The 144,179-nt window shown below is 38.6% G+C and overlaps 1 protein-coding gene across 2 annotated transcripts; it reads left to right on the forward strand.

Moving 5' to 3' along the window:
* The first annotated feature begins 10,723 nt into the window (after window positions 1-10,723).
* On the forward strand, window positions 10,724-80,738 carry STIM2 (stromal interaction molecule 2). Of its 2 annotated transcripts, XM_064711915.1 has the most exons (13): window positions 10,724-11,023; window positions 46,407-46,537; window positions 56,793-56,907; window positions 63,805-63,916; window positions 64,543-64,658; window positions 65,862-66,039; window positions 66,937-67,114; window positions 67,689-67,856; window positions 68,048-68,148; window positions 68,393-68,631; window positions 71,984-72,185; window positions 72,459-72,607; window positions 72,997-73,172. In XM_064711915.1, the coding sequence occupies exons 1-13, from the start codon at window positions 10,849-10,851 to the stop codon at window positions 73,032-73,034; spliced, it is 1,902 nt and encodes a 633-aa protein (XP_064567985.1). In that variant the 5' UTR covers window positions 10,724-10,848; the 3' UTR covers window positions 73,035-73,172. The 2 variants fall into 2 exon arrangements, with proteins under 2 accessions (XP_064567985.1, XP_064567984.1); XM_064711914.1 differs by lacking the exon at window positions 72,459-72,607 and having other exon boundaries at window positions 72,997-80,738.
* Window positions 80,739-144,179: the final 63,441 nt, after the last annotated feature.

Below are 144,179 nucleotides of genomic sequence, written 5' to 3' on the forward strand. Positions count from 1 at the left end.
ATGCCCCTCATTTCCATTAACACAGAGGCAGCAGAGCCCATCTGCCACCTCTGCCTCACCCAATGCACTTCCACTGTGGGGAAAGCCATCCTTGAAAGAAAAGGAAAAGGTGTTCAAATGCTGTAAACTGACCTCTTCAATACAAAAAGCAATCATTTGCTACTTGTATTTTTAACAAAGTAAACTTTCTTCTACTGACTTAATATTGCATCTTTATTCAACAATTATTTTTTTTCTTATTTTAAAAGCTTGAATAAGTTTGTTAATCATACAAAAGAGAAAATGTCTTTTTGAAATGTTTGTATAAATTTTGAAATTCAGACTTGTACCACTAGATTTTTCTATTCCAGAGCTTTATCTTCTCTCTTGTCTTTTTGCTATGTTCAACAAATATCCTTACATAGTTCTTGTCTAATCTGGACTTCCTGTATGGGAATTACGCTTTACAGTTTAGAGAAAAATAGGAAACTTTCTAATTAGGGTTGTTCTCTTCCCCTGAGAAATATGTTTCTCTTCTGTTACAAAGAAATTCTGGAAAAACTTTAAACTCGGTATCAGTCCTTTCCTGCATTAGGTGGTAATGGGGATAAGGGATGAGGATTATAGTGCAGAGTTGGTTTAGGGCAAGTATTATTTATTTAGGCAGCTAATCAATATTCAGTCTTGAAAACACACAATTAAAAGGTGAAAGTAGTAGATGTTTGGCTTTGCAACAATCTAGGTTAAAAAGGACCTAAAGAGATGTTTGCAATCTTAGAAAGCCAAATATATCGAAGATCTTCCTGTCAGTACAGTCTTGCAGAAACAGCAGGAAGTGATGCCCAGGGTGTTTTGTTGAACATCTTAGGTGACCATTCTAAATGCAGACACTGGAGAGCTCTGTGGACAAAGGGAGTGCTCCATTGCCTGCCAGGATTTCAGTTAGTAGGGAGTAGTGAAAGAGAAGCAGGGAAACTGCAGGCACCATAGGAAGTGCAGATTTCCTCAGGCCGGGTGATAACCTAAGTGTTTACTCAAAGCTGGAAAAAACCTGTCTAAGACCTTGGCCACCTTGGCTTTGGAAGAAATCACAGACACAGCAGTGTTAGGCACTGACTTGCAAGCAAATAATGGAAAACATTGCCAGAAATCTCATCCCTACTACTAGGCTTTGGATGAGGGAAGGGCCAAGGTGGGAGATTGTACCAATAAACGTCTGTGTTTTGTATACAGTAGATCTTTACACAGGATTCTAGAACATGAGACTAGGACAAAGTGAAATACTGTTTCCAGAGAAAAGACAGAAAATGTTAGGGCTAGAGTTAGGTTTAAGTTAACCTGGCAAGCTGGGCAAAGAAAAAGCCAATTATCATCTTACATGGTATCTACAATAGTAATTCATAATGTTAGCAGCTGGACAGTTTTATCTAGTTTGTCAGATTTTCCTGGTCTCTGCAAAATGATGAAATTCTGCCCCTGAGATTTGTAGGGTTTTTTCTTTTTTTTCTTTTATTTTTTTCTTTTAAGAAACTAGAGAGTTTTTTGAATATAAAGAGCATGAGTCTCTCTGATGTGTAAGGTCCATCTTTGCCCATTTAGATGAGATTTTTTTGTTTTCATTGAATAATTAATTTTGTGTTTGTATATTATTATATGTATTTGTATTTTCCTAGTTTAAAAGCTTGAGCTGTAATTTTCAGTTCTGTGTTTTCAACTCAAGGCTACTATTCTTCTTGGTAGGCAGTTCTGAACATTATTATAAAATCTCAGTTCAGTCTGTTTTATAAAGGAAAATATCACCTTCTTTTTCAGTAAAAATACATGCAATGTAAAATGTTTTAGAAGAAATGGCCCTTCATAGATATTTTTTGTTCACAAGTTCCAGACAGTTTAATAAAAAAAATATTCTGAGTTGAACTGTCTTTTTTAGTCCTCTTTTTATAGAATTTACTGTAGATCTTCCAGAAAACTGGGCACAACCCAATGAAATTAGTATGTTCTTGATGCAAATGTAAGCGATCTTTTCAGTTTTCTCTAGATGGAAGTTTTGTTCCTTCTTAGAAAACACCGTGGTGAGATTTTTAAATGACAAGTGCAGGATAAATGACTCTCTCCTGACCTCAGTCCAGGCATTTAAACAGAGATGGTTACTGCTACTGCCCAGGAAATTGTTCCAATGCAAACAGGTCAGTGCTGTGCACTCTGCTTTTGGTGGGACCATGCCATTCAAAGGCAGGGCTATTATGGAACAGAAATGTTCTTTCAAGACTCAGTGCTTTATTAAGATTTCAGTGAGGATTAATGCTAGGCATTTAAGCTTTCTATTTCCTCCATAATGTAATATATTTTGAATTTTCACTAGCCCACTTACTCACTGTGAGTTTTCAGGCTGTGAGATATGTTTAATCTAAAAAGGGGAGTTTGTAGCATTTAAGAAGTACACCACTTGTTCTTTTCAGCTTAAAACTCTCAGGACAAGGCAACCACCCTGTCTTAAGGAACAACACCCACTGCCATAGTTTATGTTTTACTGCAGTCCCTCTCCAGTAACTCCCTATAGGTGCCACATCTGCCTCAAGCCTTTATCGTTCAGAGCCATGAGCAACATACAGGGTGACCTGTAAAGTCCCTGCCAACCCAACCCATTCTGTGATTCTATGAACCTAATTTTTTGGGTCATGTAGGTAACTGTTTCTTGAGCTAGTCTCTTTATACAGATTACAGAGAGATGAAGATTGTGTAGAAGAGACCTCCTCTGAAGTGATACCAAAACTTCCAGTATTGAGTGATGACAGACACTAACTCCAGGGGAAGGGGAACACTGCTGGTGTTAGCACAGGTAATCCCAGTGGGAGCACATCTTAGGAACCAAATACTCATTCTGAGTCTCCCTTTAGTCATTTTTTTTTTCTGAAGACATTCTCTGAAATTACTACAGCATAAACATGAAAGCAGATGCTAAAACATTAGGAAAAGTTTACCCATTGCTATGGGATGTGCATTCCAAGTCCTTCATGCAGTGAGCAGTTTCTTTTATGGCTGCTTTCTGGTTATATCAGTAAGGCTTAGAAGGTATTTTGATTCCTGTGTCCCAAGAACAGGAAACAAAGAAAGGCATCAGGGGCAGTGTTAGTTGGTCATTTACTAATGGATAAGAGACAGAACATACATTGTTTTTCCTGAAAGCTGATTTGCCTCTTCTCTCCATGTTTGAAAAGCTTCAGATCTTAGATGCTTATTTTAGTAAGAAATTAACAACCTGAAGTTCCCATTGCTCTCTATTGATTCTAAAGGGGTTAAGAGTTGTCTGTCTCAGATTTAGACTTTTAGTTGAGCCTTTCCCTGTATTTCTTATTAACTACTATAAACAGTTCAGAAAGAACTGCTCAAACTCATTAAGTAGAAGATAAAAAATATGTCCTATACAAGTCATATCAGAAAACTGAAAAACTTTACTAAATACAGAACCTTTTTGTCTCATCCTAACCAAAACTGCCACAATTTCATAATGGGCAGATTAAGGAATAAAAAAAAAGTCCAGATCCAAGAAAGATCATGAAAACTTGTTCAACTACCTGCAAAGTAGTTTCAAAGAACCACAACCTGCAAAGCAAGCAGGAACAAAAATGAACTATGTGTACTCTTTCTGAAAATGTAAGCAATGGATGAAATTTTACCCTTTTAAAAAATTTATTTTAAATTTTTTGTGAGAAATGCAGCTATTTGTACCAAGTGATAACACCAAATGCCCAAGGTTGTGTTCTGACAGTAGGAAGATGGTTTGTATCCAATGACCTTGTAACTGAGGATGCAGTCTCCAATGCTTTCCCTCTATTACCCAACTCAAAACATACAAAAAGAGGCAAAGAAAAAATATCTATTGTTTGATTTTCTTAGCAGTGGTTTTCATGTGTCCTTCAGCTTTCTGGGTAATTTGAGACCAGCTTTCTCCACCTCTGCAGAATGATCTTATTTATTAGAGTCTGTGTCACTCACAGTACCTGGCAGTGCAGTGCCACAGATATAGAGAGCTCCTGTTTACAGGATGTGCAACTTGCCTGCAGAAATTCCAGGAAACAGGCAGCTTGCTGTGACCTCAGAGCAGCCATTTCAATTTACCACAAGCCATCTGACAATAGAATTCTATTTACATGATACACATGTTCACTAGGCTTTTTATTGCTCTCTGTTAGTCACAGATCATGAGAATATAATCTCCTACTCACTGAAGTTCTGACTTCTGATTGAGTGATTTCTCATTCCACTTTTCAATCAACAGCTTCTAAAAGTATCAAAACCACACTTGAAGTAAAAGCTTTTGCCAATTTCTTCTTGCTTCTTCAGAAGGTCATAAATAGTCTTTGTTCTTATCCCAAATATTATCTTAAAGGGACAAATGATTTCCATTGTAAATAATTAATCTGACAGCATTTTCTGACCATGCTCATTCAGGTAAAGAACAGCTCTATATATTATGAACTAAGCCTTTATTTAGACAAAAAAAAATTCTGAAAGTTACTACTCACATTATTTTTAATGCAACAGTTACTTTATAGGCACTGAGAAAATGAAAACTGATCCCCAGAATGCCTCTACCAGCCTCAATAAGCAGACTCCATTCCGATAGTTCCTGTTACATGTGAGTAGGAACTATTTTCTCTGAGCAAAACCATACCTAAATGTGTCCCAGGAGGCATTCTTCAATACTTGCTGCACTCACGAGAATGTGCTAAATGACTCTGTCCAAATGATATTTTTTGTGATTTTTTAAATTGTGATTTTTATTCTTTTTTTTTCACACAGTTGGTCAATATGCTTGTTATAAAATAAAAAGTAAAGTAGCCATGGGCAGTAGTGACTCTCATCACCTCCTGATTGTGCTTTTCCTTGTTTCCTGTCTAGCAGGAAGGGAGGGAATAAGAAGACACAAAGCACTGACTGTCTCTGCTTAGGTAATGGCAGATTTAGAGATTTGCTGAGATTCAGGGAAAGTGAAAGAAATATTATGTACATACTGAGTTTTTTTTTTTTTTTTTTTTTTTTTGGGTGGTAAAATGCTCTGTTCTCCATTCCCTCTAAGATAGCCTTTTTTGGCCAGTCATGTCTATAGCTCTCACTTCTGTGTTGAAATTTGTTCAATTCTCACGTTGCTTGAAGAGTGAAAAAGTCAGCAATTTATTTTTAATGTATAGATTTGTTGTGTTAATATTGCTGTTCATTAAACATCAGGAATGGTTGCACTGATCATATAAAGACCGTTTGAACTACAAATGAACCCATTATGATTTTACTGTGAATGCAAAATTACCAGAATCAAAGTCTTGTTAAAATTTAATAAGATGCTTGGACTTTTACAGTCTGGCAATCAATTTTGGCAAAACCAGATGTATGTTCTGAGTAGATCCGATGATGAACTTTGTCATATCATGATCTCCAGGATTGTCCCTTGGTAGTTTTTAACATATTTCTGATCACTTAAATCTGTAAAGTAATTCATTTCCACAACCATTTTTGTGTTGCTCCAAATGGTCTTTAGCTGTCAAAATATGTAACAACCCATCACTTTGTTGTAATTTGACAAGCCAAAATACTCAAGATAGCAAGATCCCTCCCTGCTCCTGCACCACCAGTAAGATTGTGTCCTGGCAACTGTTTGGCTCCTACTATAGATTCCAGAAATCCAAGTGCTGCCTGAAATATTTTATTCCCTCATTCTGCCATTGTTTTCCTTCAGACTCGGTATCTCCGGATGTGCCTCCAGATCTTGTGTAAACAGATTGAGTCTTTGTTTATTTTTGAAATAAACAGAATCCAACCACAATCTGCCTAGCCAACATCTTCTAACTGGAATGGCATCTCTGTTCCCATAAAGAACTCAACAATTTTTAAAAAAGCATAAGCAAATACAAGAATCAGCTGCAATGAACACTTGCTGAACACTGTGTGTGTGTTCCAAGATTTCTTTTATATTTGTCTTTACTCCATAAGTGTTAAAGAAAAAAATCTTCTGCAATGCCTGTGACAATGCTGATTGAAAAAAAAATTCTCAAACTAGGAAACGTAATAAAAAAGTTCTTTGCAGATCTGCAGCTTTTGTTTTGCCCTTAATGACTGCTCCTTCTTTCTTATTGAAAGAGATTTTGTATTTTTTGCAGCATTTTAGCCTATTACCAGGGAATTTGCTCGTTTGAGGGATATCTAGACTCATGGTCACTGATAAGATCCTAAGGGCTAATACTCCCATCAGATAAGGAAGATGTTTCACTGACGTCCATTCTCTGAGTTCAATTTCCTTACTGAACTGAGATAACAACTATGACCCATACTTTCTTAGTCCATTAACAGCTGGAACTACAGGACCACTTCAAATACTTTGTATAGGTTCCTCTTGACCTAACAAGTTTCCCTCCCCACAACATAAGCTTCAGTAATCCAGAAACAACTAAGAAGGGGTTCCTAAACGGATCCTCTCATCCTGACAAATATGTATCTTGCAAAATTCCACCTTCATTTGATATTTTATCAGCACATGAAATCTGAGAACTAGAAAGTTTTACATATTTCTAAATATAAATATTTATTTATAAATAAATATAAATAACTTCTCTAATCAAGAGAAGACATTTGAATTTTAATCTCAAGTCTATTAAAAAATGAATGTTTCTTTTCACAGCACTAATAGAATCAAATGTTTCTTGGACAACTTACAAATAATCTGAATTGCTTATCTGAATTTGAACTTATTGCCAGTTTGTACTTGCATTGTTTTTTAACAAAAAAAAAATGGTATTAATTTCTGAGCCTTCTTTCCTGTAAGATGACTTTATAGCATTTTTTCCAAGTTCGTGCTTTGTTTCTGTTTCCCCACCAGGTTTCTTTCTCAGCTGTTATTATTAGCCTGGCTCATTTTTCCTCATCAGTCTTCTCATCTACCCAGAGCATTCACAGCTTTTAGTTTGGAGAGACTGCAAATGGCACTAAAGGGCAGAAAAAAAATTGTTTTTCCTTTATTCTATTGTTCAGACCTGCTTCAGGGTTACTGTAGGGCTGGCTGAATGTATATATTGGAAAGAACTATTGGCATCAGACAGCTCTGAAGATTATTTCTCCTGCCTTTTTCTGTTCAGATAAATCAATGTGGTGATTAAGGCTAGGTGAATGATAAAATTGCTAACAGGAAAGGCAACTCAAAACAGTTAATACACATTAATAAAAGGGAAAAAAAGCTTTCTGCTCTGAAGATCAATGGAAGGATGCAGGACAGAACTCACATAAAAGCCTCTCAGGTTATCCATACAGCAAAGAACACTCAGAAAATTCGACCAAGACTGTAGGAGTCCATTAATACTCATCAGGATTCGTGACAGAAAGTAACATAAATGGCTGAACTCTTAAGGCTTCGAGACCAGTTTGCTCCCTTCAGAAAGATAAACGTAGGCACTTTTGGGAAATGCTGTTGCAACATTTTGTCAACCATGTGCGTGTGCCAGTGCCAGGCCTTCTTCGGGGAAGGTGGTTGTGGTTGGAGCAGACCTGGAAACAAAGCAACTGTAACTTTTGCTCACACTCTCAGGGTGTCCCACGCTGCTGAGCCCCATGTCCAGCATCCATGGCAGTTTCACAGGACAGAAGTGGCACAAACTCTGAGGTTCTCCTCATGTCTGGGTTCCTCTTGGCTGGCAACAGGCAGAGATTTTGGATATGCCTCTTTGTAGCCTTTAGCAGCTGATAGGGATCAGTGTCTCCATCCTGTCTCACCTCTCTAAGTCATCAGGATTTCTTCATTGCTCTTCTTCTCCAGAACAAGAGAAGTGTCTTGCAAAACTGCACACAGATGTGCTGGGTTGGGTAATTTGGATGCCAATAGCATAGTCCGAGGTAAGAACTCTTTTGCTGCTGTGTGCTTCATTCAGCAACCCCATGCCCAGAAATTACCATTCATTCTCCATTCACAGCAAATTCCAGCCCTTCTATTACAACTGTCTACATCCAGAGGTAGAGAAAGCATTCTAAATAGCAAGCATACCCCAAACCCACACAGCTCTGCTGATGGATGGGGCGGGTCACTAGTGATAAAGAACTGTGAAAAGGCTGAGATGCTCAAAGCCCTCTTTCCCTTGTTCTTTACTAGCAAGGTCAGCACAGAGCCCTATGCCTAGTTTGGCAAGGTTCGGAGAAGGAGACTTCAGCAAATTTAGCAAATTACATGTTTGCAAGTCCTTAGAGCCGAACAGGAACTGCTTGCAAAGGTGCTGAGGAAGGTGAGTAACTTCATTGTGCTGCTTCCTATCACCTTCTAAAGGCTGTGGCAATCAGATGGGATTTCCAGTTTTTGGGAAAAAGCAAATGTGACATCCATCATCAAAGCAAGGTGCAGGAAACTGCAGAGCAGTCATCCTTACCAAGTATCTCTCTCAGAGGAGATAATGAAGGAAAAGTTTCTGGCAGCCATTTCTGGGATGACAAAGGAGATGAGTCACTTCTGAAAACCAGCACAGTTCCACCAACAAAGCTGCCTTTGGTCATGAGAGAGTTGGCTCTGTGACTGAAGTGATAAGAGCAGCACATACTGATTTCAGCAAGGGTCTTTTGATGTGACATCCACAGCATCTTTGCAGTCCAGTAGGGACTGGGTAAGTAGATGAGGTGGATGGCAGTCTGAACCACTCTACTTAAAAAGTATTGGTGACCAGTCTGAAATGAAACTGGCATCTGGTTATGAGTGATGTTCCTCAGGGCTGAGTAAGGGAGTTAGACCAGAGGAACTCTAGGAGTCATACATTTTTCTCTGGTTCTGTGATGAAGCCTGCAGGGCTCTCCTTAGAATTAGGGTCCCCATATTGAAACCACAAATTATTTAGGTTTCTGTGGATTAATGGGTTAGGCTGCAGCCTTTCCTTGATTCTGAGCTCATGCAGCTGATTCAGCATGATATGAACTGGCACTGCATCGTGAAGCATTTCCAGCTAAGAAGCTTCTCACTGCAAGATCTGCTATGGTGTCCTGACCAGCAGTGACATCCCCTCAACTCCAGAACAGAGACATTGCTTGAAAACAATCCATTCCATGCTTGATAATTTGGGGACTTGAAGTTAAAAGCAGGAGGTGAGAATGAATCAATACTGAAAGAGGACTTTTATTAAGGATCATTTATTATTTTAGGCCCACATCGTTTTTATTGGAGCGTCCCCATCTCACAGCTATTCTGATGCAGAATAGGCTTTTCTTTACAGTGCTTGTGCAGTCTGGGTCTTTTGACTTCACTAACTCTCAGTTAAAACAATTCACACTTGCTCAGGAAACTTGCCTCTTTCATGTGCCCTTTATGCATTCCTCTCTCTTTGTAATATAACATTAACTAATAAATTAAATTAACAGCTGGTTTCTTTGTTTCCATCTGGGAAATTTACTCTGCTCCAGCTCCCCTCCCAAAAGTTAAACAACACTGAACAAGCTTTCTTAAGATACAGGCTTTTCATTGTTCTCTTTGCACAAGATCTGGTCAGATACTGTTGGTCTTTAAAAGCTGTTGTATTCACCAGCAGAAATGGTAACGCCATGCACAGACTTCACAATTCAATCAGAGTTCATTAGCTTTAGAACACATTTTCCAAATCTTTATATGCTATATGATTACTTTTAAGTTTTGGTATTTTTTCCCCATAAAAATATGTTTCAACTGGGATGGAGTTTGCATGCCAACTGTATTAGTAGAGAAATTGTTTCCTGCTGCATTTAATAGTACTGTAATGATTTCAGACTTAGCTTTCCAGATTTTGCTGACCCACAGAAGCAGCCTGTACAACTCCATTTCGTGCTCCTGTCTCCTGCAAGGTCTACATAGCAGGCAAAGGCTTTTCTCAAGGCTCTTTCAACCCCTCTTCTGTTATTTCTTAGGTAATTGCAATAGTTAATAGAAAATGTAATGTTTATATAGCTTTTAGCACCTGTGTTGCATTTTTTTTCTCACGTACTGTGTATCTAAGATAGTAGATTGAATCTGGTCTTTAAAGACTCTGTTATTCTCGTTAAATGGCTCTAAACAGAATGCTGTAAAGTCCTGCAGGTTTGGACAGGACAAAGCACAGGCTTTACTGCCATTCAGTGGCTTGATGGAAACATCAGCAGCAAAAGTGGGGTTTTTTGGTAAAGATTTTAAGCACAATGAAATCACGGTTGAATCTTTGTGAAGACTTAGTTCTCCTGGTTTCAGTTGTGTGAGATCAGATTTGAGACTCCTCCTTTTCTTGTTTTGTCGATGTTTTGAGAGTGTTGTAGTACACCCGAACCTGAACTTCAGGCAGCTCTCCTCAGGTGTGTGCCCTGGCAGTGCGATAAGGGCAAGTTTAACAAAGTCCAAGGTTTTGCCCTGTAGCTAAAACATCTTATTTTCACCTTGTGCCTTTCCCGGGTCCGGCCCAGCCGGTCTGGATGGGAGGGGTTCCGGGACACGCCGGGCGACGCGGGGGTGCCGGCGCTCCGCGGGTCCCGGCGCGGGCTGGTGGGGAGCCGGGCGGGACCCCGCACCCCGACAGGAGTGCCCCGGAGCCCGGCCATGCAGGCACCTGCGGCTGCCGCCGGTCCTGTCCCGTCCTCTCCGGTCCGGTCCCGTCCGGGCCGCGCTGTCCGGGCAGCGGGACCGCGGCCGCGCGCCGCTGCCGCCCCCTCCCCGGTGACGTCACCGCGCGGTGACGTGTCGCCCGGCGGCGCGGGGGCCGCCGGAAGCGGCGGGAGGCGGCGCGGGGCCGTCGCGGAGCGGAGCGGGTTGGTGCCGCCGGAGCGGCAGCGGCGCAGCGCGGAGCTCCAGCCCTGCGTTCCCTCCTTCCGTCCTTGTGTTCCTGCCTTCGCTCCGCGGCAGCGCCGGTACTGATGAGCGGGCTCCGAGGGCCGGGCGTACGGCCGGTGCCGACCTGCCTGCTCCTGCTGGGGCTGCTCCTGCCCGCCGCCGCTGGCGCGGGGTGCGAGCTCGAGGCTGCGGACGGCGGCGGCGGCCGGCGGGGAGGACGGTGCGGCGCGGCCGGCTCTGCGGCGGAGCCGGTGACAGGTAACGGCCCCCGCGCGTCCCGCCGGCGGGCGGCTCTCGGTACAGGGGTGGGACGCCGCTCTCCCGGGCGCCTCCGAGCCGCCTCCCGCCGCCGCGGGGCCGGGCGCGGTGCGGCTCTGCAGAGGGCGCCGGGCCGGTCTGCAGGGGGTCCGGCTGCGGCGGCGGCACTGCGGTACTGCCCGGCGCGGCCCTTCCCGGGAAGCAGCCCGCCGCAGGATGTGTGCAGGATCCTGTTGAATAGCGATATTGTTGAGATCCGGAGCCGCCGCTTCCGTGTCGGCTCCCGCGGTGCCGCCCGTGCCGGTGTCCGGGGCGCCGCCAGCCGCGGCGGAGCGCGCCCGCCCCGGCGCCGCACCCCGCACGGCCCGGAGCCGGCACGGGCAGCGCGCCGGTCCCGCTGTGTCGCTGCTCGGCTCCTGCAAGGCACAGTGGCCATCCCTGCCCCCAGGGGGGTTTAGTTCTCAGAGAAAGGGGAAGCATTACAGCCTTCGCTTAATTCTTTAAAGAAAAGTCACATTACCGTACTTAGGGCAGTTGGGAATGCCTGCAATTAAACCAGCGGTTCGGCTGAAACATTTGAAATAATATAATTTCGTCAGGCTTTGATTGCTCTGAATTGCTTATACGTATGCTGAATCTATGTTGTAATGAGCAGGAGGAAGCTTTACTGCCTCTAGACAGTTCACTTAGCAAAATGGGATTTGTATGTTAGGAAATTCTCGGAAACATTTAGAAGTTTGTCCAGTCTCATAATGTGCTTTTCAAAAAGCTCTGTAATTGAAAGGAAGAACTTGGAAGGTGGACGAAACAAGAAGAACCCATATCCCTTCAGAGTCAAAGTAGTGTGCGTTTCTCAGAGAAAAACTTGTAATGTTGTTTGGAATATTATTGACACCCTGAACGGAAAGTGTTGAACTTCAGCTGATGACACACACCTAGGTTTCTTCTCTGCCCAACACCTTGAGGACATGAATTTTAGTTAGAATTAATGAAACTTCAGCAGTAGTCATGACATAACTCCAAGGTAGAGATGCAAGGCTACGTGATCTAGCGGGGGACGTGACATTCCTGCAGCGTGAATTGTCCAGACTGTTGGCTTGCAGGATGAACCGAAGGAAGCTGGAACATCCGCAGTCTGTGGAGCAGCAGTTGTACCTCCCAGGGGTGTTGTGGAAGTGCTGTATCAGAACAGCTCTTTCTGCTTTTTGATTGTGATTGATCTGGTTGTAGGTGGTGTTAAGCAGTTCTTACTATGAATACTGCTGATGCTGTCTACATTTTGTGCTTAATCAATTTTGATGTGCCAGTCTGTATGGAAAAAACCAAATTTTTTTAATGTTTTATGGACTGTAAAGGTACTGAGATGCCTATCAGTGGTGTTCTCTTCCACTTTGTAGTGACTGGTGAAGAAGAAATACAATTATTTGAGAAATCTAACATGCTCTAAGGGGATTTATTGTGTTACATGACAATATCGTCTGGAAAATACATATGCTTAAAAGCCATCTTACAAACCGTTTTAAATTTTAGGAGGTTTCAACATAGTTCTGTGTTCATCCACATATAATAAATACATGTTTAAATTTGTCATGGAGGTTGTTTGCCTATCTAACTAACTCTCAAATAGTTTTAAGTTATTTTTTGCAAAGCTGGAAGAACTCTTGAGCATTTGGAAAAAAACAGATGGCTTTTTCAAGGGGTGATTTTAGTTATATTATCTATCATTTTCCTAAAAGGTGAAAGTTGCAAATATGATGCTGAGTTAGGAGAGAATATTAACACTTGTCTGGAGAACAACAGAACAAACTCTTAATTCACTAATTTGACTGGTTTGAGAAGTACAATCCAGAAGATAAAAAGTTGATGCACATAAAATGCTGTGCTAGGAAGAGGCTATGGGATGCTTAGATAGAGATGCTTGGGAAGCAGAGCTATAGGAAATAATTCAGGACTTCTAGTCACTAATTGGTCCAAATGAGAAACATGCAGCTGGCAAAAGTAGATGCCATCCTTGGATATGTTGATTGAGTTTAAAGTACAGAAGGTTTTTTTATTTTTTTCTTTTTTTTTCTTTTAATTTCCTTTTTGATTGCACTTTTGTGTCTAGGTTTGAATATTAAAGCATGTGGCTTGAGAGGTTGAGAACCTATGAATAAATTTTTTTTATTTTATTAAAATATTGGATTATTTTGATGTGGTGGAAAAAGCTGTGGTATGGATATGTAAGAAATGGTTCACGGAAGCACTGCAAGTTTTTTTAAAGCTTTTTTTTCTGGGTTTTTTTTTAACTTTCTTGTGATTGGGGTGTAGGTTAAGAGGAAGTAAATTTTTGTGGGTGTGATTTAGATTAAATATAGGCTGGAAAGTTTTTACCTATAACAGTCAAATTGTGTAGATTGTTAAACAGGTTCCCAGTATCAGAGGTTTTTATTGGCTTAGAGAGGAAGCTGGCAAAGATAATCTAGATGTTTGACAGAAAAGGGATGTGTGGTGATGAGTTTTAGGACTGAGGGAGAGCTTATGATTCTGTTTTTGCCATATTTTATCAGATATGCAGGTATTTACTTAAATGAGTATATAGATTATCATTACTGTTGTCTTTCCTATGTGTGTGCCTTTTTCACGGTATTTTTAAATGACAGCTGAATATGTAGTGTGACTTGACTGTGCCTGAAGGTATTTAGTCATGATTATGAAAATTGGACCAGCAGAACTGTGTCTCCCTTGGAGGGAGCACCATGAGGCTGTTTGCTATTCATTCCAGCTCTGCTTGTTCACTGCTTAATTTGGTAGAAGGTTTTCAGGAACTTTCTGTTCTAAGCTTGAAGATAGCACTGGGTTTCCACATTTTTATATTCACCCAATTTTAAGTTGCTTTGTAATTCTGGATTATTTTCATGTTTAAATTTAATCCATGATCATGGATTAGTTTGGCTGCCTTTGGGTGTGACAGAGATCCTGCACCTGTATTTGGCTAATGAATTTCTCTCTAATTATGTCTCACAATATTTGAGACCAGTTTTAACTACAGCACTGCATTGAAGAAATAATAGGCAACGTAATGTAACCTTTTTTTTTTTTTTTTTTTGGTAATTCAAACATTTTTCTTTTAATTACATTTTTATTCTGGAACTTAGCCATCATATTAACACTCTGAGCTCTTCAAATTAATCAGGCTTTGGCATTTGAGAAGTGAAGGTTTCTGGAAAATGTGTTTTTAGCTGCAACTCTAGAGTTGGCTTAAGCTGTTCTAGTGTGGGTGGCTGTTTAAGTGGGGCTTTTTTCTCTGGATTGACCTCAGCTGGTCATGCAGGCAGTACTGTTACCAGAAGAGAGCTGGTAGGAGTAGTCATGCTCACCCCACTGCTGGAAACCCAGCGGGAGGGAAGGAGTTTTATGCTCCTCTCTGCTCTGTACCACCTGACTTGCCCTGGTGGTGTGATGAGCACTGTCTGTGGCTTTGGCTTGCAGGAATGTGACAAGAACCACAGGCAAGAGGTAAAACTGAGTTTTTATCAGACTGTTTCCTGACTTACTTTCAGCCTAGCTCCAGTGCAAAGGAGAGGGAGGACCCTGGTGTCAGGAGAGGGGAACAAGGATGGTCTGCTTCCTGTGATGGCACCTAGTGTGAACAGAGCTGTTCGTGGTTTTATCACTAAGGTGGCTGTGAAACTCCCATCAGTGACCTTTCTGGGGCTTGAATAATGCGTTTGGAATTTGGTGGTTGTGTGTGAGACTTCATTGTATGGTGAGCTAATACAAAGAGGATGGTGAATTCGGCACGTGGTGAAATGCTTTTGCATGACTAGTTTGGCATGCACTTGTCCTAAAAGTTTGAGAGCTATGAGATTTCCATTGCTTTCTTAGTAAATTGCTAGTAGATTTCTCTAGCTATGGAGACTCAGCATTACAGGTTTGGGGTTTTTTGGTTTTGTTTTTTGCAATTCCATTTCTTCAGTTTGCCTCTAGAAAAGCTCCTTGTTTCTGGTGGGAGGACTAATTTCAAGTCCTGTCTCTAAAGGGTGTTGACTTCAAGCTACTATTTACTTTTCGATAGCATCTCAATGCTGTCATTTGTCTTTGAAATAGAATGAGTTTCTCAGTTAAATTAAGTTTTTAATTTCTTAGCATGTTTTTTGTTTTTAGTGATGAAGAATAGAAGAAATTCAGGAGAGAGCTGTGTTTTGATAGCTCAGTCAGCAGTTGCAATGTCATAACTGTGAGATACAGTTAAAAAAGCTGTGAGTGACTGGATTTGTAGACAGTTTTGAAACAAATATTAATAATTAATAAACAATTAACCAGGAAAAATCCTGGCCTTTATGTAGCTTAGTGACATTGGACTCCCACTCAGAGATTAGACAGCAAGCACTTGTAACTTCCTTTGCCCTTAGCTGAGTTTTTTTGCCTTACAGCCTTCCAGTGTTTTGATTGTAACTCTTCAGTGCTTCTGCCAGTGTGTTCTGCACCTTCTGGTGCCCTGTGAGGATGTTCCTTCACCTCTTCTGAGGATTCATTCTGAGTGTTTTGATTTAGTCAGGTTATTTAGCTGGTATTTTTTTCTTGTGTTAGAGTAGTAGTATGTAGCAGACCCTTTTTTAATACCCCCAGTGTTGCTCCCTGGAATGCTGGAGCTCTGTCATCTCTCCAGCAGCAGGATTTTGTGTTGCCCTTTCAGCTGTGAGCTTTCTGAAGACTGCTCTGCTTTTCTGAGGACCTCCTACCCGATTCTGCAAAGCTGGGCCCACGCAGCCTGGGCATGACTCATTTTCTTCTGCCTGACTCCAGGGATGCTGATCTGTCAGAGCTGCCGTGTGTTTGTCAAAAGGGGACTGTGCCCAGTGACAGGAGCAGTTATCTTGATAAGATTTCCTATGATGATACTACAACTATGAAAATCACCTAAAAATACTGGGTTTTTTTACCATTTGCATGAAGAAAGCAGTTTGATAGTCTTCTAATTGATTTTTAGGTAGTGTTCTCTAGCTTGGACATCTTTACATCTTTTTTGTGTTTAGTGTTGATTCTCAATCAATATTTAGGAAGAAGAATGCATAGTAAAGAGCTGTGATGTGAGGAAGCTAAGAAAATTACTAGTGTTTTCTTTTATTTTTTAAAAAAAATTATTAGTGCATGGTCAAAGACGCTTCAAAAGTCAAAAGTTTATTGTTTTACATAAGTGCTGACTAATTTACTGCAGAAATCCTGATATATGAGAAGACTTAATTGGGATTAGTCTGTTACAACCTGTCTGTGAAACTGGCTTTTTGAAATACAGAAACTTGAGATATTTATCTTGACCACATAGGGAATGGGTAAAAAATTAATAAACACACAGTTTGTTGTTCTAAAAGAAGCATATACCCTATTTTAGAAACCAAGGTAAGTTTCAAGTTATTACATAAGTTAGTGTTATTCTGCCTTTGGTTACTACTAAGTAGTGCCAGTTCCTATGGAAACTGCATATCTGAAAGAGGAGGGGTGAATAAAATTATAATGTGTTGTTAGAATTTAGAATCAGCACAAACAGAATGTGGTGATTGTCAGAAAATTTGCCCTTGTTCACTTGATTTCTCTGAGCAATTCAAACTTAACTGAAGGGAGTTTATTTATACCTTTCCTCCCCCTGCCCCTTTATTCTTTATCTTGCTCATTTTCCTTCAAATCCAAAAAATCCCTGGCATTTTTCAGAGACCTGGTAGAGGCAGGCGTCTTTAAATCTGTATAATGAGATGTAGAATTTTAACTAAAATTCATCTTGGAAATCGAAGATAATGTGCTTGTCAGTACAATTCAGAATTAAGAGCTCACAGCACTCAGAACTGTTGACTCATTCATTTCAACAGAATTCAAATTAAGAGGTAAGAGCCACTGACCTTTTTGATCTCATTCCTGTGGTGTCTGGCCAAGGTTTTTATATCAGGAGATTTTCTCTCCATGCAGGCAGTGTTCTGTTCCTGCAGGTGAATCTTCAGTGATTCCTGGGTGTTGAGATGGGAAGGGAACCATCACTGAGTTACTGCAGCTTGTACTGCAAACCACAAGCAGCACCACAGAAACTTGTGTAAATTGGAATTGTTGTTGAGTCAACAATTGGAATTGTTGCTGGATTGTGTTAAGCTTAACTTCTGCAGTAGCTCAGAATTTATAGCAATGCAAAGATAGCTTTGATCCTTTGCCTCTAGGCAACAGTTTCTGTTTCCTACCTTTTCTTATGCATCATAAATAATTTAAAAATTGTCAGCAGCCCAGCCTTCTGGTACTGTCTCCAGCTAAAATTTTAATACCTGATTTATTTTTTGTGTGTGCTGTGTTTCTGTAGTTAATGTTCATTTGTAAGAAATTGTCATGTTCTCAGCCTCAAGAACTGAGTTGTTTACTAAAAACAGTAGGTTACCTTAACCTATTTAAAGCTGTGTTTAAAAGCAAACAAACTTTCTGATAGAGTATTAGTTTAAGCAAGGTTGTCTTGAATAAAAATTTGCTTAAGATGTTTTGGTTTTCTAGGCTCTGTGTACTTTCTCCTTAAAAGGGGAAACTTGGTGAAAGTGGGGTCTGAATGCTCCTTCTCACTTTGTAGTTTAGAGTAAAGGAAGGGGTTAATTGTATGCAGTTATTAAACAAGTGTTAAACACATAAAGGAACAGTTTTTCTCAGTTCCATCTAGTGGCTCTGTGAACTGAATTACTTAAATTCAGTTTCCTGCAAGTTAAATATGTTATTTAGAAAAGAAATTTTCACAAAAATGTTATTTTATTTTTAATAGTAAATAACTCCTTGTTGCTTCCCTGGATATTTGTCAAGAATATCTCCTGAATGGTGTGTTTTTTGTTTTTAAAATTTGTTTTTGTTTTGATTTGTTTTGTTTGGTTGTTTTTTTTAAATTATATGTAGCCTTGACAAATGAGTGAATGGCTCAATAAGTGATTATTTTTAAGATATACTCAGTTTTCATACAGAAGTATGTTCAGTGAGCTTTGGTGGGGAAATACAAGCTTTGACTAATAACTTTTGTCAGTCTGAATTTTCTTTTGTCCGAGCCACAGGCTTTACTTGAAATGCATTCCTCCCTCCTGCCCTCACTAGATGCATTAAGTAGATGAGTCTTCTGTTTTTGTGCTTAGATCAAAGCATATAAAAAGAATATTTTCTCTGTAGTAGTCTGGAAATGACAAGCTTGATTAGTTTTTCCTCATTTTGAAGTGTTACACAGTATTTTCATTTGAAGAACAACAAACAAGAAGTACTATACTGTTAACAAATAAAAAGCATATGCAAATCAGGTGTTCTGTGATGATTTTTAAGCAAATATAAAAGGTAGTTATTCTGAGTAGGAGTCTCCCTTCTAGCATAGTTTTAATTCTAGATTGCTATATATAGAAGGTTGCAAGGTAACTTCTTGCTGTAACATTGTATGTCTATATGAAAATACTGCTGGCTTCAGTTGTTTTCATTGCTTGAAGTATTGAAAATTGTTTTGAAGTGAAAATGAAATTGCTTTTTTTTAGTGCCAAGTACTTTTTACTGTTTTGCTAAATATGAAATTTAGATTATATAATATCATATAGTTCCAAAATTTATATTGTTAAGTGTCAGGAAGGAAAAATATATTTATATCCTTTCCTACTGGTGGATTTTAGTTGCAAATGAAATGTATAGAGACAGTTCTGTTTTTCCCAGAGTGTATTTTTAGTTTTTTATTTGAAAAGCTTAACTTTGCCAGTATTTTTATGGAACCTGGCTGCCTCAGTCTCTTGTTGATACCTGGTTCATGTTCCCTGAATATATTTACTGAAACTATCTGTGCTGTAGGAGGTATTCTAGTTACTTTGGAAGCAGCACACTAAAATGTCAGTCTAAAATACAGATAAGAGCCACTGCAAAGGATTCCATTGACTTGAGTGTATGAGTGTATTCATTGGGATTGCACTCCAAGACTGCATTTAAAGTAAAGAGATGTTTTGGTTTTGGTCCTGTGAAGCTCCGCTGCTGCTGACTGGTTTTAGAGTGGCAGGGCTGGGGACCTGGAGCTGTGCTGCTGTAGGGGATGTTGGTTGGCCTTGTGGCTGCTTCACCTTGCCCTTGAAATGGGCTCTTTCTGCAGGAGGCGCTGCTCCTCCTGTGTGCTCGCTGCTTTCTCTGCCTCCCTGCCTGTTCTGGGTGCTCTCACTGCTCTCTTATCCTGTCTGCAGGTGTCTGCCTGGGGCAACTGATTGAGCTGAAAGCTGGGGTTTTTCATCAGGATCAGGTCTTTGCTTCAGTTCAGTGCACAGCTGCACAACAGCATCTTGTGAGGGGATAAAAGTGTTGGGGGAAATGCTTATTAGCCATTTTAGTGGAAGCCTACACGTGCAAAGTAAATAGCAATTGAGAAAAGTGGGTAGGGGAGACTTAACTTAAAAAAAGCAACATTTTACCCAGATGTTACCAACTGTGGATCTGAAAAATGACATTCAAAATTGACAAGGAAGTACTTTGGCTATCCATAGCACTTGGGGAAGCTTTTAGATTAGCAGTAGAGCTGTGATTTTAGTAGGGCTCCTTAAAGAGATTAGTTATTGTAGATGATAGTAACTTTGCTTGCAGAAAAATGGATGGTTGGGAATGAAACTTTTGTTTTGGGAGTTAATTTGTTTTGTGCCTGTTGAGTTATTGTAAGAGAGTTTGTATCTCAAAATTAAAATGGCTTGGCAGGCATAATTATTTACTTCTATTAAGTGAAACTGATGAAATGAGATTTTATTAATACAGGATAATAAGAACATGTCCCATTCTGATTTGGCTGTAGATGTTTGTAAGCTAAAATCCCCACCTATCAGAACTCTAAATGCATCCAGTTGACTACTTTACTTTTATAAAAGAACCCAAGTAAAACTAGTTTGTTTTGTTTATTAAGTAAGCATCCTAAGAAACTGTGCATCTGTGATGTGTTATTCTTTTGTCTCTGAAGCACTCGGAAGTTTGTTTTATGTTGCCTCATGAACAGCAGTCAAGGCTCAAACTTCTCTTGATGTTGACAAGTGGTAAGAGTTCCTTATTCCAGCAGAGTGGGAGCTCTGTGTGCAGCCTGCTCTGTGATCAGGTTTCAGAAATCACAAAACAGCTGTAACAATCCCAGGTGCTGTGTTGTCCTACTGGGAAGGAAAAGGATGCATCTTCACAGTTCTAGATGGTTACAAATGGAGCATCAGAAATGACTGGGAGCTTGGAGTGGAGTGGGGGGATGAACTGGGACTCAGTCTAAGCTGCTGTTGCTTGCACAGGTCTCTGAAAGTATTTCATGATGCTGTGTGGCAGAGTGATGAGGTCGTGGTGTTGACAGGCAAAAGAGGAGTTCAGGGAGAGAAAAGAGGAGGGAGTTTACTTTAATGAGTGCTTTTGTACCATTCAGTGTATTCTTGGGTTGATTTAACTGATTAAATGGATCTCTGATTAGCTGTTATACTTGAGATTTTTGGAAGTAATTGTGGATTGTTCTTTGGAAAAAGCCTGGGTGTTGGTCAGGAAGAAATACTACAAATTATGAATACTGAGAAATCAATTGTCTCTTGAAAGGATATGTTAAACTAGAAAATACACAGAAACACAAAGAATATTCTGAGTTAGAAGGGATCTGGAGGGATCATAGAGTCCCTGCCCCTAAGTAAATGACCCATACTGTGACTAAACCCACATCCTTGGTGTTACTAGAGCCATGCTCTAACCAGCTGAGCTAAGATACTTGAATCAAACTTGCCAGTGCTTTTATATACATATTTTTGTGTAAGATAAGCTAGTAGGAGTCCTTGGTGGTAAAGGACTTGCCCTGTGGCCATTGTTCCTCAGAAGCTAAAGGCAGCTACAGTTTAGGCCTTCAGCATGTCTTCTTCCTCATGCTGAGCAGTTCAGTTGTTGCTGGAATAATACACTGCAATTAGCTAAGCAAAGGTTGGGTGAACACTGGGCTGGAAGCAAGGAAGGCCCAGAAGGTGGAGGGAGGGCGGGATGGAAAAGCACTGTGATGGCCAAATGGGTTTCAAGTCTTAGGAGGGAGGTAGCAAGGGTGTGGTAGGCCTTTTTTGAAATAATGAGCACTATAAAGCAGGCTACTATAAGAAAACAAGTACCTATTTTCATGCTGTAAGACTCGGAGGCATTAATTGTAAAATCAGCAGAATGTTTGAAAATAGAAATATCCCTGCCCTGCTTCCCAGTTTCTAGGGTGAAATGGGAGAACATGTCTGCATGAAGAGGTACAGTTGAGCTAGAAATCTCATTACAGTGGACTGTTTTGTTAAAGAAAAATGTGTTGTTTGGGGGAAAAATTGTTGTTGCTATCACCCTGTGTACTGCATCATTTGCTGCTAGATAGTTCTTGGCAAGATTGAGTTGGGTGGACACCTTGGAGTAAGAGTGGCTATTTCATATGTTTTTGCTAATCTTCTGTGAAATTACAGGTATGATTGTGTTGTTTGAGACAAAACAATTTGACAGTATAGTTGCCATTTCCATGATTTTTCTTTTTGTGCAAATGTTTAAGGTTATTGCTAAAGTAGAAGGAATAAGGGTTAGAGTACTTAGAGGAGAATGTCATAATGTTGCAGTAAGCTGCATCATAATTTAGGTGCTTAGGTTTTGGGAGGTGTAACTAATTTGGGGTTTTCAGTTTGAGGACTAGCAAAATTTTTGCTGGCATTGACTTACTTTTAAAATTGATTTTACTGAACTGTGTTTCTGCTGTTGATTTGTATTGGTTCGCAGTCTCCTAACACTGAAATTTCTTTCCTGGCAGAAATTAGCAAAATCACAATGACTTTTTTGGTTTTGATTTTCTTACTTAGTTCATACTTAGTTTTCTGTACTCAAAAGGCTGTCAGCAGCACATTAACATTTGTATAGAAGCCAAAGAACAAGACAGCATTGCCTTGTTGTCCAAATTATTGTTTTTATTCTTTTAATAGGAATGTAATAGTTGATTGTTCATTTGAATAGATGTTCTTTATGCTTTAGTAGAAATGTCTTAAGAAGTGCTTCTTTAATTCTGATAATTTGTTGTTTGCTACTGTGTTTTTAGGTTCTGTGAAGTGTTTGAGAAGACTTCAGGCAGAGAATAAGCATACCAACTGAATATACAGAGTTTTCAGAGTTCAGTAATAGTGTCACTGCTTAAAGATCACATATCGTGGCTTGCTGTCTTTGGTCTTTTGCCTTCAGGTCTGATTGTGAGTGCAGATTTTAGGCAGCTGCAAGGTTTTAGGTGATAGTGACGATTTTGCAGGTTGGTCAACTAATTTTTGAAGATTATTCATCCAAATTAGTTCAGAAATAAGCATTTGCTCTGTAGTTACTACCAGGCCATTCTTATTTGTAGGATACTGAGGGAACATAACTAACTTCTCAGACTTTGTGGTCTCTTGTATTTTTTTATTTAGTCCACCATGTGCCCTGCCCCCAAAGGTTTATAAAGGTTATTGGAAAGTGAAGAATTGTTTCACTGCTTCTTATATGATTGTAGATACTTGAAGTGAGACTGTCTGGTCTTGTGTGTGCTCTGGAAGCTGACTGTAGAAATGTTTCTTGAATTATGTCTAGTTCAGTTTGCCTTCTTCAAAATTTTGTTGATGTACGCAACTAAAATGAAAAGTGGAAGTGAAACATTCTGCTGGTAACGAAGACTTGTTGCACGTAAAAATTAAGGGAAATATGATGTTTAAAGGAGTGAAAATTGTGTTTGCTTTTCCAGGTCTGTGCTGTAGTTAGAATAATCATAAAGGATAAGCTTAATTCTTTTAAGTTAATTGAAAATGTAGTAAGAGACTGGTTAGAAGCTGGAAAGGAGCACATATTTAACTATCAAGACAGACCTTGGCAAGTTTTGCATTCAGAATGTTGAGGAAGACTGACTTAAATATGAAATTCTTTGTTGCCTTTTGCACACAGATGAGAATTGGAAAAATCAGTGGTAAACCATTATGGAAAGCAACATGTTATGTTCTAGGATCAGCTCAGAGGCTGCCATTTATACTCCTGATTGGGTGTTTCAAAGCTCCTTTTGTTTGGCTAGGTAGTGAATTTGACCTCAGCACCTGACCACAGAACAGTTTGTATTGTGTGGAGCTAAAGCATATAAGGAATTTCCCTAAAGTATTCTGCTTAACCCCAGGTTGTTTGATACCTCATGGAGAGGATAGTTCTGAGTCTTTTCTTAGTGTTAGTATGTGAGCTGGGTGTAAGTCAGAGACATAGTAAAGGGTGAGTTGTGACATTCATGCTGGTGTCAGGTACAGATGCCAACATCAATAATGAAGTTCTCAGTGTATTGCAGTGCCAGGGCAAGGTAAATGCTGTTCTTAGAGAGAGTTTTAAGTAGCCTGTGATATTTGCATGAATAACGAGCCATTGTCTTTGATGTGTTCACCTATTTTATGAAGTAGCCTCAACTGATAGTCTTGGATATTTTGAAACTTGCTACTTCTTTGGCCTATCTCAAACTGCTGTTAAACAGAGAATACTTCAAAGTACAAGCTGAAATTAGTTTGTTAAATAGACAAAATCCCTTGATTTTACAGATTGTACTTTTCTGTTAGCAACTGAAATGGTTATGAGGTTTAATTGTAATGAAAGTAACTTCAATATTTCATTCCTAACCTAGAAGATTTTAAAGACAATAGGCATACCTAAATATCTGAATATGGATTAAATACTTCCATCAGAAGTGATACTTTATTTTTGTTATTTTTATACTTGTGTTATCATGCAAAGGGAGGCTTTCAGGCATCCTCCAGTTCTCTCTTGGTTGTTGTTCCGTTCAGAGGAAATAGGGAAATAATGATTTGCATTTGGCAGGGCAGGCAGAAAGCTTTGTTTTTGCAATGCTGGGTGAAGCCTCGTGGTGGTTACTGGTGGGGTGCAGGGTGCAGGGCAGAGGAAAGCAGCCAGACCAGTAGCAGCTGCTGCTTCTCACACTGCAAATATCCAGCAGTGAGCCTGCTTCCTTCTTGGCTTTTCTGAATGGCTGTTGCTCATGCCAAGGCTATTGTTGTTGTTATCCTGGGCTTTGAGAATGCAGCATCATTTGGGAGCTGGTGTTTCATACCATGCAAACTTCAAGATGTGGTTGGAAAAGCATATTTGCATTTACTATGCAGTTTCCTGCTTCACCTAGTCGTATTACTGTAATTTGTTGTTTAACATCGTTGAGTTTGTAGGGCCCAGAGATGTTGAAGTGCATACCCACGGTGTTACCGACCAGAATTTTTAGGCATAGGATTCATTGCAGGTCTTTTGAGGTGTCAGCATTTGGGCTCCTTCTGTAATAGATTAAATTGTTTTGTTGTGAGATAGGAAATGCTGTTTGGGCATATGGACCTTGCCGCTAAGTCTGCTCACTGTGTCAGATTTCTGTTGAGTGTGAAGATGACTCTTAGGTCAGAAACAGGTGAAAAAATACTGCTCATCTGGCTTTATATGAGAACTGTTCTAAAAGCTTTATTCTGTTTAAGGATATATGTTTATATGTAAACATAAATGTTTTTTGAGTCAGGGATTTTTGCCACATTTCTTTAATGTCTTTAAGTTTTTTGAATGCTACAGAATGAATAATTAATTTGATATTTATGTTTGCTATGCTTACTAAGTGCACTTAAGTTTTGTTTCCTCTGTTATTTAGTTTGAAAATGTTGCAGGATAAGGTTTCAGCCAACCAGTAATACTACTTAAGAAGCTGCATTTAATGTTAGTCAAGGAAAGGGAAGTGGTATTAACTCCTCCTCCTCATCTTTGATAGCCTTGTTAGCAATAACATTACTTTCAGGAGGTTTGAGATTTCCTAGTAGATGGTTTATTTACTAGAGAAGATCAATGCTTGAATTCACGTCAGCTTTTGAACTGTTTTACAAACTTTATCTGGCTTGCAGTGTAACAGAATTTTTTAGGATGAAATGTTTCCTAAAATATTTGGTAAATTCTTTTCTAAAATGTCTTATCTGTTGCATGTGTCTTGCCTTGTTTTCTTCACCCCAACATCAAATCCTGTACATATTTTATATGTTCTGCATATTTTATATGTTCTGTACATATTTTATATGTTCAAGCACCCATAACAGGCCGTCTCAACTCCTTTGGCTTCCCACTTATTTTTTGCTCCAAGCTTAGAATGGAACAGGAATACTGAAAAGGTAAAGACAGCATTTCTCTAATGCTAAACTTTTGATGCAGGAGTTGTGTAGGTTTTGTAAAATGCTGGGTGAAAGAGTACATAACTGAAAATGCCATCTAGATTCCAGAAAGAATTTCACTGCTTTACTGGATCTTTTTTGGGGGAGCATATAAGATGCACAGCTGGTTTTAGAAGCTTCTGCCTATGTTCATAAAGAGTGTCAGAAGTAAGGAGTTAGACTGCCGTCAGTCAACATGGTTCTCTTAGTAGATAAGACTGAAGCAGAGCTATGGAAAAAAGGAAGAACAATTCCACCTCTGCATTAAATGCATCAGGGAGCTTAAAGTTACACTTTGTGCTTCACAGCAGAATGTTGTGCTAAATTAGAAATTGTGATATGCTCGCCCACAGTTGTTGAGCATCGTGCAGCTGTGATTGGTTTAGTCACAGGCACAGTGCTGGGCTGCCTGCTCTGCCTTTGAAGCTACCACAGCCCCGGAGTTGCTCTGAGTGGCTCATTAGTGTTCATTTCTTTTTCCAGTCAGAGGGATGAGAGTTGTGGGCAGTGCCTTTTTTTCTGGTGGCATAGACTTGTCTTTGAAAGATATCAGAGAGATACAGAAAACCCAGAATCTTCAGGAATTTTTGGTAACATAATTTGCAGCTTGTTAGGAGGCTACAGTTGTCCTGTGTTTGAGGATCTTTCAGAAATTGTTGGGAATATCTGACAGGATTCTTCTGAGTGGCTGTTCACTTTTTTGGACTAACGTTGGAATCTGCAGGAATCTCCTGTCTGTTATCTCTGATTAATGCAAGTTGTAATAGATGAACATTTATTCCTAAGTTCTGCGCTGTAATTCTGAGCACAGCAAATGTTTTTAATGTAATTAGGGCTTCTAGAAATCTTCTGGGGAGCTCTTTATATGCAAATCTTTTAATAACGAAATATTTTTAGAAGTGATGATTTTTCTAATATAGAATTACTTACTTTGTCATGTAATTTTTAAAATTTTTTGGTTTTGTTTGGGGAAGACTCTGGCTTTGGATGCCTATCTAACATTACCTTCACTTTGGTCTTTTCCTCAGTTGAATGTCCAATGGAACTTGCTAAGCAATGAGTAAAAAAAATTCCAGAAGCAGATTTCTGTGCAGATTTTCCTTTTATATTGTTTATAAAGTAGTTTGGTTCAGATAGAGGATAAATGATGTGAGGGTGAGTACTTGAGAAATCTGTTCTTAATATATATGATGCACGGCCATTTAGATTAGTTAAGGCTGTATTACTGTCTGAATTTGTTTTAACTTTTTGTAATTTCTGCCCAATTACTGAATGCCTGTATCATTGAATATATGCAAAAAGACTGTTTTATGCAGTGTGACAGTGTAATATCTCTGACTGGGACCTTGCTTATGTGTAGTGATGCTAGTAAATAACTGAATGTTCCATAGATACGAAATACTCCATGATTAAGTGTCATAGTCAGCTTTCAGCAAAAGTTATGTCAAAGTTTTCACTCTTCCATTCTCTCCATGCTCCTGCTTGCTGCAGTATGTGACGTCCCAAATTGCTGTCAATGGTGCCCGACCAGGTTGTAGAAAGAAGAGAGTAACTAAGGAGAGACTGCCAGTCTGGCCTAATGAATGTTCCACAGGAGACAGAGACTGAACACGGGCAGAGCAAATCAGTAAAAGCTGCCAGGGGAGTGAGGGTGGGTTGGGAAAACTCTGTAACAGGAGGGTAGCAAAGATTGTCCATGCTGTTCCATTGTAAAAAAAATTGAGTTATTTTTGCATTTTTTTAGGAAAGAAACCCCCGGCCATTAATGGCATACTATCCTAAAGACATAGAGGTGACAGATTGGTTTTGTGTAGGGTTGAGGGCTTGCATATACAGTAAACAAGTCAGGAAGCTCTGAAATGTTGCTTTGATTATTCCTTGTCTCCCATTCTTTTGGTGTATTTGTTCATGTAAGTAAACAATACTTTTTAGCTGTATAAATTTTATAACTGTAGAAGAAACAATTACAAAGCAAAGCAGACATGCTAAATTAAGAAACATCTTTAATTATGTTGTTTATTTTTATAGGAGAAATATGGTGATTTTGAAATGTTTCACTCTGAGGGTGCCTGACAGGTTACATTGTATATTTTTTATTCCACTCACGGCATATTCTTGCGTACTTTTGTTACGTGCCTGGAAGTTCTTAGCTAATTCACTGACAAAGCACCTTTGTGTTTGGAGTAGGTTTACTTTTTTAAAAAACTTGGTTTAGCAGAATTTGTTTTAGTGTACGCATGAGAACAGATTGTCCAAAAGTCAGTAGCACTGAAAATATGCTGCAACAAATCCCAGAGGTTTTTCACTTTGTTGTACATAATTTAGCCTTACTTACAATTATTTGTTTTCTTCCACAGACTTGGATAACAGACAAGGAGAATGCATGTATCATATTCTTCTCCTAACCCATTTTAAAGAAATTAATTAATGAAATCAAATTTTGGATATAACTGTAGATCTTCACAGACTATCAAAATACTGGATTCAGAACCAAGTGGTCTTGGGCAGTATTTTTACTGCTTTCATAGAAGAATTAACTTGCATTTCTGCTGAGCATCTGTCACTGTCATCTCTTACTCAGAAGCATATTACTAAAATTTCACTTCCTGATAGGACAGAGAATTCAATTCCTGTGGGATAAAATTTAACTGAAACATTGGTGTCTGCTTTTGTAAGCAAAAAGCCATGTTTATTTTCCATGCTGCTGTTATGTAGAAATCCACAGTTGCTCTTTAGGGAGTTGTATTTTTTCCAGAGACTGTTCTGTCAGACAAAAACTGATGCTATTCACAAATAGGATTTTAGGCATGTTATTGTGTGATTTCCCTCCTGCACTGGTCCATGAGTAACTGATTAAAATCTTGTTTAACAGCCTAGTCATTACCGTACAAATTCAGAAAATAAATAGCTTATCTAATATCTTGAAATAACCATCTGCCTGGGGCTTGAGAAAGGGTATTGCAAGAAGTCTAGTGCACAGCAATTTAATATAATTCTTCCTAACAAAAAACAATTACTAATTGCCTTGTGTCCTGAACTGTGAAGATATATTCCAGACTGCTTGATTTTTATCTTACCCAATATAAACACGGCTTTATGTTCCATCGTGTAGATGTCATTTGGAAGAAAATTGGTGTCTTGGACATGATAATCAATAGAATTCATAATCGTAACTATATATCAAGGCATTTATGTAAAGACAGTTTGTATCTAGTTTGTATCTTTTTTTAGCTAGTAGCTTTTCAAAATACTGTCAGTTGGAGAATAACTCTTCTTTATTTTTTATAGTATGCTTTTGGTTTGTTTCCTTTCACTTTGTTATCCTTTGTATGCTTTTGGTTTGTTTTTCTTCACTTTGTTTTCTTTTTTTTTTTTTTTTTTTTTTTTTGCTTATGAAGACTTCCCCTTTCTTTCTTTGAAATTATGCTGATTCTGTTTAGAGATGAGCAGAGCAGTATGCAGTACTCAAGCAAAGAAGGCTTAATTACCTCTGCTTTTCTCTGTTTAGCAACCTTTAATAGCTGCTTATTAAGCAAACAATTTAATGGAGTTAACACCAATTAGCAATCTTTCTGGTAAGAAGTTCTCAAAAGCATTCCAGTATGTTTAATTACCTCAGGAGACTTAGTGTGCCAGTCAGCAATGGTCAGCTGTTCTGCCTCTTCCCCTCCACATCTCCCTCTGCAGCTCAGACCTGAATTTCTCTGCAGATTGTCATAGATGGTGCTTTCTGCTAACATGTTTTCCTCTGCCAACAGCAAAATTCAGTAGGAAGGAAGAAGATTGTTATGCTTGGTGTCATTTCTGCAACTGAACTTGCAGCTCTCCAGCAGGAAAAAAGGAAGTCAGTGTTTGTTTCAGGCATAAAGGGGTTGTAAGCCTCTGAGTACAAAAGAAGTGCTTCATACATTGTGTTCAATATTTCTCTGGTGCATTTGTATCCTGTCTCTGAAGATTGTCTTTTGTTTGGTTCTACATGTCTCTTCTGTTGAGTACAAGAGCTTATCAAAATGATTTTGTATGATCTACTGCTGTTTAGTTTGTCTACAGGTAAAATAGTAGCTTTAAGAAACAAAGACCTTCAAGAAACAAAGTCAGTATTTTTCAGACAGAATTGAATGCAGCTGTTTCTCTCCTAGAACATATTTATGAAATATTGTATTGATGAGGGAAGAGAAAACCCAATGTGCTCTGGTAGGCTGAGTTAAAAAGGCCCCTTATGGGGAGGGGTAATTTTCTCATCTTTGGTAAACACGTGATGTTAAATAGCAAACAATTGGAGGACGTTGTGTCAGGAATCTGTTGGCTCTGTGTGACCAAGCATTCCTGTGGATCCAAACAAGGCAAAATTTTCCTGATTTCTGCTAAAACATTTCACATATCAAATGATGAATGATATCACATTTTTGGGGGGGTAACTCTTATTAAGAAGAAACATTTTATTTATGTATTATGCATATTTATGCAGAAACCTTTGGTAACATTGCTTAGATTCTAGTGAGTTACTGTATCTCCAGTTGAATATGGAATTGTGGGGATACTATTTCCTGTAGTTTCAACACATTTCTTGTCTCTCTATTGTCCCCTAACAGAAGGGGTGAACTGAGTGTGCAAGACCACAGCCTGGTGATTATGTTCACTTTGTAAGTCCTGCTTGAGGCATGTGCAAGCTGAGTTAAATATTTGCACCCATACACAAGAACTCAAAACTGACTTATGAAATCGTCTTTCTGTTATCTTCCTGATTAGTTAATGAGGCACCAAAGGCTGCAGCTTCAGCTTGTGCTGCAGTTTGTTCTGGTGCTTTGTGCTTGTGCAGGCTGGGCCGGGCAGCTCTGGCCGGAGTTGGGACGATGCTCCCGAGAAGAGAGAGGTTGTTGAGTTACTTTGGAGGCTCAGAGGTGACAGGCAGACACAAGGCAGCAGACATGGCTGTATGTTTGACCTGATTTCCTTGTTGCTGCTTGAAGCCTCTCTGAGGTGTGGCTTCTATCAGCCACATCTTCATGTGGGTGGGTAATTTGCTACACTGCAGAAGCAGATTAATCAGACTCGTGTACAGTGTGCAGGCAGAGCAGCATGCAGATGCACTCTTAGGTTTGGATCAAGATTATAGGGATCATTGAACAAATTCTAACATTTTTTGAAGGATAAATGTACCGTGAAACTGTTGCCCAAGTTTGCTCTAAGTTGCCATCTGGCTTATTTTCAGCAAGGTAGAAAACTGTTCTCAACAGCTCCTCCTCCCTTCTAGGTCTTCCTAGGCTACTGCAGGTGTTTTTCATATGTAGGTCAATGGGCCTGTGCTCAGGTATTGTTGTATGAACTTGGCATATATTGAGGCATAGATGTGGTTTATTATGTAGCAATACATATGGGAATAAAAATAAAATATTGTGAGAACATATAAATCTTCAGATCCCATTTGTATCAAGATGTCTGTGTGAAAAATGGGGCTAAAATCCTACTTGTCTTCATTTTAATTTTCTGTAGTTGCTTGTGTTTTGTTTCCTCAAATATCTTTAATTTATGAGATCTTATTTGTGCTCATGTGTGTACTTCTTTAAATGCATGTATGGAAGTACACAATTCTAACAAATGCTGATCTAATTTGAAAAGTGCAAGTGGATGTTAAAGCATATAAAATATCTCCTTTTATGGAAGTCCTTACCCTCTTGCTCTTTTTTGGAGCCATTTCAAATAGGTCTGCAGGTAGAAAGCCCTTTCAGGTAAGAAGAACATGTGCTTGTGTTTATTAAAGGAGTTTTTTTTAAAGGGTATATGAAGTTGCATGTGCTGGAGAGTAGGCAGGAATTAGAAATTAGTTGTTACTAGTTTTTAGAATAAAGGAATACTAGCTTTTAGCATAAAAAGCTGTGAAAATTCATGTTATGGAGCTAGTTATTTAATTTGTCACCTCATTGGTCTGAATTTGTGGAATCACCTATTCTTGTTTGGCCTGGAAGGGCGCACACAAATGATGGCAAAAGGAATAATTAATTTACAGGCAATGTTTTAGTAGCATCATAGGTTGCATTTTTAGTAAAGTAGATTTTTGTATTATCTCTGCATGTATTTGCAAAATTTTGTTGCAATTTGAAAAATTGTACTCAGCTTTCAACTTTTTAAATTAAAGTTGTGGGGTTTTATGTTTTCACTTGATGGTTTCTGTGAATTTTTGGTTATCTGTACTTGGACTAGCATATACTTAATTTTTACCCCAGTCTAGCGCTCTTGCAGTTGTGTCTTTGGCTTTTAATAGTCATGTAATATTTATTTCAATTGCCAAGCTAAAAGAATTCTATTAATCAGGTTTTACTACAACACATAAACCTTTGTAAGGGATCAGTAAATCATTAACCATGTGGTCTTGTATCAAACAAGGGAATTTAAAGAACACAAGTGTTTAAGTTTGTTCGTTGTAACTTGTTGTACCCAAAATGTAAGTTTGTTTTTGTTTTTCTGTTGAAATAATTACAGTTCTTGGGGAAAAAAAAGAAGAACAGGGAAGCTGTTAGTTCAGAGATTAAATTTTGCTGTCATAATTTATATTGTCTTCTGACTTCTATATTCTCAAAACCTGCAGATTTAAAAGCCAATGAATTTTGCAATTGTTTACGCCAGTACATTTAGTAAACTTAAGCAATGTTTGTTGCATTGATTTCTCTCTGTTTGTTACTTGAGACTGATTACGTACTGTTACTTAAGTATGTTAATAATTTTACTCTGCTTCCTAGGTAAGCTACTCCTGGCAGGTGTGAGAGACAAGGTTTTGACTGATTGATTGCATTCTATCCTACCTTGAGGCAATGCCCCAGCTCAGTGTGCGGTTCCATGGAACAGCTGATGCTGTTCAGAAAAGGTTGGAATTCGTTTGGGCGTTCTGTGTAAGCCCTGAATTTGCTTCAGGGTTTGCACCTTCTGTTAGGTGTTGCTGTAGGTAGCTACAAACAAATGAGATCTGAGCTCAGTATTTTTCATATTAAGGTAGAACTTCTTTGAATTTAAGAACTGAACTCTACTGGGATGGATTTGGGTTTTTCAGGGTGTTATTCGTTGCATTAATTCTGCATATTAATTTCACTTCATATATGGAATATTTTCTACAGCTTTCCAGCCAAAATATGGATAAAGTTGAAGGTTATCTAGGGTTGCAAATAATTTTTGCAATACACTGAAAGTTTTTTCTAAGATGCTTTTGTTATGCTGCTCTTAAACAGATCAATGAAATTGATGGTTTACTATCTTGTCTCTTTTTCTACTATTTCCATACTCTTCTCTTTCCCTTCCCTCTGCTTTTGATTGCAACTTAGATAACAGCATCTTGCATCTTATTTTTGATCATGACTGCAGTTGTAGTGCAGTAACTTATGTAACACATTTTCATTAATTACTTTTTTGGCTTGTAAAAACATTTTCAAAAAAGCCTGTCTTTTCTTCCATTCTCCTTCCACACATGAAAATTGGCAACTCTTCACAAGATGTTTTAAAACTTGGTAAATGCCATAAAGCCATATAAAACTTTTTTGAATGCATTAATCGTCAGAGAATCTCAGATGTCTCTATTATTAAATCACTGACAGGAAAGGTGAGGCTTCTTACCAAAACAATGTGGAATTTTGCTGGAACTTTAGAAGACTGGCAGTGTCAGAGAGTCTTTGCTCTAGCTATGGGACAGATGTGTAGACTTTCATAATAGATCTCACTTAAAAGTATGGGTTGCCATTTATTTGGGGCTACAGATGGCCATGCAGGTAGATTTTTAGTTTTTTTTTCCTTATAAGGTTGTGCATACAAATTTCTCCTTGTGTAAAACGTAGTTCGTTAGGAACTGCAAGATACAAAGCAATTGTATACAACGTAGTGTAGCTTTACAGAGATCCTCATTCTGGAATGAACATGCCTGTTCTTGTTGAGATGAATTCTTTCTTCTGGATGGTTATTGCCCTGTTCTCAAGCTCTGGGCTTCTACAGGCATACCAATTCTTGGCACCCTGTTCTCTTAGCATGCCTTAAGTTCCACTGAAACTCGTCTCGTGTGATGGTAAAAACATACAGATTTTGCCAAGGAATTGCTTAGGAGAAGTTTATTTGTATGCATGAATGAATACAGACGTTCTTTACTATTGACACAAGATACATGTTGAAAGGAAGTAGAACTTGTGCACAGGTAATCCTCTCTGGGATTTGATCAGGACTTTCCAAGGGTTTCTTCACCTTACCTTGTTTCTTGTTCTGTTCTAATTTACTTCATGCTTTGGGATGTAAATGTGCTGTGTCAGCACCTTCCTTAGTACAGAGTGCTTCCTAGGAGAAAATAGGATGAGGACACAGTATTTCATAAATAAGGATGACATTTTTATTTGCATTTGTGAATTGGAGCCTCAGTATCAGGGGGTAGGGGAGGCAATGATGATGACACAGTTGTTTTTCTGGGATCTGCCTTTGCAAAGAGATGATAGATGCTGATTGAAAAGGGACCACTGAATGTCAAACTTGTGCTTTGACAAACTTGTAGAATGTCACCATTGCATAAGAACACATAATTTGGCCAGCTCCTAAACACTGAAGAGAAGTAAATTTATAGACTTGCTTAAAAGAAAGATTTCAAATTGAATTTCTGACATGCCTGGATGGAAGACTTTTCCTTTAATGCCTTGACACCTTCTCCTTTAAACAAATCTTAAGAATAACAAATTTAAATGTTAAAGAAGAAAATAAGGACAAATTGAAAACTTAACTGATGGTTACTAAGCTAGTAGGAAAGTGGGTCAGTAGCGTAGTCTGGTGTAGGCTGTGTGTAATGTTATCATAGGTAAAGGAAGTGAGAAAACCTGCATCTGTGATACCACTTGAAGTAAACTAGAAAAGCCTTGGTTTTCAAAGTTGAGTTCTCTTTTCATGATAGCCTCATCTTTGTCATGTATGCAAGTACTGTTGTTCTTTTGTCTCCAGTCTGTTTTCTCTAGAGAGAATTTTTGAATAGGAATGAAATTTTTCTGAGCATATTCTCCTAGTCTGAAAAGTGTTGATTTTTTTTTTTTTATAGTGTTAACTGAGTAAGTTTAAAAATATTTTAGAGACAATGTTATGGCCTTTGTTTGATATTGCTAGTAAAATTTTATTTGCATGAAGAGAACGTCAGCAAACATATTTAATGCCAGAAGAGGATTTTTTATGTTTGTCTGTTTTAATAGTAACTGTAAACTTTTCTAAATGTAACCTTATATGTGTTAATTAAAATTTCAGTAAAGAAATTTAAGTTAATGAAGGGAGAAGACTATTTTCTTTGTTTTGTAGAGCAAACAGAGAATTTAGCATTTTGTTGTGAGCAGTATGGCATAAATATGCTCCTGTTTTCTGGTATCAGCTGTATGTCAGTTGTACTCAGTATTTTTTAGAAATACAGAACAGAAGAACGCTGTCTGCCTCCTCCCAGCAGATGATTTGGCATAAAAAATACTTAAAAATTGTTACAGACAGAAAAAAAATTAAAGCGAAGATTTACAGCCTACAAGTCACTGTGTTGGTATAGAAAATATTTGTGCTGGTTGATAGATGTGACTGACATGGAATAGTTGTTTTTTGGATGTCAGCTTTTAGGGTATTGCATTTAGGGCATGAGAACAGAGATAAAGCCTGGAGTATGTATGTTCCTTACATTTGATTAAATCAAAGTGAAATTACAAGGCAGAATATTATTACCAAATACTGTTTCTCAGAGATGTGAATGAACAGCTTCATAGGTATTTTATTGCCTGTGAAAGCCATAGCCCAGCAATAGGACACCTAACAAGACAGAAACCCCAGCATATATGAAAACAATTCTGATGTATTAAAATTGGTTTTTTTCTATATGTTGTACTTGCATGTATTTCTGTGGGAAGCAGAATCACATTTCTTGTGAAATTAGCTTCCTGTGGTTTTTGAAAATGGAGTCTAATTGAATGTATTGAAGTAGAATTAATCTTTCATTATTCTGGTTTATTTTTGTTTATGTTTAATGAAGGGCAAATGGCTTTTTTAACTCTAGGAAGTTGCTTCCTTTTTGATATCGAAAATGATGGACTGCCTGTCTGTGTTGATACTTGATACATTAAGAGGAGGTAATGTAGTGGAAACACTTGTCTGTGGCAGTTTGACTCAGTGCCTGTTTTCCTGCTGCTGTCTGGAGGGGAGAGCAAACAGCACCTTCAGTAATGCAGTGCAAGGGATACAGCTCCATTTGCAGTATGTGTCCAGGAGAGTTGGAAAAACCTGGAATATTATTTTTCATGCATTAGTATTTTCAAATATGATAGACACAAATCAGTGTTAGTGTTTGAATTCTTATGTGACAAAACTTAAATATTATTATACACTTAAATATTATTTATTTAAATACAAAATTTATAAATGCCATAAAGAATGTGTAATGAATCTCAGAAGTAAAAGTATCATTGTCTGGGAAAAGCACACTGCCCTTCATTTCTTCTTGACTTTTTCCAGTGTGTGTCGGGAACATACAGTGGGGTTTAAATGAGGCCTGAAGAGTAGATTATGTATCACCTAATGTCATTGGTTACCTTTAAGGATCTTATATCGATATTCTTTTGTAATTGGTTATAACTTCAGTTGTCACAGTCTTAAATTATAAAATGTCTTTTTACTTTCTTTCTCTTTCCTTTGAGCTTTCCTTAAGTATGTCTGTTTCTTCTCTTCAGAAAGCTGTCGTCTCATCTGCCAATAATAAAAATTTTTAAAAGTCCCTAAAGAGCAAAACAGTCCTAAACACAAACTCATTTGGCTTTGTGTAGCCAAGCGTCATAGTTTGTCAGCTTTGGGACAGATTCTGTTATGCTGCTTTTTTATAGCTTTGTGTGTTTAGTTGTTAATGCATGTTCTGGCGCCAGGGTTTTGGAAAAGGGTCAAAAAAACTGGAGCTGAAATGAAGGCACAGCATAAATTAGGGCAGTGTTAGGGGCAGATGTGCACTTAGCAGACACCTTGAGCTTGCTGGTGTGTGTTTGTAGAGATGTGGTGTCTGTTTGTGATGAGCACTGACTGCTGCCCGAGTGGGCTGTGCCTGGAGATGGGGCTTCCCCAGGCTCATGGGGAGGCCTTGGATAAAGGACAAATTGTGGGCTTGCTGGCACTGGTGTTTGAAACTGTTCTGGGAGATGTTGTGGAGAGATCTTTTCGAGTTCGCTATTACTTCATCTCCTGCTGTAGTGTTGCAAAGTTCTGTTTTAGGTTTTGTAAGGCTACAAAATACACTCAAAAAAAAACTTGGAAAAACACTTGATAGTTATTAATTGCAACAGGTTGTCTAGGACACATCCTTGTCCTGCACCTCCTAGTAGTGAAAGCCAGGATCTAAACACTGAGGTGGAGTTTTCCACTCCAGTAGTGTAGATGTTGTTCCATTCCGTGTTTCAGTGCTCGGTCTGTGCTGTGCTGCTGGCGGATTCAGCTGGAGCGTGGGGTGCGTCAGTGCTGGGGCTGTGCAGGGCACCTCTGCCTCTCGAGGGTCTCCTCCTCCTCCTCCCCTGCACCTTTGCTGTCAGAAGTGTTTGTGCAGGTGCACAGAGATCAGATTCAGACAGGATCAGTTTCCCGAACCTTCCTGCAGCAGGATGGTACAAATGTGCTTGTGTTGGTACCAGGAAGGAGATGGTACAGGGACAGAAATGAACAGCAGGGGCAGGAACAATTAGAAATCCTTTTAGCATTAGTCTTTGGCTTATTCTGCCTTAGAGCATATGTGGAATTATTGTCTTGGCTCTTCCTTGCATCCCAAATATGCCCATGCTGTTGGGGAGCAGCTGACAGTGTTTGAAGCTGTACAAGTGGTGTTTGCACAAGGTGTGCTGTTCAAGCAATGGAGAGTTTCCCTTGTTGTGTGGTTCTGTACGCAGTGACTAGAGGTGGAATAGCACTACTTTAAACTTTTGTGTAAATTATATCTAACTCATTTTGATAGCAAGAGCCATGTGTTTGTAGCATGGACTTTTTGTTAAACAATCAGTCTGAGCTAAATTTAACATGATAGAACTTATTGTAGGTTTTGGAGTTGTTTAATTACTGAGTTTCTTCTTTTTCTACTCTGAGTGATTGCATTTTATGACTTTATGCACAGAGTATATGCTCAGTGTGTACTCATTGTCTAAGAACTGCCTTCTATTTTATTCACCACTCTAACACCTATGAAATACATGCTGGAAAAGTACACCATTTCCTACTGATTTTTGGGCCCAGAAATACATTTGCCAGAATGGTATCAGTCAAGATGTATCTAAGATATGTGCAGCTCTGGTTTATTCTAACATCCTGATAATTGTATATCTTACTAGCTGTGTTTGGTTTGAGCAAAAGCATAATGCTGATATGGTATCTCCCAAGATCAATGACTATTTAATTGTTTAATTTTTTTTTTCTTCTTTATAGGATTGGGTTTTTTTAAAGGCTCTTTACGTCTAATTTCCATCAAATAAGCCAAGGTGAACTGAGACACCATAAGTAGATTTGTCAGCCTGGTTTATCACTTGGTGAAATTCATCATGAGAAAAATATTTAGCAGCATATTAGTAGGAGCAAAACTGCCAGTTATGCAATCTGGAGTTGGAGTGCTAACAGCAGAGCAGTTCACGTAAGCTTCTGGAAGTAGGCTAGTCCTTAACCAGCCAACAATCTGTACTACTAAATTTTCACAAAGGCTAATAGGACTCTTTAAAGAAAATTATATTTGTACATACTTAAAATTATTGGTTTGTTGAATGGAGCTAAAAGGAAGTGTTTCATTATGGTGTTATTAAATAAAGTAAATCTATGCATTCAGTGCCTTTGTATTTCTGAAAGTATAAACATAGGCTGGCAAATTTAATACTCAAATCGTAACAGATTATATATATTAAAAAAAGAGTGCCCAGGTGCTTTATTTTAATCTTCTTTTATAGTAAATACTGTGTTACATCTTTTCAATATAGGTTTCAGTTCTATAATTTTGATATGATCTCTTAAAGTATAAATACATCTTGACAACATGTTGTTACAGGAACTGTGAGGGAACTGATGATGCTACAGATGGTGCTCACAGAGGATTAAATTTGATTCCTTGGTTGGAACAGTTAATAATATGAGTGCTAGATCAAATGGTGTAGAAGAGTGAAGTAATTCAGTAATGCCAGCAATGTCATGCTTACATGCCTGATTCATGGATATGGGATATTATTATGAATCACATGTGAAAACAAATATATCAGAGGAAACACTGACGTGATTAAAACTTTAAGTTTAAAGATGTATACCTATAGATTTAATTTTATAAGAAAATAATTAATTTTACTTTAATAAGCTCCTCTAACTTTAGAAAATTTCAATTTGTTTGTCTGAAAGTATCAGATGTTTTTTAAATTTTAAACCCGCACCTGTAAAACTTTCTAAGCCTTTTATTAAGCTTAAAAAGAAAAATAACGTGCTAAAATCCTTTTCTCCAGTGCTTCCCTCCCTTCACCTTTTTCACACTTGGAAGCTGTGAACTACCTTTTCAGTATGAAAAAATCTGTGACTTCATAATATCAACCATATTATCACAGTTGCTATATTTTGCAGACACTGTCTTCCAAAAAGGAATTTAGTGGTTCATGCTCCTTCTAGGTCTTTAGCCATACTTGAATTGAAATGAATACACTCAATATTGATTATAGGCTTTCACCAGATATCTGGAGATCAGACTACCAGGTATTAATAAGGATGGAATTCTGAGCAAGAAAATGAGTTTTTAGTAAGAAAATGGTTACCAGCATATTTGCTTTTGAAATCACATGGGCATGTTATCAGATATTTGAAGGTCACCTGTGTATATCACTTTTCTTATTTCCTGACCAAATTAAGAAAGTGGCTTAAATGCTATGCTGCTGTTCCTTCTTAAGAGCTGACAAATTCTTGGGCAGATTAAAGTATATAATCAGGGATATACTGCATCTTTTCCAGCTCCCTGCTGCTAGAAAAGAGCAGTAAAGAACTAATCAGACCTAAAATACATGAAAACATAGAAGTGTGATGTTATATGTGCTTAGATGTGTGTTATGCCTTGTCACCAAGTACATATGAATACAAATCTGTAATTTTTTTCATGAGATGGATGAACGTTCTATTGACAAATTAACTCAAAATTCACTAAATCCTTTTTCTCTAAACACGTTTCTTCTAAACATATAAGGAAAATAAGACTGTCCTTTTAAATTTTGTTTGAGTGAAGGATGTGTTTATTCCAGGTGAATTCACATCATATTTAAAAGTCTGTAATTATTTTTTTTTCTTGGAACAATTTTGTAATTTTATAGTGTTGATAATCACTATAGTGTGCAGAGTACATCATACATTTCTGAAGATGCATTTAAACAGTCTTTACTACCAAATCATGAAAACGTAAATCTTTAAACTACTTTAAGTATTTCCCTTCTTGGTCTTTTACTAATAAATACGAGTACAGTGAAAGAGACTTTGCTGTTGCTGAGAGCAAGTATCAGACATCTGGCATTTCTTTTACTCTGAATATCCATCCATACGTGTTTGTAGGTTTCTATAGTAGGTATTATAGAAGTACAAGTAAAGTTAGAAGGAGGAAAAAACAGGATTTTAGGGGCTTGCGTAAGATGCATCTCCCAGTTTCCTCTGGTTCTGCTTTGTTAGGGTTGGCAGGAGTTCCTCTTCTAAATCAGTCTACTTTGACCATTGTATACAATAATTGTCGAACTTCCTCTTCCCTTCAAACTGTGTAATTGCTCAGGGAGGGTGTGGGAAGGAGATGGAAAAGCCATGAACTCATCTTCTTGATTTTTATTTAGTCAGACAGAGCAGCACTGTAATTTTAATAATTAATTTCCTATCAGTCTAAATGAAGTATTTATACTGATATTTTCATCTTGACAGAATGATACTTGGCATGATTAACATATTCAACCCCCTTTTTGCAACTTCCTTTTTAAACAAGCATTACTGATTTGGAATAGTTGCTTTTAATGCAGTTAAAGCAAAATTAATTTGCCATCAAATCTTATTCTCTAGGGAATTCCTGTCATATATTTTCCTTTGAGTTACTGTTTATCTGGGTATGAAGTTCTTAAACATTCTTCTGAGATAGTGTGTGATGTTTTGATGTCTTAATGAGCGATCAGAAAATTAAGTGCTTGCTGCTTCTTTTGAAGATTTTACCTTGGAAAGATTAGAAAAGCTTTAATATACCTGCCTTAACAATTTTGTTAATAATATTATTTGACTGAATTTCTACTTTAAATAAACTGATCTCACTGATATTCTTTTTTTTCCCAGTGCCTAGAGAATGAAGTTCAGAATTAGACAGCTTTTTTGTGGGTGTGGAGAGAGCAGAGATGAGCTAGTGATGATTTAAGAAAAAAATCAAAGCCTTGCTTGCCTCATCAAGTTTCTATGCGGGGGAAAGAATCTAATTGATCTGTATATATGAGAAGATACTGAAATAGCAGAATAAATGGACACTTTTCAGTAGTGACAAAATCAGATTTGAATCTCTCATGCGAAAATCGCTTGTTACGTATTGAAACTGTAATGATTTATTTTAAGGCTGTTTGAAATGTCATTTTTTTACTGAAGGTGTTTAGTGGATTTTGAAATAATCATGGCAATTTTCTTCCAGCTTATCTGCAAGTAGTTTGGGGGTTTTGTTGAATTTTTTTTTCCTGTTAAACTGCAGTGTTACCAGTCACTAAACATTACATGTGTATTCAGAAGCAAGCGCTCCAGATACCAGACTTAGCAGTCAGAAGTTTAATCTATGAATTTAATTGCTGCTGTTGCATGAATTTATAAAGTCACTTGAATTTGTCATACAGAGCAATGGAAAAGCCCAATGTGAAACATTTTTAAAATCTTTGGGGACAACAATGTTCCAAATTTCCTTTCCTGTTGCACCTTTTTCCCTTGCCCTTGCCCTGCTGTCATTAATCAGCATTTTCCTCTTCAGGAAGCTCATTTAAATAGCATCACTGATGTGGTTAGAAGATAAGGTATTCTATACTTTTAGTCAAAATTTTATCTGTTTTTTTTAAATGTTTTTACTGGAAAGATGTGCTGCAATGATGAACTTTTATTTAAATAATTAGAGTGAAAAATAATGTCACAAATTACTTTTGTCAAGTTAACTGTTAGATGCTGCTCAGCCTACTTGCCATATGGAGGAGTTTAATTATTAAGAGTAGGAGTGATTTGCTTTGGGAGCTTTTAATTGAAAGATTAAAAGAAGCTCACTCTGAGGCTGTCTCAAGCGTTTGAAGATTTTAGTGACAGGATGTATTATGTAAGGATTTGACATAAAAACATGTTTGCCTTTACTGTGAATAAATTTATTTTGAACATCAGGTAAAATTCTTAAAAACACTTGCTTTTCAGTATTTTCATTAATCCCTGTTCTATCTGACGCTCCAATTTGTACTCAGGTCTTCAAATTTGTTGTTCTTGTAAAGGTTTTTTGCCTTGAAAGGTGTCACTGAATTGATTAAGAAACTGCAGTACATTAACGTACATGTAAAACAGAAATGTCAGGGAATAGGAATCCCAGTTAGGTGAATATTCATTTGGCAGGGGGTTGAACATATTGTGGACACCTCCTTTGTGTCTGGAAAATGCAAAGAAATCCATGTCTGTCATGGCATACTGGAGCACAGTTATTTTAAGATGAGAGTATGTACTTAGGAAGCTGATGCTTTATAGTGCTTGCCTTTTCTGTGAGGCTTCCCTTTATCCCATATGGCTTTTTAGGAATGAGGAATCAGAAACCTGGAACAGCATGGTACACTTCTGAATTCATCAGCAAAAGACAGGCATGGGAACCCTGCAAGCTTCCATAGGACTGGCATATGTTATAATAAAAAACAAGCCTTTCTTTCTTGGTGAATGCTGAACATCCTCACAGAACAAAAACAATGTGTGGTAGTCAGGCTCTTGAAATAACTCCCAACTGCTACATTGATCTCAGTGAGCTAATGGAAAAATTTAAAGGCATTTAAATTTTAGATTTGGAAGTGTCTACCTGATTCCAGGTACCTGTGAAAAATCATGAAACTTCTGTATGTCCCTGTATTCTTGAGAAGGCTTTTTCAGACTTTGAAAAGTTCCAGACTGGAGCTGTGGACACCTGGTTGGAGTCATTCTGTCAGCTTGGCCCAGCCATAGCTGTGGTGCTCCAGTGTCTGTATGCAAAAGGTGGTGTGTGAGAGAACTGCAGGCTTTTTCCCTCTGTTGGTCTGTCAGTCCCTTTTATTCTGAAGTCTGGAACATTTGCAGCTCTTTAGGGAGAAGCAAATGCAAGGTGCATGAAAGGCTATGAGTGCATATACCTTTCTGCTTTCAAAACCCTTCTGATAGTGTAGTCCTAAATAAAGTTCAGGGGCTTTGTTGAGATGAGTGCTTGAGGATAAGGGGATATTTAATTTTCCTTACTGGCTTGTATTGACAATATCACATTTTAAGTTTAACCTCTGTTGTCTTTAGGAAATGGAATACAGAGCTGTGAATCTAAAGTTGAGGGGAATTTCAAACTGAAATGCTTTTTGTAGTCTCACTTTATTTTAGTCTCACTGAAGAAGATTAAAGTGGGGGGGAAGGAGGGGTGGGTGAAAGGGTGTGAAGTGTTATTTTCCCTTTACTTATAAAGTTTTCTTTATCTTGGGTTGGATAATTGTGCTTGGTTCATTATCAGACTGTCTTCTGTGGGAGCCTCCTGTGGACTGGTGAGGACCTCCCCTCTTGCCTTAGAGCTGGGAGGCACTTACTGCCTTAAGGCGGGAGGAAGGTTTGTTTCAAAATCCTCTGCCAAATTTTGTGAGCCACGAGTCTGACATTTAGTAGTTCAGGAGCAAATTCCTTCCTTATTATGACCAGTATTTCTGAAACTTCCTTGCTTCTGAGCAACATGGAAAACTGAAGTATAAAATAACTTGTGCCTGGAGTGATATCTTCTGTGCTTTTCCTTAAAAGAAAGCTCACATTCCATGCTGTTGGTTCACTCCCTGGGTGAATTTATCATCTGTTCTTTCCTGTGGTGATGATTTTGGACTAAGCGTATTTATGACGACACACCAGACTAGGATGGAGAAATCGGTCTAGACGTTAAATCAGGCTTGTCCTTAAAGTCCAGGAGAACGTTTGGAATCCCAGAACATCTTCAGTAATGTCAATTCGAAGTGAAAAATTATCGACTAGGCTTATGATTTGTTGTGGGGCTTCAGGGGTATATTTATGGTGTTTGCTGTGTCTTGAGGCTTTGTCTCTTGGCTTTTGTCTTAAAAACCTCCCAGACATCCAGGTAACTAACCACACTCCATGTAGTATTAATTTGAATTGGTTGTGCCATGCAATTGAGGCAAACTACTGTATGGTAGAATATTCTGCAGAACTGCAGATGATCAAATTTCCATCAGCTGTTTTTTGGATTTGGTAGGGCTCCATAGGTATGCTTGTGAAATGCTTTTCACTTATTCTTTAGGTTGTGGCTTTGTAGTTCATTGTGAGATTGTTCTCTGAGGAAGGGGATGACCAGTGTTGTCAGTCTAAATGTTTTAACTTTACCAGATGAAAATAAGCTTGAAAATAAATCTGGATTCTCTTCAGAGTGGGTTAATTTTTATTAGAGTTGACATGTGGTCCTGCTCTTTTTCTCATTCCCAAAAAGAGCAATTGGCACTCTATCGGCCCTTAAGAGAGAGATCAAGTGTTCTTGGAGCCAGCACATGGGACATTTGAAGCTCAAGCAGCCTGTTTACTTCTCTCAAGAAAAGCCATAGCTCTTTAAAGTGCCTTCATGCTTAAATATCCTAAAAAGGCATATTTAAGATAAGTACCCTGGTTAAGGGGACTGATCAGCCTTGGCTGTGAGAAAATGTACTCTGGGAAAATGTTTTTGATTTGAAAAACTGGGCTTTCAGCTGAATAAAATGAAAAAAAACCACATTTGAATGAGTGCTTGCAAACTGTGAACACGTGTATCTGAAATGTGATTCCATGTTAGAATAGAATTAAGTACAAATTAAACAAGTTGGGTTTGTTTGGATCTGTTAATGTTTTGACAACTATACTTTCTTCTAACTTAAGATACAGTATAGATCATAACTTGCAATACAGAGATTTTTCTTCTGATATGATTGTATTTTAGTAAAATAATATTTTTTGTTCATGGCCGTGAGAACTTAATAATTAGAACTTTGAGGTGATTCATTGTTATTGCAAGGGAAACCTTTCCACATGGAGCACCCTGTAGCTGCAGGAATAGGTCCTTCACTCCCTCAAATGATCGTAATTTTTTCATTGCAAGGCAAAAATCTAAATGCTGAGTGTTGTGCAAATTAAACCTTTTGTAATAAATAAAAAATGGACAAATAAAATAGATTTTTTTTAAAATTAACCCTTCCCCCTTCATATAATATCAGCTGTATTCCAAAGCTGAAAATTGTATTGTCTGTGATTGGTCCAGTTTAATATTTAGTAATCAACAATAACAAAAAGTATTTTATTAATTAAATATTTATTAATACTTAATAATCCAGTAGCTAATAAATATAGAAATCTGTCTTTGTATTAACTGTTGCTTTTAGAAATACATGAAGTAGTTCTAAAAGCAACACGTCTGTTCTTGGACAGTGTCAGTGAAGTGTTCAGGTTTTTTCTGCTGTGTTTTGTTTGTTTGTTTGTTTAATTGATGCCTGGGAACAGATAACAGGTTTCCTTTAACTCCTGTGTAGTAAAACTGAAGTATGAAGTAGGAATGCATTGACTCATGTCTAGCTGTGGAAGCCAGTCCTGTTAATTATGTGTCTGAGATTCCAGCTGTGTCATGCTTGTTATCTTTGCACTTCCTGCTTTTGTAAGCTTCTACATTCCTTTATTTTGATTTTTAATTATTTTAAAATTTGTTTTAGAAAGAAAAGCAGAATTATGCTAATCCAGCTGGTATGAAATCATAAATTAAAGAATTTATTTTTTCTGAAGACGTTTGATTCCTCTCTTTTTCTAGAAGTGCTTCCTTTACTTATAGAAGTGAGCCTTTTAATAAATTCTGTAGCAACATGAAAGCTTAATTCTTTGATAGATTAGAAGGAGCAAAATTACTTATATGCTCCCTCAATTTTTACTTGCATTGATATGATTTAAGTGTAGTGTAACAATTTATGGAACTAGTCAGTGCAGTTTTATAGTGGCTAGTACAGTGGGAATTTGTTACCTTATTTAAGTTCAATTTTGAAAAAACTATTTCTGTATCTTTCTTCACCTTCTGTTCTTTTCTGGTGTTCAGTACATCAGAATTAATGTAATAGCTGCTATTAGTGAATGCCAAGGTCTGTGTAAAGCTGCTGTGGTGATGGTTGATCATCATGTGTTGTAGAATTTTGGAGCATTTGGCATGTACTTTGTAGAAGGGAAAGAACACAGATTTAGCAGTTTGATGTGGTGCAAGCTGAACCATCAGATGTGTGCAAATCATGAGCCTTCAGTAATGAATGCAAATGAAAGAGTTCTATTTTTGTTTTGGAATCCTGCTCTACACTGACTGCAGTTTGTGATCAGAGTGTACAGGACTAATACATCGTGTACTACTATCAGCTGAATTCTCTTTGCGGTGTGCTTTCTGCTCTTGCAGTCCTTGAGTATTTTGTGTTCAGCAGTACTGCCTATTTAGAATTTGATCTGCAATGTGATTACCATTCCTTTATCTGTTTATGAAACTATGATTGTATGATATGACAATTCCTTCTCTTTTCCTCCACTGTTCTTTGTTTTGTTCAGACTTTCAGAAGGAGGGTGGGAAATGCAGTAGCTTTATTTGCCACTGCACTGGCATAAACTAAATGTGGATGATAAAAGAAAAAATGGAGATAGTAAGTTAGTGGGATGAAATAAATAAATGGAAGTCAAAACTATGTCAGTCTGTTTTTTGGGACTCCTTCCTGAATAAAAAAAAAGAGTTGATTTGCACACACAAGCCTTTCACTTTTTTTTTGTACAATTACTATTTTACAGTTAAATTTGATATCTGTGACCTGGTGATTATGTGCAATGAAGTACACATACACAATGCAGAATTCTAAACCCTTTCTTTTGCTTGGGAGCTTTGTATTCTGAAGTGAAAGTAAATAACATTTCTGTTGTGTTGTTTCTTTTTGTTCTCCTCCCTTTAGATCCCTGCAGTTCACTGAGCCCACCGTGCTTTACTGAGGAGGACCGGTTCAGCCTGGAGGCGCTCCGCATGATCCATAAGCAGATGGATGATGACAAAGATGGTGGAATCGAGGTAGATGAAAGTGATGAGGTAGGAGTGAAAAAATTTTACTTGTGCATACGTGAAGTCTTTTTTATCCTTTTGTTTTGTATAGCTGCTCTTTCAGCACTTGAGTAGTTGTTGCTGTTCTTCTTAATTCAGCCCTTTCCTCAGACACATATAGAAGGAAAGTAATTTCTGTATTTGTCTGAAGTGGGATATTACTGTCCATTGTTCTAGCCTAAAGGAAAGTTTTGCATGACTGTGTATAAAAGGTGCTACTTTTGTGATTGGTGTGAGAGGTGGGCAAAGGTGACTTAGCTTGCAGTAAGACAGTGGTGTGATCCATTGCTTGGTGTTGCAGTTTCTTCACTCAGTTTTCTTGGTTGAGGCATCACTGGCTTATCTCATTTACCTTAGATCTGTTGCAGGCACTTCATGTTATAAAACAATACCTATTACAGAGAGCAGTCCAGAAGAAAGATTTCTGGTTTGGTTTACATTTTACAGACAAGTATTAAGGACATTGTCCTTACTAATGGTAAATTAAGTCCTACAACCTAAGGAAGTTTTTGTGACTGTGCTTGAATGAGTTTGGTAGGTAGGCTCCTGGTGGTCCTGGCAAAGGACTTGCCCTTGCATTTACTCAACTTTACCATTGGGATTCTCAGAATTACTGGGTAAGAATGGAAATGTCTGTGTAGTTTGTTGTGCTTGCTTATTTTGCGTTCTGGCCATTATTAGGCACATGCTTGACAACCAAGGGGAGTGAAGATGTTCCCTAAAAATGAGGGTATTGTCATGTGGTTCTGACACCCATTCTTACTGTAGATGAATGGGAGAAGAATCTAGCCCCGTTTCATCATCCTTTTTTATAACATCTAGGGGAAGATTGTTCTCCATGAATGAGTTATGAATTATCATTGTCAAATTTATTGTGACGCTGCTTACTTTTCTGTGTGCCTATGTGCAAACAGCATCAACAGGCCCCATCCAGCCTGACTCTGAACTCTTCCAGGGATGGGGTCATCACAGCATCTCTGCACAGCCTGTTCCAGTGCCTCTTTACCCTCTAAGTAAAGAATTTGTTCCTAACATGTCATCCAAATCTCTTCTGTTTTAGTTTAAAACCACTCACCCTTGTTCTGTTGCTATCTGCCTGGGTAAATAGCTGTTCTCCCTCTATTTTATACTCCTCCTATATGTACTGAAGGTTGCAATAAGATCTTCCCGGAACCTTCTCCAGGCTGAACAGCCCAGCTCTCTCAGCCTGTCTCAAGATAGGTGCTCCAGTGCTCTGATCATCTTTGCTGGCCAGACTTGTTTCAGCAGGTCAGTGTCTTTCTTGTGCTGGAGGCAGCACTCCAGGTGGGATCTCAGAAGAGCAGAGGGGCAGAACCACTTCCCTCGACCTGCTGGCCACTCCTCTTTCAGTGTAGCCCAGGATGCAGCTTGTTGGCCTGTGAGTGCACACTGTTGGCTCATGTTCAGCTTTTCATCCACCAGCACCCCCAAGTCCTTGGTAGGGTTGCTCTCAATGACTTCTCCCAGTCTGTGTTCATGTCATGCATTGCTCCAATGCCGGTGCAACACCTTGTCCTTGGACTTCATGAGATTCTTATGGGCCCACTCCTTAGGTTTGTCCAGATCCCTCTGGATGGTATCTCTTTCTTCTTCTCGTTCAGCTGTGCTGTTCAGTTTCATGTCATCTGCAAACTTGCTGAGGTGCTCTGTCTGTGTTATTGATGAAGGTATCAAAGAACCCCTCTCCCATGAGAGAGCCATGAAGGGCACCACTGATCACTGGCTTCCACCTGGGCAGAGAAGGATTGACAGCTGTGTCCCTTCAGGCAGTTCCTTATCCATCAAATGATCCATCCTTCTAATCTCTCTCCAGTCTGGAGATGATGAGGATGTTATGTGCCACTGTGTCAAAGGCCTTTCAGTGATCTAGTTCATGACATTTGTTTGGTCTGCCCCCATCAACCACCGCAGTCACCCCACCATAGAAGGCCACCAGATCAGTCAGACACTGCCCTTAGGGAAGCCAAGCTGGATTGTCTCAGATCACTTCATTGTTTGTGCTGTAACATTGCTTCCATGAGGATCTGCTCCGTGATCTTCCAAAACACAAAGGTTTGAGGCTCAATGGTCTTTATTTTCTCAGGTCTGTGTTTCTCCTCTTTTTCAGTAGGAGTGATGTTTCCTTTCTCCTGATCACCAGGGACTTCACCTGACTGCCATGAGTTTTCAAAAATAATGCATATAGTCTGCCTTTGTTATTGCAGAATATTTGGGACAGGCACAGTTCAGTCTGCAAACTGAAACATTAGTGATGGAGTGTGAGCTTCCTGAGGAGCTTCCCAGTACTTTGATTTCTCTTGACTTGTACTGCATTTTTTATACACTGAAGCTGAGGAAGTTAAAAGACAATACTGGAACATTTATACATTGGAAACATTTTATTAGTATTCAGAAGATTTGCCCTGGTTTCCAGTGGACCATCTTTATATCTGACCTTAATTTCTTCCTCTTCCAGAGAAAACAAGAGAAACTATGCTAAAGACCTGCTTAAATGGCTGAAATTATAATGGTTGATGAGGCATGCTGTTCAGCTGGGGTAATTAGAGATGGGTGAAACTAGATGTTCAAACTACACATTGTGCATAAAATAAGATGACTTAATTGTAGCCCTTGTTTCTGCTAGTTCATTTTTAATTATTGAAGAAATATTTAATAACCCACTCTCTGCAAAGTAGCACTTTTCTACATATAATTTCCACGCAAATCAGTGATGAATATGTATTTGCATAGAGTGCTTTCTTCTAAGACATTAAATGCAAACCTGAAATTAATGAGAAATGCAGTTTAATTGCAAGTTCAGCTAGTAACCTCTGTTTTTCTTGTAGTGCTTTTACTAAATCTTTACCATTATCTTAAAAGATCTACATTTACACAACATGGTTACCTGATTACAGTAGGTCTGAATATGTACTAAATATGTCCTATTTATATTTCAGAACAAGATTTTATTTTGTTTTGTTTTGTCACAGTGGGTAATGCTGCTTATTCTGATTAAGAATGAGGACTGATAATTAAAAAACCCACTTTATTAGAAGTTAAGCTTACATGGAATAGAGGGATTTTACTTAACAGCAGGGAATGGATTTTCTGTTTTATGCTGCATGGTTTTTACTTGCAAGACTCCTGAAGAGCAGCATATTGAGTATGTGGATTAGGTGTCCGTTCTCTTTTGACTTGGCAGGAAGAATGTGACAAAGTAGAATAACTTTCTGCTGTTTTAGCTGCACCACAACAGTGTTGCAAGGATATATTTACACCAAGGAAGGAAGTTCTTGTAAATAAGTTATTTTGAGACAGGAAGGTAAAAAGAGCTAAAGATGTTGAACTATTTATTTTAAGTGTTTTAATTTGCTAATTCCAACAGTTAACTCCCTACAGTGATTCCAGAGATTTCATCTGCATGCAGTTTATTTTTCCTAATGTTTTCATGCGCTGTTTTAGGTTGTAGCTTGTTTTTCTTCTAAATGAAGGACCAAATGAACCCATTCTGTAAAGAAGGAATTTTTCTAGGATATTAAGAAATTTGAACAAAGATATTTCCTATTTTCTCAAAACGTATCTGATACTGGAAGACCTTTGGACATACTTTGTATGGACTGGAAAGAAACTTGTATTTGACTTTGATAAAGTTGATGTGAGGAAACCTGATCTAAACTTTTAGCATGGGATTTAATAGCAAAACATGAGGGATTTTGTTGAAGTCTTATTAGGAAGTTAGAGGGGCTCTAGTCTGAGTATGGAGTAGTTACTTTTCACCACAGTTCCTTTTTTCCTTATTATTTGGTGTGGTACAGCAGAGAAAAAGAAAAAGGAAGAAAAAAAACCCTCTATACTTATTATGAGGGCAGACTAATATGAATTTTTCTATCAGACTTTGCTGATATTATTACTTTATATGTCAAGGATTGTTGAAGCTGGTTTCAGGAGGTAGGCTGTAAAGGGGTAAGTGAAAGGGAGAACGTGGTGTTACTAACTGAGGTTTTAGTCATGTGTTGTGGGAGGCTATCTGCCTCAGGAAGCATCTGTTGCACCATGGGAATTTGTTTTGTTTTAATGATGAGACACAAGCAATAAAACACACTTATCATATGTTCACTATTTACATAGGTTTTTCCTGTTTCCTTCACTTGCCATAGCAGGTCCTACATAAAGTAATTTCCTCAAGGAATCTCTCTGCAGTGTTAGAATTGGTTGATGTTTTTGAAGTGTTAGTATCTTGCTGTGTGTCTGATGTCTCACCAAGCTAAAGGCACAAATGTACAGTTGTGCGTGGGATCTCTGGAGAGATCACTTCATATTTTGCTTAAGTTTTTTAAAGGAGATAACTGGAATTGTCACTTTATAAAAAAACTGCAAACTGAACAAACCCCATAGAGAATCATCAACACCCCGCCCCATGCCCTTCTCCCCAAAAAATAATTTAAAGAAAGACAAAAAGTACAGTAAGGAGAAGAGACTGCAGCATTGAAAGCATCAGAGAATGGCTTTTAGCAGGATGGTCAAAGCAGTTGGGACCTCAGAGATGATATGCTAAAGTGACTGGCTTAAAAATGTTGTCTGGAGGCAAGAATCAAATAGAATCTAACTTTTGTGGGCTAAACCAGGGAAGATGATTCTCTTCTATACAGTGATTAAAGCAGGAGAAGTAGCTACCATGGTCTGGAATGATAATACTATTATAGCACTTTGGCTGCAGTAAGTTTGATAGGGATAGGCTTCATTTTGTTCTCTGGAAATATACTCTTAGCAAGATGTTAAATGTCCTTTTAAATTCCCTTAGTATTTTGATTTTGTCATTGTCATTTATGTAATAAAAGTCCTTAAACTGGAGTTAATATTTCTGTAAACAACTTAATATTTTGGTGTCAGCTTTTTAGACAAAATTCTGCCTGTGGAAAAATATGTGCTGCAGTGGTTTAGAAATGGAGAACATTATAACTGGTTTTTTTTATGATGGCTCCTGAGTGCATTTACATCTCACTGTGCAAGACAGTCTGTTACAAACATTGGTCTTTGGAACAAGGATTTTTAGCTTCTTAACCAGTGCAGCAAATCCTTGCCCCCAAAGCTACTGGGTTACTTTGAATTCCTTAATTTGAGGAATAATAGAGGTCTTGAATAAATAGAGGTCTTTTTTGAATTGGTTTTTATTTTTTTTTTTTCATTCAACTGCTAAGGTATTTGTCTCCAGGCAGAGTGTGTTTTAGTCTCCTGAAGTTTTGTAAGCAGCTCTGAACGTGTCTCGACAATTTGTCTTTGCAGAGCAGGATAGGGAGCCAGGTCTTGTGTGAAAACATGGATGGTGTTAGTTGACAGCTGTGCCAGTGCAGAGAAGCCCTTTGCAGAGGCAACACGTGTTCTCCTGGGTACAGTTGATGGAAACCTTTCCAACGTGGCTTGGAGCAGACCTGCCTCACGCCTCGCCTCCTTGGAAGTGCTGAAGCCAACACGAAGCTGTCTGCACCTCTTTATTTAGTCCTGCTACAATAAAGTGATCCCTTGGAAATTCTGTCTTGGCTTTGCAGAGTTTACTTTGCAGTAGATAGCTACACTTTTGTTTTCAGCTGGAGTAACTTTTTTGATAGAATGTGTAGGTTATTTAAGATATACTTGATAATACTTTCCTGGCTGTGTCCTACGTTGTTCTTGTCATGTTTTATTGTTAATATTATAAAATATGTTTTATTTTACTTTATAGCATCTTTAGAAGCCATTTCTGTAGGGTAGGCAGTCATACCTGAATCATGGTATGTTGCCATTTAAAAGCACATCTGCCATCATAATTTAGTCAGTATGTGTGACACTGCAATAGCTGCAACAAATCTTGTAGCAAATTGATGTGAGGAAATGCACTAAAAGGCTGAAGTTGGAACTTTTGCTGATTTTTCCTTTGAAGGTGTAAATATGAATGAAATAACACTGTTTGAGGAATAGATGCTCAAGGGTGAGAGTAATACCTGGCCAGGAGATGTTACTAATTGTTCTTAAACTTGTCAGAGTCTATTTTAAGCTGATGAAACTGAAAATCATAAACTTGAGCCTTCACCCAGAACAAAATATAAACATCATGAGAGTGGTTCCTGCTGCTGTTAGAGAGTGTGGTTAATTTTACCTTTCCAGTGGCATTCTTGAAAGTATGCAAGTGCTTGTTTGTTCTGAGTCTTGCAGCATCGATATTTTAACTTACTTTTCTCTCTTTTTTTTCTTTCTGTTTTTTTTCCTTTTTCCTTTTTCTTTTTAACAGCATATATGTGTATGCTGTTATAGTACTTCTGGGATCAAAACTCTAGTTTCAAGTCTAGGTATGGTGTTTTTTTTAATTCTGTACTTGTTTTTGGAGTAATTGCTTTTGACCAATGATTATTTTTGTTTCATACAGAGTTTTTAGGGAACTTATCTTCTGCTTTCTTGGTTTCAACTTTGTAGTCTTAAAAGGACTTCTCCTTCCTGAGTAATTATGTTGGCTAAGATAATACTTAGATGTGTTTTTCTTAGAGCTTATTCTTTTAACCTCCCTATTTAGAGTTATTTTTCTAACCTTTTCTTTGTATACTTAATGACCAGAGCAACAAAAGAGAGATTAGCTGCCATGACAAAGAATAGAAAAATCCTCTTTTTAACTAGAGTTGTTCTGTTTTTGTCTTTCTTCAGTTTAGGTCCCAGTTCTTTTTCTTAAAGAAACACTTCCATATTAGGCCACTTTGGAAACAAAGATACAAAAGAAAGACGTTTGATGTTGTTATGTGCCTCTTCCTCAGTGAATGCACTATTCCTTGAAACTCGGTGACCTCTTTCCAGATACGTGCACTGTGACTTTAGTTGTGACCTTGTGGTGTCAGAGGACCTCTTTGAGGAAGTCATCGTGGTTCTTTTCTCGGGATCTGGGAGCAGTATGGGTAGGATAGAAGAGGAGCTTTTCACTTGGAAGAAGTTCTCACTCAGAACTCAGTAGTACATCTCAGAGATGTACTATCTCTGCCTCTGAGCAGTAACTGTGCTGGTTACTACCTGCAAGCTGCTTTCCACTTTGTGTTGACGCTCCCTTTTAAAAAGAGGGCGGTAGTTAAATCCTCCCGCGGCTGGCCCGTCCCGTCCCGGTGCGCGGGGCCCGTCCCGTCCCGGTGCGCTGGGCCCGTCCCGGTGCGCTGGGCCCGTCCCGGTGCGCTGGGCCCGTCCCGCTCCTGGCGATCCCGCGCAGCGGAGCCGCTCCCGAGCGCCTGCGGGCGGCGCCCTCTGCGGGCGGCGCGGCGGAACTGCAGGCGAAGGGAGCCGCGCTCGTCCCCGGGCCTGGCCCGGTGGGATGGGCAGAGCTGTCGCACCTTGGAGCTTTTTGTTTTCAGCTGACATCTTCCTTCAGTTCTTTACTTCTAACAGTTGAGCAGTACTGTTAACAGCTACTCAGATTTTTCTTGACAGCACCTGTAACCGACCAAAAGTTCTCACCCTTCGATATTTTACAACTTTTACTGACAACTATCAGTAAAGGTAGCGAGTTTGTACAAACAAAAGTGATCTGAGTTTTAGCTGAGAAGACTCAAAATTGGGCCAAGCCTGGAGATACAATATATTCTGTCCCTCTTCAGCAACTTGATCACCTTACAACACTTGTTTTGAAAAAAAAATGTCCCTGCCTGACATTTGGAGTCCCCAAGGACTGTGCATCATCAGTCACTGGAAAGCTGAAGAGTGAGCGCTAGCATTTACCTTAACCCCCACGTGAAAAGAGATAATCTTTACAGAAAGGGACATATAAGACATGTTTTTGCTGTATTTTTAGTATGTTATTTGCAAGTTCCTGAAAGATATTCTGGGAATGTCAGTTGACAGCAGATTCTTGCAGTCTGGAGGGAAAAGGTAAGGTGGGAAAGCATCAGTTCTTTCCTGCTGTTCCATCTGTAAGACTGTACTATAATCTGGAAAGCTTTAGGGACATTAGTGGATAAGAAAATTATTTTGTTGGTTTTCTTTTTGTTTAGCTCCTGCTCTTCAGTTTAGCCTTTAATAAACATGGAGTGGGAATGAACAAGACAATCCATCTTTCATTGCATGTTGCATGACAGTTGTAGAATTTGGCAGCTTCATGGAAGAATTGCCAATATGGGAAGTATTCTGAGTTCCCACTTGGATGATGGAATGTGCAACAGATATTTTTACATTTCCATACAGTTACAGCATACAGTCCTGTGCTTATTAAACCTTTTTACTATTGCTGATCCATGGTTTTTCAGAAGATCTGTAATTGCCTTTGCCCCAGCAGGCTGTTATTTTCAGTTCTCACATATTTCATAAGTTTTTCATATATTTCTCATGTATATGCATGCATATTTATATATCTCAATTTATGCCATTCTTATACACATGGGGAAAAGGAGTTAAAAATGCTTATGCAGCTTGTATGGGCTAAATGGAACTATTCTAGGAATCAAAAGGCTTTACAAAATTAATTTGTGACAATCAGAAAAAGTTTTGAAGTAATAAATAAAAGTAAGAGGATTTACATCCAGTCAGTGTTTTGATACTTTGGTTCTGTGGTTTATTTAAGGAGGGCAAACTAGTATGTTGTCCCAAATCCATCAGTTAGGGGAGAAACTTCAATCCATTCATAGTTTGAGATTCCCTCACATTCTAGTAAAAATATTTTAGTTGGGGAGAATTTGCATATTAAGTTAGGGGGAATTGCATATTTCTTTTCTTGTGTATTTCTGCTATTGTATACTCTGCCTTTTTATTAAGAGTTAATATTATTATTTAATGTTGACTACTTTTCAGTGTCTCCTGCAGTTTCTGAACGGTATACTCTGTAGGTTTGTTGGAAATGGAGCCTTTGTGGGATGCTCTGCACTTGAATTATTACCTGGACTGAATTTTAAGAATTGAGTTCTTTTGCAGTGCATCACTAGCATGGCTTTCTTCCTCACCTCTCTTGAAGTGGTGATGACATATGATCAGCTGTATAAAAGGCTATTTTTGGCTTGGCTGTCATGACTATCTGTAGCTGGTTTTGTTGGAGTAGCTTTATTGAACTTTATGAGCAGAGGAAAGCAAGCTATCTATTGTGGAAGGTTACTTGGTTTTCTGGTACTGCTAGTACCAGATACTTGTTTTCTGATACTGCTCCTAAGGTTTTCACCCACAGAGACTGTTCATACAGTGCTTTCAGGGACTGATACTTATGAGGTTTCCACTATTAACTAGTTGGAGGTCATTTACCAACTAGTATTCCAACTTTTCTAGGCATTTATGAGATCAAAATATTGAATGTATTTTGCAGTTCCATAGCTTTTCTTGGGTGTGTATTTGGAGAACTGTTTGTAGCGACTTGTGGAATACTGATACAGCACTGCCATCATAAAATTGTATCATAGAACCATGGAATGGTTTGGGTTGGAAGAGGCCTTAAAGATCATTTGATTCCAGCTTCCCTGTTGTAGGCAGGGACATCTTGCACTAGCTCAGATTGCTCAGAGCCCGATCCAGCCTGGCCTCGAATGCTGCCAGGGATGGGGCATTTACAGCTTCTCTGCACAACGTGTGCCAGTGCCTCACCACCCACTCTGTATGTCAGGGTTGCATGATATTCCTTTTTATAATGTTTGCTAAAAGGCTTCCTATTAATTACTGAAAATGAAGCAGCTTTATGTAATGCTTCTGTGCTTGGAGTGTAACCACTGAGGAATGATTAGCAAGCAGAAAATTGGCCCTCAGATGACTTCTGTTTTTTAATTTGATGAATAGAAGTCAAATTTTTGTTGTCTAATCAAAAGACTTTAATACTACTTGGTAAACAGCTTACTCTCATCCCTCAGGCAGTTGCATTTAACTGGTATGGCAGGATTCAGGCATTACTCATCCAGAAATGACTGGCACACTTTCAAATCTTACATGGCCTTGTTTTCAAGGAGGGGAAGTTGGTTAAATGTCATCAGAATAGAGAAGTGTACAGCGTGACTGTGTGGTGTGTTCCTGTAATCACTGTAAATCTGAGGCATACTAATGATTTTCAACTCAGTGCAGTGGCAACTGCATTGTCAGTTTTTCTAGAATTTAATAATTGTGAAAAACAAATCTTGTAAGAGGGTTTACCTTACCTTCTGTCTTTGATGCAGAAAACTCAGATCTTGCATGGGGAAGAAATGGGAAAGACTTTACCTGATTTCTGTGCAGTTTCTCTTCAGAAATCATCGTTTAGGCATTTAAGATTATGTTTTTCTCTTTTCTTCAGTTTCTAAGGGAAGATATGCAATACAAGGATGCCTCAAATAAACATAGTCACCTGCACAGAGAAGACAAGCATATCACCATTGAGGATCTGTGGAAACGCTGGAAAACATCTGAAGGTAGGTAAAAAAGTGTGGCTGAAAATGGCATCGGTATAATTCAACAATTTTTCCACCAAGTATAGAGGAGTGAATGAATGACCTCTTGAAGCATCTTCATCAGTCTGTTTTGACACTGTTATTTATAGGCACACGTAAATTTGATTAAGAACTCAGCTAGAGGTAATTTCCTCTTCATGTGCTTTGTGTATTGTAAACTAAGTAAACTAAGATAGTTTGCGTGAGGTTGTAATTTATCAAGGTGATGGTGCAAGTGCTGAATTCCAGATTAGCATGTTTTTGGTTTAATAAACCCTAAGAGTTTCTCCCAAGCTATTTAAATTTTTTTAATATAGTATTAAGTGGAAAATTCAATGCATTTTCACTTTGATTTCGATTTTATTTGAGCTGCAAAGATCTAGAATTCTTAGTCCAAAGAATTTTTGAAAAATCTTCTTTAACATGGGATACAGTAAAATGCATTGACAACCCAACACCATCAGCCCTCCCTCACTTTGATTTAAATGAGATAAGTTGAGCCAACTATTCCAAGTATCAAAGGACAGTATTTAATCAGCACAGTGTTCATTGCCAAATACGTCCCAGGATATAGTGATTAAAAAAGAGATCTGAAATGCTAGAATTGTTAGGAGAAAAATGCCTGACTTCCTCAGCCCCTTCCCCACCCCAGCCCTCATTCCAGAGGTGTTGTGCTGTCCTGGCTGTGGCCAGGCCAGGATTAATTTTCAGCAGCAGTCAGGAGGGGGCATGGCTGCAGCCAGGGTGTTATCCTACACCTGCACCCCACGTCATTGCTGGGAGCTGGAACTGGCGTGTCTCTCTGTGCCGGGGAGAGGAGATTCATTCTGGTGGAGAAATATGGGGAACGGACCCATCTGGTATTTGTTTATTGTCAGGGGCTTTCCATGTGAGTAGTTTAGTTTTCTTATACCTTTTGTCATTGTATTGTTGCTCTTGTTGTTAATTTTCTTATCTCATTGCTGTTTCCAGTAAATTGTTCCTATCTCGATTTGTGATCTTTACCCTTTGTGCCTCCAATTGGAGGGGGAGGGGAAACTGCACGTTTGTAAAAGGACTGCTAAATTTGAGAATACCTAAACCACAGCTTGTTCTAATAGTGAGCATAGAGAGATCTAAAACTTAGTATGGGTCAAACAACTGAAAGTAAGAGCAGGAGGGGAATGAATCCAGGAATATGGCATTGGTTCATTCTGCTAATGCAGGAAGTCACTTAACTGCACTCTGAGGTAATGCATGAAGTGTTTGGAATATAGTAAATTTTTGTTTTAACCAGTAACTTTTGGCCTTATCTCTTCAAATATTCCTTAAATACTTATTAACTGAAGATCCTGTTCCCTGAAAGTATTGCAACTAAATTATCAGAAAAAATTATTTCCTCAAAACTGTAGGTGTAAGTCATGAATAACTGTTAAAAATTTAGGCTTCAGTGATTCTAGAAGTATAGTTCATCTGTTGTGTATATCTTTATTCCAGTGTTCTTGAATGTAGTGAGTAAGACTCAAAAGACTTGGAGAGGAATGTCTCATCTCATTGTGTCTGCTTATAGTGGCTTTATTTGTGTATCCTGCTGAGAGAACTAAAATTGCACCAGAGGGAGACCCTTAGAATGAGACTCTAGAGCAGTGTTAACAGTGGTCTGATGACTGTTAGAAAGCATGAAGCCTCTCAGAAAATGAACTACTTTAATTTGATTTTAGGTCACATGGAATATGTTGCCATTCCTTTATATGTTTTAGGAATTCTTGATTTATTTGTTTTTTATGTGCCGCTAGTTTACAGCAATTTGACTACATTAAATAAGAGGATGGAAGGTAGTATAAATGATAGTATCAGTAATTTGAGACTTTTAAGCAATCTGCTGAGTTGTCTGTGTGAGAATTGCCAACTCTATTGCTCCTGACAGTATATACAGAAACATCTTCAGGATCTACTGCTGCGTAGTTTATGCTGAGTAGAATTTGCCTATTCTTTGCCATAAAGCTTGCTTTATGTGGATATTTGTCTTAAATATTTGTGAAATAGCTCAAAGGTGTTCTTTGTTTAACATATTGGTGGTGCCAGACTGATAAGATGTGAGGGAAGAAAGCAAAAAAATGTCATTGCTGTTTGATGTCTCCTTTTAGGACTAAGGAAAGTAGAGATTGCTTTTAAATAATTGATTGAAAAGGATTTTATACCCTGAATATAACACTGAGGATTGGCTGCATTCAAAGCTCTAAAAATTGCCTAATAAAAGAAGGGGCTTCAGAATACTGCTTTTTAGTATTTCTGGCACTGGGCAGGTTTTTGATGTCCCTGCCTGGTGCAGAATCCTTAAGGCATAGTCTAGGCTGGTGCAAATTAAAGGAAGTTCAAGGATGTTACAGGTTTTACCTGCATGGCAGGAGTCACATCATAGCCTGAATCAGCATCTAGCCTCTTCTTGCTGTGTTGCCACTCAGTTTAAAGGACTCCTTTGGTACAAAACAAGACTATAATTTACTTAAGTTAGAATGTGCTTTTTATGACCTTTGAATTTTTTAAAATCTAATTCTACAGACTGCTCTGTTTAGAGGAGTGACTATGAACTATCATAGCTGTTCAAAATGCAGAAAACACTTCTCTCTGAGAGTCTTCTGACTTCTGTTACTGTTCTTCAGTGTAAATGCCAGTATATGTGCTTGTTGCATGGTATTCTTTGTCTCCTCTTCTAAATAAGCAGTATTATATATGTACTGCAGAGTCTTTCAGCTATTCACAAGTAACAAACTTAATAGCTACTGTTAGGTTAATATCAAAGGTGTAGTATCTTTTCTGCAAAGGCGTTGAAGAGGTAGTAGTTTTCAGTGTGGAAAAGGGGACAGATGAACATTTGTTCCTGTGTTCATCAGTATTTATTGATGTCTGAATGGCAGTCTTTGTACAATTATCTCTGGAAGTTCTCTCACTCAGTGGCACCTGCTGTCTCTCTGTGCCCCTGTAATGGGCTGTGGTTGTGTGAATTTGCTCTCTGAAGAGCAGGGTGTAGGTATTTAGTCTCAGTAGCAAGAGGGCTGTAAAATCAGTCCAGAGCCTTCAGCTGGGTGGTTCTCTGACCTGTCTCAGAGAGTAGGGCTGGATGCTGCATCCTTAGTGATGCAGAATTGTCCCTTGGGACTTGATTTTGTAGCCAAGTAAAAACTGTTCAAGTCAAACCTGGAGCTCATGAATGCTTGGCTATTGTCAGACTAATCTGAATCCTATCAAAACCTAGTTGTAACAAACAGCCTAAAAAAAAAAAAAAGTTTTTTTTTTAGCCATTATGGCATATTTGAGCTTTAATGTATAGTATCTCCTATGGACTGCCCTATAATACAAATAAAACCTTCTTGCCTTCTATGTGTACCTTTTGTCCCCTTTATTTCTCTTTCCCTCTTATGGAAAACAGGAGGTGAACTAAAGTCTGGTACATTATTTGTTAGGGTAAAAAGCTACAAAAATGGCTCTATATTTGGATGTGTGATCACCTGTTGTATTTTGATGTACTACTGCACAAGTGTTCTTGCAGCAACTGGGACTAAACTGCATACCACAAACATGTTGTGGTTGTCTTGCTCTCTAATCATTTGCTGTCTCAGGTTTTAAATATCTGGAGGTTGGAAATGAATGCAAGCAGGGCTTGGCTAAGGATGAGTTAGTTACATAATGCTGCATACTGCTGATGTTACTGCTGAAGGTCCTAGAAACTAAGTTTTGAATCCTTTTGTGTGATATGATAAATTTAACATGATGATAAATGTAATGCAAGAAACTGATAAATAGCCTGATCTTTTAATTACTATGGGTTAATAATGAGAAACTTTCATACAGGCCCAGTTAAAGCTACTTTTGCTGTCTTCACCTTCAGGTATGTTGGTAGAAGAGTTGAAAAGAAGTAGAAAAAAACCCCAAAACTCAAACTTGTGGTTGAATATAATAGCTGATGGAGGGCTAGAGACTGAGTACTGCTCTTCTATACCCGCCTGCCCAAAGCATGTTGCTGACATCCTCTCTCTGAAGGTATCTCTTTGTAAAAAGAGTTGTGAGAGAGAAGAATGTTATAATTAGTCTGTAATGCTATATGCATTTAACTTACAGTAATTGTGGATTGCTACTCTGCTGTCTGAAGTATACTGCTTTCTTTTTTGGTGATAAACGAAGGAAAAATTACAACCTTAGCTAATTAGTGTGAGTTGGCACCTTCTAATTGGCAGTGCTGATCAAGATGAGTTTCAGCTGCCTTGCTTGCCCTTCGGTACCCTGGTCCTGGTGAATATCACACTTGCCTCGTGTCATGTTTCAATGCTGCTTGTGGAGAAGGGCCAGTTTGCTTTTCAGTACTTCATGCTGTTGCAGAACAAACATATCTGTATGTCCTGAAGTCTTAGTGGAGACAAGTCAGGTAATACTCCTGACCAACACATGGTGTATGGAAGTTAACAACAAAAAGAAGCAGTCTGAATGTTTTCACTGATTGATAGCATAGGAAGGTAAGAACAGTGTAGTTTAGAGACTGAGTCCACCTGCAAAATTTGGGGATCTGGGGGCACTGACACTGGACTTCTGTGAATGAAGAATTAGTTTACATAATAAATCTAAATTTCTTGCAAAATATGTATATGAAAAGAGATTCAGATGTAGACATCCCAGAGTAAGAGATAACAATATATATTCATAGCCTAAATGGTTGAGTGGTCAGTTAAAGGACACAACACAAATAAAGTAGTAATTGATATTATTTTTAATAAATGAGTAACAGTGTAAGAGTACAGAGAGTACAAGTTTCAGTTCTAGTTTAGGATAGACTGTGGTTACTTCTTTTTGCAGTTTCTGTACTAATGGAGGTATCTGATACAGTGACAATAATGAATAATAAAGTGCTTTTTCCAGAGTGTAACTGCTCTGTTTGGGAAAATTTCATGGATAGTCCATGAAGAAAACATCACGCCAGTCTAAGCAGTGCAACAGATGTGATTTGCTCTATGGTAAACCACTTAAATGTGTAGCTAATTTCTTTCAGGATAATATGTTTAGTCTTACCACTGGATTATAGAAACCCATAAATTTATGTAAAATTTGACAGAGTGTCTACAAAATTCTTTCATCAGTAGAAGTGAAAAGTCTCAATGGTATTTTTAACCCTTGCCCATGACTTACAAACTCAGTGAATGGTGTGGCTTCTGAAATGGAGTGTTCTGTAGTGTCAGTGATAGTCTGTAGTGTGCAGTGGCTGGTTTAGGTGGCTTTTTCTCATGTCACAACAAAACAATGCTTTTACTTTGGATCAGTCATGAACATATTTCTAGAATGCAGTTAAGGTGATACCTCTCTGGAGGATTTTACCACTCTTTTGATACTTGTAATGACCAGCCAAATGACTTTGAATCATTTGTAATTGGATTGCTTATTATTCACATAACAGTGTTAAGAGTTTTTGCAATGGGGAAACTACCTGTTTATAAGTAGAGCCCAGACATTTTGCATAAAATCTTAGAGTAATGTGGTAAATTGTAATATTGTAATATGACAAAACCAAGTCTGTGTCAAATCAATACCTGACTGTAGCTTACAGGGACAGAAGGAAATGGGGCAGCAGACTGGGGAGATTGTGTAGCCATTCACATGGACAGATTACAAGAGGTTTGTACTGAGTTTGTTTTTGAAGCTGTGAGTCTGTGAAATGTGTTCTGTCTCCACCTATCAGGAATGATAATAATCCTAAAATGTTTAAGCTTATTTTGCAGCTGTGCTAGTGTAGACAAGAGACCTAGAAGTCCTTATTTCATTTACAGTGTGAACTGAAATATGAATTTGAACTCATAAAAATTTCCATTGCCTGCAGCTTTACCTGTCAAGCTTTCAGCAGTGCTTCCTAAAGGATTATTGGCAAAAGTCACCACTGAGAATGTGTCCTATCATCTGTGCCTAGCACTGTCACATGAAGGTAGTGCTAGATAGAGAAATGTTCAAAAAACCCTCAGTTTTTCATTTGAATACATGTCTGTCCAGAAAGAGACCATCCCTGTTTCTTTCCTATGCAGACAGATTTTGCAGACTATAAATGGAGTGAACAATTTCCCTTCAGTTTTGTCAGTGTGAAGCTGCAAACTGCAGCAGCTGCTCTTTAAGGGACAGAAATGTGATTTTATTTTTTTGGTAGTATCTGTGGGTAGTATTTTCTTAGCACATCTGTAGCTATGAATGTTTATGTAGAGTGTCGCTGTTATTAAGGAAAATTGTTAATTATTCTCTACATTTTTAGTATTTTTTCATAAAGTATTTTTGCATGTTATTCCACTTTTCTTGGGCATGTTTGAGAGAGATATAATAGTTTTCCTGTTACATTTCTTCTGTCTTTTGGTGCTTTCTTTCAGTCTCCTCTCTCCTTCTCTTGTCAGCTCCCATTTTGTGGTTAGAAGGCATAAGCCTCTAAGACAATTCTTGTCAAAACAAGTTCTTAAGGCATCTCCTGGGGAAGATCTTGGTACATTGCCTCAAATGGTTACAGCACCAGCTGATGAGTGTCTAGTTCTGCAAGGGTAGCGAGGACAAAGGGGCTGGAATCACTTTAAGGAGTTGAAAGTCACAAGATGCTGTCCTGATTGAAACTAAAGCAGAAGACTCAATTGTTCTGTGAAGGTTTTAGTAAAGAAATATTTCTATTGGTTACATGCTTGTTTATTTATAGTTTGCCTAAGCTTTCACAGGGGAGCATGTAATGAAAAAGGCAAAATGCCAGAAACACCTTGGTAATGCTAATTTTTCTGGAATTATATTTGCCTAAACTCTTCTGGTTATTGTAACCTGCTTTTCTACTGCTTGTCTTCTAAGCTGTTGATTTTTTAGTAAAAACTTAAGGTAATTGAATTATTCTTTCAGTTCATAACTGGACTCAAGAGGACACTCTTCAGTGGCTCTCAGATTTTGTTGAATTGCCCCAATATGAAAAGAATTTTAGAGACAGCAATGTCAATGGAACAACACTTCCCAGGTAAATATATCTTCTGGATTAGTTTCAAATAATTCCCCATAGGTTGCTACATTAGTTTAAATGGTAGGAACAACTCTGTGAACCTGAAGTCTAGCAAGTCAAATGCAAGAAAAGAGAAGTGTCCTTGTAGTTTTGAAGAGGCGGCTGCAGGTTTTTTTCTGCCAGAATATTTCAAAATATAACTTCCCTAAAAGTTTTATTTCTTTCTGTGGCCCTTATCAAAGGTCAAACTTCCTTTTGAACATCTTCTGATTTATTGTACGGGTATATACTGCTATGTAACTCTAAAGTACCTTTCCTGGAGCATAAATACCACACCTGAGCATTACATGTATTTAGGAGTTGGTGTCACAAGTCTGTGAATATACCTTTAACTGTGCAGAATGGGTTTATTTAATGATTTTTTTCCAGAAAGATAAGGATAGTTAAATGACTTTATTTTCTTTTTTGCCACATGCTGATATGCATTTCTCTAGCATTACTGCTGTTTTCTCACTGTATTCTCACTCTTAATTGCATAGCTGTAATCTGTGTAACTGTGGGAAATGCTACTGATGTCTTTTTTGCATAGAGTAATTTTGAATATAGTTTATGGAATAGGTAACATTTTGTCTTGTCATTAACAGGATAGCAGTAAATGAACATGCTTTCATGATCTCTCACTTGAAAATAATTGATCGGAGTCACAGACAGAAGCTTCAGCTTAAAGCCTTGGATGTTGTTTTGTTTGGACCTCTCACTCGTTAGTAACTTTTTGGAGATTTTTCTTATCTCTTGATTGTAGGAATTCAACAGAGCATATTTTCCATGACACTTGATAGTGTAGATAGGACAGCTTATCTATTTTGTGGATGTGCTGATGGATTGCTTGGCATGCGTTGTGGAACTCTGCAATGAATTAAAAAAAGTTATTTAGGTGCTGTGAGCAGAACAAAGGTTCACTTCTGTGTGTAAGATCATGTAGAAATTTTAGTATAACCCCACTTGATAGAGGGTGTTGGCTTTTGTGTCACAAGAAGTGTCCTCTAAATATTTTTGACTGTTTAAATTGCATTTATGGCTAAGGTTACATTCATTTCTCAGTTAGCTTGGACAGTACAGCTGGGATGCTGAAATGAGAGGGGATGACTTTCCCCAAGAAGAAAAAATGAGATGGTGATGCAAATCCAACACCTGTGTTTTGTGAGTTTAAGTGCAGTTAAATTTAATGCAGGAGTTCCACATCTGACCCATTTTACCATATGCAGCCATGTCCATAGCTCATCACCAGTGCTCTGCATGCCTGCTTGTACACAGTTACAGCTCTGCTCTGGTGCTGTGCATGTCAGGGGCTCCTGAGCTACTCAGGCCAGATCTGAGCTGGAGTCACTTTGTGTTAGACCTTTAATGCTCACCGAAACTGTCTTTACAGAGGTGCAAGTGACTTTAAAATTTGTACTAACAAAGATGTATTATGTGAATCTTGAATTTGATAATGTGACAATCCAACTTTTAAAAAGTGCTACTGTTACCATTTTGATTTTTCCCAAGTGCATTTTTAACTTAGCATAGGGTATTTAAGAGGGTGCAGACTGGAAAGAACTTGCTCAAATCTAATTACACCTCCTACTGGCCTGATGCAGTGCAATTGTGGAACTCTATTTTAACTCTAAATAAAGGTACTGAGTATGTACTGTAAAGGGGTTTAGTAAGCTTTTCTCAGTCTAATGAATGTTTTAGTATAGATGAAGTAAATTGTATTAGAGCAGACCTAATTATGTTGTATGAAAATGCTGTGGAATACATTTGAAAAGGTAGTTGTTGGAGGTGGTTTGAGGTAAATGACCTAGAATTCTGTTTAGCATTAGGTTCTGCCACCTTTTAAGGCTGGGGAGAGCGGGGGGAAGGCCTTAATCTGTTGTCTCTATCAGTGAACTAGTTAATGATGGTGTTGTTCTCTGCACAGGTCCCCCTCACAACTGGATGAAGGATTTTATATTAACAGTTTCTATAGTTATTGGTTTTGGAGGCTGCTGGTTTGCATATACACAGAACAGAACCTCAAGAGAACATATCACAAAAATGATGAAGGACTTAGAAAGTCTCCAAACAGCAGAGCAAAGTCTTCTTGACTTGCAGGAAAGGTATAAAACCTAAAAGAAAAAAAAAGTTGTCCTTTTGTTTTGAGGTTAAACACAAATGCAGATCCTTTACAGTCTTAAGTTTTTTGCATTAACTGCCTTTGGATTTTGTTCATCTTCCCTTTGCATGGAAATTGTGATTTCAGTGGTGCTGATTTCTTGGGTAGAGATTGCTCCTGGATATTTTAGCAGGCAATACTAACTTGTGGATGAAGGTAGAGAATAGAGGCTAAGTTTTTCCTACAGATTTACATGTATGTATTGTTGTTTTCATATAATTACAGTTTATTTTAAATAGTTACATACATGGGAATGAGAACACCTTTTCTCTTTTTAAGCTTTTAAAATTGAAACAGACCTGAGCTGTTTAGTTTCTATTGCATATATAGCACTGTGAAAGCTGATAGTCTGTGGTGCACCTGTAACACAGTTGTCTAGAGAGATTTGTATTTTGATACTACACTTTTAATGATAGTTCACTTAAAAGTTTGGGTATTTTGCCTGGCATGGATATCACATTGTGTGATGTAATTGCTGCTGATTCATGAAGCTTGCAGAGTCTTTATTATCACAGAGTGGTTGAGGTTGGAAGAGACTTCTGGAGTTCATCTTGTCCAGCCCCTCCTGCTCAAGCAGGTCCATCTAGAACAGGTTGCCTAAGACCATGTGCAGGTGGCTTCTGAATATGTCCAAGGATGGAGACTCTACCACCTCTCTGGGCAACCTGTGCCAGTGTTCAGTCACTCTCATGGTGAAAGTGTTTCCTGATGTTCAGATGGAACTTCATGTGCTTTGGTTTGTGCCCATTGCCCTGTTGCTGGATGCATTTTGTTATCCTGAGGACTACAACTTTTAACAAATATGCTGTATATTTTCTCATATTTTTGTTCAATTCTGAAGGCTTGAGAAGGCACAAGAAGAGAATAGAAACGTTGCTGTTGAAAAGCAAAATCTGGAGCGCAAAATGATGGATGAGATCAATGATGCAAAACGTGAAGCTCACCGCCTCAGGGAATTGAGAGAGGGAGCTGAATGTGAGCTCAGCAGGCTCAAATATGCAGAGGAAGAGTTAGTACAGGTATCTGCCAGCTGTTAATAAATGTAGTGTTGACTTTAAATTAGTCCTATTTTTATTAGATCCTCAGTAGTGTTTAAAACAGCATTCCCCAAATGCTGGATTTGAATGGAAAAATTCTAAGAGTTCTTAATGATTGTCTCTCAGTCATGCCATTATCTAGTAAAATAATCCTGCAAATATTAGAAGCTGTAAACTTTGTATATTAGCTTATCATAATATTTTGGGATTCACTGAAAAAAAATACACAAAAGCTTTTTTTATCTTGTTATTAGAAGAGAGAGAGTAGCTTTGTTTCATCTGAGCAGCAATAAACTTGGATTTGTTGTACTAAAAAAATTATCATCTTACAAAAATATTTAAACTTTGAATTAGGAACTATATAGCATTGGAAAAAATATGGAAGGTCATATGCTAGATTTCAGAGCTGCCAGATCTGCATACCTGACAACAACCAGCACACACCAAAACTCTGTCAAGCTTTGCTATTTTGCTGTGGGCTATAAAGGTGTTTATAATTCACCTGTTAGTTCTAATGATGTTTTTGGTGACACTTTCATTTCTTCTTGATTGCTAGGTTCGTATGGCTTTAAAAAAGGCTGAGAAGGAGTTTGAGTTGAGAAGTAATTGGTCTGTTCCTGAAGCTTTGCAGAAGTGGCTTCAGTTAACGCACGAAGTTGAAGTACAATATTACAATATCAAAAGACAGCATGCAGAAATGCAATTAGCAATTGCTAAAGATGAGGTAATAAATTATTCTTCAGCTACTTAATTTTTCTGATTGTTGCTAGAGATATGAAATAGTAAACACAAAGCAGACAAGCATTTGTGTTTTTTCTCTGAATTGTTGTTTGCTACATGTCAATATTGCTAATGTTTTGTCATCTGTTAAGTATATTACTAGTTTTATGCATTTCACTTTACTTTGCTTTTTAGGCAGAAAAGATAAAAAAGAAGAGAAGCACTGTATTTGGAACACTACATGTTGCACACAGCTCCTCCCTGGATGAAGTGGACCATAAAATTCTTGAAGCAAAGTAAGAGGTTTACTGGGACAGGATGCATATTCTTTTGTGATTATTTGCTTCTGGAACAGAACTCCCGGAGAGTTACGGAATTGAGTGTCTTAGTGGTTTGCCCTTTACAAAAGCAATTTAAAAAATACTAAAATGTGAATATTTCAACAGCTGTAATGGTTCTTCTGGTGTGCTGGAATGAATGTGTTGCTTTGCTTTATCAATAAGTACGGTGTATTTAATTTTAATATGTGCCTTTTTTCAGGAAAGCACTCTCTGAGTTGACGACGTGTTTGCGGGAGCGTCTTTATCGATGGCAGCAGATTGAGAAGATTTGTGGGTTTCAAATCGCACACAATTCTGGGCTACCAAGCTTGACCTCCTCTCTCTACTCTGATCACAGCTGGGTAGTTATGCCTCGAGTTTCCATTCCTCCCTACCCAATTGCAGGGGGAGTTGATGACTTAGATGAAGACACTCCTCCAATAGTTTCACAGTTTCATGGTAAGTGATGAGCGCAGTAAAAAGAAAGGGGAAAAGTTGTGGGACATGGGATTTTCAAGTCAGGTGGGAGAAGAGTACTGAAATCAAACAGGATTAGATCAAAGTCAAAAAGACCAAAATTCTATGTAGGATTTCAAATACTATCTCCAGTGGGACTTAAATGGCAAAGTGGGTTTTGCAGTGAAGATAACATGAAGAAAAAGCCTCTCTTTTGTTTCAGTGGGGGAGTGGGGCAAATTCAGCTAAGTTTTCTTTAAGTTTTTTTAAAGTTTTTTTTTTACTTTCAGCTAAGAAAGTGGTTGTCAACCTTGGATTGCTACTTAAACAAAAGTTTTTAATGAATAATGCTGAGTTTGTTAGCTCAGATGGAAGGGATGAGGTTAGTCCAGGGTTCCTTGAGCTATGAGAAAGATCACATCCTTTGGGAGGCTGCATGCTACATAGCCTTGTGCACATTCTTTAGTGGTTGGAACAAAATCTTGTTGTTGTTCAAGAGAGGCTTTCAGACAGAATGTTTGTGTTTGGATACAGTGGGTTGGTTGTTTGAGTGTCCGTCGGAGAGGCAGAGTTCTGGAGGGAGAGAAGTCCAGCTTTGGTTAAACTATGATCAGAAGAAATACACTGGGGATTCAGACCACCCTTGCCTCATGAGTCATTGTGTCAGAACAAGAGCCTGCTTCATGGAGCTTGTGATTAACTGGACTCCAGAGGCAAATCGAAAAGATGAGCTCCCATGCAGTTATTCAAACAAGCTGTTTGAAGCTGAGGAATGAGTAGGAAGGAAAACTGTCATGTGGCTACATTTTTCTTCCAGGGCTGGGATTCTCAGAAGAAATTCAAACTGTATTTTAAAATAGCATAAGGTCGCCACTTTGCTGGCTTTACTTAGTATGCCTTGGGCACTTGTTTTTCTTCTTAATGTACCCACCTTTTTTTCTGCAGACCACAGTGAAAAGTTCATTAATCCTCTTGCAACTTACTGCAAGTTCTGATCACTTTTAAGGAATACTGTTTCTCTAGTTGTCTTCAGTACAAATACTTTGATTTAAACCCTAGCAACAAATTTATTGGAGACCCAATGAAATATGGATTCCTAGAGTTAAGCATCCAGTTCTGTATTGAGAAGGCTGTGGTCTGATTTCAAAATGAAGAGCTCCATTTATTGTCGTGATTTTCCAGATGGTCTAAAATGACAACACTTGGATATGTGTAAAAAACTTCAGACTTGTGAGTTTTTTTAGTCACTCTTCTCATTTAACTCTTGTTTAGAAGTGAAGCCAGAGAAGAAAGTGCAGTTGATTCAAAGGAATTACAATTAGAAAAGGACTCTACTGTTTGTAAGAGCATACTTAGCTGAAACTTTACTGTATGAGAAGAATATGCTAAATGATCTGTTGTTGAAACTAGTGTTGAGGAGTCAAATTATTGTAGGTTAGTTCAGTAAATACTGAATTATTTCCATTCTTTAGACAAAAATAACAAATACACATGAGGAAGGACAGAAGCATAATGGCTTATCTTGGTCATGAGGCTTCAGGCAAAATGCCCTGTGCAGGAGGTCACTTAAGAAAGGGGCTATTTCCATCACTGGATCTAAAGTGGACTGGGATATTGCCTGGCCCCAGCATCCTTTGGACTCATAAGATTGAGAAAATTTGAAGTCTGGAAGGCTTAAAAAAAAAATTTGAAGTTGAACAGGCTTCTTTTTGCCAGAGCAATTGTGTTGATAGGCTTATATGGTGTCAAGTAATAGAGCTGTTTGATCAATCTGAAGTTGAAGAACAAAAATGGATTGAGAAATAGTGTCTGACCCTGGAAAAAAGTCCTTACAGCTGGAAGGTAATAGTGAAACTTCTGTTTTTCCATTGACTCATTGGGATTCAGCTGGTTCCTTGATTTAGTGAGCTTCATTTGCACTGGAAAATTCTACATGTTCAATTGTCATAGCTGAATTCTTCATATCCCTGTGTATATACACCTACAAAGGATCAAAATGCTTGTTACTTCTCTAAAAATTCACCGATGGTGCAATCTTCGTTTTTTTTTTGTTTGTTTGGTTTTTGTTTGTTTGTTTGTTTTGGTTTTTTTGGTTTTTTTTTTTTTATGCCAGTAAGTAGGATGGTATCTGATTTACCTCGACCTGTAGCAAAATTTCCTAAAGAGATTCTTACTCTCTTATCTCAGTTCACATTTGCTCTTTGAGGATTTTTTTTTGTAATTACACAAGATAATTTTTGGGCTCCTAACATGCTTTTAGGGTCAGTAGTTTAGTAAGTAACTGCACCTTTTAGTAAGTACTGTTTAGATTTCCTGTACTAAAAGTGAGTGGACAACTTGTCATTTTCTGAGATTCCAGGAAGGGAAACTGTAGCTTATATGATGATAAACTGGCATTGCAGAAAATAAAATGTATTTTGTCAGGCTAGACATCCTTGTCTACAGAAATAACTGAAGGGATTTTTAGCGTGTTGTGGTTGCTAAAAAATTTTGAACACAGTAAAGATCTGGTGTATCTTACATAAGCAGTGTTGCATTCCATGGGACAGTTTGAGGAGGGGTGTGAAACATTCTGAGACTTGTAACAGCTAGCCTGGAAAGAGGTCTGTAGATTTTTTTCTGTATGAGTATTGCTGCCTAATAATCTTTTGAAGGAGGAATTGGATTAAGAACATTTGAGTTTATCACTTCCTGTTGGGTACTTTGCTGATGAAGTCTTGCTTGGCCGTCTCCACCCATTCTTAGTATTTTTACTTCCAGAAATTCATAGTTAGCCTGGCAACAGACAGTGTTATCTAAAAGAAAGTTCTTGATCTTAAAGTTAGGTTGAATTATGTATTTTCTGTCAAGTTGTGTAAATGAAATTGGTCTTCTCTATCTAGCCTATTTTTCAAGTAGTGTAGTGTATATCAGCTGGCTGTTTGGTTAGTCGTACCTACATTGCAAAACTTTTACATTTTTTTCTAACCTCCAAATCACCACACAAAATACAGGACATTGTGTAACATACTAATTTCAGCACTGCTGTTTTTAGTTTATGAAGGGTTGGGAGTTTCAGTAGAATCTTTCTTTTTGTTCTCAAGAGAGCACAGTGAGCCAGAGCTTTGGTGTACTTGGTCAGGGTAGTATTTGGCAGGCACAAAATCTCTGCAGTTGCATCTTGATTAGCTGCTTCATCTAACTGTAGAATGTATGAGGTGTGTCAGTCTTTGTTCCTCTGAAACTGTCAAGCAATGTTGAAGTTGTTTAAAAGTCACTGTCACCGAAGCAGATGCCTGCTACTTAGTCTTCAGAGTAGATACTGTTAACATCAATGTCACTTGGAGGGTTTTGGTTTGCTTTTTCTCTGCCTCAGGGTCCATTGTAAAAGCTCCCAGCACTCTGGCAAGAAGCAGTAGCTTGTGTAGATCAAGACGCAGTGTTGTGCCATCATCTCCACAGTCTCAGCACGCTCTGCACTCCCCTGACCCTGACATCCTCTCTGTGTCGAGCTGCCCAGCTCTCTATCGAACTGAAGAGGAGGAGGAAGCCATTTACTTCTCTGCTGATAAACAATGGTACGGAGATTAGCAAACAGCACTTGCAACTCTTGATAGGATTATTGAGACTAACAGTTTAGAATTAGAGGTTAAACCAAGCCAAAAGTTAAAGTAATCTGTAGGATAATATAAATTAATATAGTCTACGTGGAGCAGAGAGTTCTTGTCTGGTATGTGTATGTAAATAGCTAGCATGTCATGTACAGTTAAGTAATGTTACAATCCAGGGTGCACTGAACTAACCCTGATTCTCCATTACAATATGTTACTGGCTCTTACATCTGAAACTAGGATCAAAAGCAATGTCAGCTACTGGGCGAAGAGGAGATGGATGGTAACACAATTCTTACAGCATGTTGAGCGTGTACCTACTCTTGTTACATGGCCTCATAGGAAAAGGTTAAATTCCTTTTGGAAGGAGCAAATGAGCTTGTTGAAAGGTAGGGACACTTGTCCTGAAGAAACTTTTTGTATATGATAGGCTTAAATCTCCTTCTTTCATTTCATAACTTTTCTGACTTCACGTGCCAGAAAGATAGCCTTTGTTCTTTGAAGGGAAATACAAATGACTATTTCTGGGCGGATGCTGCTGCTCACAAAAGCAAGATTGCACAAACTAATTCCCTTAAGTTTAGATAATAAAATGATGTAATGCAAGTTGTAACTTAAAATGTTTAACTTAATTTTTTTTTTGTTTAATTAACTACTAAGGAAAACTGTGGGTGGTGCTTTTAGACTAATGTTATTGATTCTGAATTAATTTCCTTTTTAACTCTATGAAGACAATTGTAGTTTCATTATGTTTTCTTTTCTCTCTGCTCTGACTCAGGGAAGTACAGGAAACAGGTTCGGAATGTGACTCCTTAAATTCATCCATTGGAAGAAAACAATCTCCTCCAGCAAGTCTTGAGATGTACCAGACAATTTCTCCTCAGAAAGTATCACCAGAAGAATTCTCACTGGAGGAATCATCTACGGGAGACTCCTCTTCTCTGACTGCAGATGTTTCTAGGGGCTCTCCTGACTGTGTAGGCATGGCAGAAACTAAGAGCATGATCTTTAGTCCTGCAAGCAAAGTTTATAATGGAATCCTGGAGAAGTCTTGCAGCATGAACCAGCTTTCAACTGGGATCCCCGTCCCAAAGCCTCGTCACACCTCGTGCTCCTCGACTGGCAGTGATAGCAAACCCAGCCATGAAGCTGCTTCTGTCCCCAGGATAAGCAGCATCCCACAGGACCTCTACCAGAATGGTGAAAAAAATAAAAAGCCATCAAAAATAAAAAACCTCTTTAAGAAGAAGTGTAAGTGAGGTGGGCAGAAGAGAACCTATAGTAATATTATGAGAACTCTATTTTTTAAATCTTTAGGAATGTAATTCCATTTGAGCATCCCAGAGTGGATGCCCCAATGGAATACTCTGTAGGTCACCTATATTTAATGACTGTACTGTCAACGGTTGTGCCAGCTGTCAATGAGAAATCATTAAAACGTTCAGACAGTTTACATTCATTTCTGCCTATTTATTTCTTTATTTTTTTAGGTTGTCTTTTTCAGCTTTTTTTTTTTTTTTTTTTACTTTGATTTGTTGAGCTTTTTAAAGTTTATTCATAAACCATTTTTAAGCCACTCTGGACTCCTAAGCTTTAATGGACTAGTAAGCCTTCCTGGGCTTGCCAAAGTTTCTTGTTTACTGGAGCATCTTCCTATCTTTCCATAGAAATAGGACATTTATCTACTGGACTTTAAGGAAAATAAAAGAAGTAGAACTAAATGAATTGCACTACTATTTTACAGACTGGAACAGTCTCTGCAAGTGAAACTGAAAGACTTGTATTTGACTGAGAAGATGAATCTTTTCACTTTTAGATCTTTTGGGGTTTTTAAGTAAAATTTAGCATTTCTAATTGACTTGATTTCTGGAAATGGAAATGTCATGCTTTTATTATGGGAAGCTTTGTTAGATGCATTTATTATTAGAATGGTTCAAGTCCTGCTGTAAAGATCATTTTTTTCCCAGGACTTTCACTGTGATTTTAATTCACTGCAGGCTGTATGAGAAACAAACAAAAAAAAAAAGAAAAAAAGAAAAAAAAAAAGAAAATAGTAAATTACCAAGAGAACAGGCTCTTGATTCCTTATGCAAGATGGTTGTGAAACTTCACTGAAGACTGAAAAAATTCACCTCTCAAAATGAGGAGGGGGAATAGTAGCTTTTGTTTACAGATTGACAGACAATGGACATTTGGGTTGTGAAAGTTTGTACTGTGGTAAAGATAATAAATTGAAAACATTATTGTGCTTGGGAATGTTCCAATTCCAGCTGATGCTTGTTTCAGACATGTTTCAGAGGTCCTGTTAATTGGAAGCTGTCGTAGACTACATTGCTTATGCTTACTGCTGTGTATAAGTTATTATATTTTTTGAATTAGCTATTATTGTCTTAATGTCCTCCTTTTGTAAGATTTCATACACTTTATTTTTGTATAGTTTGAAGATTTAGCTGTTCAGAGATGTCTGAAGTAAATGGTATAATTTTATAATGCATACTGTTATACTAACTCATAATTTTAGATATAAAGGTGAGATAACATGCTTCAGATAAAAGAAATTTTTGTGAAGCTTTTTTAGGGAGAGGTGAAGTTACTGTGAGATAACAAGGAAGCCTTCTTAGGGTAGCAGTAGCTAGGTGTTCAAAACCATATTTTTTTTTTTGTAACAGTTGGAGACAAGAAATATATGGCTTAAGCAACAGTGCCTTTTATTCAGTTTGAAAATAATATACTGAGCAGGAATTTCTTCTGAGGTACATTCCAAGGAAATATCTCCTGCTGTAGTCAACAGAAGCAATTTACCCAGTGGTGACTAAACAGTCTCAGATCTTCCACAGGGGTGTTCTCATTGCCTCAGCAGCAGGTGCCACCGCCAGGGACTTGTGACTGGGGGCTCACTTCTTGCCACTATGTATGTGATGTACTGTGTGAAAGAATTATTCACAGACTGCCTACATTTTTTCTAGTAAGGAGCCTTCAAAACCTGTAGCTAATTGAAATCAAATTATATGTGTCTTTTCTATCATTTTCTATTTAGGTTTCACTGTACATACCCAATGTGTTTGTTCTCTCCTCAAGAAGTGGTGGTGATTTTAACAGGTTGACTGTGATTAGTGACATGGCTGAAAGAGAAGGGTTATAAAATGGAGTGGAGACCTTGCATTTGCAAGTACTTTACATGTCCTGGTACCTTGGTTAATTCCTTAAGAGAACAGAAATAATCCAGAGTTTTGTTGTCTAACAGAGACTGATTGTAGGCCATCTATGCAGAAAATCATGGGACAAATCAATTATTTGATAAAGTTTGGTGAAGAAAAAATTAGTGGAATAGAAAATAATGAGAACATAATATTGTTCCATTATTCTCTGAATCATCAGATTGACCAGCTGTAGCTTCAAAATAAAGCAATTGCAAGGTAGCAATGGTCTCTTTGAACAAAGATTGTGCGCTCTGTACATGGCAGACAGCAAAAAGCAGTGATGAAAAAAGACTTGTGCTGAAGAAGCTCGTCAATGCTGAGCCTTCCAGAGCTGTAGCTTAAACCCTGATGAAGTACTTGAACATCTACAAAGGGAACAATTACTTTTATGCAAGTAGGGAACTTCCTGTGCCTCCCAAACAACATGGAGAAAACTACTACCAGAAAAACCTTGGTGCACTTGAGAAGGCCATAGCAATAATTGAGTTTAAAATAAGATCTGGGGCTGAATAGTAGATCTTGGTGTGAGGTTTGAGTAACTCTGTCTCTATCATTACCAAAAAAGATGAAGTGGCATTTTGGTACTGGAGAGTAAACATTTACACATGGAGAAAAAGCTGGTACTGAGTAGTAGAAGGGCAGCACTTCTTAATTCTGATATCCAAATTGTGCAAACTCAAATGTTGAGAAGCCAGAACAGACAAATTCAGTTTTCTGTAGTAAGTGTAGCTAAAAGTGAAATAGAGGAGATACTGAGCTCTTTATTGGTTGAGAGTTAGTGCTAAGTATATTTTTAAAAAAACAATTTAACTATTTTCTGGTGAAAATACTTCTTTGTACTGTGCGAACAAATCAGATAAGATTATCATAGTGGTAGATTTTGGCTTCAGAATGGCAAACCTTTGGAGCACAGACAACTCTCAACACTCGGTGTATCACCAGCTGTCCTGTAACTTTATAGCTGCTTCTTAATAAGTGTTAGAGAACAAAAAGCTTAAATCAATACAATCAGAAGTGGTGAGTATTATATGTTGGAGGACAAACGAATTCTATGTTAATTGAGTTTCTTTTTTATTATTAGCCACTTGCATTTCTTGCCATTTAAATTTGTCCACAATGTAAGTGGCCTCCATGGCTCCTCCTCCATCTTTAAATGGTTCAAGTCATGTTGTTGAGGGATGCTGAGAGCACTGGCTCTGAGGCAGATCTTCATCGGCAGTCATCAAATCCAGTCCTAGCATTGAAGTACCTGGCACACATCTGTTATGAAATAACAGGAAACTGAATCTCACATCCAGATCTAAGAATGAGACAATGTGCCTCAGAAGGTTCTCTGTTCCATTTGCTGCCAGTGTGACTTGAACGTGCTGGCAGTCAGTGAGTGCAGCCAGCATTCCAACCACCAGGATTCAAAGGGTGTATCAGTCACTTGAGACAGTCAGCTAGTGTCATTAGAGATTGGTTTGTGGGGTTGTATTTTGTTTGTTTGTTTGTTTTGGGTGGTTTTTTGCTTTTTTTAGCTAAAATCCATGTTCTATTTTTAATTATCTGGTATTTCAGAAGATGAGGTTCTTTGCTATTTAAATGTTTTGTTAGAGTACTTTGTCAGGACTGCAGCAGCTTCTTTGTGGAAATTGCCTAGAAGACTTCTCCCTGTTTAAGGTTGCTGTTTAAGTCACTTGTAAAATGAAGTGTCAAATGTAAGGTTCTATATAAAGAAGAAAAAACAAATCCCAGTTCTTCCAAAACGAAACAAATACAAACCTTTCCACAATTCTTACTAAAGCTAAGTACACTTGATTAGCATAAAAGTTTTGGGAAAGGCATTTTGGTTACCATGGGGAATGCTTTTTACCATCTCACAGTGGGCTTGGAGATTAAACCAGCTGATTGCATTTGCATTTTTTGGTTTTTCATTTTGGTTGGTTCCCTTCCATCCCTCATCCCCACAGCTCAGTGATGGAACTTGAAATTGTTCATTGGCAGTTCCAGGCATATGTCAACTTCCCCTGCTGGTACCTAGGTAGTGGATTACCCTTTACTTCCTGAAGGGCAGTTTGCTGAAAGAGGAAAAATTCTCAATTGTCATCCAAGTAGTAATGTTAGAGTAAGAATGTGATTCCTTGTTTGGAAGCCTAGAAGATGATGAAGCCAAGAATACTTGATTTTAGTTTTCTTACGATATTTATGGATGCCAGCTGGAGTTAGGCAGTAATTTACACCTGATTAAAAGCCTAAAAAGATAACACTAATTAGAAATTAAAGCTTTCAAGATTTTGCCTTTTGCTTCCCAAAATATGGGAACATGGCTTGCACAGGAGGGAGATGAGCTGGTTAGTAATTCTTGTGTCACCAGCTTTTAGAGTTTCAGGATAGTTTCCTTCTGTTTCCATGATACATTGCTGGAGAGGGATTGCTACCTTATTTTCATAAATATTTTTTTCCCCATTCAATTACAAGCATATTTTTGAGCAATGAAGAATGTGATTTTTTTTTTTTAAAGCCAAATACAGGAATTACTAATTCTTGGACCTCTTGTCTATTTGCTTATCTCCTTGTGCAAGAGGTTAACTTGGATGAACACATTTTTCTAATCTGTTCCAGTTGCTCTTGCTATAGGGGTGTGTTAAAATCTCAAGATCACTGAATCACTGCTCCAAATTGCTTTGTAGGCGTTTTAACCTGGATGCTGCATCTTCATGATTCATGGTGAAGCCCACTATGCCTGGTTGAGTCTAAGTGCTGCCAACATTTTCTGCTAATGGCACAGATGTTGGGACAACTAATAACCAAAAATTGCCTGCAGTTTGGCTGCCTGAAAGTGTAGATGTTTAGGTGACCATTCTTTGAGGCTTCATTAGCAGTTCAAATGTGTCATTCAGGTATTCAACAGGTAGTTTTTGCTTCCAGCCCAGTACAGATGGTGTTTTTCTGACTCTCCACTTAGTCTTCTGTTACATAAACAGAATGCACCAATTCATAAAAGTGGTAACAATATGAAATGTTAAACTATTATTCCTGGGTGCTCTTGCATCTGGCATTGCTGAAGCAGATGTCAGTACTTACCAATCTACTTCAGGCATTCAGAAATAAAGTAGATTTCTGTTATCTTTTGTTTTTCTTTACAACTTTAAATCTCAAGTTTTCCAAATTCTGTGTGTGTGTTCTGTGTATTTAATGCTTTGCTGAAATTAAAGTGGGAAGGTCGATTTCTGCTTAGATGTTAAGGATTACACATTTGAGCAGGGTGAAAAGAAATGCCTCTTGTTCATTGGAGAGGATGAAAAATGTTTGGTGGCATTTAATCTCCTAAGGAACACTCACAATTTAGATTGCTGGAGATAGGAGGTACATTCAGTCTCAACACTTTCAGATCAGTAACTTTTTATCCAACATAAAAATCCCACTCTTTTCTTTACATGTACTCTCTAGGGTACATGTAAAGACAGGGTACCTTCTTATTTCTAATTTCTATTCTGTTTTTCACCCAGCATTAAATTTAGTAGTTACAGTACTAACTGGGGTGATTGCCACACCTCAGAGCAGTTTCAGAGAATATTTAGTAGCATGTCTTAATGTCAGTTTTGGTTTAATATGTGCTAAAGACATCTGAATCAAAACTTTGTCCTTCACATTCCTTTTATTTTAATTCAACTCAGTTATTTGTGAACCCTGTCCTGTTAAAAAATAAACAGGTACTGGTAGTTTATAGTTTAGAGCATTACAGGCCTTTTTCAGTTGGGAATTACTAGTAGATAAATGATAAATAGTTGCCTTTTAAGGACTTTGTCACAGTTGGATATTGTAAAAACACTACTGTACTTCAGGTGAATGAGGTGGAGCATTGGCTGGTGTGATTTGTGTATGAGTGGTAAAATTATCCTTTAATTATCCTTTGATTGTTTATTTGTGTCTTAAGTTAATGCTGCACAATTATTTTCAGACTTGAATTAATTTAAAATTAAGGTCAGTATGTCCAACAGTACAAAAGTCAGTCTTCAGTTGTCAGCCATCACTCCATTCTTACAGAAATTAATGACAATCTTAAATATTTGTACTAGCTTGTTAGCTTGTTGGGTGGTAATGGATTCTAGTAAGTCTTCAGGTGAAGGCAGAGAACTTCTGAAGTGAGCTAGGTAACCTGTGTTCTTTATCAGCTTTCAAACCCATCTCCCAGTAAGATGGAGTCTCCCCAGGGGAATGTAGATGTACTTACTGCTTGGAACTTTGTAGTTAATTATATTTGGCTCTCTAATTCTAATAACTTGCATGTGTGCTATGCTTGCTTGCTTTTCAATAGCTGACAAAATCTATAGGAGATCTTGGGAGTTTGTCTTAAAAAATTGCTGTTATAAAAAATAAAAGACTGACAAGAGAAATCTGTCAGGCTGTGAACTGAATAGAATGAACAAAGAGACCAGCTGTTGTCTAAAAGTATGGTTTAAATAATTCTTAATGAAATGAATTGGGTAGCACAGTGTCTGTTTTCACATCGCTCTCCTCCAAGCAACAAATGTAATTAGAATACCCTAGACTTCAGCAAGGCTGTTTGGGAGATGTCTTGCCCTGTTTTTATTTTTAATTTAAATAATGTTGAGTTGTAGTGAGTGTTCAGCATATTAATGCCTGACTTAAAAGATTAGCAGAATTTGAATGACTTGCATTGTTTTGTTTAATTGCTGCTTTATAAAAATGTAGATACTTGCATAAAGCCCATTGGATCTGGATATGTTTTAATTACATAGCAAGAAGAGGACCAAGACAAGTAAAAGTGTGCAAAATTTGAATCTTAAGATGTTTACTGTTCTGGGAAGAGATGTTTTCCATGCAGATTCTGCTCTTCCTCTGCTCTTGGCTTCTGTTTGTTTTCATTAGCTGAACTAAAACAAGAAAGAAAGCCCTCAGACTGACTAGTTTCTGTCTCTAATATATACACTGTACTTGCTTTTAACCTCACCTATTGCATGTTGTTAATGCTGTACACAAATGCATTTGGGGTATTTCTTTGGTGTTGTACAGCATGATGCATTTCATCCCCTTTTCTAGTTTACCTCCCATTAGCTATATATTGCTTTACAACTGGAAAAAAACCCTGAATTTGGGGGAATTTAGTCTGTTTGCATATAAAAATCTTTTTTTTTTCTTTCTTTTCTGTGAGTCTTATGAGAAATGTCCTGCTTGGAGAGTCTCAGACAGTATTTTCCTGTGTTTATTCATGTTACTTTGCTTTACTTTATAAGTGAAAATTGATTTTATTGATTTCTGATGTGTTGTTGCACTTAATGTTGAATAAATCTGACTTTCATTTTGAAAAGTGAAACTGTGTTAGTGAAAATGTTATGTAATTTTAATTGATCTTAGCCTGTTCCCTGAGTGTATAATTTTTGATTTTTTTTTTTTTAATTTTTATCTTGAGATAAGTTTTCTTGGTTCTTCTTAGGGTTCTGGCCAGTATTTCTTTTTTCATGCTGTTATTAAAGCTTGACAGCAATATTACTGTGAAAGGAAAGGTAGAGACCATTTTGTTTGGCAACTAGAGTGCTACACTCAGGTTTGTAAAAGCAGAGTCTTACTGCTTTTGCTTGAAAAATCCTTTCTGAGTTTAACATTTTTAAGATTTGGGATTTTGGGCTTGTGCTGTTTTGTTTTCTTTTCACTCTTTCTTTTCTTTTCCCTTCTGAACAAGCTGAAAAGCCTTTCCAAGTGACTGCTGGAATAATATGTAGCCTTGTGATTTTGAGCATGAGGATTGGTTTGAGAGCCTGTGGCTCTCTACCAGAAAAAAAAACAAAAAAACCCCAACCCTTGTTGTTGTTTAATATTCCTTTTAACTTGCAGCTCAGAGAAGGAAGAAGCTCAAGAAGAGCTTTTTCAATCAGCTTCTCTTGTAACTAAAAATCCCACTTCTGTGAAGGTGACAAGATCGTGGTAGGGTAAATCAGTGAGTTACAACACAGGTGAACCATGGGTTCAATATGAATCATGTTTTATCCATTAAAAATGGATATTGATAATTGAGTCTGTATATAGATTATGTTCAACTGTAGTTATCTAATACAGCCCACTTCAGAAGCAATAATTTAGTGAGTGTGTGTGTGAATTGGTCACTGGTTTCACTTCAATTTGCCCTTGGTGTTGTTGATTAAACAGTGTTAACAGTTTATCAGTGGGGAAATCATATAGGCTGGCAAAGCCTAAATCAGCATCTTCAGAGAGCTAAATTATTGGGAACCTGCTGTTAATTTCTCCTGCAAATGTTGATTGAGCTATTAAGCACAGCTTATAAGAAATGGCTTATTTTACTGCAAGACTTGGCACCCAAGCAAGTGGAACACAGAGCATTCTAATCCCAAAGGGCATTACTGAGTTTTGGTTAATTAACAGCTTCAGCAAGCTGGAATGCAGTCAGTGAAGTCAGGGTTTGATTTTTTTTTTTCCTGATGAACTGCATTTGACTACTATTGAATCAAAGTCCATTGCCTTGCACTGCCAAAACTCAGCTTTTAAACTCACAGTTTTTCCAATTTCACTGGTGGTGGAATCACTTGTGAAATTCTGTAGTCCTGCTTGCCCTAAGTGAGGTGGAGGATGTGAAATAGGGTTGAAATGGGACAGGTAATCTCCTGTAAGGTCTTTGGGCATTTAGCTGTTCCTACGCTTAGAGTGTTCCTGGTTGTTTTGGAACATTTTCAGAAAGGTCTATCATATGCTCCCTGTTACTTTGAGTGCCTTGTAAGGATGTGCTAAGTATCCACAAATATATCAATACAGAGGAAAATATTTATTTATTCAAGGAATTTATTTGTATTCAAAGAGAAGTTTAGTTGAATTTCTGTGTGCTTAATGCTGCAGTACTTGTCTGTTTCAATCCTTCCTCTTCTACTTCTGTGTTTCAAAGAGGAAGTTAACTATATAAGTTCTAAATGCCAGATTTTGTCTGTATTCTATTCTTCTTTGTCTCATCTTTCAGCCTATAGCTAGTCATATTCTGGAAGTAATTTCTGAACCTCATGCTGGATTTCCTGTTGCTCTCTTTACTACTAAACTATCCACTCTCCAGTTTTTCTCATCAGTTTTATACAGAAGATGCTTAGCAATAGAGAAATATTCCAGGGATTGTCACAATTACAGCCTGGGAGTGCAGGCATATGAATAATTGTGTGGATGAAGAAAGAGACAGGGGGCAGGGGCACAGGGGAAGAAGGGATATACCATGAATTGTTTGTACTCTGCAATAATGATTGCAGGTACAAGTTGTGTATGAGGGAAGCTCAAACACAGACTATCTAATTAATATTTGGGGCTTTTTACCCCTTCCTTGCTCCTGCTCTTAAGAAATACACCCTTTTTTAAGGTGTAGATATAAGATCCTAAGGAGGATTGTCAATGGAAATAGTGCTTTGTGTTAAAACAAAGGTAAATTCTGCTTTTTGCTCAGTCTCTACTGTGTGTAAATTTTTTGTAGCAATTTTAGATAAGATACTTTGAGAAAGATAAATAAAACATCAGAAATAACATCTGATACACCTCTGGAGATGGCATGTCATCTACCAAGAAGACTGCAAGACAGATAACTGCCCTAAATATCTACAACAAAAACTCCCAACCAACCAACCTTCCAAATTCCCCCAAACCCCATCCATGTTGTGTTTAAAGTATTTTCTTTTTTCAGATTGCTGTTGCCTAGTTGGAGCATATAACAGCCTGGATAACTGCAGTTTACATTGTCAGAGATTTTGATTAATTTCAGAAGGGACATAAGAAACACACACAGGGTTTTGATAAAGTTGGCAAAGTTAATGTATCTCCAGTACCTAACAAGCAAAGGGCTTCTGAATGTGAACTTTTCCTATCAAAGTTCCTGTCACTTTGAAGAGTCCTTGCATTCATGCATCTAGACATTGCTTGGCCACAGGTGTGCTTTAAGTCTGTAGTTTCTGCTTTGATGTATGACTTCTGATTTGTAAACAGTATAAATTCCAAAATTAATATGTAACAGTTAAAAAGATCAATTTCAAAAACCTCAATTTAGAAACTTCTCATAGAAAAGAATACATCCTTTAAAGACAAGTTTTCTAGTGTAGGCTAACTAAATACAACAATTAACTGTGGTTTGGTGATTTTTATTTCTTTCAGTCATCTGCTCAACCCATCAGTGGCAGCATTGCCTTCAACATGAAGTTATGTTTTGTAGTGAATCTGACTTTTGTCTTTGTAATGCAGTGAAAAGTTTCTGCAGTGCAATCTGTGTTCTTCAATGGCCTTGTGCAGCCTCCTAAAGCAGGTCTGGGACACCCCTGCTGCTTTCTTGTTAGCAATGTATCTCCTCATCCTACAGGCAAATCTTAGGCTTTTAATGTTTTTTCAAGGTTTTTTATTGGAGTTTTGCTTTGTTATTGTTATTATTGATTGGAGTTTTCTGCCTGGAATACTGCAGTCCAGGCAGGTGTGGCCAGAGCTACTGTGCATTGCTAGTGATCAATGGTGTGTCTGAGAGAGCTGCTGTAGCTGCTCAGTACCACTGCTAATATTAGCCAGAGACACATATACCAATTGAGGCTCTGCAGGCAGTGGAGAAAATTCTCTAATTTCTACTTAAATCATGCCAATATAAATGAAGGAAAAGCCTTCAAGGAGCTCTAGTTACTGCAGTCTCGAATCAGGTAATTTTCTTGAAAAAAAAAAGAGTTAATATTTTATTCTTCAATATCCCAAAGTAGTGTGAATGAAAGGAAACATGGTAGTTCTACTTGGAGTTCTTCAAACCATTTGTGACAGTGCTCATGACATAGCAGCCAGGAATTAAGAAACTAGAAGGAGTAATGTGTTTGTGTACTTGATAGGAACAGTGAAGGCACCTTGTTATATTTTTTAGTCTTTGTTTTCATTAAGGATGTGCACTAAAAAGTGTACAAGAACAATTAGATGATTAGTTTTGTTACTATCAACTAATTTATCCCATAGAATGCTCTAGATGTAGTTTAGATGTGAGGAAGAGACTTGGCAGCCTGATGTAGGATTTGGTATTGAGCTGCTAATCAACAACTAATGTGCTAATTTGCACATCGGGATTGGATGTGTGCTACTGATAAGGACATTTTTAGTGTGGCCAGTTGTGCAAGGAAATCATCAGTTGCTGTGGTAATAATTTCTCTTGTAAAAGCTAACTTTGCTCTTTTTGAATCATCATATTGAGAGATGTAACGTACTGTTCAGCATTAAAGAAGCTAAAGAAAAACACAAATGGGGCTCCTCCACATTTCTGACCAGACTCCTGCTGTTCAGACCCTCATTAGTAAAACTGCATGGTAATAATTTCAAAATTATTTTGAGATTCTGTATTTTAAAGATAAAGATCCTGCAGGAGTACTGTGAAAGGGAGCTCCACAAAGGCAGAAATCCCAGCTGGCATTTTCAGTTAAAGGCTATAGACTTCCCCATGCCTTGTTCCTGAGTGTGTAGCAGAGAATACAGTTCTGCTGCTCATGCTCACCATTTTATCTAGAGCTATTGAAATCAAATGTAAGGTCCCCAATAACACATATTCACTCCTTTCTCTCGATTACCTTAATATGCCCTTAACCAAAATTGTGAAGAGTGTTTGCCCCATACTACTTACTTACATCTGTAGGTAAAGGTGGTGCCTCTTGGTTGAAACCAAGCTGTTCTGAGATTTGCATGGAAATAATTCAGCCTTCCTTGGCACTAATTTGCTGCAGTTATTTTGGATTTGTATCTGCTGTAGTTAAGAATTCTCAAGTGTCCTATTTTCCAGGGAATCTCAGACAAACCTTTATCAAAGAGCTGTAATTGATTTTTTTGTTGCATTACAACCAAACATTAATTTTTTCTTTTGTTCCAGAGAGAGAAGGGGGTGTATGTTATCCATGTCTTTAAAAGATGCTCTCCATCTCCAAGCACTGTGTAAACTGGCATATGTTAGATTTTAAACATCAGTGGAGAAAGCAGCACTGTAATTCACACGTTTTCATTTGACAGTTAGGTCACAAATATGCTAACATTCAACTTGTTGGTTATTATTGCTGCTCCTTTTCACAAGGGAAATTAGTATTCACATTAGAGGATGACTTCTCTGCAAAGAATTACATAAACTAGGCAGGCAGCTCCATTTCTTAGCTTTTTGTGAAAAAAGCCTTTTACTTTTTACTGTATTCCCTGTCTGGGGGAAGTCAAACATTCATTTAAACAGAAAAGCTTGGAAATTAAACAAATAGTTCTCTCAATTTAGGTGCAGCCTGAGCTCTGCTGAAACATTGGCTGTTTCCTCTTTTTTCTCCAGGGTTTTGCAGTGGTGAATGACTGTTTTAGTGCCGTGTGCCCATGAAATAGCACATTCACAGTTTTCCTACTGAAGATTTGGGGAAATATGAGTGTCCTACTGGGATGCTTTTCTATATATAAGAAAAGAGGAGATTTCAGCAGTAAAGTACAACTGCTTTGATCAGTACTGTACTGTAGGGTGTGACTGAAGCAATGGAGAATTTGGAGGACAGAGAATAATAGAAATGGCAGGAATTCAAAGATCACATTGGTATTACTTTTCAGGAAAATACTGTTGAATTGTGGGTCTATAGTTGGAAGCCTCCTTGCTCCTTGAATTTTATACCTTACTGGTATGGACACCAGAAAGATTTATCAACACCTGAGGATTTTAGGTGGGTTTAAAATATTATCCTATCAATTGGAAACACTTGAATAGTGCTCCATCAACTTGCCAGCTTGATATTACAGCTCATATAACTTAGCTAGGGGGCTTCTTCCAAATAATGTGTTCCAATTAGGTTATTACTAATGTTTCTGTTGCAGTTCTGCGCCCCTTCTCTGGTTGTATGATATGGTCAGCTTCTTGCTAAGTCCTGCTGGAAGTGCAACTAAAACCTTAATCACTGAATCTTGAATTGCACTTTCTTTCCACAACACTGTAGAACTGGGTTGTAGAAATACACAGAAAATGTCTGTTGTGTATGAAAACACAAGGTACAATCTCACTGTGGAAGAATATAATTTAATATAACTTACATTCTACACTATTGCAGGTCGTTTACCTGTGTTTAGTGAAAATGGAGTGGTGTGGTGTTTTTCTCTGTTTTTTTATTGATAACACAACAGTAATGCCTTGCTCTGAGCTGGGAAGAAGTTTGCTTCATGAACCTTACACAACTTTTTACAGCCCTCTTCATCTTAAGTGGCTCTGGGAATACCTGAGAAAACTACTGGACTTTCAAAGCTGCTTTTAATGAACTGGTAGGACTTTGTTCTTTCTGTTTCAGGAGACAGATAAAGCAGTCCCTGCTGTGGGTGCCCACTGCACCCCAGGTTAGTGTTTGATCTGTCCTGGCTGCTGCTGGCTGTGCTTTGTGTGATTTGAGGGCTGTACCTGATAAGACTCAACCCTGAGCAGCTCAACCAGGTTCTATCTAGATGAAATAGCTACTGCCTAGCATGGCAATATTCACACTAGTGTGACAGGGGAAAAAAGCCCCAAACCCCAAAAGCTTCCTTAAAAGAAAATTGACATTGTCTACTTCAAGCTCTATATCAGCTAGTGTGTGTGTGGGATTTATGTGTATATATATATATATATACATACATATGTATGTATGTAGCAATAAATAGATGGCTAAGTATTTATATAATTTCCACGAATACCTTAGAGCAATGAATCTTTCAAGTGGAAAATTCAGTTGTTTTGTCTACTGTCACTTTGAAGTGAGAGATTTCTTTTGTCTTCTGGCCCTTCAAAGGTGAGTGTTGGCAAAGATGTGCCTTTAGATCTTTGCTCTAATGAATATAAATAGATAACAATGCATTTAGCTAAGCTACAGAAGCTGAAATCTAGTTCTCATTGTCACTTATTTGTTTTGTGACTTTTAATTGGACAGTTCAATTGTTTGGTAAAATAAAGGCAATAGTGACTGGCTTCTTGCGAGGGGTTGAATGAAGGTTAAGCTTCTGTTAATTAAAAGTACTATACCAGATTAAGGGATAGAACTTCTGAGAGCTAAGCATTTTTTTCTTGCAAAGAAAAGTGATGATTTTCCAAAGCCGCATTAAACTCCTCTGTCGTTCAAGATACTGTAACCTATTCAAATTTTAGAGGGTGGGGAGCGTGGGGAGGAGTGAATGAAAAGTAAAATGAAAATCCAGGAAAGAGTGTATTATAAAAAGCAGGTTTCGCCTTCCTTCATCTTAAACAGGGACTTTCATAAAGTGACATGATGGGGGAATGGAAAAGATACAAAAGTATTGAGAATGCAAAACCTAAGTGGTATGAAAATATCAAAAATACTTTCAGTAGTGCTTTCAATGTATTTCACATCTGTATTCTAGCTGTTTGAAAACCCTGTATATGTTAATGGAATGCACACAAATTGGAGAGAGGAATGTTCAAGCTTATCCCCTCATTTCTGCTCATTAGCTGACAACATTAACATTAGTATTCTGCTAGAGCATAGTCCCTGTTTCTGTATTTTGTGTTTCCATTCTGGAAAAAGTCTTGAAACTTGTCTTAATTGGAATCCAATGCTCTCAGTGAGCCCTCCTGGTTTTTCAAAAGTGTTCTGAGCTCTTACTTGGGTGAGATGTCTGCAGGTTTAACCTGCTGGTGGATTGGAGTTAGTAGATGAGAATGTCTGACAGTCTCTGATTTCTTTCTGTATGTTGAGTTTTAAACATATTGGGGGAAAGTCAGTTTCTTTTTTTTCTTTTTAAAATAATTATTTTGGTATTATTCAGTCACCAGAACATGGGTCACAGAGTCACAGAACCTTTAGAATCAGAAGGAACCACTGGGGACTGTCTAATCTAAAACCCCTCCTGAATGCAGGGTTACCTACAGCAGGTTGTTCAGGACTACATTCAGTTTGGTTTTGTGTATCTTCCCAGATGGAGATTCCACAGCATTTTTGGTGCTGGAATTGCTCCTGTTCATCTCTGCTGTGTGTCTGTACTGGGGAGTGCAGGGCTTGTCCCAGCACCTACGTTGTGTATCACCACTGGAAGTATCATCTGTTCAATATCTTTATTGATGACATGGATGAGGGCACTGAGTCTTTCACTGTAAATTTGCAGATGGCACTAAGCTGGAGGTGTGTGTTGATCTTTTGGAGGATAGGAGGGCTCTGCAGAGAGACCTGGAATGGCTGGATGGATGAGCAGAGTCCAATAAGATGACGTCCAGTAAGTTGAAGTGCTGAGTCCTTCATTTTGGCCACAAACCCCCCCTGCAGCACTACAGGTTGGGGACGGTGTGGCTGAACAGTGCCCAGGCAGAAAGGGCCCTGGGGGTGCTGGTGACAGCCGGCTGGACATGAGCCAGCAGGGAGCCCTGGTGGCCAAGAAGGCCAAAGGCATCCTGGCCTGTGTCAGGAACAGTGTGGCAGCAGGAGCAGGGAGGGCATCCTGCCCCTGTGCTCAGCACTGGTGAGGCCTCACCTTGAGTGCTGTGCCCAGCTCTGGCCCCTCAGTTTGGGAAGGACCTTGGGACACTCGAGCACATCCAGAGGAGGCAACGAGGCAGGAGAGGGGCTGGGAACACAAACCCTGTGAGAAACCACTGAGGGAGCTGGGGGTGCTCAGCCTGGAGAAAAGGAGACTCAGGGGTGCCCTTATCCCTCTCTACAGCTCCCTGAGAGGTGTTTGCAGTCAGGTGGGGTTGGTCTCTTTCTCCAGGCAGCAACTGACAGAACCAGAGGGCACATTCTCAAGCTGCACCAAGGGAACATAGTTTGGATATTAGGAAAAAAGCTTTTAATGGAAAGAGTGATAAAGTACTGGAATGGTCTGCCCAGGGAGGTGGTGGAGTCTCCATCCCTGGATGTGTTTAAAAAAGACTGGATGTGGCATTTGGTACCATGGTTTAGTTGAGGTGTTAGGGCTGGGTTGACTTGATGATCTTGAAGGTCTCTTCCAACCTTGTGATTCTGTCATTTCCCTCTGCCAGCTGGCTTGGCTCTGCCTAGTGCTCCTGGATTGTTTCAAGGGTGCAGGGTGACTCAAGTTCACCAGGATCCCCCAGCCCTTCTCTCCAGAGCTGCTTTCCTTCCATTTGCCCCAAACAGCCTGTGCTGGTGCATGGCCTTATTTCTCCCCAAATACGCGACTTTAAATTTGATTTCCCTGAACTTCATGAGGTTTCTGTTTGCTTATTTCCCCTTGACTGCTGTGGTCCCTTGGAATGGCGGCAAAGCAACATAGCCATCTGGTGTATCAGCCACTCCTCCCCACAATTTATCATCTGCAACCTTGCTGTTGGCATGCTCCATTCCATCTTTCAGTTCATTAATGAAGATGTTAAACAGTACCGGCCCCAGTATCAACCTCAGGGATACATTAGTGACTGTCCTTCAGCCAGGCTTTGTACTGCTGATCACAGCAACCATCTGAGCCTGGCAGTTCAACCAGTTTTCAATCTACTTTATTGTCCACTTATCTAGTCTGTATTTTGTTAGTGTATCTATAAGAAAGTCATGTGAGACTGGCAAAAGCCTTGATGAAACAAAGATAAACCACATCCACGACTCTCTTCTCACCCACTGAGCTCATAGATTTGTTATGGAAGGCTGTCAGGCTGTTCAGGTATGAGTATAAACTCTAAGTTCATGCTGACTCATCACCTTTTGAGGGCACTTGGAAATAGCTTCCAGGATTATTTGGTGCACCACCTTGCCAGGGTTTGACGTGAGGCCAGTTGGCCTGTAGTTTCTCATATCTGTCTCCTTGTCCTTTTGGAAGATGACACTTGCTGTCTTGCAGTTGTCAGGAACCTTCTTCAGCCCCCATGACCTTTCAAAGATCATTGATGGTGGTCTCACAATGACATTGGCTGCCTCCCTCAGCACTTGTGGGTGCATCCATCCCTTCTCTACTGACAGCATTTCCCTGCTCCAGACATTTTCACTGATTTCAAGAACCTGAGATTTCTGAAAGGCAGATCTTGGTAGGAAGGACCGCAGTGTGGGAGGCACTGAGTACCTCAGCCTAATCAATGTTGACTGCTACTATAGAGCCCACTCAGCAGCACACTGCCCCTAATCTTCCTTAAGCTGCTGGTATGCCTGTAGAAGCCTTTCATATTGCCTTTTGTGTCTCTCACTGGATTCAGCTTCAGACAGGCTTTGATGTATCTAACTCCATTACTACTCACTTGGGCAGTGTCTCTGTGTTCTTCCTGGGTCACTTGTCCCTGCTGTCATCTCTTATTTTTCCTTTTGATAGATGAGTTTTGTCAGGAACTTCCTGTTCATCTGTGCAGGAGTCCTTTCTGCACATTGGGAGAGACAAATCTTGAGATTGGAGGAGGTGACTCAACAAAAATCCAACGGCTGCCCCACTCTTTTCTCCAGAACTGTACTCCACATGGCTCCTCAAAGGGAGGAAACCAAAAGTACTCTCCTGGAGTGCAGGGTCTTGCTATTTGTCCTGTCTCCTCCTTTCTGCATCCTGAACTCCACAATTCATGATTGCCCCCAGCCTTCACACTCCCTGCACTAACTCAGGCTGGGATGGAGTTAATTTCTGTGCAGAAAATACCTGTTAAGTGCCATGTTTTGGACTGATGACCAAAGTGAAGCTCATTACACACCAATATTTTCACTACTGCTGAACAGTGCTAACACACTATTAAGGCCTTCTCTGTTTCTTACTTTGCTGCAGTGAGGAGGTTGGAGGTGGATGTGAGGCTGACTCCAACTGACCAAAAGGAGATTCCATAACATTGTTCTCAGCCATAAAACTGGCAATCAGTTTTCCAGGGGTTGCTGTTGCTCAGAACTTTAGTTGGACATTAGTTGGGCTGGTGCTAAACAATTGCTTTTGCAAACCTTTTGTTGTTCACCATTCCTTTCCCCCTCCTATCTCAACCTACACTTTTTCTCACTTTTGCTCCTCTTTCATTCATTCCCTCAGAACTCTGCAGAAGGTAGTGAGTGAGCAGCTGTATGGGGCTGAGGTGCTTGTGGGGCTTAAATCACAACAACCCTGGCTAGTTGTTCTTTCTTTGAAAGGATGAAGCCCAGCAGAGAATCGGCCCTTTTTGGCTGGCTTTTGGGGGATCACTTGTGTCAGAAAGTCATCACTAATGCACTCCTGAAACATCCTCAATTACTTCAGTTGCTTGTGCTCTGCTCTGTTATCCCTCCCAGATACTGGGGTGTTCAAAGCCTGCATGCGCAGCAGGGCCAGTGCATGGGGGACTTGTACAATTGCCTGAAGAAGTCCACAAAAACCCAATACATATCCACCCCTTGCAGGAGCTGTGTGAGTTCCCCACCATGTCCCATGGTCCCAGGTAGATCCCAGCCCTGCCAGCCGTGTGCAAGCCTACAAGTCCTGGGGTCTGCCCACTGAGCCCTGGCGCTTCAGAGAGGCACTCAGTCACCCTGGCTGCGTGTTGATAACGTAACTGATGCCACAAAAACCTATCACACCACTTATTGAACCTCAAAATGTGTCCCTCAGTGTGTTTCTGCTGTGATGGAGATGAGCTGAAAGGACGTAGCGGTGGACAATGAATGCTTGCTGCTCTCGGCTCCCAGGATCCGCTCTGCCTGTTTACTCCTGGTTCCTAGAATAGAAAATGATTTGCTCCCCAGGGAGTCAGCAATGATTGGTGCAGTATTGAAAAATGTGCTAAAGGTTGAGAGAGGAAAAAATGTTCTCTGACTTCTGGAGGGAAATGTCAAGTGAAAGAACTTGAGGCATAGGGTGTTTGCAAGAAATGTGATACTCAAAGGTCAAATGATTGGAAGAAGGTTGAGACTAGCAGATTTGAAAAGAAAGGTGAATGTATTCAAGGTTAGGAAGATAACAGAATATACAGAAATAATAGTAGGACTGGGAAATGCTAATAACACATAATCCTGCAAATGACAAGAAAAGAAAGAAAGGTCAGAAGAAACCAGTACTTTTTAAAAGTATCTATGCTTCATAAATCACATAAAAATCAACTGCTCTGTTCTGAGTAATCCTTGACTTTATTTTCTCTGTCCTAGGATGTATGTAGGTCGATGTGATCTGAAATGGAACCAGAATCATTTTGCTTTCAAGGGCTTGCTTCCCTATACTTTTCTTCAATGGCTTTCTTTCCTGCATCCCTTGGGTGTGATAATGGCATTCTGTGAATCATAATAGCAGTGCAGAGCTTAATTAATGTTTGCAAAACACTTAGATCCTCAGATGAAGTGTGCTATGTGCATTCGGTGCAACACATTATTGCCAATAAGCAGAGGCTATTTTAAATTCCAGCAACAACTGATTTTTGGTGCTTTTTTTTGTGACCAGAACAACCCCATGAGGATGGCCAGGAAGGGTCATGCCAAGGTTCACTTATCTCACAATCTCAGCTTCAGGAGTAGCAGGTGTTTAAGGAATAGATCTGCACACAAGACAGAGGCGTTATCTGGCAAACTCTCCTGGCTTCTGGAAACAAATTTTTATAGACTTTGTGATCTGAAGGTTACATCCAATACTTGCACCTGGAGGGAATTCTTGTCCCTGCCTTTCCTGCCAATGCTTGGTGAGCCAAGGGATTAACCTTGCATACCCTCTATAGGGTGTTCTCCCCTGACTGAAAGAGAGAAAATAGAGGAAGAAAATAATAAATTTAGCCTTTTTTAGTCGCAAGCAAATCTCCATCCACATCGATGACAAATGTATTTGAGTCACTAGAGTATAAATTATGTGTTATTTGGTACTTTGACTGCTCATGGAAGAGCTCAGCATATGTCCTTTCAGCCCCCAGAAAAGGATGAGTTATTGCTTTAAATTTATCAGAATCTGTAAAACCACAGATTCCCGTCTGAGGAGACATAAGTTCTTTGTTCTTGTGAGTAAGACAACTGGATGTAGAGGCATTAGTTCATAGCAATGAGATGTTAAAATCCTGGCTTTTATATAAATTAAAGATCATCAGCTCTATGTAAGGAATTACTTTGTCTTGCTATTACCTCACTTTCCCCCTCCCAGCTAACAGACAGTGTTTAATGTATCGACTGGCCGCAGGTTTTGGCCTCCAAAATAGAAATATTTAGAAATATAACATATATGTATACACACACGTGTACATATATATGAATGAACTGGAACAATTTTTATGTTCAGTTGGATTATAATTTTCTTAATTTTATGAATTGCTCAAGTAGACTAATTCTGGATTTAAAAACCTTGCTAAGGGAATTCTCTTCCATTTATATGGGGAAACATATAACTTCTATGTGAGTTGTGGAAATATTTGGAGAAGTGTATAATGAAAGGACCAATAAAAATGTAAATTATCTCAGCTGTATTTATTATATATTTCACCTGGTTCTCTGGCAATGCTGCTGATTTTGATAGCAAGCAGCCAACTAAATATTTTGTAGCATGCCTTAAAAAAAATAAATGAATAAACCCATAATATTTGCATTTAATTATCTGCCAGAGAAAGTATCTCTTCCATTTCAAATTAGTCAAGCAGACAGTATATGTTCACAAAAATCTTTCTATCTTGGACATAAATTTTACTCTAGGTGGCAGAATTGCTCTATCTGCAGCACACAAAGAACAGATTAAGAAACAAAAAATGGTTAATGATACAGATCTCCCTAGTGTGAATAATTCTTGTTTCCTAAATCAGCTGCCTTATTTTTCCAATAGTGTCAAATGTATCCGTAAGCAGGTAGAATTCATAAGCTGTGTTTTTTTTTTAAAGGAGAAAAAATAATAAAGTGTTTTCCTATATAAGAAGTGCCTGGCTCAATTAGAAGCTGCAGGATTTTTTGCAAAGTAAAATTGCTGGGAATTGCTGATACTTGCAGCGACTTTGAGGGGATGTGCAGGAGCTGCCGAGTGCCTGCAGGTTCCTGAGGCTGGGGGAAGAGCTGAGCTTTCCAGCAGGGCTATGTCAAATTCCGTGCATATGAAGGGATTAAATTGTAACACAAAACGCATGTTAAACAGGAAGATGGGACACTTTAAACACCTTTGTGAGGAAGATGTTCTCTCAGGCTGAATACTTTTGTGTAAACTGCTCTGTGCACTGTAAGAGCCTAGAAGGATTGTGCCCCTCTAATGGTTACCTAGATAAACACTTCAGCAAAGGCTCCACCCTTCTACATCCTCTAATCCTCTAATTCCAAGAATTTTGAAACATTAGATATAATTTCTTTGTTGGCCAGTGTAATATATTTAATCATAATTCCTTGTGTCCTTCTGGCACTGTTTCAGAACTTTAGGTTATAGAAGGTAAAAGGGGGCAGTGAAAGCTTTCAGGAGGAGGGAGGTTTTAATTAGACTCATTAGAAGGTCAGACATTTCAAGTCTAGGAAATATTTCTGGAGCTGTGGAGGGGGTAGAGAATTCCAAGGAAGTTCACGTTCTTCCCTCCCCAGCTTTAGTGATGCTACTCTTGTGTTTAGTACGTGTTTTCATCGTCCACATGGTTGGGCTCCCTCTCCACCCATGGTGAGTATGTTATTGCTACTCCTAAATGAAAGCTATTTAGAAAAAAATCTTCTCAGTGCTTACCATTTGTTCTGGATTTTGTAGCAGGGCTGGTGTTGTGGGAGTTAAAACACTATTTTGTAGTGCTGCTCCCAAGACTGATGTTCCCCTTCTTTGCAAGGTGGGGAGTGTTAGCTGGACACATAAATGTAAATATTGAAATATGAGGGAAAGAAAAAGTATCCTTTTTTCAAAGTTATGCTGCATTTTACCAAAAGCTTTCTATGTTTTTAGTGGTTTAAAAAGAGAGTAAGGCAGCATTGGCTTGCAAGCCTCTCCTTGAAGCTGGAGAAAGTGAATTTTCTTTCCTCCTTCTCAGAGAAAATAGAATTGTAGGCTACATGCTTGTCTTTGGTTTGTGGACTACCTTGACTTTTTTTCTTTTCTCTTATTGGCTTGTTGCAGTATTATCTGCTTTGTGTTTTGAGTGGAAAGCACCTTTTACTCATGCTGAGTACTACTTTCCTTCTTGGAGGACTCATTGAAATAAAATGGCACTGCTTTGTAAATGCAGGGAATAGAAGTCCTTTAGAAGAGTGTGAATGCAGTCCTTGCCTGAGCACAGCAGAAGCAAGAACAGAAGGTGGAAGGCTCCCATGGCTATTTATCCCTGGATATTTTGAAGTGTATTTTTTTACTTGATTTCACTTTAGTCAGCAGTTTGTGAGACTGTGTGGGTGTATGTAGAGGTATGTCAAAGTGATTGTGTGGAGAACATGGGAACACTTCTTTCTGTAAGATTATCTGGTCAAGGACCTTGTCAAATGTGACAAAAAGGAGAAAAGGGAAGTAATAACTGAAACACAGCGACAGACCTGGCAGACAAACATAATGGAACAAAAACAAGAAGCAAAGAAAAATGAATTACTGATTTGCTAACAAATGGGCACTTTAAAACTGATAAGAAACAAAAAATGGTTAATGATAGTTATATAGAAAGTTATACACCTGAGGGTCCAGGATGTTGCAAAGGGTTGTTGGTTCTGCCCACACTGGTGGGGAAATGTTGCCAGGCTTGCAAGGGTTGCAGGGTGAAGAGAGAGGCGAGAATCTTGACTTCATGATCAGAAGGCTGGATTTATTATTTTATGCTATATATTACATTATTACTATAATAATAGGAATAGAGAGAAAGTTTCAGAAGCTTGCTATGCTAAGAATAGAAAAGGAATGAATAAACAAAGGAGCTCTCTCTGATTCTGTCCCAGAGAGAGCTCGGCCTGTGGTTGGCCCGTAGTTGTACGCAAGCAACATGGGCCAATCGCAGCTGCACCTGTTGCATTCCACAGCAGCAGACAACCATTGTTTACATTCTTCTTCTGGGGCCTCAGCTTCCCAGAAGGAAAAATCCTAAAGAAAGGATTTTTCACAAAAGATGTCTGTGACAGGGAAATGTGCATGGGAAGGGAGTCAAAGGGAAACCATGGGTATGGACAAAAAGGGATACTAAAAAGGTATTGCTCACTTGTAAACAAAGCTGGTCAGTACTGACTGAGCCCTACACTGATCAGTCTGTGTGTCTGATCTGCTGATCAGATCCTGCCTTAAAGATTTGCTGTAGAATCCCTGCGTGGGGGTGCTGCAAAGACCAGGTGCCAGCTGCTGTGGTGCTGTGTGAATGGATTTGGAGCAGCTGGAGCCATGGGGAGTGTGGGCTCCTTTGGCCTGTGATGTCCCTCGCTGGGGCAGTGGCATCTGTGTGCCACCCTCGCAGCATGCAGGCGGCCTCGTCCCCACCGGTGTGACAGGAGCTCAGTGCCCACAGCTGGGGCTGGCTCAGAGCCTGCGTGTGCCCAGAGCAGCTGTGCCTGGGCGTGCTCATGGCAGAGCCACCCAGGAGGGGACCTGAGGGGGCAGGAGGGGCAGGGTGTGGGCAGAGGGGCTCTGCTGGCACTTGGGGGATGCAGGAATGTGTGTGTGTGTGCTCTCACCAGTGGTCTCCTGTCTGTACCAGCTGAAGGGGAGGAGGGCACTGGGCTGTCTGGTTTGTGTTCTGGGGAGGTGTTGAAGGCAGCACCTTGTCTGTGGCAGCCTGTGTGACCAGCCCTGTCAGCTCCTGGATGTCTGTGCAGCTTTGCCAGTGGCTGAACCTGCAACTGGAAAAGCAGCAGCCACATCCCTCGGGCTGAGCACAGACAGGAGCTGCCATGCACTGGGCTGGGCCCCAGGGACCAGGACAGAGTCCTGCCCTGGAGATGCTGGAGTTTGCATCAGTTTTGTTTGCTCCCAACACCCCTAAACAAAGCTTTTTTGGTATGAGGGGTTTTTTGCCTTTTTTTTTTTAACTGTGAGAAGCAAAAGTATGTATAAATAACTAAAAATTGTAATGTAGATGTTTCAGGAAAATATCAATACTTGAATTTATGAAAAACTCATTCAGCTTGGCTCAAAGGCTTCTAAATATTTTTAAACAGGAATGAAAGAATGCTGTGCCTATTTCTGTGCTTCATCTTTATTTATGTATAAATCCTCAAAGCTTATAAGTTTAGCATTTCTATTGACTATAAAAGCAGCATTTTATTGACTGAAACTTGTATGAATTTGCTCTCTTACTGCTTCTAAAAAAATAAATCAACCCCATTACCAAATAGAATTGAAGACTCTCTTCAATTGCTCAATTTGTTTGTAGGAAATCTGTTGTGTTTACTTTTCAAAACTTCCCCAAATTTGTGATCTATATTTTGGGGAATATTTTGACTCTCGAGGGATTTTGGCACTCAGCATGCTAACTAGTGCTGCTGCAATGCAACCATTTGTCATTAGGGAGTCTTGAAGGTCCTCAGCATTAATGCTGCTCTGCGCTGCTTGATATGACAAGACTGGTGTTTCTACAGATTACTCATACCTTGTTGTCAATGGGAAAGGTCATAAAAAACTGGATTTTTCCAATCTAACAATATTTCTTAATTTTTAGTTTCTTAAATTTAAACAAAATACTTTCTCCTTGCTATAGGAGAATTGAACTAATTCTCCTTAGATAGTAACTGCAATTCTTGTGCTGTTCTATTTTGCGAGAATAGGTTTATATTATCACCTCTCTATAAAACTGTTCAGAGGTCACCTTTTGTGACATAATTTTTCTTCTACTTGCTCTAGTCACCGTGAGGAGATTCTGTTCTCTGTGAAGCAGGAAGCTCTATGCTAATATTGTTTAATGTGCTTTCCACAGGGGTTTGCTATCAAGTAACATAAAGTGATGTTCAGGAGGTGAGGGTTACTACCTTTGTAGCTGTTCCCTATACAAGAGGAATGTCATACTCTTACATGTTTTTAATGTTAATGAAGCTATCTTACAAAAGGATTTTTACAGTGTTTTATGAAGCTATTGTACAAAGGGTTTTTGACTGTGTTTTATGAAGCTCTCATACAAAAGGTTTTTGACTTTGCATTTTCTCCCGGTGAAAGCACAAGTGAAACCTCAACACCCACCACTTTACCAAGTACTATGCACAATTTTATTTATGCGAGCTGCAAACAGTATTGGTGTCTATTCCACCCTTATTAACATAGCATTAGCTAAAAGTGTCTTAGCTTCTCTCTGAGATGTCAGTTTGTGCGCTTTGACCTTTATATCAGTGTTCCCCTCATTTTCCCCCAGCAATATCATTTCAGTCTTTCACTACTCAAACAGTGATGGAAAAGATTTGCCTGCCCTCTTGAAACCAATGTGCTGTGAGCTGCTGTGCTGCTGCAGAGCCCATCAGGGAAAAACCTGTGCAGGGGTGTTGCCACCAGATAAGCTGGCTGCCTGGTGGGGCTGCTGTGGCTTCACTGAGAAAACCTGGTGACAACCTAGTAGTAAATATTTGCTCAAGTATTTTGCCTTTTAATCAAAAGACAGAAGTCAGCTTTCAGAGGGTTTTTTTATTATTCTCAATTTGGAGCTTTTCTCTGTGGAAAACACATTTTAGCAGAAGTGCAAGCCATTTTAGGGAATGGTTGTAACACTGTATGTGTATGACCAGCAGAGAAAAGAGAGGTGTGAGAAATCTGTGATTGCATAACAAAGCAATATGATGAATTATAGGTCTGATGATTTTCAACCTACAAAGAGCCCTCACTGGCAGAAAAAATAATTTGAAGTTGAGTAGTTTTCAAAATATTATCTGAGGATGTGCAGTCTATGCTGCATCTCAAATCCTGTTATTGAAAGGGCATAATAAAATACAGTAAATGCTGAAAATGAAGTGCTGACGACTCCCTGCATTAATAGGGGTTGATCAGAATAAAGATAAATGTTTTGGAATTAAAAGGTGTTTCAATGGAGTTTGATGCATGCTGGAACATTGTTTCGGTATTAGTCATAATATTTCATCACCTTTGCAGTACCTAAAATGTGTCCCTACCTGAAGATGCCCTATATCCTTGCCCTTAAAATGTGCTGTTTATGAGACATAACTCTCCTTACATTTTGAAGAAGGTAGGGTTCTGTTCTTTTTCCTGCAGCTACTGGCAATCTGACAAGTCTTTTCTGCATTTGAGCACTCCTGAGAATCAGATAGTTGTTCTGCTGGCATTGCCTGTCCTTCTCCTAAACAGTGAAGAGGTTGCCCAGACCCTAATGCCTGATTGGCTTCTGTATTTTTGGCCTGAAGTGTTTTTCACTATCTGGAAGAAAGGGGAACAGCTTATGTGATTACATGTATTTTAAGGGACAATTTTGTTTCAAAGGGAAGTGCAAATAGGGTTTGTTAGGTTACAGGGATTTACCTTATCAATGTACAACTTTTGTAAGGAAGGTATGCTGAGAAAATGAGCTTACAGGGGCAAATAGTGAACAGAGTCTTAGGGGACTGCTGATTTATTCTTTTCCTCATAAGAGGGAGAGATGCCAAGGGATTTGTTTGGTAGTGCTAGCTCTGATTCCTTACCTGTTGAAAGAGGTCATCTAACTCAGCCTAGGCACAGTAAGGTGACAGGGTTTTGGAAGAGGAGAAATAATCTTGGAGCTAATAAAGATTCAACCTTCTTCTTCAAAATCCATGCAGATGTGTCAATTATCTATTGCCAGGGAACAATTAATACTAGAACATTATTAATGATTAGAAATGGCAAAGTTGAGATTGGATAGGTGGCACATGTTGGAAAGTGAAGGATGATGAAGGATTATTATGTCAACAGGGGATTGGAGATCCTTGAACAAAATGGATCCATTTATAGGCTGGATTTTCAGGAGTTATGGAGTTTTTGTTTAGTGGTCGGGACTTATTTGGTATTTTTTTTTAAACCTAAGCAAAGATGCTACCTGAAAACTAAGCAGCTTTAAAATTTTACTTGTCACAAGAAATTTTTCCTGACTGAGAGGAACATTTGTGTTTGCAGTCTTATTTACCAGAATTGTAATGATGCGTATTTAAAATCCAATTCAAAGGAAAACTACTTCTAAAAAATAAAATTATGGGATAGAGAACAGGGAGAAATGGCAAATTGTATGGAGGAAAAAAAGACTATTCAATTTAAAATTATGCTTAGTCTCATAAAACTCTTATCAGAGCAGACTCTCTGGCTGCAGGGAATAGTTTGCGGGGTTTTTTTCTGCAAACAGCACAAGAATGGGATTTTAAAGTTTGTTCAAAATGCTAAAACTCTCTCCATCTCATGCTGAAATAAGTTTTTTAGGGCTCTTGATGTACCTCAATAAAAATTTGCTTGTGTTTTAGTAGTTTTTTTGCTTTTCTAATGTCTGCTGAGTAATACATATGAATATCTGAAGTTCTACTTGAAGAGACCCCTATTAGTTCTTGAATCAATGTGGAAAAAATTGCCCAAACATTTCAGAATCTGATTAGAAAAATAATTTCCATGCACTTAATCTGAACAGATTCTTAAACTACAACATTTATTCATAGTACTTGTAATGGAAGGATTTTAGACAGTAAAAAACCCTGTCCTTCCCAATGTTGAGAATGGCTGAACTTGTCTCAGGCTGCTCCCTTTCTGGCAATGAGGATCTCCCTGCTTTACTGCAGATATAGGTTTGCTATTTTGTTAATTTTTCTTCTGTAGGCTTCAGGGACTTTCTCCTTTTACATTCTTCCCTGTGTGAAGGTTGCTGGAATGGGGAAGGTAAAAGCAGGGGAGATGGGGAGCAGCCTGGTGTGAGCCCCAAACAGCTCACCTGGCACAGCCTCCTCTGCTTTCTCTGGATCTGTGAGTTCCAAAGGAAGCTCCTGAGGCAGCACACGTGGCAGTCACACAGAGCAGGGGTCTCTGCTCAGTCAGGGGAACAGCTCACACCCCCTCAGTGGCTCTGGAGAGACTCCACAGGTCATATGTGAAGAGAAGAGAAAACAACAGTTATCAAGAGCAGCCTCCGTGGCTGCAGCTTGGTATTGGATTTTCATTGTCACACTTTTTTTTCCCCCAGATTTTTTTTTCTTTCTTTCAAGAGTCAAATCCTTTTAATTCTGAAAGTCATGTGGTGTTACAGGCATCATCTTCACTCTCTTGTGTGCATATCTCTCTATGTGAGAATCTGCTCACACCCATTCTCACGATTTCTAAGTTAAATCTTTGAAAATTTTGGGGACTACAAGCCTTTGTGTTCACTGCCTTAATCCCAATATGTGAAATGTTATTTCTATAACTGGGAATGCTGCTTAACCTGAAGTGCTTTGTTTTTACCAGTTATGATAACCAAACAAAGAATAATAGGGAGAGCAGAATATGTGGGTAGGAAAGGGGTCTAACATATTCTTTATCCTCTGACAAAAGCAATCATCTGTGAAGATTCCTTTCTCCTGTGTAGTATTTGGATGCCACCACTTGTGGTGAGTTTGTATCTTAGTCATACCTATTCAGTATTGAAAAATATTTTAAAGCAATTTTATCCTACTTATTAAAGTACTGCCCTGTCACATTGTGTAAAGAGTATTAATACTGTGGTGGGTACAGGGAGGGAGCAAAAAAAAAAAATCTATTTTCTGATCTACACATTGAAATCTTCCTAAAATTTGTTGATGTGGTCTTTTGGATTTTTTTTCCTTTTGCTTATTATTGGATATACATTTTTGTGAAATTAAGCTATACTGTCTAAATTGAAAATCCTATATTTTTAAGTACTTGTGAGAAGGAAGGGAATCAACTCCTGTGCTATACTCAACCAGAATCTTGAGTACTCTCTTTATCCATGTGACACTTCAAAATTTGCTTGTTGAAAATCAGAGAAAATCAATAACTTTTGGTTTTGACTTAATTTAGTCTGTGACTCTGAATGGGGAAAAAATTTTCCTGATGGTTTTCCATAGATTCTTTCTGAGGGGTAGACAGAGCAGTATTCTGCAGCCAGTGTTCACTTTCAAATGACACTGGAGTTGCCTTATTTCACCGTGTCAAAAAAGGTCAGATACTGTCATTAGAGCTACTTTTTATTTGGAAAAACTCTTTGGGGTTCCGGACACTGTGCTTCGTTATTGTTAATTTTAAAAAAATTCACTCAGTATAGCCAATTAAAAAACCAACAGCTTATGCAAAGCATATTAAAGATAGCATTAAAGCTGCCTGTAGCAATGCTCCCCACCATTGCTGGCCTGGAGTATGTGGTGTGTGCAAGATCTTTGTGTGATGATGTTATTAATGAGTACAAGTGGGCATGACCATGATTTCCCATGCAATTTTAATTTTTAATAACATCCCAAGAAATTAAGCAAACATTCTCCTGTTCCCTGAAAATGCTGGGGTATTAAGCACAATAACATGTTAATCCATTCAAATTCTGAGTTGGCATTTTTAGGATCCTAAATTTTGATTTAAATTCCATGTCTCTAAAATATTGCTAGATCAAAAAATTGATTTTTTTTCCTTTTTTGTCTCATATAGGCATTACACATTAACACTGCACACTAACTGTGAGTTGTGTGATCAGTTCTAAATTGTTGGTTTTCATCCAACATTACACAATTACAGCTGAGTTTCATGGCTCAGCTTTCATTCCTCATGAGTAGCTGAGGCAGGTTAATGTAATAACCTGTATCACCTTAACTGTCTCATCATCATTTTCTTTAGTTTAATATTTACATATATCAAAATATCCACTTTCTATCAGGTTCTTTGCTTATGAGAAACTCAAACTAACGAAGCACAACTCTTCATAATCTGATAGAGAGAACAATGAATGTTATTGCTACAATTAGAAAGGAATTTGACACTCTGATGCATGATCACGGAAATGTTTCTCTCATGAACTCATTGGAAAGCTCGTGTCACATTAATGGGTGCCATCATTTATATGATGTATTGGGTAAACCTGGAACTACTAACACTTTAACTTTTTTTACAGGCAAAAATCTGCTTCCCTGCAAAAACGTTGTGGAATTGGTTGTGTCTATGGTACTTGAAGCCAGATCTGATGTTGAGTCTTCTTTAGACTAAATGATGTTATATCTTGCAAACATTAAGCTAATTAAATCCCAAGTAGTGGAAAAGAAATCCCATGCAATGTTTATTATTTTAAGTCAGATGTCAAGGATGCCTCCATGAGCTTTATTTAATTGTTAGAGAGTTGGTTGAGGTAGGAACAGGCTTAGGCATGAAAAGTTCATCCTTGGTCTTGAAGTTTTTAGACAGGGATTTAAATGTATATCTATCTCTATCTTTTTAAAATTGCCAATTTGTATTGTCCTCAGTGCTGTATCTTATTTTCCAAATGACTGTAAAGTGAGAATTTTTTTTACATGCACCGAGGAAAAAATAGTTGTGCTTGAATTGTCTGTGTGGCAATTTATAAAATTATGCAATTATTATTTTAAAGGCTTGGAAGTAGGGCTCAATCATGTTGGAGTGCAAATACAAAGCAATAATTAGTCCTTCTCTCAGACATCCTATGTGTTAAAAAGACCTGATGAAGGTACAAGGAGAGGAAGCAACATAGTGGTGGCAACTGCTCATGTTAATATGATTATTTATATGATAGGGTTTATTAAAGTTTTGCTGAATCAAAAGCCAAGAGAAGGCAGCAAATGTGTGTCAGGTCCTGCTCTTCTGCAGCCAGCTAGGAGAATTTTAATTCTGCTATGGTCATGAAGATGAACATTGGGATAAAACACTGAAGAGTAGAAATGTGGTGAGGGGGGAACGAGGGTGTGCCCTGGCGCTGGGCTCTCTGCGTTTGGGGCAGTTGTGTGTTCAGGCAGGAGTGCACTGTTGTTCTGCAGAGCTGCTTCCCCACCAGAGGAGACAGGGCTGGGCACACCTGGGGAGTCTGAGCCCACCAGAGCGTGGCCACAAATCTGGCACAGTGAAACCTATCTGAGCACTGAAACCAGCAGGAAAGGTGGTGTGAGCCTGCACCTGCAGGTGCTGTTGGAACAGTATCTTAACACTCTTCACAGTTTTTGGAGGCTCTCACAAACAAATCTTAGGGCACTCTAGATCCTGGCCAGCCACGTATCTTCACACAACAGCCATCATCTTACTGAAGGCCAGCAGTAACCATTTCCCCTGACCCTGGAATTTCACTGCTTTTCTTGGGAAAATAGGTTTGTATTTCACTTAAAAATGCACTGAATGCCTTCCTGTAAACCTGCTACAGAAAGGACTATTCCTGCCTCTATTTGGAGATGGCAATGCAGAGTAGAAAGTATTGATGCCCTGGAAAGGCCAAGATTTCAGTGTAAAAGCAAAACATTGTTGCCAATGAAACTGGTGTAAAACAGGCTTGGGTTTCTAGATGTTTGCAAACCTAGGGCCTGCTGGCTGCCAATGCTTCACAGAGAGTGTTGCATGTTCTGATACATGGTTTGGCAAAGGCATAAGCTTTTACTGTATATGAGGTCTCACTGGAAACCACTATCATTAGCATTGCAGGAGGGAATTATTTACATTACGTATTAATTTACATGCAATGAATATTATGCAAGATAAAGCTGTATTATGCATATAAAATTTCAATATATATGCACATGCATATGCTTGTCAGTGCAATGCTATTAATTATAGGAAAACTGTGACTGATCTGACAATCTTATGGTATTCTCAGGTATAACACTTCGTGTGTTCTATAATATGAATTGCAGTAATGTCTGTATTTCTTTTGAGACTTCTTCCCAGGGCTCTGTAAGACACTCTACAGATTTTGAACTTATACTGGCCTACTGCAAAAGATCATAATTAATTTTTAGGGAATAATTGAAATAAAGTTTGCAAAAATCTAGGCACACCTATGCTACTATGACTGTACAGCTGCAAAAAAAAAGCCCCTCATAAAATCAACAGGTAAAATTTTGAGCAATAAAGAGGCATTCATAATTCTTTTGAATGCAGTGAGTTTTGAAAATAGTCTGCAGCACAATGCAGTTGGTGGCCTAATTTTCAGGACTGTTGAAGTTAAAGCTTCTCTTCTGTTATCAAGCAAGAAACTCTATATCACTAAGATGCTCGCAGTTTCATGAAAAGGATCTTTGTGAGGAGAAAATGGTTAACTGATTTTCATCTGATCAATATGAAGCTGACCTGAAATCTCTGCTATAGCAGTTCCCATGGAGGTGATGAGCTGCTAGATGAAGAGTTTATACTGGTGTTATTTTTGCTCCTTCCCTTGTGTATTATGTCTATGTGACATAAAAGGGACTTGAATGCTTTCTTTGTTTCTTTCTCTCTGCCTAGAGGAGCTTGCAAGCTTAATGTTTGGTGCATGCCAGAGAGTCTCTGGCTCTGATAACTCTCTTCACAAGAATCCAAGTGATGTCTCCCAAAGACTGTGTGTAAGTTGATGTTGCTGCCTGAACAAAACCAGCTGAAGATTTTTTTGTCCTTGTTGCTCATGAAAGGAAGGCCTATCTTTTTGCCTATAGTTTTTGTTGAATCTGAGATTATCTCTGAAATGATCTTTATGTATCATGATTGAATAACCACATTCACAGCTTGGGGAATATGCAGAGGCAAATTCTTGTAAACAGTAGTCAGATAAAGAGAAAAGACATACCCAGATGGGCTGTGATTTCTAACACTACAGTCAAGCACAATGAACAGGCAGATCAAAAATAAGTATGGCTTGTAGCTGTTTATGGAAATACAGCTAGGAAGAAGCTGTGAGGAGCAAGGTTTAGAGATAAAAATATGTACGAACCTAACACAAAAATGTCTTGGGGACAATAGATATTCCTTGCTTCCAAAAAGGCTTTTCTTCTAGTCAAATGTTTTATGAGAAAAATCCCTCTCCTTGGAGCAGTCGCATGTTCCAATATGCCTCAGTGGAAGGAAATCTAGGAAGGGTTAAGGCAACTCCTCTAGATGGAATTGAGGCAAGATTTTGCGTCTGATGAAGAAATCAGCAAAGGAAAATGATTTCTAGAGATATGAGCTTTCCTTTTCTCTACTTTTAAGATAAAGAATGCCTATATTGTCTAGTTTCTGAGAAAAATTAGTCTGGATGTGTTGTTAAAACAGATTTTGCTAATGCTCACTGATCTTATTGATCTTTTTAGATAGCCTCACATGCTGTACAGAGTAATGCAAGAAACAGACTTCAGCAAAAGCCAAAAGAGACCATCTGAAATGATGGAAGGAGAAGTTGTACCTGGTGACTCTGTACTTTATGGAAAAAACTTTTCTGTTAATAAAGTCCTGTCCTACATGATTGCTGGCTGTAATAGCTGACTGTGTTAGTGCTTAATCAGCTGTCTCCATGGCATCTGTGAAGAGCAAAATGATGTTTTGTAGATTTGTAGGGGGGGACGTTTGTGTGTGTGTGGTGGAGGGAGCTACTATTTTTGAGCATCTCACTTTAGGTACTTGCTCAGGACAATAGCAATTTAATTCTCTGTTTGGGCAGAGGTCTCCCAGGTTTCATCAAATTCTTGATTTCCATCAATGGAAGTGTTGGAATCAGTATTTTTCTGAGTCCTGACCTGAAAAGCTTTCATAATGCCAACAAAACTGGAGTGAGTGCCTTCTGTGTGTTTTCCTGTGAATGTAAAAATGTTAGACTTCAGAAGTTTTTAAACTGGCTGGTGCTGATATTGAAGTGGATCTGGAAAACATTTAGGAAATAACTTCTCTTAATGACAAGACTGTCTGCAGCTGTGAGCTAGCACTGAGAAATTATCTGTCCTTGAGTTGCAAACTTCTCTTGCCATCTATTTATTTTATTTGTTACTCAATACTTCTGCCTTAAAGTGGCTTTAGTATCCCTCCTACTGGATGTTTTGAAGGCTGGCACACGTATAATGCCTTGAGCCTTTCAGATACACAGCAAAAAGGAATTGCAAAGGTGACTAGTTTTACTATTTGCTGGCAATCTGTATTCCTAAGGGTTAATACAAAAATAACTTTAGCTTAGCACAGTTGTCAGCCAATTTAAGGTGAGGATTTCAGAGATTAGTTCTGACAATCCTGTGGAACACACCATATGTCATCTTTTGAAAACTGAAGGCAGTATTCCTTCTGGTCTTTGTTGGGAACTTAATGAGGTTAGAGAAATGTCCTCTGTCTTTTACAAGACACAGGAGCAGAAAGCCTTGATTTGAAAAATGCTGATCAACGATGTATCTTTTGTGAGAAAACAAATTGAATTATGCTGCTGTTTTTGTTTCTGTTGTGTCTCTTAATAACAGTTTCATCACAAAATGATTTAATTGTAATTGCTTGTAAACCCCACAATTTGTGACAAGCCAGAGTGGAATCCTGTAGGGATGACTGATTGTTAGTTTTGAGTTTGCTTGCTCCATTTTAGGACATCTAGCCGTGATGGGACAGCGCAGTAGTGTGACAAAGGGGCAGGAGCTCAGCTGCAGAGCTGCTCTGGCTGGGGATCACTGGAGGAATGAGCCACAATGTTCCTCTGCCTGAAAGAAGTGACATGCCAGCATCCCTCAGGCCAATTACAGCGTGATGATGTTTTCATTGTCTCACTGCTTTGGGTATAATGAATGCTGCTGCTATGACAGAAAAGTAGTTTCTTTATTATGAGAAAAGGGACTGGAAATAAATTGTGCATCCAGCTGCCTTTCTGGCTGTGTATTTTGCTGTCTGGGTCTCTTAAATGACAACTTGAAAGTAACCTGGTTGCTGCACTATGTGCTCTGATCATTTTGGGTATGTGTATCTCCTTCACCTACCAAACAGCCAAAGATGCTTCTAAGTAAAGTTTTAAATATTATAAAATCAGTCTTTAGGGTTTGAATATTTTTCTTATGTACTTAATATTCTGTCAATTAAATTGGACTAAAATACTTGTATTTTGTATCTATGTCTAACAAGTTACAGTTGAGAAATACCTGCAGATATTTTCCTTCTTTTTTAAAGAAAAATCTCTTTTTAAACCAAAAAAAATCCACAATTTCTGCTGTTCGTTCAATCTTTTCTTCTTTAGGCAAACTTAAATTTTGAAATATAGGATTTAGGGATGATGCAAGGTTCTTTTTAATTTAAAATGAAACCAGGAAAATAAAGGAGAGCTCATCACTTGTTTTTTCTTTCCCTGTTGAAAGTATTTCAAACAACAGCAATGAGAAATATGTCATAAATGAAACCAATGTGATGTTAGACATAAAGTACTTTTCTGAGACTGTTGGATTTGGATCAAGAGATTGGATCTTCTTCTGACTTTGCTATTGATTTCCTAGGTGATGATGTTTAACTTCTCTGTATATTTGTGCAGGAGCTCTTATCTCATAAGATTTTCTTATACTTTCCATCCATATTTTTTTATTAACTGACATGTGGAGGGAGGAGAAAAGTAAATAAGGTGCAAAGGGAGACACTGACTCCTTACTTATCCAAATGCTATCACATTATGAGAAAACTTGCTTTCTGAGAGAGTAATAACCTGCAGAATACAACACTGATAAATCTAAATGGATTGAAGTCTGTGTATATTTAAGAAGAATGATCAAAAGAGGCAAGTGGCACAAAGCAGAAGAGGGATGAGAAACAGCAGTAATAATGAAGGCAATTAGTTTACTTTCTGTGAGACAACAAGATGCTTCTGCCAGCTGAACATCAAATTGCCTGGCAGCTGGGGAGGGGGCGTGAGGGGGCAGCAGCAGAGCGGTGAATTGGCACGGGTTGTCCTTTTCTCTCTGTCTCCAAGAGCTTCTGGGCCTGGGGCAGGTGGGAAAAAGACTCTCCCTCTGCAGAAGCACGGCTGGCCTGCCTTCCAGGACAGGGGGACCTGTGCTGGTGAGCTGGAACTTGCTGCAGGTGGCTCTTCTCTGGAGCTTCTCCCTGCAATGCCCTCAGTCCACATCCTGGGGATGAATTAGTACTGTCCTAACAGCCAGAATATCAGGATGCCTTTAAGTCTGATGGGATGACTTCTTGACAAGGTGAATGAGACGGGAAGGTTTGGTGAGCAGGGATGGATGTCTTCCAGAGTATGAGATTTGAATGTCTGATTTCTACATTGAAAATGTAGCTCAGGGTGATGGCTCAGTCTGCCTGTGATGTGAAACACAAAGTAAGAAAACAGTGATGTGCCTGCTGAACTGAGAAAGATAGAAGGCTAGAAATGGTGCCCCGGGGCTGTTGGCCTGTAGGAGTGGATTACTAGCAGTTGAATATCAATGGAATTTAAATTCTGTGATGAAACTGTCCTTGGAAAACTTTGTAGGAGATACATTTGGGTCTTAAAAGGCAACTAAACTAAGAAAAAGTCACCCTCTCATATTGTAGAATCTAGCCTGTGATGGAAACTCTTTTCATTGAGCAAAGCTAATACGAGGAGTTTTATTTTTTGATGATTGTAAACTATGAGGACAAGGTACATTTGGGTTTTCTTTTTAACATTATTTACCATGTCTTTGCTATGTAATCACTGATAAATTCAGAGTGCAAGGCCTTCCTAGCCTAGTTTTAGGATTTTCAAGTAAATTAAGTACACAAGACTTACGTCTGCTTAACAGAAATCTTTTCTTATGGGGAATTATTATCCAAATTAAGAGTATTTCTATGTACATTTTGTACAGAAAAAGCAGGAACAGAGAAATGAGCTTTTGCTTTCACAGCATGTATATGATTTACCAGGCACTGCATTCTTCCCCTGGGGAAAGGTAGGTCAGCTAAAGCATGCAGTGGGGATGCAAGGTGCTTTTTTATGGGGTTGCCTCTTTTTTCCCTCCTTTCTGTTACCTGAGATATTTTGTACACATATGTCAACATAGCTTTTGTTAAGACTGTTTTAGAATTAGCACTACTAAAATAAACTATTGGATTTAAAATTTCTATGTTGCTAGGATGAGTTCTCTGTTGTGGTAAAAAATTATAAATTATTTTCACAGAAAAGACTAATGCATGAAAATACTTGTTACTGTGAGAGACGACAGTTCTATGGTATTATATTTCGAAAAGCTGCCAAAAAAATACTGTATGAATAACTAGCAATGCTCTGAAATGTCTAGTGCTGTGCCTGCAAATTGCTCCTTGGCATGAAATGTGTTTTGCAGCTGTTATAAAGGTACATCAAAGCCTGGGCTGGGGGAAAATTCAAACTGGCAGGCAAAGAAAAAAGTCCTGGGTGCAAATAGTTGATCTGCCCAGAGTGAGATGAAGCCAAATATTGTTTGTTCTGCATTGTCTGACAGAAGCATTGAGCAAAAAGTACAGGCAGGCCAAATTCGCTGCTTGCATAAACAAGCTGAATGTCACTGGAGTCAGCTGTTTGCACCAACAGTGAATTTGCCTTCCAGGTTTTAAATGAATCCTACATTCTTTAATGTCAGAACATAAAACAATGCTCATTACAGGGTCTAAATTGACTAATTATGCAAGTTTCCTGTTTCTTGCTCCAGAGGTGGGAGGAGGGCTCCTTGTACTGCTGAGGAACCTTCTGCACTGGCTCGTATCACTTGGATCTGGCACAGGGAGGTTCTCTGAAGCTGTGCAGGCAGAGATGGAGATAAAGGCTCAGGGTCTTTGCTCAAATGCAAAGAGATTCCCCTGGCAAGGCCCATGGCGGGGTCAAACTGGAGAATACAAATGAGCTGTGAGGCTGCAGCAGGGGAGGTGAGGAAATGTTTTATTCCCTCTCTCTTGACTGGGTCAGACTTGGGGCCCTTGGGTGCTGCTTCTCCTTACTCGGGCACACGGCACAGCCCTCAGCTCTGCACTGTCTGTTCAGATCAGTCCTGGGATATTTGGAATGGACTGCTCTAAGGCCTGCCCTAATTCTGCTTTTCTTTAGCCCAATTGGGTTGGTGGATGGGCAGTGTTGGGAGCCTATGTGAGGTCTCAGTGAGGGGCCAGCCAGAATTTTTGTTGCTCCTTCCTTCCTTCCTGCCTTCCTTCCTTCCTCCCTCCCTCCCTCCCTTGCTCTTGCTCTGTTGTCCTGCAAACAGCAGAGGTAAAAATCCAGAGCAATCGCTTCTAAGTAGCTAATACTCTGCAGGATGCATCCTGGCACAAGGGACATGATCCTCACCACGTGTAGAAAAGTGATGGTAATTGAAATCCAGCTTATTTTTCAAATCCCTAAGTATTAATACTAACACATTAACTTAATTTACAAGCAAAGAGAATAGTTTTGCCTGATAACAATGGTGTAATATACCATCCACATCTGTTATGTTCTCCTCTGGGAGTTTCTCTCTATTTAACTCTCTCTGTAATGATCTTGCTTTCATTGTTGTTGGGTTTTGTAATTACCCATCTTACAACAAGGGCAGAAATTAGTTTGGTTTATTTTAAATTTTATTTTAATGGTTCTTTAAGTGACTTGATGTTCTGAAGGATTGATTGTTTAAAAGAAAATAATATCACAACCCTTTCCTTCCCCTAAACAATGAAACTCTTTAGTGAGGACAACTTACATTGAGAGCTTGTTTGTTTAATTTTCATCTGGCCACTTGCAGAAGAAGAATATAATTCTTGCTACTTTTTGAAGGTCAGTTTTCTATAGAATTTTTAAAATGCATAAATTTCTGTGTTTTGCACAGGCACAGTGAAACATTTTGCTTCAGAAAAATAACTCATAGTTCAAATGCTTTTGGATGACTCCACTTAATCATGTTCTTACCAACTTCCTCATGGGAACTAGATGTAACTCATGAGCTGAATTGCCTTGCTTTGCTCTGTCTTCCATGTCATCATGGCCTGCAGGAGAGAAAAGCAACAAGAATTAATATTGGAAATTCCTGTGATACTGGAACAACCTCTTTTTTTTCTTCATTAGTTTTACTCTGTTTCTTAACCTTTTATTGAATATTAGTGTACTCTGTGCTTTATAAAACATATGACAAAGATTATGCTATATGGCTCCTATAAAATACCTGACTGAAAATGCAGGATGAATGAAGCTTAGTGAAAGATCATGAGCTTAGTCCCCCATATTCACATGTTTCAGCAAGGTGAGATTTTAGGTACTGTTTGAAGGAGAAGTAATCATTGAATAACCGTGGAGTGCTAATGAGGGGAACAGCAGGTTTTGCTTTGCCTAGCAAAAAAATAAAATTAAGCTCCTGAGTGAAAATTTGGCATTGGGGCAGAAATCATCATTTTATTTGAAACTGATTCTGTATATAGTTAATATGTTTGTTCTAAGGATTTAGCATCAGTAAAAGGCATAAATTATTTGGCAGATGAGGAATGTTTACACCATTAAATAGTGAAGATTAATGTGCCAAAGCTGATTCCCATGTCAATGCTGTCCTAGAAAACCCAAAACTTACTTGTGGAACCTGGAATAGGACTTTGAGAAACAGGCAATTATCCTTTGCTTTGGGATGAATCCCCATCCAGAACCAGTGTAGAATGTGCTCATGCCACTGATATGAACTACTGATGCTTCCCTGAAGGAAGCTGTAGCTTTTTGTTTAGGAATGGCACAGAGACAAATATCTCAGCAATGCCTGAGTAAACAAGAGACTTAATAGATGGGAGTGAAAAAGCTGGTTATATGAACTTCATATTTTGGCATAGTAGCTTCCTTTACTGTCATAGAATTTCTGTTTATGAGTATATTTTAGGTCTTAAATTTTTGTCTATAAATGAAGTTAAAATTAGTTCTATACATCACATGCAGGTACTATGAGGAAAACAACTTTAAAGGCTGAAGTGATCCATTTATTAGTAAGTGTTTTGTGTTAGAAATGACTCATGGTGAACACAGTCACTAGGAAAAACTAAAGCCCTCCATTTACTAGTCTATTTCTGCACAATTCTGCTTTTGCACATTAATCACAAAGAGGCAGATCATCTACTAGTGGTTTCTAAATGGCACTTTTTATTCCATGTGTATAGACTCCCAAGCTTTCCAATAACTTCTTGAGTTTGAACTGGTTTGGCTCAGGCCCTTTAATGTGATCTACTTTCATGCCAGTAGATATAAACCTAACTGGAATGATGATACTTTGAAAACCCTGTTGTCTGTCAGTAGGTCACTTCTTGAGCTATATTTCTTGACTTTCAGACCACTGCAGTCAATATGTATTTATATAAAAATATATATTTTTTCTACAGGTTACCATTAAACAAGCTATATTTCCCAACTGTTTTTTACTGCAAAATGATATAAGAAAGAGCTTTAAACTTCTGTTATTGGAGACAAAGGCAGAACTGTTGGGAAGAGGAGAGGAGGTGACCACAGAATTTCACACAGAAATCAATTTGATAAATAATGGAAAAGTCTGGGACTTTGAGCACTATATTTTCTGAACTGGATCTTTCTGGAGGTTGTTCATTTTGCTAGGTTTTATTTTAAAAGTAATGCCATAAATTTTGGGAGAAACTGGAGGCATAGCTTCCAGATTAATGGCATTTTGTAAGGAAGGTGCATTTTTTTAATATGTGTAGTTGGATTTTGCTAAAGCAATTCAATATAAATACCTTGTAGAGCTAGGTCTTAAAGTTTCATTTCCATCTGCATTGACTGCTTTAGTAGATCTTTGGATAAATGTCTAAAGAGCTTGGAAGGCAGAATAAGCATTTGATCCACTGAAATCTTCAGCCTTCTCCCAGAAAAAGATCAAGAGCAAATACTATTTTTACTTCTGCTTTCACATGTCTGAATATTACTGGAAAGACATTTATAATAATGCTCAAGGAGAATGGGTGTTGCATCTATTATGCAAGTATTATAATGTTTCTAAACCAGATAAAAATAATGTTCTCAATAGACACTACAAAATGAACTCCAATCTAATTGCTCTCAACACTATATTAAATCACTCCCATTTGCACTTCGCTAATGATTTCAGATGTTCAAACAAGCCATTTTTAAACTGATCAAAGTCTGCTGCGGTTCTAACACTGATTCATTTCACCATCTAATCAGGTCTCCGACAAACTCCTGAGTACTCATTCCCTTGGAAGTCATTTGCAAGTGGTAATACTCAGGGTATTATGAATTGGTGCAACATCCAGCTGCTTGGTAAGAGATACAGCAAAAGGCCTGTGTTTAGTTTAGAAGAGCATAAAGGGCTCACTTGGCCAAACTCACTGGTCGTGCTATGACAATGCAGCAGACATTGCATGTACACTTGGACGTGGCTTTGCACCTCGTTCTCAATGTTTATTGTAGATATACAACTGCTACAGCATCTCAGGATAGGAGTGCCTCTGACATTCTTTAGTGATTGTCCCCACTGAAGGTTCTTCAGAGGAGGGTTGAGATGAGGCAAGCATTGCTCTGGCACTGCCCTGTCCATGTGCATGGCAGGTGTATGGAGCTGTATGAAAGTCTGGCTTTACTGGGCAGGAAGCAGTTTCTGTGTTTGTGTATTCCAGGCCTTCTAAGGCTATTGCTGACTAAAATTGCTTTGGGCTTCCACCATTTCTTGTGCCAGAACCTCACAGTTCCCATGTGTTTTTCCAAATCCTGCATTTGCATAGAATTCTCTGGAAGTTGATTCTCACCCCACCTGCAAGTTGTGCTCACACTGAGTTTTACAAAGCAGCGTCTTGGACAACAGTTTTGGATTTTGCAATGTGTGCCTAAAGGAATATTTTTGTTCCCTCATCTAAATGAAATGGCCAGTGATTGACATGGATCTTTTTTAATAGAAAGAGGGAATTAATTTGTATTCAGTAAAAACCTGTTAAATTGACCACAGTTTACTATAATTGTCAAGCAGTTGGTAACGTTTAGGTTGTGCTATGTCATTTCATGTCCTCTTCTTGGTCTTTCACTTTTCATTTCCCTCCACAGAAGGCTGTTCATATTGAGGAATACATATTGAGGAATTTGCAGTATTAAGTTGGACCAAGTTGAACAGATTAGTAATTTTCCAAGAATTTGATACTGCTGTTTTTCCAAGGAAGATTCAAGTACACTTTTATTTAAGGGTAGAAATAATTGCTTTTCATATCCATTTTTCTGTTTTTACTGACAATGCAATTTCCAGCATTTTAATGGGTCCAAAATAAAGATCTTCTTATTGTGCTTAGATGTCCTTTTTAAGTTTTTAGTAGAGACTTTACTAATGCCAGAGCTGAGCTGAGATCTGCCAAGTGGTGTTTGCTAGCCTGCCACTTCTGCTCAGGAAATACTAATCAATTGGGCTAGAGCCACTTAGGATGCTTACATGCAAAAATTATGGCTATTCTTCATCACTTGTTAATTAAACAGACAAAATTCTATCCATAGTCAAGGTCAGGCATTCTGCTAGCTAATGACTTGTATGCCTTGACTGAAACACTGCAGAATTTTTCCCCTAGTGATCTTTTTAAAATACTTAAAATTGAGATGAGATTGCTAACTAGATAATAATGGTCTTTGCACATCAAATTAAGTCCAAATATGCCACGTTGTTGGCTTTGATTTAGGAATGATTTAAAATTCAAACTTCATAAAATAGCACACCTCAAATCTGAATAACTCAGAGAACTTTGCAGATACAAATGATTCGGATAGAAATAAACTTTTGCTAGGGAGGATTTAAAATAGGAAATGCATTTAAAAAGGAAACAGAGAAGTTAAAAATAACAGCAAATGGACCTTAATGCTGTTGTAACAGTTGACAAGGTACAGAAAATGAAGAATGTACTCTTATGAAGAGTACAGAAAATTGCATGGAAAACCAGTGAAACTGTGAGGATTTTTCATACCTGTAAGTAAGGCTATTGGCCACCTTCATCCTGGCTCCCACCTGCACATGAATTTGAGAGAGTCCCCTCCCACGGGGAGTAGGCAGCAGCCAGAGCAGAGACTTCCACCCAGTCCTTGTGCAAGTTATCCTGTACAATCAGAGGGGGCACCACTCCTTGTCTGCTTTGCCTCTGGGTCTGGATCTAATGGGCAGGTTCCTGGTACTGGTAAGAATTTGCTAGACTTGCACTAAAACCAGATACAGGATTAGAGTGCAGCCTCCTCCAAGGGCCTGAGCCAGAGGAGGAAAGCTTTGTTGGGGATGTGGATGGATCCTGATCATCAGCTATGGGGCAAACCTAGGAGTTCCCATTTATGATCTGCTTTAATGGAGGTTTTAAGGCTTTAAGGCAGAGCAAAAAATGTGGAGCTGTCTGTATTTAAATTTGTCATCTGGAGAAAAATGTTTATTCTCTCCCTCAAGAGAAAAAATTCTGGAGCTTTAAATTTAGTCTTTTACCCTGCTGACAGTAGAGAGTGTCTAGAAGGCTCCTAACATTTGAAAGTTGCATTTGCCTGGCACCTTTACTCCAATGTACTCAACTGGGAGCACCAAATAGCAGATGTACATATTTTCCTTTGCATCGAAGCACTGTGAATAACTATCTTAAAAAGATAGGGTAATTTCATTAAAGAATTATTAGTGCTCAAAGAGGTAAAAGATATTTTGAGGATCTTTCAACCTAGTACTTTGACATCAAGTTCCATCTTAGCCTTTGTACAAACACTTCCTACCTAAATAATGCTAAAGGAAAGCTGATATTTAACAATAAATGTTAGGAAAGGATATCTGTGTTATAAAATTGAGAAAAAAATAATTAGTGCCAGATTTCCAACTTTACCCACAGAATTTTGGCAGGTTTCACAGTCATTTTCCATAGCTGGAGTACTTTATCAAAGAACAGAGATAAAAGATACCTGAGAAAGAGTTGATATATAGTCCAGGCTTAAATAACACTTAATTTTCAAATCTAGAAATAAAAGAACTACAGATTTGTTGTAATTGAACTGGTGATGTAACTGAAAATACAGATACAAATTCTCATGTATTTAAAATACTTTATTCCTGTTATAGGCATAGTGAAATATTGAAGCACTTGATGAACATCAGTAGGCTGTGTTTTGGGGTTTATTTAATGATTAATGCAGTGCCACACAGATAAGTGATGTGATTGCTATCTTTCCTATAGTCTGACTTTTCTAGCCATAAAATCTCAAATACTGTGAACTATATTTACACTTAAAATGAAATAAATTTGACTCTTGGCAACGGAGGGACTGCATGGATGCAGAATAGTGTACTAGCAGTAGTTCCAGTCACAAAATGGTTTTATGGACAAGCTACTCTAAGCCTATTATGAGAAGAGCTACAGCAAGTTGTTATGGTAACTGGAGCTGTACAGTAACAGGGTAGGATTAAATACTTGATTTTTTTCCCCCATGTGGACTTCTGTGAAGCATTGTTTTCCACATACAAGAAAGAAAAAAACATTTCAGAGGAAAATTAATGAAAAACAGCTCAGCTGAATGTTTGGATAAATTTGCTGTGGTACTTCCATGAAATGCCTCTACCCTCCCAAATGACAGGTCTTGTCTCCTTTTGGGCAGAGATGAATATATTTACTCCACTGAATATTTGCTCCAGTGTTTGCTTTGATTGGATGCTTTTTAATACTTTGCTGCTTTTTGCTGTTCCAGTTTTATTATTGTTGGTATGGTGATACAATTTCCATAGCTTTGCTTAGAGGGTGTTTGCATCATGAAGTTTTGTGTCTCTGGGAAATCATGTTTATGTTGCCATACTGCTGCAACAGGGGCCTGAAAGCTGGAAGGACTCAGAAAAGTTGTGGGCATGATGGATGGGGTTGTGGCTGTCCTTCTTCCAAAGCTGTGACATCCATGTGGCACTTTGGTTATTCTGAATTCCCTTTGATAAAGATATTTTTCTTTCATAGTTTAAAACCCACATGTTTAACAGGGATGTAAATGTATGTTTCTGTGATAATTTTCAGTACAAGTAATTTGTTTGACTCCTGCTTTTGTATGTGTGTAAGACTGCTTGTCACTCTCTTGCCTGTTGGATCTCTTTCATATGTATTTATGTACTATTTTTGAGGGAGATGCATTTTTTCCAGCAGTATATCACAGTGTTTGATAAGTTCCTAGTATGGTTTTATGAGAAATCTGTTTGCTTTTGTTTCATTAAGTATCTTTTAAAATTTGTTTTGCCGATTAAATATGTTGACAAACCTATAGCACTTTTGTCAGAATTCTGACTTTAGCTATCTGAACCTCTTTTAAATTTAAAATGTTTACTAATATATTGCTAGAAATGCTGAAGTTTTTAGAATTTATGTTGCTAAATAGGCTCCACAAATTGCCTTGAACCCACTGGTTACCAATCCAGTAGGATTAGAACCAATCAATTTTGTCATAAGTGGTTTTTTCCAAAGTACTTTACTCTTAACATTTGCGGTCTGCCTGAATTATAGAAGTGCTCAGAAATTAGGGCTAAACTTTACTGACCATCAGAGCAATCCTCTGGTTCTCCAGTTGTTCTCCTCTTTGCAGTTAAATCCTAGAATTATACAAAACACTACAAATCAAAGGTTGAGTCAATGTCTTTCAGAACAAAGAGAGTCTCTGTTATACTGATATTTCTTGTCATGAATTCCCCTCTTCAGATTCATAAATTTAAGTTTGTGCCACTTAAAAATTTAGGATTGAACATTAGGAAACACAAAGCAGACAGTGTATATAAAATATGCCAAGAAATAAAAAGGAATAACAGTGCAGATTGCAAGATATCATCCTGATAGAGAATGGTAAAATATGCATGGTTCAGATGACAATAACACAAATGAAATGCAACATTTTACAGAAGTGAACCACAGCTCCTGACACAGCTCTGGCACTATCACGCGACTGGTGATTATTCAAATGTCTCCATGATTAATTCAGTTTGTATTGATGCAAATAATCCTAGAGGAGACCTGGGAGAGCTAATGCATTTTGCTTCTGTGGCTTTCCATTGATAGCACAAAACAGCAAAGAGGAAAGTAATTTTCATGATATTAATAATGCGATTGCAGAATCAGGTCATTTAAAAGAATGGTGCTGACTCAGCTGTAGTAGTGCAGAGTTGAACATGGAGATTAATTCTTGAGCATGCTACATAAAAATCCACTGCTGGATATCTCATTGCACTAAAGCATATTTCCTCCTTTGTAGGAAATATTTAAAATGACAGCAGCTGATTTGATGCCTTCTTTCCTGCTGTTAGGAATTCTTTTATAACATCAGAGCTCTTTCTGCTGGAGTATTTACCTTTACACATTGAGAGGGGGCTTGCCTTTCTCCCTCCTCCTTTCCAGGGACGGAAATTGGTTCCTTCTTTTAGATAATTCCCTGAAGGTCAGTGAAAGTCTGAGGGGATCATAACTGCTGTGCATGAATAGCTGTCTCAGCCAATGAATCTTATTAAAATCAGTGATGAGAGGGAGCAAACATTTCCTTTTTTTGAAAGGACATCTTCATAGATGTCACTGGAGGCAGGCTTCTGGCTGACTCTTGCTAACTTAGGTAGTTCTAGTGGCAGACATTTGTGCTTTTATTTCGCTTTTTTTTTAATGACCAGGCCAATAAGCTCAGCAGATATGCTAAAAAGGTGATTCTTACACAAGTTCCTTAGAGAGAGGGAGAAAGACAAGAAAAATACATAACCATTGGTTTTTTTAAAGTGCAAGTTACAAATGCACCGCATAAAATTTTCCTTATACTTAAAAATGCAAAATGGAAAGGGTTTAAGTAAAAAATGCTTAAAACAAGGCTCTAGTTGTGGGTTTTTCCTCTTGTTTTGTTTGTTTGTTTGTAGTTCTTGGGGGTAGGCTAAAAGGATTAGAGAAACAATTTCTATACATTTGCAATGTATTGTTTCCACATTAGTGATATTTTTCTTGTTTTTATAGGGAAGAGGAAAAGCCTGTTTTTCTCTTGTGGAACTACAAAATTAAAAACCAGCTAAAAGTTAAACATACATTTGTCTTTCTAATATTTCTAACATTGCATTTTTCTGATCCCAGCTAATTTATGTTTAAATAATATATTACTTCCAAAGTAAATAAGAAAATAATGTAACACAATGTAGAAAAAAAAAATTTCCTGTGTAAATGGGGTAGTTCAAGATTCTTGTAGTTTGAGCTTGCTGGTGACCAGGAAAAAAATGAGAGGGGAGCGCTAGTGAAGAATATTAGGAACATCATCAAGTAATTAGAGACATGAATATTTCTGAGATTCTGTAACAACACTGGAAGTGAGAGACTTTTTTTCTCCTTAGCATCTTGGGTGGTAATTGAACTACTTGGGTCTCCCTGCTCTTGAAAGTAAAGCACATATTTTCTTGCTGAGAGTTGTTTCCACATTTTGTGGTTCAAAATAGGTCAGATATGTGCCATTGCCTCTGGCTGTGTATTGAGTCATATCACATAGCTGCAGATCCACTGTCTTCCCTGAGAAAGTTGCAGCTTGGTGTCTGGGAATACAGGCTGGGGCTGGGGGAAGGACTGATTTTTACTGAGAGTGCAGCATGGCAGTCCAGCTGCCACAAGGCCTTCTCCCACAAGTGTCATCTGAAGTTTCCTTCCAAATGCCAAGAGACTTTTTGGGTAGGATTTGGATAGGTCATGGTGATAAAGCCCTTGAGGCTGATCCAAATCATCTGACTCTTTTGTTACTCCTGCCAGGCTGGATCTGTACACTGGAGCATTGCCAGGCATGGCCCTAGCTGCCCTGCTGATGCCCAGCCCATAACAACCCCAAATGCTCTCCATCCACCCTCCCTGGCCCTGCTTGCCCCTGGGCATTCCCCGTCTGGGTGCAGGTCTCATCCCCTCCTCTCTCTGTGCTGGAAGGGGTTAACACTGCTGTGTGCCTTACTGACTGGCTCCTGCAGTCCAAGAACAGTGAAATGCAAGCCCCTGTAAAAGGCTTCTGCTCTCTTGTGCTGATGCCCAGACGATAATGATGGTCCTGCTGCCCTGAGGGCTGTCACGGGTCCCTGTGCAGCCAAGGGGAAAGGGAAGGCAAGAGCCTTGAGGAACTGCCCTCCCTTGTCTTGTTTATGAAATGAGATTTACTCAAGAACTGATCATAAATTTATGAAAAACATAGCTGAATGTCAAAATGCTACTGTGTCAGTCTGTACTAGACTTCAGCTGAACTAAATTTGGGTTCTGTACTATTGAATTCGAGATGTGTGAAATTTGGCTGAGGACAGGACAGTTGTCATCATATTTGTCTGTGCTGTAGGACTGAAAATTGGTATATTGCCTCCAAGTTTGCACAGGTGGGAGAATGATGTGGAAGAGTGAGTCATATCAATTTAAAATAGGAATGAAGGCTAAAAAGGATTGGTTTAGTGTTTGTTTTTACTCTTGGTGTGACTCCATTTTTAACCACTTTATTACTCTCTGTAGTTATTTTTTGCAAAGACATTTGTCAAGGATTAGTTTTTGTTTGGTTGCAAATACTATATGGCAGCTGGAAGCCTTTTTATGAGGCTTTCAAAAGCTGAGAAACTGGTTGTCTATGTGTGAAAAGTTCTTTGCTGGTACTCTAAACTGCTTTTCATTAGGATGTTGTATATTTAATGATTGCTAGCCCAATGGGGCATGCAGAATTTCCTGCTGCGGTCTTCTGTAAAATTTATTGAAGAAAGGCATTGGAAAATTTTGCTGGTATGCAATGATGCATGGAAAACATTTGCAGTTGTGTAAAAGTAATGGAAATCCTCTGAAACAGTTGCTAGATTAAAACCAAGCCAAACCCTTGGTGATACTAGCTGAGTTATCTGCACACAGATATTGGCAGGTAGGGTAGGTGTTAGGTTTTTATCACTGCCTTTAAGCAGCCTTTTTACATTGGTGCTTTTAGATCCAGGATTAAAATGCTTTTCTTCTGGAAGAGAAAAGTAAAATATTGTTTTCTCACTTGTTTACATGCATGTACAAAATTACCAAACAGCAATTAGAAATTGGACCATACAACCTATGAATAGAATTTCATTTTTCAATGTTTAACATGAAATTTTGAGATGTAGGATCTATCATAAATCTTGTTGCAGATTCTCTCTGTTTCTAGCAGTATGTTAATTTGTCAGAGTCTGTGTTGGGTGGTTTTTATTGTTTTATATTCTAGTGGGTTTTTTGTTGTTGTTGTTGGTTTTTTTTTTAGTTTGTTTTATTTGTTGCCATTTTGGAATACCATGGCTCTCAGAATGCAGATGTCAAAACAACCAGTGAACTGGATGCATTGGATCAAAAAGGTCTGACTGAGGAAAATATGATGTAGCTCAGGCTAGAGTGGAGCTGACACAGTCCTGAACTAAAGCTACTTAAGTGGTTTTCTGAAGTCAAAATGTTCAGGGATAAAAAGGCAATTTTTAGACCAGTGACTGGAAAGAAAGTGACTGACACAAGAGCTGTAAAAAGTAGATCCTATGTTGGCCTAAGCATTAGGTGGTATTCGAGGGGTATTTTGCAGGCCAGACTCTGCTGCTCCTGCTCTGAGCTAAACACTAGATTGTATATTAAAAATATATTCCACATTCTAATTTCTAGCCTGTTCAGTTTGTTAATGAAACTGTGGCTGTGGTTATTCTGCTGATGTATTCACTTTAGATATTAGTTGCTAATCCTGAAATTTTAAATATTTGGTGCAAGACAAACAATAGTATCAGGAGAAGCATGCTTCTGCTAACTGACCTTTCATATGTCTCCATCCTCTCAAGAGGGTCAATCCTCTTCCAGACCTACTGAAAATTTACCAGGAGTCATTACAAAGATTCATTGGGATGGCGTAGCTGACTGTGACATTATGCAACCTGGCAGTACCTAGAAGGAGCTGAGCTAAGATATGAGCAGTTTAATGCATGAAATAGTGCATTGTTCAGTTGTGTAAGGTGATATGACTCCAATCAAAATGGTTTGGGGATGGTGGCCAAACCACAGCCATATGGAATGATAAAAAGATACATGCAAGAGTTTTAGTTTAGACCTGAGGTGTATGTTGAAGTAATTTCAGCTGCAGTACAGTTTTCTCTGTGGGGAGGATGAATTCTCTGTGTGTGCTCTTGCATAATAGCATCTGAAAGAGCCTCTATCTTTCTCTGTGCTGTCCTGCCCAGCAGATGATGCAGCTTTGGAGTCTACAGCATTACAGCAGGTTTAAACATAAATCCCAGTGACTTAGGAAGTGTTATTCAGAACAGAACGATGTTTCAATTAAGTAAATACATAAATTATTTGATAGTCCATCAGTGGGCCACCAAGATGGACTGCAGGATATGTGCTCTTTGAGGGAGCTGGGCATGTGCATGGTGACCTAGAGACTAAGGAGTGATCTAGTAGGTATTTATAACTAATTCACTATGGAGAGTTATGAAAATGAGAGAGCCAAAATTCCTCAGAAGGTACAGATGATGTATCAGGAGGAAACAATCATGATTCTGCATAGGGAGGGTCAAGTTAGCCAACCCATCTTCCCAGGAGTGCAGTGAGGCACCCAGCCAGGTGACCATCTTTGGGGTGTTTCCTACTGATGACCTGACTCAGTTCTGCTGATAATCCTGCTTGGAGGGTGAGAGTGGACTGGACAGCTTCAGTGGTTTCTTGCAAGCAACCTTTCAGTGATATTGTTCCAGTTTTCTTGACCAAATTTGGCCCCCTAAGAGGTTGAAGGTATTTAAAGGCCGGCTCCATTCAGCACTCCACCAAGCACAAGTTTCAGAAGAAAGCCTTCAGACACTGTCACTTTGGTTCTTCAGGCAATTAAGTTTTATTTCAGCAAAGATTTTAAAATAACCTTCTATAGGAGCCACAGTGGGAATTGCTGCTTCAAATGGAAGTATACTTTTTTGACCTTGACTTCTCTAAAATAGGCACACAGCAGCATGTATATATTTATGCAGGGAAAAGCAATCTTACCAGATCCTACTTTGCATATGTAATTTGGTTACAGGCAAGAGAATGAGAGAACAAGCTGCTTGTGGCAAGTATAAATAAATTAATTCATTACTGCATAGCAGTTCTTGCTGTGACATTATTGGGTGTTTTTAAATCTTGTAGTATGAAGTCTTATTGTCTTGGTTTGACCAGATGGACTAATGATCTTTTGGGTCCTGTTATCTGTAGTCTAATGACACTTTAAAATATTTGGATTCTGCTCTACACCAATTTTAAATACACCATTAAAAGACACATAAAAGAGTGCTGGTTATTTTCTTGGCAGGTTTTTTTTGAGCATGATTAGTACTGTATGAATGGAAAAAAAAGTGATTCTTGATAAGTCTTTCTGAAGGTGGTAATGATGTAAAAACTAAGCAGAGAGAAAAACCACTTGCCCTGGACTACACAGTAAGTCAGGTGCTTTTTTTCTCTTCATTAATTCTGATGATAAAATGGATGTGAAATAATGCTTACACTGATCTGGAACAGCTGTTGAAGATCTTTTAACAGAGCCCAAGTAGGAATAATGTCAAACCAAAATAGCTCTATAAGTAATTAGGCACAAATTAATAAAACCACAAAAGGCAGAGGCATACTATGAACTCTGATTTAATTCCGAAGAGAAGAGAAAAAAACTAAGAAGAGTAAAAATATTCTTGATGTATATGTACAGTGACTTCTGCCTGGGAATTTAGATTCATCTCATCAGTGTAAATGCTAAATATCTAAAGAGGCAAGATCGAAGTGATTTCTGTGAGGCAGGATGGGGAAAGCAGATGCTGCTGTTCTAATTATATGGACATCTTGTCACTGAGATTTGCCAGCTGGATGTATTTATTGATCCTCAATTGGTTTTGGGTTTATTTGTGATAGTGATGACAAAAGGACTGTCTTAATAATTTTTTATAATTATCCAGCTGAAAATATTGTAACAGTTTACCAAATTTCCAGCACATAGGTGAATAAACACATCATGATGTGATGGGAGAGCAGCTGGCTCACAGGTCAGCCACAAAGGGTTACAGTAAATGGGGTGACATTAGAGTGGTGACCTGTCACTAGAGGGGCTCCACAGGGCTCCATCCTTGGCCCTGTGCTCTTTAATATCTTCATAAATGCCTTGGACACGGGAGTGAGCAACTTTGCAGATGATGCAAAGCTGGGAGGAGCCGTTGGCTCCCTCGAAGGCAGGGAGGCCTGCAGAGAGTCCTCAACAAATGAGAGAGCTGAGCAATCACCAACAAGGAAAAGTGCTGGATTCTGTACCTGGGCTGGGACAATGCTGGACGTAGGCTCAGACTGGGGAATGAGATGCTGGAAAGCAGTGCCACAGAAAGAGACTTGGGGGTCCTGATCCATGGCAAGTTGGATGTGAGTCAGCAGTGCCCTGGCAGCCAGGAGGGCCAGCCCTGTCCTGGGGGGGACCAGGCACAGCATGGCCAGCTGGGCAAGGGAGGGATTGTCCTGCTCTGCTCTGAGCTGGGGCAGCCTCACCTCCAGTCCTGTGTGTGCAGTTTTGGGCACTGCAATATAAGAAAGATAGGAAGCTCTTAGAGAGTGTCCAAAGGAGGGCAACAAGATGGTGAAGGGCCTTGAGGGGAAGGGGTATGAGGAATGGCTGAGGTCACTCGGCTTGCTCAGCCTGGGGAAGAGGAGATTGAGGGGAGACCTCACTGCAGTTACAACTTCCTTGTGAGGGCAAGAGGGGAGGCAGGCTCTGATCTCTGCTCTGGGGTCCCAGTGACAGGACCCAAGGGAGTGGCCTGAAGCTGTGTCAGGCGAGATTTAGGGCAGATATTAAGAAAAGGTTCTTCACTCAGAGAATGGTTGGGCACTGGAACAGGCTCCCCAGGGAAGCAGTCACAGCACCAAGCCTGACAGAATTCAAGAAGTGTTTGGATGATGCTCTCAGGCACATGGTGTGACTCTTGGGGATGATGCTCTGAAGGCTTGGGTGTTGAATTTAAGGATCCTTGTGGGTCCCTTCCAACTCAGCTTATTCTGTGATTCTGTGATTTCCTGCACTACAATTTATTGGCAGGAAAGCTCTGCAGAAGAAATTAGCTTATCACAACATATCACAAAAGACAGGTAGATCCCTATACATCAGGAGTAATATTTAAGCATTTGAGAAACAAGCTCTTTTTACCACTGCAGTGTTAAATTAATTAGTGAATGAAAAGCAGAGCTCATTTTGAGTGTACATGGTTTATAAGGGAGAAAGAAGTCTGTGGTTCAAGCAAATGTTAGGTAGCTAAAAGCTCAGGTAATTTCAGATTTTTTCATGTAATTCTTGACAAGTTTCTAAGTCCCAGCTCTTTATCTTTGTGATTAAAAATAAAAGGAACAATTCTTCTTTTCCTTCACAGTGCCACAGAGCACTGGTGTTTTGTTCACTCCCAAGGAAAACACGAGCAGTTGGGATGATGTGCAATGCTATGTCTGTGAGTGGTTAAACAACTGCAGTTTTCAGCAGTATCTGTTGCTGTAACTGCTTAGTTTGATGCAGTCAGCTGTAACTCCAGGGAGGGTATCAGGCCCTGGCGCTCTCTTCCAAAGCCTCAGAAGAGATCAATCCAGTCCTTAAGGTTTGTTTTCTTAGTCCAAACAGAGCCATTGGGCACATCCTTTCTTGCTGAGTGAAGGACAGAAGGGGTCTGGGCCCTGGCTGTTCTCTGTGGGGCTGATAGCCCCAGGGCAGGGCCCAGCCTGCAGGGTTAGGTTGATGTTACTGCAAGCATTCTGTTGGGAGTGGTGCTGAGAGCTGGTCCCAGAGTGCTCCAGCCTCCCTGACCAGCTCTCCCTCCTCTGTCACAGCTGTGCAGGTTGGAAGGCTAGACAGCACTAGTACGACTTCTTATGTTACATCAATCCAGAGTCTTACTGGATTAACTGCTACTAATACACATTCCCAGAGATGCAGAATTCACTTCAGCCCCTAAAATTTGATGAAATTGGCTGCAGGGAGATAATGAAATGTTTTTACATGAAATAAAATCTGCTAGAATATTCTGCATACTCAGCCCTTGGCACTGCTGTGTTAGGCGAGGCTGTTGCCTTAAACGTGCACTAGGCGGCACTTTAAGACTGGTTAAAGGAAGCAGAAACCTTAGCAACACTAATTCCACATCATCATGAGCAGAGTAAACAGTCTGGTGCAAAACAAAATATAAAAAAAACATAAGCAATTAAATATGTATTTAGCAGCAAGTGTGATTCGATTTCTGTTTTTCCCGCAGCAACTGCACTTGCTGAAAGTGGACATGCAACTGAAAATTACATTCTTGTTCTAAACAGATTGTATCTTTGTCGTCTTGTTCTTCTAAATAAATGGACTTCGCTTTTCAGCATCTAGCCAAACACAGGATCAGGTACTATATTTTTTCGTTAATCAGCCTGTGTCTCTACAGCTATCTGTGATGGTAGGTTTGTAATTTTTTTTAATTTCTTCATAGGAACTGCTGAAATGTCGGTTCTCCAACATTCTATTTTATTTCCTTCAACTGGTTTTATCTAACTTAAGCCCATACAGAACTGTAGTTCTGTTCCAGGACAGCCCTCTAGGGTGTCTCCTGAGCATGAGAAACTGGTTTTGCAGCCATTTTAATGTCCATTCCCCTGCCAGGGATATGTGTTGCCAAAGTGTTTGAATTCTGTAATGATTTATCTTGTTAAGCACATTAGAATGACATGAAAATCATAACTCCTAATTCTATCAGAATTTTCTCCTTCAGAATACTTTAGGGAAGCTTAGAAGTAATCAGATTAATTTGATGGGTACAGATAAGCTAACGGAAGCACAGCTGTGTATAGATTACTTTCCACAAAATGACAGGCCATCCTTTTGCTAAGAATTTGATTTTGTAGTATCAATAAGATGTATAAACTGTGAAATGGTAGATAAGAATGACCCATTCAGAACACAGCAACAAGAAAATGTACAGTATGCAGCTGAAATGAATTAATGTCTTGCAAAAACAGTAGGTTTATACTGGTCAGCATGTAAAATAGCCAGGCAATAAATGCAAACCTTTTTTAGAGTTTGTTGGCTGCATTGTCACTTTTTGCCTTTTTTTTTCTGCCTCTACTATGCATATAACTGCAGTTCATTGCTTCTGATACTGTTACATTTGCTTATTTTAAGAAACTGGTAGAACTGCTCAGCATTAATGAATGCACAATTTTTTTCCTTTTCTTTTTTTTTGTCAGGAATTACTATTTTGTTGAAACTGAAATACTTTGTTGAAACAATGATTAGAAAACTTTCTGAGGAAGGTGCCTAAGCATCAGGAATACTGACAAGTGCTAAAAATATGTTCATCCAAGACCAGCTGACAGCCAGGCACTGAAGATGAGTGTTGCTTTTAGTTTGGTACTTATGCTGTACCGAGGCCTCTACACGACCTCTGTATAAAGGGTTATGTAGCTGCACCTACTCCAAGTGCCATCCCAATCTGTTATGTAAAATTATTCTAAGAAAAGTCTGAGAAAGTCAGAAAACTAATGCGAACAGAGAGCTCTGCAGGCACAACCTCAGGGCAGCTTTCGACTGTAGTATCTGCCTAGTCAGATGTTTGCTCCGAGCCAGCTCCAGCCTGGAGCTTTCAGACTTGTTATTGTGCAGCTATGCCTGCAATAAACTGCCTGCCCTGCTCCTGACATGGGCATGTGGGCACGGCACAGGCAGGGATGTGTGTGGATGGGGCTGCTGGGCTGCACGTGGGGCCACAGCTCCTGCTTCCTCTGAGCACACAGGGGCATGCCTTTGTCTTTACAGTAAACAAGAAGAGTGTGTGACTGGAAATCAATAGGTTGAACTTAGCAGATGAGAAATGAGGTCTAATTGGTGATTAAACAACACGGTGTTTGGAGCAATTAGATGTCAATCCATTTACCTCTCTCCTTTCTGGAGGGAAAGCTAGGTTGAAGAGCTTGAATTTCATGGCTCTTGCTATGTCCTGAGATCCCTCACAGCATCTGGGGCTTTGAGTATCTTGGACTTGGGAGAGAGACAGAGACTGATCAGACACTTTGAGTAAGAAGGGATCCTGAAGGATGTCTGATTGTCTGAAATTAATGTCTCACTCTTACAGGCTCCCTGACCTCTGCTCTGACTGCTTCCTAGCCAGGTGAGACTGCTCTGAAATATTGTTCTGGGAACCTTTGAACAAAGATGAAGATAGATGTTTCATAGGTGATGGTAAAAGTGGTATAAATTTACAAGGTTGCTGCCTCTTTGTCAGCTTTATAATCTGCTCCTTTTCTTTGTCTGTCCATGATGAATTATGTGTTAAAGAATATCTTCCAGTAGTATTGAATAGGGATGTCTTGTGCCAGTAGATGAAGCTAAATGTTCTGTTTCAAATATAGTTATTAGTATTGCTCTGGAAGTGTTGGTCTTGGCAAACATTACCAATGGGTCTTGAGTAAATTTCCCCAGTAGGTGTTCTAGTCTGCACTGAGATGCTGTGATTATGCTGACAGCAACAATTATGCAGTTAGCTTAAAGCTAGTTTTGATGTGCCTGTGTGAACAGGAGTGATGCAGGACATGGCTCTACATACGTGCAGATATGTGTATGTATATCATATAACTGTACCATGTGGCGTAAGATTCACGAACAGCTATTATATGTTCTACCTTTTTGATGTTGTTGCTACTTCTTATTTTGTCTTGTTCTCTTTTGTTCTTAAAATTAACCTAGTTGACCCACAGAATGGTTTGCTCTCCTAAAAGGGACTTCTGCTAGCTCTGTTATCATCCTGTACAATGTGCTTGGTGATAGAAAAGATTCCATGGTGAAACAAACAATCTCCCATCTAGAAATACCTCCTTTCAGGTTTCAGCTTCTTTTTTGCTTGTTTTTCTCTTTTCCATAAAATGTTAAAAAAAGCAATTGTTATTTTCTGCTAAGAAGCTGAAGTGTGCCAGTTTTTGATTTATTTTAGTGCTTGATATTGTAAAGGCATAGTAAAGTCATATTACCCCTATAGACTTTTGGGTTTTTTTGCCTAACCAAAATAGTCCACTAAATTAACCCATAGGGCATTAACTGGAGACTTAAATTCTTTGTTTAATTCAGAGCAGGAGAATGAACCTCTAGCTCTACTTTCCTTTGCAGGTGCCCGAGTCAACAGGATAGACTCTAGTTTTTCTTTTTATTTTTTTTTTTGCCCTCCCCATTTCTGATTCAAAACTGCAAGCTAAAAAAAAAAAAAAAATCTGATAAAGAGAAATATCTGGCAAACTGGACAGCCATTTCTTTTCATCACTGGTTCTAGAGAGTATGATAATATTTTTTCAGTTTTCCTAATCCTTTTGTTAGGAAAAACAGTCTTGTATGTAATCAGAGTGGAGAAAGGATGCAAAAATGTGAAAATATTACAAAAATATCCCAGCACAGAAAACTTTCCTGGGGAGTTTTCTCATCTCTGCTGTTATATTATGAACTTATTTTTTTTTTTTCGTGAAGTTTGAAATCCTCAGTGGAAAATTACTGTAAATCAGAGTAATTCTTCCTGGGAGTTCTACTGCCAGCAAGTATAGCTTTGAGTCCATAGCTAATTAAAATGTCTCTGCTTAGGCTTTTTAACTAGAAGAATCTCCTCCATCAGCAGTTCCCAGTGATTCCGGCGCAGTGCGGAATACACGTGTTCCTACAGCACTCCAGGGCTTGTAGGTCATGATCCTTTTCTGGTATGGATGTGAATGCATTCTTGTAATGTAGCTAAAACAGATGAGGGTTCCCATCAAGTGAACACAAGTCTACATGTAACACAATGAAAGGTCCCTGCACTTTGGTTTTGTGTTTGGGAAGGTGACCAAACTGATCCCAGAACCACAGACTCTGGTAGAAGAGCCTGAGTAGAAAGGGATATCTGGAGATTGTCCAGCCCCCTATTTTCAAAAAGGGACAACTAGAGCAGGTTGCTCAGGGCTGTATTAAATCTGATCTTGAATATCTCCAAAGGCCAAGACTCCACAACCTCTCTGGGAAACCTGTTCCAATTCTTAATCTCCCTCACAGTGAAAATATGGGGTTTCTTTCTTCTTCTTCATCACTTAATGTATTTTAACTTATGGCTGGTACCACTGAGGAGAGTCTGTTTCCACCTTCTTTACTGATAGGATCAGATGTAAGCCTTCTTTTCTTCATGTTGAAGAGTCCTAGCTTTTCCTTGTGTGACGCTTAATCATCCTCACAGCCTGTAAACAGACTTGCTCCACCTGTGTCCCTGTCTCTCCTGCACTGGGGGTTCCAGGACTGCGCCCAGCACTCAGTGGTTTCACCAGTGCTGAGTGAAGGAGAAGGATCAGCTCTCTCAGCCTTCTGACAACACTCTCCCTAACACAAACCAGTGACTGCTGACTGCCTTTGCCACAAGGACACATTGCTGGTTAATTGTCAAGTTGTTCATTCCCTCCTTTGCAGTGTCTCTGCAGAGCTTCTTCCAAGCTAGCTAGACCCCATCTTGTGCTGATGGATGGGATTGTTCCTTCCTAGATACAGGGCTTCTGCTCTTCCCTCTTCATGGCCTTTCTGTTGGCTCATTTGTCCAGGCTGTTGTGGGGGCTCTGAAATGGCAACATGTGGTGTACCAGCCACTCCTCCTGTTCATGTGCACTCAGGCCCATGTTACAGGTAATTAATGAACATGTTAACCAACACTGGCTCCAGTATCAGCCCCAGGGGGACAGAGTTAGGGGTCAGTGTCACCTGGACCTTGTGCTGCAGATGACAGCCCTTTGATCCTGCCAGTTCAACCAGTTTTCAATTCACCTTGCTTACTATCCACTAATCTACTCCATATTTCATCAATATGTCTGTGAGAAAGTTATGGGAGAAAGTGTCAAAATCCTTGCTAAAGTCAATATAAAAATGTGATCATAAACGCATACTGACTATTCTCCTTTTCTTTCATATTTTTGGAAAGTACTTCCAATTTTTTTCTTCATTACTTTCTCAGAGATTGAAGTGAGGCCTATTACTTTGTCGATTCCCAGTCACATTCAGCTCCAGATGGGTTTTGTTGTATCTAACACCATCATTCCACACTTGGACTGTATCTCTGTATTCCTCCTGGGTCAAATGTCCCTTCTGCCACCTCTTATTATTATTTTGTAGTTGAGATTTTCAGGAGCTCTCTGCTACCTTTGTTTGACTTTCTGCACATTGGGGTGGACCATTCTTGAGTTTGGAGGGAAACGATCCTTGAAAAATGGTTGAAGTCTGCATAAGCATGAGGGCCTGTGTATGTAAGGCTTATTACAGCTGTCTAAAGAAGGCCACAAAATCCAGTATTTCCTCATGATATTACTGATTTTGGTTTGCCCAATGCTTCTGACTTACAAGCTGTCAGCTGGCTCATCACCCATCTGCTGTTTTCACATCAAGGGCAATTCTCCCTCCTCACAATCCTGCCCATCCAAATGGTGGATGCATCTGGATCCACCATTCCTAATAAAGTTTCCTAATAAGTCTGTGTTCACCCATTGCAGCACTTGAGTGAGCTGCCCCACATCTCTAACCAAAGGAGGTTGTAGCCCTGTAACAGACATCTAATTACTCCTGCCTGTTCCCCATGCTGCAAACTGCTGTACAGGCACTTCAGAGAAGCACCAGCTTACTGATTTCAGAGAAAACATCTGCAATCTGCTGTCCTGTTGGCACTTCATTTGTTTGCATAGATTTGAGGCATCCTCTTCAGGTCAGATTGAGGTGTTTCCTGTCCACATCACATTGCATACTTGCCAACCCCACCCATCATTTCCCTTCTGCATTGGCTGTTGCCATCTTCCTGGCCCCTTGTTCCTGGTTTGAAGCTTTCCTTTCCTTTTGCTCACCTTGTTGAGTGGATCCTGCTACTTCCAAGCGGTTCTCAGCAACCAGAGGATAGCAGGATTAGTTGCTTTTGTCACTGTGCCCTATGCCATGTTATTACTGCTGGCTACGCCCATATAAAATTTTTTTAACCCCTTTTTCACACGCTAATGTACTCCATTCCTCTCTGTAGCTCCTGCTGAAAGGATGCTTGACCCTTCCTAATATCCTGATTAGAACTAGAACAACGTTTGACCAAGAGCAGCTGTGGGATCTTGCTAGAAGCTGCTAGAGCTTGCTAGAGACTTCAGTCTCCTGTAGCTATCCTTACCTGGCAGTGGCAGGAACCTTGGTGCCCCTAAAAGTACCCAGCAGTCCCCCAGCCATCCCAGGGGCTCAGGAAGATCTAGAAGCAGGCTCCAGAAACTGCTGTGCAAGCTGCTGTGTCTGAATTCAGCACTGAAGGGGTTGGCTAGAAGCAGGTTCTAATTGCCTGTTTGAGGCATTTGTTTCTTTTCCTGCCTGTGCCTCAGGTGCCCTCACTGCAAAACAGCAAGTGGGGACATAAATGAATTGTACTTGTGCACTACCTCTGATCCAAGGCTGTAGGGTGACTGCTTCTTTTGTGTTTATTATACACAAAAGGATAGGACATGGAATGAAAGACTTCCTTTGAATTTTGTCCTCAGTTGACTAGGTTTTTTTAAAATCATTTTCTGCATGTTTCAAGTTGCTCAGAAACAGCCTACTCTGGATTGGAGAAAACCAGAAATATACCTAATATTGTAGATGGCAGGAGACTCTGCCTGCTGCTGACACTTTGTACTGTTTTGTTATCATAAGTACAATGGAGGAGCATTCTTGTTGTTAAAAGTTTTCTTTCCATCTGCTCATTCTGACTTTAAGCATAAGCCTGCTTAACACAAAGGGAAGGCATCCTATCTAACAAGGAGAGGTTCAGGAGGGATCACTGTAAACAAACTGATGGGAGAATGTAAACAGGAGCAGTGTATTCTGCTACAGATGGCTTCCCCTCCCTCTTGCCTTACAATTTTCATGCTCATAATGAAATATTTTCGTTCTTTAGAATCCTATAATGAAATGTGAGTTAGCAAGAAATGGAATTTTTGAAAATAAGGTTGAATTCTTCATCTGCTGCCCATGATAATAGATGACTGAAGAATTAGAACCTTGACTTCACATTTGACCTTGTTTTTGGGCAGAAGTTGGCTAGATCATCTTCCAACCTGACTTTTCCTATGATTTTATGAATTATAAGAGATTCTAGAGCAATATTTTCAATATAGCAGGTTGAGACTTAACTACATCAGTATAGAGTGTAGTGCCACATCTTGCCTAATTTCTAACCTTTCTGTAGTATTTCTTCCATAAGTTGTTCCTGAATGAATGAAGGCATTTTTGATGTGTCCTATTTCCATCTAGAATATTATTCTTAATATTCAATTACCTTGAAGATGGGGGGTGGGCTGTAGCACTTGTCCTGTGAGCAGTGATTGAGGGAACTGGGCTTGTTGAACTTGGAGAAGAGATGGCACAGTAGCTATGGTGACACTTAATATCAGCTTTCAGTGCCAGAGAGGTCATGAAAGAGATGGAGTCAGGTTCCAGGAATCAGTACTCAGAGTTGGCTCTGATTTGAGCGGGAGGTTGGACTAGAAATATCCTGAAATCCCTTCCAAGCCGAATTACCCTGCAATCCTCATATAACAGCCTCTATATTTGTTCAGAAGATGATTATAATTCCTCTTATGAAATATCAAATGGCAGTAATATGAATGAGTTTGATTGGGCTTGAATCATTGGGCATGATGTTTCTTCCCTTCCAGGTTATGAGAGGAGACCCTATAATCTATGCAGTGATGTCAGCAGAAGTTTGTGAAGAGAATCCAATGGAAGGAAAGTTTGGAATTGAAGAATTCAAGGAAATCAGTGATTGTTACCCCTTTTGGCCCCAAGCAGAATAGACATCTCATCTGTTGATGGTATGGTTTCTCAGTTTCGTTTTTAACTGGATATTCTGTGTCAGGCTGTGATGAGGGAAAGAGAGTGCAACTTGACTTTCAGGTTGGCGTTGCTCATGGAAGCAGTATTTAGCAGCATAGCTTTATATCTCTGATATTCCTGCATCTATGATTTTGAACATAATTCAGACTCATAGGATTTCTTTGTGACTGTGATGGGTAGTCCTGTGCTTTTTTTGCCTTCCGCTCCTCATTCCCCCAAAGATGAAATTCCACAGAATCAGAAGAAGGGTGCAAAAATGTGTACATGATATGGATGGATTGAACTGTCTCTCTGCTTTCCTTACTCCTGCTCAACATAGCTGCTCAACAGCTATTCCTCCTGTCATACCTCAACAAAACACTGAAGTTTCATTCTGTTCTTGCTGATATTGCCTTACAGATATGCACATTCAATACTTGGTCTACTGAGAAGCTGGTAGAATCACTTTCAATTGATATAATTCAGCAGCTGATATTCTTTTCAATCAATTTCTGGACTAAGTGATTCAGAGAAACCAGAGCTGCTGTTATTTGGAGAAGGATTAACATAAAGGTACAAGTTCCACTTCCTCTCCTTTGCTATGATGCATATTTTTGTTTTGTTTAAAAGGTACCTAGTATTTACCAGTGTGTGGGGTCCAAGAGAAGAGGTTGCTTTTGTGGCTAGGGAAAATACTTTGTGCTCTAGACTTTATTTCCCTGCCTCATACAAGCCCAGATGGTGAGATGAATGGCAGATCTGTAGTTCTGTCTGTTCCTATCCATGAAATGTGATCTCTGTCTTGGTGCTTTAATATCTGGATGAAGCCTGGGGTAGTGAATTTAGAGTGTGGAGTCATTTGCATATGTTTGGAGACACAACCGAGGCTTTATTATTATTGCTGTCCTTTTTCATCTTTGTTAATTATTCCTGTAGTGAAGAGAAGGAATAAAGTCTCTCTTCTGAGATTCTTCAAAAATGGGACGTCTTGGATATTAGCACCGACACCTCCTTTTGATTTAAAAGAATATTTTTAGAATTTTAATGAGTGGGTTTTGCAAACGGTAAGCAGAGAAAGTGGATTTATACCTGCAGAAATCCATATTAGATTGGACAGTATTTCTTTCAGGTGAGTTCCAGGACATCTGTATGTTGTGTCTTTGAGAGGAGCCTCTCAGTTGCCCTGAACTTCTCAGAGCCAAACTGGTTATCTTCTTCCAGAGTCTGCTGACTTTGACTTCCACTAACTAAAATCTGATATGCGATAAAAAAATATTTTAAATTAAATTTATACTTAAAAAGTGTTGCAATCTAAAGAGTTATATTTATTTGTCCACTCTTTTTAGTTCTAGGAACTGATAAAGATTGAAATATTTTTGAAGAAAGGTTTGAAATGGATGAGATGCTTAAACATCTCAACATCGTCTTTCTGTCACTCCAGAAAGTTGTCATTTATTGTACTCATTTTGAAGGGCTTTGCAGAGATTCTCTATGACTCTTTTATTTAAGCTTGGATTCATTTTTGAAATAGTACCAAGAAGTTGACTGAAAGGAGGCAAAACAAGGATTTAATGAATAACATATTGAAGTAGATTTCAGAAACTTTGTGCTATCTTACTTCCTTTCACCCCTCAAATATGTGTGTAAATATATGTATGACTCCCCCCATCTTTCCACAGGCTTGTCCAAAAATCCTTGCATTCCCACCTCCAACTTCTTATCTTTGATTGAAACAATTCCAGTTTCTTTCATCTCTCCCACATCCTCAGGAACTTTTCAACACTGGCTCTGATAGAGCCAGCTTTTCTCTCTTTTCTTTGATTCCTCTTACTTCAAAGTAACAGTAAACTTTTGATGTGAAGGAGAAAATTTCAGGAGGAAGAGAGGGATAGGAGAGAAGATGCAGACATTTAATGACATTTTCCTGGGAAGTTTCCCAGCATAATATTCCTGAAAGCTATTCCCTGAAGGTATAACTACAAAGTAAAATGTAGGTGTGATTGCAGTACACTAAGAATAAAATGAATATACTTGTATCTCTGTATCTACATATACAACAACCACAGGCACTAATAACTAAATTTCAAACTGAGGATTGAAGTACATGGCTGCCAATCTGTGACTGCCTCTCCATTGCTTCATTACTGTGCACACTGAAACTAGAATAAAGACACCCATGGATATTTCTTTCTCTGATTTCAAGTATAAACTGGAGACTTTGGCTTAATTTCTAGCTGCCAAATTAATGATAAAGGATTTGATATTCCAGTGCTTCAATACTCTGCCCATTCTGTCCTATAAACAGGAATTTGCCCTTAGGGAGACTGTAATCTTAGGGAATCAGATAGGAAAGAATCTTAGTGTGATAGCCTTCACCATATTTTTTTTGGAAATGTTCAGTATCTTCTTTGTCCCTTGGCTCTTTAAAACCAATTGCTGTACACACACAAGTGAATTTTGCACACTGCACAAAAGGACATTCCTAATCAAGACATATATTTGGATATACTCTTATCTTAAAAACTACAGTTCAGTCATAAACAATTTTGGAGACATGGTGGTATGCTTTGCTTCTCTTGTTTGGGAACCATTAGCTACAAGAGTGGATTGTAAGTAATTCTGGACTCCTCCTTTGATAGTAAAAGTTTGCAGCCATTATGGAACTTCTTTAACATTTTTGAGGAAATTTGAAGAGCATTTGAGTTGGTTGCTCTGGCTTCAAGATATTTTTGAACCTCTTCACATAGTGAATAACTCATGGAATTGCTGAATGTCAATTAGAAGTAAACATAACAATTAAAGCTAGTTAGACAGAAATCAGCTAAAAGTTCAAAACCAATACTTAGCCTACCAAATTAAACTGTAGAAAATTGCATCTGGAAAGACAGGTTAGATTGCTTTATTTTTGAACAAGATGCAGTTTCTACAAAATACTTCTCATATAGTTTACAATTCTTATTTCTAATCTTTTCCCAAGAGGCTGATTTCAAGTTTATTGTTCTGTGTTTTCTACTGCACTCATAATTTTGGATCTATTTAATTTCTTCCTCTTATCCTTTTTTTGTTTTAATGTTTGCTACAAAGATTTATTCAGGTTGGAAAATTTAATTTGTTTTGCCTTTTTTTTTTCATTACAGTCTCAAAGGGCTCCTCATCTCCTTTCACTTCTTTGTTAATTGTATTTTATTTTCACCTGTTTAAGGGTATTTCCCCAAGGAGTTGGAAGGATTAAGCTTTTGTTCAATAAGAAAGAATTCAAGTCTCAAGTTCAGATTATAACTAGTCATGTGTGTATATGTATAACAAGCTTGGGACTATGCTGAGATCCCCTGCCCTTTTTTATCTTTCAAGGGAGAATAGCTTGAGCTTGCATTTTCACAAGGTGTCTGCATCTAATGTGTTTATTTGGGGTCACATTTACTTCAAATATTAGCACTTTAAAATTCTGTGCAATTACTCAATTCAGTGCTTTAACTTCTACTGATATCGATAGTCTTTAGATACAAAACCCCATTTTAAATGTCTTTTTCAATTGAAATTGAAATATGTTGTGAAGATAAATGGAAATATTTTCCTTTGCACTTGCAGATCTTGATGCTCCTACCTGGACACAAATGTAAGAACAACAGCAATATCACTGAAATAACCCTTCGTAAAATCATCTGAAAAAATGCTAGAGCAAGTATATTTTGCCTGGATGCTAAGTTTTATTGTTTTTCAAATGCTACATATCTTATTAACTCAGAGATGCAGGCAAACGGTCCAGATAAATTACTAGGCATTTTTTAAACCTGCCTAAGAAACTCTGACTGTGCTTTGTTCTCAATACCATGGATGTAAACTGGTTGTGGTAGAACACACTATAGTATTTCAATATTTTTATATCATTATGTTAGAAAGACATGTCACTTATAAAACATTATGATTGCATAATTTAAATTTTCTTTTAGTTCCCTCTTGTGTAATTGGTTTCTGTAGGTCATAACTGAGTTTTCTTAGCAATACCTACTGCTAATATGCTGTGTGCTTAAGCCAATCAAATGATGTTAACCTCTAATTTTAGAGCTAATCCAGAAATATTTTTGCATTCCTTTCAGCAGCTATAATATGACTTTAATATACTCTGTATGGTTCCTCTGATCTATCAAACATGGATCATGCATTTCTGACAATCCTCTTTGGACCCATGCTGTGATCATAAGTGCTAGTAGATTGCAGGACACTTTTGTGGCTATTTCCTGCAAAGCAGGACTGCTTTTACAAATGCATTAAACATTAATACAGACAAATGTGAAGTTTTTTAGTGTAGAAGCTTTATTTGTCTGGACATGTATGTATTTTTTATTAATAATTTTTACCATACCACACACTTCTCTCTAGAATCTGAGCTCTGAGAATGATTCCTTGGACTCAGTAAATGTTTCATTTAAGACCAAGGGAACAAATGAAAATCGCTCAGATTTACATTTCAGTGAAAACTCATAAGTAATGCATGAACTGTGTTTCAGAACTGACTTTTACAGGGCCTTAAGTACCTTGTAACACTCATCACCTTCCATAGGGAAACTACAGAGAAGAGAAATTCTTTCCCCTTTTCCAAACTACAGAAAATCTGGAAGAATGGTGAGAGAGGCAATTATTGGTCATGAAAACTAAAAATATTTATTTTTAATTATCAGAGAATGTCCTGATTTAGTTAGTTTGTACTGACTATGGGACATCACAGAAAATACTTATATTTTTGATGTGCCAAAGTCATTGTTACTGTCAAGACTTTCAGTATGAGTTTAATATGAGTGGATAGGCCCACTACCAAGAAACCTGCTGATGGAAACAGCCACACCAGCTCAAAGCTCTTATGAAAGCTTCTTTCTAAACCTCCTCAGGTATTTTTCTTTTCTTTGTTAGGATTTGAGAATCTGACTCCAGTTTAAATTGATTGTTTTATCTGACATGAAAATGGTTTTCCTATAAGCCTACAATAATCCACTATCACTGTCTACTGGTATCCTAGAGTTATTCCTTAAGCATGACGTGCTTTTATTATAAATAAACCCTTCCCATCATATACTACTACAACTACTACTACACATTTTTTTGCATGTTAACTTAGTAGTATGTACCACAGCTGACCTTTATTATCTATATAATCCTGCTGAATAGGATAGGAACTTCAATACTTTTCATTCAAATATTACCTCTCTTGTATAACATGTACTAGGTTGCCAGTTTAAGTTCTTGTGTGCATAAATCTACTGCAAGGTTATAAAAACCTAGAAGAAATGCCAAACCCTAATCAATGAACAATGTGTGTACACAGATGCAATAGAAAGAGGAGAGAAATTAAAGATTTCAATGACAACTCTAAGCGGCTACTGTTGACATTAGAAATGCAAGGATTAAAATGATGTCTGCACTGAAATGCTAACAAGTATGATGATTTAGACAGTGTGCCCTGTTTCTAATTATTATGCATAACTTGCATATAACATAAGTAGTTGTAACCTTTGTGTGAAGAGCAAAGTCAGGAAATGTTAATCCATGGGGAAGCCATCACTTCTCTCCAACTGCCATAGAGAAACTCTAGCTGAAATGATTGCTCTTGTTCTCCAGTTCAGGGGAAAAAACATCCTTTTGATGGTTAAATACCCTCTTTTATGCAGTGTATGTATTAGTCAAATTGATTCCCATGGGAGTTCTCCAGGCTTGTACAACACTATAATTCAGTACATCTACAAAGGGAGCTGGAGGAGAGAAAATGAGAAATGTTAGAAAAAAGATCATCTGAAAACCTGGAAATAGCAATTTTATCAAAGCTGGCACAAGTTCAGACTGGAGAAACAATATGCAGGTTATCTGGAAAGATAACCTGAATGGTAGGAAAGTCAGATTTTGAATTTAAGCTTCACTTGGAGCTCTCTCCTACAGAGAGGCTAATCACATGTCGAAGGCGCAGTGCCACAGGGAGGGGCTGCTGGAGAAGGGTCTAGGGAATGCTTTTCGCAATGATTTGTCTATAATGCTTATATGTCCTGCCCTCTCAAGGTCTATTCTGGCTACTTATTGAAAGATTCTATGGCAAGCACTTCCTGACACTTTAACATGACTTACAGGCAGAAGTTTCAGTTAAACTGCCATGAGTTTTGAGTGCTAGGACAGGAAATTATTAAGGAGAGAAAAAAACATATGGCTGATTGAAAAGTGCAAACAAACTTTTAAAGTAAGTAGACATTGGTCTAATTATAATCCTCGAAGTTGTGCTTTTGCTGCTCCCAGCTTCATGGTTACCTCACTGAGTATCTGTTTTTTGCTTGATTTAGTCAGCCTCAAGTAACTGCTTTTTGCCCTGATTTTCATATTTCTGCACAAGAACTTGTAATTTGTTTTCATGCACATCAATGCATACTGTTGCTATCACAATTGATTTTTACAATTGAATTTTTTTCACTTGGATCCATCCAGAAGACTCTTGTTTTTAAGTGTTGCACTGCTTTGGCTTCTCAGTCATCTTTCTCCAACACAAACAGAGAATGGTAAAGAATGAAAAACTTAATTTATTTATTTCTGTGTTCTTCAGTATTCTCTTGAGTATCTCATGTATGTTACGTATACACTCTTCAGTCCACAGACTCTTTGCCATTGTACACTGCAGAGGTGTTAACACCTAATGGTTTGAGTTGGAAAGCACCTTAAAAATCATATTGTTCCACCCTCCCTACACTAAATACTGTTACACCAATCCTTTCAGCTAATGGGAGAATAGTAAGATTCCCTTTAACTTTTTATGCAAAAAAAAATGAAGCTATGGAGAGGTAACTTGATTTTCTGAAAACAAAATGTTAGGTTTTTCTGAAATCCTAGTTTCAAATTTGGATGTGTTCAATCATCCCACCCCCAATTTCCCAGTTTTGGGCTATGTTACATAATTCCAATGTTGTTCTGAGGAAAAATCTATCTTGAGTTTGGGCTCAGATCATTCCCAGCCTCTTACAGAAGAAGGAATAGTTTATATTTTTTAGAATCGCTTATGGCAATAACCTAGATCTTAGCAATAAACCTTATTTATATTCAAGAAGGCAAAATGTATACAGCAGCAATAACAGAGGAAAATCAATGGAAACATAAGTGAGTATCAAAGCTCTACAATACAGGTGCAAACACAGGAAAAACTGTCTCCCTTAGTCACATTAGGCATGATCTGAGCAAACAAAGGTCCCTTGAGAACTAACCTCAACCACTATAGGTACTGGATCAAGGAAGGGAAAGCTTTGATTCCTACTTGAGATTTGAGCTGGACATGGTGGCTACCAGGGCGAGCTAAATCTGCAGAATGGAAATGCTGAGCTCTGGGGAGAAAGTGTGCTTGAGGAGAAGAAACTCTTTCATGGCTCAGCTTACTTAGAGTGTATCCTGTATTTTAAAAGCATATCAGTAACTCAGGAAGTGAATCTGTAGCTGCACTAGCAAATATCAGTGCTGTGTCCTCAAACAGAACATGCTGAAAATTAGGTCTTTAAAATGCAGAAAAATAAACAAACATTGAAGAAATTCAGGATATTGTAATTTTCCATCAGGTTTCATTCCTAGCAGTTACTTTAACACTTCATAAATTGTTTTTGAAAATTTATTTTAATTATTCAATAATTATTTAACTTGACACTTTCAGGTTAAGTTGTTATGATTTTTTTTTCTTAAAACCATTTTATTATTTTTCCCCATTAAATTGAACACTAAAAAGTATGTTTAACATTTATATATACATTTTCAATCTAAAAACATGCAGATGGCTGTCTTCTTTAAAAAAGTGCTCCTGGGATGGAATTGATATGTTAAATTTTAACTTGTAGTAAATTTTTACAGTTAAGTTCTAAACCTCTGGGAAATGGTGGGGTGGGTTATCACAAAAATGCTAATACAACCCTAACTCCAGCAGTGATGTTGTAATATATACATCATTAAGTTGCCATTGTCATGGAACAGTTGGTGTACAGAATATTTACATTTATAGTACTAAGTGTATCTTACAGTGTCCCTTCAGGTAACAGCAAAATGATAGTTTCATGTAGAAAATTATGTGACATTATTCTAATATACCCATGCTGATTTAAGCTCAGAGAGGCTTAGGAGCAGGATTGTCATAATGCCTCCCTATACTAGTCTAGAAAGTATTCAGACCCTTTTAACTGTCAGTTTAATAGTACCTCAGAAAATGGTAATAATTCAGAGGAATTTTTATCCTTCTAGCTTCTACAGTAATTGTATCATACTGGGTAGGGCATTTTTTTTTTTTTTTTTTTTCTTAATAAATCTATTATTCAGAGTTGCTTTGTGTGAGGTTCAAATATGAAATACTTTCTTCAATGTGTTTTTGCTTCCTGTTTGTATATTTACCAATTTATCTATGTAGGTTTTATATTAGGTGTCATTCAGCCTTAAATGCTCAGATAATTGATTTTCTTTCTAACCCTAGCAGGAAAAGTTGCAAGGGGGAACTCGTTATATTGTTTGGAAGGAGACAATTAGAATACACTCTTTTTCTGAAGTTACTTTAAGAATGGGGAGGAAAACAGGAAAAAAGGGAAAGCCTTTGAAAGTATGACTGTGATATTTTGTCACTGAGGATGAACATTAAGGAGCAGAGATCCATTGATGAGGGCAAAGAAAGACTCAAATTTAACAAAGTCAAGAAAGGGCAACAAAAGTTTGCATGAAGACATTTGCAGCACTTGAGCCTGGTGAACTATCCTCTAGCACTTTAGGTTCACCCTGGCCAGCTTGGCCATGTTTTTTCTGCTTTGCTTTATTTCCTGAAGATGAAGACACATTCATGTTTTTGAAACTACAAGAGGATTTGCCTGAAGAGAGTAAAAAGTAAATACTATATAAGTTACTGAATGTCTTTCAGATATTTTTGAATGTAGAGAATAATTTTTGGGTCTGATTTTTGAGGGTTGGTGCCAGGACTGAACCTGCAAGACTACCCAACAGGACACGAGTGCATGTCCTGCTTGCATGATGCAAGTCAACAGACAAGCAGGAGTTATTCATAACAACTCCCCATGTGTGGGAGCCTGGAAGACAGGCTAGAAGGCTGATGTGCATGTGTCAAACACCTATAGCCAGGTAGCCTTGGAGCCAGCCAGGGATTGCTGGTAACAACAGCCTGTGAGAAAGAAGAGGGGGTGGCTGGAGAAGGGGGGACTCATGAGGGCAGGGCAGCACTTGTCTGGGGCACACATATTTGTTCTGGCAGGAGATGAGCACAGCACAGCATAGCACAGGTGTAGCAATGAGGCTGAGAAGCAAATACGGGCTGTAGGGGTGGGTTCAAGACCACCAAAGACTCCCAAAGCTGTCTGAGCCATAGAAGAACACACTGAACATGATAACTAATTTGCACAGAAACTGAGAGAATTA

Source organism: Zonotrichia leucophrys, chromosome 4 (genome assembly GCF_028769735.1).
Source record: "Zonotrichia leucophrys gambelii isolate GWCS_2022_RI chromosome 4, RI_Zleu_2.0, whole genome shotgun sequence".
Classification (NCBI taxonomy): domain Eukaryota; kingdom Metazoa; phylum Chordata; class Aves; order Passeriformes; family Passerellidae; genus Zonotrichia; species Zonotrichia leucophrys.

Excerpts from the sequence above, each read along its gene's own strand:
- STIM2 (XM_064711914.1), top strand. The coding sequence starts at position 10,849 with ATGAGCGGGCTCCGAGGGCCGGGCGTACGGCCGGTGCCGACCTGCCTG. Across the intron at positions 46,538-56,792 it reads AGGTAGATGAAAGTGATGAG|TTTCTAAGGGAAGATATGCA; the intron begins GTAGGAGTGAAA and ends TCTTTTCTTCAG. Across the intron at positions 67,857-68,047 it reads TAGCAATTGCTAAAGATGAG|GCAGAAAAGATAAAAAAGAA; the intron begins GTAATAAATTAT and ends TTTGCTTTTTAG.